This window comes from Phoxinus phoxinus (assembly GCF_949152265.1).
Source record: "Phoxinus phoxinus genome assembly, chromosome: 13".
Lineage (NCBI taxonomy): Eukaryota > Metazoa > Chordata > Actinopteri > Cypriniformes > Leuciscidae > Phoxinus > Phoxinus phoxinus.
Window position 1 is genome coordinate 2,183,555 of NC_136888.1, and position 123,946 is coordinate 2,307,500.

General features: G+C 38.8%; 3 protein-coding genes across 7 annotated transcripts; 2 read left to right on the forward strand and 1 right to left on the reverse strand.

The window, feature by feature from the left end:
- The first annotated feature begins 16,946 nt into the window (after positions 1 to 16,946).
- Positions 16,947 to 50,076, forward strand: rps6kl1 (ribosomal protein S6 kinase-like 1). Of its 3 annotated transcripts, none has more exons than XM_079633450.1 (12): positions 16,947 to 17,022; positions 17,819 to 17,892; positions 23,513 to 23,819; positions 27,010 to 27,134; positions 29,336 to 29,428; positions 29,556 to 29,603; positions 34,087 to 34,219; positions 38,666 to 39,898; positions 41,351 to 41,440; positions 41,551 to 41,633; positions 43,498 to 43,593; positions 45,047 to 50,076. In XM_079633450.1, exons 3-12 carry the CDS (start codon positions 23,684 to 23,686, stop codon positions 45,155 to 45,157), a joined length of 2,148 nt encoding a protein of 715 aa, XP_079489576.1. In that variant the 5' UTR covers positions 16,947 to 17,022; positions 17,819 to 17,892; positions 23,513 to 23,683; the 3' UTR covers positions 45,158 to 50,076. The 3 variants fall into 3 exon arrangements, with proteins under 3 accessions (XP_079489576.1, XP_079489577.1, XP_079489578.1); XM_079633451.1 differs by having other exon boundaries at positions 16,970 to 17,022; positions 44,995 to 45,121; XM_079633452.1 differs by lacking the exons at positions 16,947 to 17,022; positions 17,819 to 17,892; positions 23,513 to 23,819 and having other exon boundaries at positions 27,069 to 27,138.
- A 4,128-nt stretch (positions 50,077 to 54,204) lies between these two features.
- dlst (dihydrolipoamide S-succinyltransferase) lies at positions 54,205 to 82,942 on the reverse strand. Of its 2 annotated transcripts, XM_079633082.1 has the most exons (16): positions 82,783 to 82,942; positions 80,332 to 80,365; positions 79,519 to 79,561; positions 79,361 to 79,422; positions 73,770 to 73,844; positions 73,624 to 73,679; positions 71,371 to 71,479; positions 70,712 to 70,867; positions 66,795 to 66,868; positions 64,982 to 65,079; positions 60,005 to 60,135; positions 58,979 to 59,052; positions 58,142 to 58,225; positions 55,985 to 56,152; positions 55,120 to 55,298; positions 54,783 to 54,828 (listed from the first exon to the last, which is right to left on the reverse strand). In XM_079633082.1, exons 1-15 carry the CDS (start codon positions 82,930 to 82,932, stop codon positions 55,164 to 55,166), a joined length of 1,449 nt encoding a protein of 482 aa, XP_079489208.1. In that variant the 5' UTR covers positions 82,933 to 82,942; the 3' UTR covers positions 54,783 to 54,828; positions 55,120 to 55,163. The 2 variants fall into 2 exon arrangements, with proteins under 2 accessions (XP_079489207.1, XP_079489208.1); XM_079633081.1 differs by having other exon boundaries at positions 54,205 to 55,298.
- Positions 82,897 to 109,067, forward strand: prox2 (prospero homeobox 2). 2 transcript variants are annotated; one of them, XM_079633079.1, is made up of 6 exons: positions 82,897 to 82,953; positions 83,731 to 83,791; positions 85,762 to 86,926; positions 90,472 to 90,579; positions 99,326 to 99,520; positions 108,224 to 109,067. In XM_079633079.1, the coding sequence occupies exons 3-6, from the start codon at positions 85,793 to 85,795 to the stop codon at positions 108,389 to 108,391; spliced, it is 1,605 nt and encodes a 534-aa protein (XP_079489205.1). In that variant the 5' UTR covers positions 82,897 to 82,953; positions 83,731 to 83,791; positions 85,762 to 85,792; the 3' UTR covers positions 108,392 to 109,067. The 2 variants fall into 2 exon arrangements, with proteins under 2 accessions (XP_079489205.1, XP_079489206.1); XM_079633080.1 differs by lacking the exon at positions 82,897 to 82,953 and having other exon boundaries at positions 83,717 to 83,791.
- The last annotated feature ends 14,879 nt before the right edge of the window (positions 109,068 to 123,946 follow it).

Here is a 123,946-nt window from a genome sequence, read left to right on the forward strand (position 1 = left end):
GGTATTCAGTTGGAGCGGTCGTGATTCAGTGTGTTTTCGGTGGTTATTGTATTTCAATTAATCATCGTCGTGGTCAGAGGTGTAGTGGTAAAAAAAGAGGAGGGGTAAACTATAAATTCTGGTGAACCACGACGTGGTCACCCGGTAAGGTGGGCCACTGCCTACCGCTGTATGTGTATCCTGATCGGCTATCATTTGATGGTAGCCTACTACCAAGGGTATCACTGGTTCTTCCCTCATTATAGGTCACACAATCACTATTCAATTCATACATTAATCTAAATTCTTGTTAAAAAGACTCAAGAAGGAATAATATGGTTAAAATCTATAAAGTTTACTAAATGACAAAACAGAGAGAACAAAACTATTTTTAACCCGTAATTACAAAACAAAAACGGTTGTTGTATTTTTAAAAGGCAAAATTTTAATTTGAACTGTAGGCTACACCAAATGCTGCGCAAAAAAATTAATATTGACGAATTTTTGTTTATTAGGCTACTTGTTGCCCCTTAATTAAACATTTAAAATATTCACAAATTAATATGGATTTTGTTGTTGTTGATTTATTTTTCTGAGACAAAATTAGAACCTGGAAATGATATTATTCCCGCAGTGCTGAATGAGAAGAGCCATGTCTCTGGAACCACAGCCTACAGAAAGGTGATTTATAGGCTAATTATAATAAATGTGTCTGAAAAAATAACGAGGCATTTTAATTGTTCATTAATAAATTATTGTTTTCTAAATCAGTGTCGGTTAAAAACATATCTCCATCTCCGCTGTTAAGCAGATGCGCTTTTAGAGAGAAATGCACCTTTCATACGCATTACATAATCAGAAGGTATTAGCTTTCGATTCGAATGTGTTCATTTTAAAGTGGACATTTCGAGCTTTAGCCTACATATATATTTAGTTTCAGTTCTCGCGCTCCAGTTCACGGAGATCATGAAAGCGCGCCTGATTGTTTTATTTTATTTGACAAAAGCACAACGCTTTCTTGTTATTGCGAGTTTACACAAATAAAAGTAGTTGCGAATAATGTATTATTATTTTCTGTATGACCAGAAATGATAGAGTATTTTAAATTGTTTCACTGTTGATTAGTGTTCGCGCCCGCGCGTCCGTGCCATGCAGTGCGCGCTCACACTCCGCTCCACTCTCGGATACGCGTCAAAATCTTGTTTATTTAATCTCGGCGACATGGAGTTATATGATGACGGCGATATGTGCACACTGTCCCGGCTCCTTCATCGGGTCGCCCGGTCCGCCGTCAGATTGTGTTTCGGCCGCGGGGATCATTTATTGTCAGATTGTGTTTCGGCCGGGGGAGATCATTTATTGTACTTCTGTTTTACAAAATGCATACATGTAGGCTACCTGTCTTAATGTGCCTTGTCTTAATTTAATTAACATATCCCACATAAACTTGTAATGTGGATTTATGTGTTTGTTATTAGTCTGCAGCCGACACTTATTATTGCCTAAATATAATATATTAAGTTCATTTCCAATCTGTACTCCGAATTCTAATGTTTGTGTTGGCTGTTTCTACATATAAAGTTTTTATACAGTAAGACAGTTGTGATTGTGATTATTTTTGTACTCATTGTCACCAAATGGGGCCATTCAAAGCCTTTATAAAGTCCCTCTTCCTCTTGAAACTGTCTCCTAATGGCTGACATACACAACACATGCAGGTAAGGGTCTAAATAATAGCTTTACTTTTGCCTGATACATGATAATAATCTGTACAATATTGTGATCTGAGCATAGTGTTATACATATCGTCGGCTAACGTGAATACATCTATAAGCTAACACTGTTCTCTCATCGAGACCCGACTCCTGCCCTGTTCTCCTCACACCACAGCTCAATGTGTCTCCTCTGACCGTTGTTCTGTCTAATCCTGGCCTGTCTACTCTCTTGGCTTCATATGAGGCTCATAATTATATGGCTGAGGTCCGTCATACGAGTAAACATTTAGGCTACAATTTCCTCAGCGTCCGAACTGTCATTGCGATCCATTGCTTTCCTATTGTTTACTTTGACCGCTCTGCCTCATGTTACGTCACTTCCGGTTTGGCGGTTTTCAAACGCGGAAGTAAAATTTTCTCACAAAAACGACTCCAGAAGCCTAAATAGCGTTTTATAAGTATATGTTCATATTTAAATATAGTTCCTACATTATTTTTCTATACATTGGCTCACTGGGTACTCTAACCTGCAACATAGCCTTTAAAGGGAATGTGAGAGGACGCTCTGATTGGTTTATTTCACGTTACGCCCAAACCACACCTATGAGTAATGAAGCTACTTCAGACCAACCCCTTTTAGATTTGCGTCGGGCGCAAGAGTCGTTTATCCCGCCGGGAAAATAGCAACAGCGCCGGGATCCGCCCACAAAGTTACTTGCGCTTTGCCACTTGCGTTTCAGATCGTTAAAATAGGGCCCAAAGTGTGGCAATGATAATCTCAGGCGCTGTTTATATGCTTTATTTAATGTTAAAAGCGTGTAATGCGACTTTGAATATCATTTAGTGCTCCAGCATTGAGCTGTAAAAGCAACAATGGATAATTCACTTCAGATCTGGAAATGAAACAAATGGAAACAAGAACGTTCAAACTGTGAAGAAACAAGTGTATTATTTGACAAAGATTGTTTTAGCAACTCAGTATGTATTTGAATAATGTTTAAATGGTGTAATATTTGTGAATTTGATTATGTAGCTACTTATCCATAACAAACTAAATTCCCTGATTTTCCATGACTTGGACAAAAACTATATAAAATTCCCTGACTTTCAATGTCTGGAATAGACCTTTAAAAATTCCATGACATTCCAGAAATTCCATGACCCGTGGGAACCCTGCTTCAAGTCCTCCAGAGTCGCGGCCAAAGCCGATTCGAAAGACCGCTGTTCTCCATCCGCAGCCGCCATTCTTTGTTTTCAAGTGGCAGCCGTCGCAACTCTGTCGTCATATGTTAAGCCCGCCCCCGCCTACTCTATACACGACGTGATTGGCCTGACCCAATTTAGGTTTTTGCAGCTAGAAGGTCTATGGAGAGTTGCTAGACTGCCCTGGCTGCAAAATACATTTTGCTGCCGCTAGGGTGCGTCTAGATTTCTAGGCTACCGTTCGCTGATTGGAACGGTGAAATTTTGATTTCAGAAAACCAAAGAATACACCACAAACCCAGACCTAGTACTGAAGGAAAATGAAAATTGAGCGGAAGTACGTAGGAGGGCGGAGCCAGGCTACATTTTCTTGCAAATGTCGTTAAGATTACTCTCTGGTGCTGTGCACTTGCTGCGAGAGCCCGGCCACACGCTGTTCTGATTGGCTGTGGGTTTTGATTGATTTGTACGCACCTCGCAGTCGTGCGTGGACAGAAATGATTTGTCGCTGGATTTTATCGCATCGCGTCTGGTTAGGACACTGTGTTACAGTCATATAAGACTTGATTTAACTCATTTAAGACTGTGCTTACGAGAATAATGTTGTATTATTGTCTCTGTTCAAGCGCGAAAGAACTCAATGTGGCCGGTGTCTTGACAACCACACTGATACTAGTATTGCACTGAGTTTGTGTCCTGTCACGCTTGATGGTTTAAAAGCATTTGCATTATTAAGAGCGCGATTATATAATGTAACACTAGCTAAAAGATGACGGGGAAAAATAATGCAGCATTAACTGTATTAAATATTTTTTACTATTTTTACTATCTAAATAGTTCACCAAAAATGTTTAATTGTGTCATTTACTCACCCTCAAGTCTTTCCAAACCTGTATGAGTTTCTTTCTTATGCCAAACAGAAAAGAAGATATTTTGACGAATGTCTGTAACCAAGCAGTTGATGGGCTACATTGACCTCCATAATATTTACTATGGAAATCAATGGAGCCGATCAAATGTTTGGTTACCAATGTTCTTCAAAATATATTTTGTGTTCAAGAGAAGAAGGAAATTCCTACAGGCTTGTAACAACTTGAGATTGAGTAAATTATTGAATTAAATTTGTTGGTAATCTCACATTTACCAGTTACTCAATACAAGCCCTAGAAACAATAGCAATATCAAGCGCTGTACAATCATCTCACCCATTGGTTGATGTCCTCTGTGATGCCATGCCAGTAGTACGATGCTGAAACTTTGTAATACGTCTTGTTCTGCCCTTGATGTTGACCCGTCTCTGCATTGTCATGAGAATCACGAAGGATGGCTTCCTTTTGCATTGTATTCATCACAACCAGACGATTTGAACCATTTTTGCCCTTGTAGAAAAGCAATCCATCTAAATTACAAATCAGTTATCAGCTTGTTTACAGTACACGACTGCCGACGCTAGCTAGCTAACGTCACTTACTTGTCAGCCGGGTTGGGTTGCCCCCGACAGGCGCCACAGACCATTTCTCCGTCTTCATAAATAACCCAGTCCAATTCATTTCCATTTGGTTACAAATTTTCATTCCCGTTTTAATTCGTATGGTGCTGTTGGTGTAACTGTAAAGCGACTTGTTTTTGGAGCTTTTCCTGGTGCTTTGAGGCAGGTTAAAATGTTTAAACTTGGACCGACTCCTGATTGGCCAATCAAAGCATTCTGAGTTGGACGCTGGTTCGACGGATTGAGTGGGGAAAAAATGTGTTTGTTTCAAATCTGTAAAATTAAATCCGTAAAATAGACGTTATGAGTGGCACATAACGTGAAGTAACATGGCATTTTATTTTGTTTGAAATTTAACTTGGCCAGTGGGACAACTAATTTTCACTTCCACTTGTCCTACAAAAAAAAATCCACTTTTCCCAGACAAGCGGAAAAGCCTTAATGTCGAGCCCTGAATTGTCTTTTTTTTTTTTTTTTTTAAGTGCTATGTCATGTTATTTAATCCAAAATAAACAATAAATAGATCAACATGTGTTTCTTTGAGCGCTTTACGATTGCTTAGCGTCTCATTGGTTCTGGACCTATGGTATCTGACCGGACTGCAGAGCGCGGTGCACGTGAAGTGGCAGAGAACTATGTGGAGAGATGATCGGGCCCCAGCAAACTTCCATGGCCCATTTCACTGCGGACTGTTTCAGTAACAGAAAGGGTGATGACCAACTCGAAAAAAGCAGAAAAAAGAAAAGCAAGTCAAGGTTCAATCATAAATATATTAGGTATGGATTCACGGCAACAGGTGATTTCGTGGCGCCAAATTCATTGTGTTTGTGGTGAAATACTCTGCAATGAAGCCGTCAAAACTTCAGAGGCACTTAACCACCAAACACCCAACTCTCAAGGACAAAACGGAGGAGTTTTTAGAAAGAAAGAAACATGAATTGGACGCTCAGTGGCAAGTTTTGATATCTTCAACATCAGTAAACGTAGCTGCAACAAAAGCATCATATCTTGTTGTTTGCCAAATAGCTAAAGCTAAAAAAAAAAACTTTACAATCGGAGATGAGCTAATTTTTCTGGCTGCAAATTATATCTGTCGGGAACTTTTGGGGGGAAAAGCAGTTAGCAAACTGGGACATGTTCCACTATCCGACAATACTGTTGCCAGGAGAATTGATTACATGGCTGAGGATATTGAGGGGCAGATGTTGGGCAGATTAAAAGCATCTCCGTGGTACGCAATTCAAGTGGACGAATCGACTGACGTGGAAAATAAGGCGATCATGTTAGATCATGTTTGCGGTACGAACACATCAAGATGAGGTGCAGGAAGATTTACTCTGTTGTCTTTCACTTCCAAGCACAACCACCGGCTCCAAAATATTCCAAGTATTGAACGAATACGTTGCAGGCAGACTGGAATTGAAGTTTAGTGTGGGTGTCTGCACTGACGGGGCTGCCACGATGACCGGCCGGTTGTTGGGGTTCACTGCCAGGGTGAAGGAAGTTGTGCCAGAATGTGAGGCAACTCACTGCATGATTCACCAAGAGATGCTGGCAAGCAAAATGTCATCTCCAGAGCTCCACACAGTCCTTAATGATGCTATACGTGTCATTAACCACATCAAAACTCATGCCCTGAATACGCGTTTGTTTGAATTATTGTGCAGGGAACTACACTGCGACCAAAATGGTCGCATATGCGACCTTTTGAAATGCCATTGCGACCCTAATTTTTAATGGGTCGCAAATGTATCACTGATTATTTTTGTACCTACCTTATGTTTTAGGCAATATGCTATGATTTACTATGAGCATTTATTAAAACAGAAATTTTAAGTATACGTTTTATAACGTGCTCTGAGCATTCAACACAAAGTTGGCTTCAGCCCCGCGACTTATAAAGTAATCGGGTTGATGTGCACGTTTATATGTCACACGTTTCCCGCTGTTCGCGCATAACTAGTCTCCTCTATTGGTTCTTTGTTTTAAACAGCAGACGTAATATTAATCCGTCTCTGGTCATGATTTGGAGACAATGAGCATTGAACCGTTTTGCCGTGCTGCTTATATTTATCACGCAGTAAAAATGCCCCTCCCCGCGGCCAAAACCAGTCGTCTGTGGATGAGAATCCAAAACAATTAGTGGGACGTTGTCCTGCTTCACTTCACAGACGCTGAGTGAAATGAGAATTTTAGAATGACGGGACACTCATTTATATGACACTTTATTCAACAGGAAGAACAGCTCGTTCCGCGCGTCATACGCCATTGTACATGCGCAGTCCTTTCAGTTTCGGTTTTCAATCCGATCAAGTGTTTACATGTTCTCTCGATCGCATTACAAAAGGAATAAACAAACCCTTTCAATCCGATCGAAATTGCATTCGGATCGAGCTCAATCCGATCGATTAAGGTGTTTACATGAAGATTTTTTAGTCCAATTGAGCCGTCAATCCGATTATAAGTGTCCATGTAAACGCAGCTTCATGTAAATTGAAGCTTCACAATGACAGTATGAAGCACGCGAAATGTATAGAGAGGAACATATCCCGTGACGCAGCAGCACTCCCAACTGCATTTCGGCATCAAGCAAACCGAGCAAGTGAGGAATCTGAATTGATAATTAAGTTCAATGTAGCTTATAATATAGCCTTATTTGTTGCTTATTATATTTCACTTAATTGTGAAGTGGATATGCATTGTTTTTTTTGTATCTTTAATACAGAATAGTCAATAGCTGCTGAAAATCTATTATATTGTTTTATGGATTATATTTATTTTATTTTAAGAGTTCAGGAGTCTACCCATCTGTGCCAACCATAGCATGTTGAAATCCAAAAGAAATTCATTTTGCACATTGTGTACTGTATTTTCTATTGCAGTAAATCTATCCCAACCAATGTTAAAGAAAACAAGGCGGCATGTGGTTTAAAAGATGGCAAGTAAAATAAAAAGCACATCTGTATGCAATACAGTTTCATTATTGTTCATTATTATCCAGAGCGGCTTACTATAATTAATTTGTGCGACCAAATCATGTTTTGCGCCAGTAACTGAAAAAGTTAGTAGCGCAAGTGCCACCAGTGGAAAAGGTTAGTGTAGTTCCCTGTTGTGTGAGGACATGGATGCTGATCACAAGCGCTTGCTTCTACATACAGAAGTTAGGTGGTTGTCCAAAGGGAAAGCCCTAACACGAGTGTTTGAGCTAAGAGAGGAATTACAGAAATACCTCTCCGACAAGCAGTCACCCTTAGCAGCGCACTTCAGTGACAAGAGCTGGCTCGCAAAACTGGCCAACTTGAGTGACATTTTTAATGGTCTTGAACGACTTGAACCTGACAAGGCAGGGGATGATGGCTGACACATTCAGGTTGGCAGATAAAATCACTGGATTTAAAGCCAAGCTGGAAACCTGGGCACGGCGCATCAACCGGGGTGTTTTTGATATGTTCAGCAACTTTTTCCCCAAAGTTTTTCTGAAGATGCTGAAGGACTTAGCAAGTTGATACATAGCTGACATCACTGTCTGATGAGTTTGAATGTCATTTCCTATCGGAAAAAGACCCAACGAATGGCAAAGTATGGATGCGCAATCCATTCCAATGTAAATATATGCATATTACATATTCATATAATGCCCCTCCCCAAAATATATTTTCTATTTCATTTTCAATTTGGCGAAATAATAATTTCAGTAAATGCAGCCTTTTCAAACATCAATACTTCTTATGCTTTGGGCATATACAGTGAAGAGGCTGAGAAGCTTGGCCTCCAGATGAGCTGGACGAAAACCAAGTTCATGTATGTCGGTGACAGACCGCATGCATCCACATTCCCTGCGGCTTGGCAATGACATTGTAGAGCCTGTCAAGAACTTTGTGTATCTGGGATCCATAGTGACAGACAACGGGGACCTAAAACCAGAGATTACTCGCAGAAGAGCCCAGGCTGTGTCAGCCCTGCAGTCTCTCTGGAAACCACTCTGGCGGCACCAGACCATCTCACGTAAGACGAAGCTCCGGATTTAAACCTCAGCAGTGCTCCCCATCCTGCTCTATGGCTCGGAGACTTGGCCCTTAAATAAGACACTTGCTGCTAGATTAGATGGCTTTGATAGCAGGGCTCTCAGAACCATCGAGAACATCAGATGGCCCCAGCGGGTTTCCAATCAAGTGCTTAGAGTCCGCACGTGCCAGCTCAGGGCATCCTGCCTAGCTGCGCAACGTCGCACCCGCTGGTTCGGCCATGTCCTTCGCCTCCCTCCTGACCATCCGACGAGAGCTATTCTCCAGTTTGATCCGAAGGCCGCGGGCTGGAGACGACCACGAGGTAAACCCCGCACCCGATGGCTTGACGTCTTTGCGGGCGACCTCCAACAACATGGAGTTGCTGTGGAGGATGCAGAGCAGCTGGCACAAGACCGTCAGCACTGGAAACAACTGGTTCATCTGGTCGGCTCAACGCACAGGGATGGGACGCACCCCTACCCATCGCAGGAGCCAAAATAGATAGAATAGAATAGAATACTTCTTATATGTAATTTTGTTACGCACCAAAACAAATTCCTTGTATGTGAAAACTTTCATGGCAATAAAAGTCTGATTCTCATTCTAATTCTGAAGATGATGACGGTCAGAACCAGCTCTCCTCAAGACAAGACCACCAGCTGCTGGAGCTCAGAAATGAGGGAGGCCTGAAAACTGTCTTTAATTCAACACCATTGACATCCTTATGGATCAAAGCGTCAAGAGAATACATTGAGCACCCTTGCACTTAAGACCCTGCTTCCATTCCCGACTTCATATCTGTGCGAGGCAGGGTTCTCAGCCATGACTGCCACTAAGACCAGACTTAGAAACAGACTGGATGTGAGGAATACCCTGCGTGTCTCATTGTCAACCATCAAGCCCCGGTATGATGTTCTTGTGGCTGCCAAGCAATCCCAGGGGTCTCACTGATATGGATATCAGACTGTAAGCTGGTTTTCATAAATATTTGTGAAGCAGACCTTTTTAAATTTCGTTTTATCATATCCTGGGATTTGTGTGCATTGTTTTGGATGCATGTGTTTTTTTTATGGAAGCCCAGGAAGAACAGCTTGTCTTGTGTACAGCTAAAAATACAGTAATATCAATAAGCAGTTAATGCTCACATTACAATAGTTTTGTTCACGTTGGTCTGGTATTTTTTGTTAAAGGTTAAAGCTTGATCTCTAATTTTATACTTTTAGAAATGACTGGCTGAAATCACGGTGTGTTGCTATTGTATTCTGAAACTGACTGTTGAAACTGGCTCTTATTTTCATACAATTAGCCTTAGTGTTTTCACTAACGCTAACAGGTGACAACAGAGTAGCTGTTGAAGTGATTGTGTTTAGTGGTTCTGGAGAGATTTGACAGGTGAAATGGGCTGGTATTTTCATACAATTTGCCATTACTGCCACCTGCTGGTAAGTGAGTGCGTGCTGTGTGAGTTGCTTTTGAAGTAGGCCTAATTACAGTGCCCTCCACAATTACTGGCACCCCTGTTTAAGATGTGGTTGAGGACTTCTAAAAATTCTCCTTTTTATTTAAACAACATGGAACCTAAATGCAAAAAAAGAGAAAAATCCAACCTTTTATTTAAGTACATTACTTTGGTGGTAAAAAAACTTGAAATCATGTATTCCACAATTATTGGCACCCCTAACAATTCCGCTGAAAATTTATTTATTTATTTTTTCAAATATATTTTTCTGTAGTTGCTAAAGTTGGTCAGGGTATCTAGGAACTTTTAATTAGTAATTCATGACTTCCTGTTTCCCTGGGGTATAAATATGACATGAAACAGAGGCCTAATTCTCTTACCCATTTGTCAACATGGCAAAGGCAAGAGAACACACCATTAAAGTAAGGCAGATGTGTGTCGACCTTCATAAGTCAGGCAATGGGTACAAGAAAATAGCCTTAACTTGCCCGTATCTACAGTCAGAGGAATCATTCAGAAATTTAAAACAACTGGAAAAGTGACAAACAAGGCTGGAAGAGGTCCCAAGTTTATCTTGCCACAACGCACAGTGAGGAGGATGGTAAGAGAAGTAAAAAAAAGTCCTAAGCTCACTGTCACAGAATTGCATCAAAGAGTGGCATCTTGGGGTCACGAAGTCTCCAAAACAACCATCAGACATGACAACAAGCTGTTTGGGAGGCATGCAAGGAAAAAGCCTTTTCTCACTAACACTCACAATCGTAAACGTCTGGAGTTTGCTAAGCGGCACTGGGACTTCAACTGGGATCGTGTGCTAGCTTTTTGGCAACAAACACTAAGTGGGGGTCTGGCTTAAAACAAAAGATGAGTATGCCGAAAAGCACCTCATGCCCACCATGAAGTATGGTGGAGGATCTGTGATGCTGTGGGCCTGTTTCTCAACACAAAATCTACACAAAAATGGTTCAGAAGTCACAAACTCAAGGTCCTCCCATGGCCATCTCAGTCCCCAGACCTCAACCCAATCGAAAAACCTGTGGGGCGAGCTAAAGAAGAGAGTGCATAAGAGAGGACCCAGGACACTGGATGTTCTAGAAAGATTGTGCAAAGAAGAATGGTCAAAGATCCCTCTCTCTGTGTTCTCCAATGTTGTGAAATGTTATAGGAGGAGAAATGCACAAGGAGTGCTGTCTTGTTGGCAAAAGGGGGTTGTACAAAGTATTAACATCAGGGGTGGCAATAATTGTGGGACACATGATTTAATTTTTTTTTTTTTTTTTTTTTACCACCAAGTAATGTACTTAAATAAAAGGTTAGATTTTTCAAAAAATGAGAATTTTTAGAAGTCCTCGACCACATCTAAACAGGGGTGCCAATAATTGTGGAGGGCACCGTATATGGGAGAAAAGGGAAGCATTTTGTGAACTGGTCTGAAAGTTTAAAAAGATTGCTATATTCATACAATTTGCCTTTGTTGCCACCTAGATCATTATATGCAAATACACGATAGGATGTTACTCTTTTACACAGTGCTATGTTTTAAAAAGATGCTTTATTAATGGGATTCAATGCTGGAACTATTCAGTGTATGGAAATCTATGGGAGTGTTGTAACTCTGTAGTTTTTCTACGGCTCTGGAGTTGTGTAACACACGAGAAAGAACCTCGTTGGTCAAGCAAGCATATCTGTTGTGTACGTTGATGAATGTTTATATTTGAATAAAAGCCTAAATTCAATCTGTTCATCATATAAACAGCAAAATTTTGGACTAAACCGCTCAATTCATAAAAATTTGTTTTACGATCTCTTCATGAACTTTTTAAAAAGTCAAAGTGGTAGTTGCGCAGACTGTTAATGGAGGGACAGAAATCTTTCAGATTTCATTAAAATTACTTTGTGTTTTGAATACAAACGGAAGTCTTACAGGTTTGGAACGACATGAGGATGAATAAATGATGACAATTTTTATTTTCAGGTGAACTATCCCTTTAACTTGTTTATTAAACTGTTGTATAAAATGCAACCATGCACATATTTGAGAAAAATGGCACTCTTACTTGTGTGATATTGCTTAACTATATGATATACAGTAAATAAAAATAAAAACCCACAGTCATTTTTGCCCTCATATCTTTAACTTTCATGGCATTTAACTGCAGTGCATTCTAAAAGGCTTCATCACGCAGTCAGTCATTCGTAACTCTTTTTTTTTTTTAAAGTCGAGTTGAGTTGTTATATTTCTGACATTTCTGCTCGTTTTAAATCAGATACAGATAAAGTAGCATAAAATGCATTAGTGAGAGAGCCATTGCATGTGTGAATTAATCCTACCTGTCTGTGCAGCGTCTCTAATAATAGTGAAGCTGTGGGTTTTACTTCTATATGCTAGAACTTTTTAGTTTCTAAGCTATTTTATTGATAAATCACAGAACAGTGTTGACAACACATTTCTGTGCTATGAATGTTTCTGTGTGCGTAATCTGCACATGATGTGCGCGCTACTGTCTGTACGTGCGAGTATGTGTGTGTGTGTGTGTGTTACAGCAGCGCATTAAGTTAGAACGGCGATTAACTGACCTGTACAATAAACGGTGTAAAACGTGCATTCACCTCATCAATATTGAGTATCCAGATGGTACAAACAAACATAACTTGTGGAGCGCTCTCAGAGTATGCATTTACTTGTCATTTTAACTGACGGAAACGGAGCTTCAAAGATTTCTTATCCTGCGGCCCCCTCTATAGATCAGCATTAGTATTACAGCCAATGTAAATCTGTGGGATTTTGGGGAGTTTTTAAGGTAACGTAATTTACACGAAAACCTTAAGTCTGATCAGCTAGTCAGAACAGCCTGAAGGACTTCTGCCTGTTGTCTTATGCAAGGCAGCCATGTCTTTTAGCCATTTCAAAATCACATGACCAGCGACTAGTCGACATCAAGTTTAACGTGTCATTTCCTACCTTCCATAATGAAGTGTTTTGACGCTCGTCTGACAGTTCTCTTCCTGTTTTCGCCTCTTCTGATTGTGTCCACATGGTAAAAGCCTCCACTCTCAATGTAGTACTGCACCTCAACGTGCATCGCAAACTCTGCCATACCTGTAAACACACACAGATGAGCCATTCCTTTAAATACACTTTGAAACTAATTAATTCATTTTAGTTTAGTTGAACAAGCTAATCAAGTTCTTCGGGATTACTAACAACCCAGGTCTGTAACATACAATTAGAAAAGATTTCACTTGGCTTGTGTCTGACAAATTTGTCATTTGTTTTTTAATTTGTTGTGCTCCAACATTAACTAATTGCAACCAAATTGTGAAATAATTTTGCGTTTGCTGGGTTGTTCACCCAAAACCAGTATGACTTTCTTCAGTAAATGTAACACAAGACTTGTTTTGCTTAATATAATTCTTAAAAAGAACTACTTCTGGGCAAAAGGCACATTTGACTATTTTCAAATGTTCACAAATATTCACTTTAGCAGTTTTCTTAACCACTTTTGACTATGCTCACAGAGATTTGGCGGATCCTTGACGCGATCGCAGACATTAGAGCTGCTTGATTCTGGTTACATTGAAAATCACGTTTATTATTATTTTTGTTTCAAAAAGATATTACGATTCTGAACAGACAACTAAACAAAACATAATTTACTAGAATTTCTGACAAAATGTTGATTACTGTACGTCTATTTAAAATAATTTATTAATTGGAATTAATTATTTTTTTTAAACGGTTTGAATTAATGATAATAAACTAAAATAATTTAACTAGCTTCTGATAGACGGCCGTATGCATTGATTTATGGCGAAAAAATGACCTCTGACCCGACGCATGGCGTACTGATGAAGCGCAGAGGATAGAGCAAATCAAAACACCAGTCACGAATTATAAGTCTAAAACCAAAATTATTTTGATATAAGAGAAGAGGATCTTGAGTTTGTTGCCCAGCCTTATTAGTTTGAACCACGAGAAACATACGCGTCACGAGTTTTCTTTCTATCTGCCGGAAGCTAAATCGCTTTTTTTTTTTATATGGATTTTTGGACAAAAACCCACCGCTTTGCTTCAGAAGGCCATTGGAGTTGTATGGATTATTTTTATTATGGATGGATGCACTTTTTTGGACTTCAAAATCAGGAGGCCATTTATTTCCATTATAAAGCTTGTTAGAGCAATTATATGTTTCAATATAACTCCAATTGTGTTTGTCTGAAAGAAGATGATACTCATATACACCTAGGATGTAATAGCCTAATTTTCATGAGGATGAACTACTTTACGCGGAGGGATATCTTGCTGTGAAGCGGGAGCGATCAGGTACATACATGGGCCGCAGAGGATTCTGCTCTCTCTTAAAGCATTCCTCGAAGGACTATCTTCGCCAATCAAACAATAATTTGTCCAAAAATGACGATTCTCAATGTAGAGTTTGATATGGTCTCTCGGGTGGCATTATAAGGATCGGTTGTAACGTTATAAGGCCCCGAGTTCTTCGCGCCACTCAGGCCTCCTCACCCTAGACCCCAAAACACCGCCGATTTAAATCACATTTATCATCAGATCAAGTCTTTACAGCTTCTGATGACAGAAAAAAGACTATCTTTACGTTTACGTATACGAAATAGTACTCTTTATTTACTAATTGTAAATAGTACTCTTCGATCCACACCAATGTAAGTTAGTAAAAGTCACACAAAAGCTATAACTTTACTTCCCGCAGTGACTAGCGTTTTCAGCTTACAGTCTGGTAACTGATTTCGCATATTCTGCTGTATGCTTTTCTCATTACAGTAATGTATAGGCATATTGAACGAACCCACCTCATTCGTTGTTTGTCCCGCTAAATCTGAACTCGCGGAGCCGCGGGCGCGTTCACCGTTCCCCTCAAGGACCCCAGAACGACGGAGTCTGAGTCAGTGCCTGATTGGAAATTGGTGTATTTTTATGGTTGTTTATGATGTTACACGAGCTTATTCATGTGGAATAAAATACATACATCAATTCATATATTTTAAATTAGGATCTATCACGTGATACAACCAAAAACAACAGGTGGTTTTGAACTAGATTTCATAAATGTAGCCTAATACAAGATGTAGTTGTGGGAGCATGAGGAATACTTGGCTACAGATCTGTTTAAAAAAGGGAAGCATTTGATTTACCTTTTAAAATTTATTTTGTTTCATCACTTTCTGTCTCCTTTACATTAGGCTGTAACCACTGTAATTCATAAGTGAATGTTATGAGACAAGAAACGTGAATTTGTGCATATTTTAAAATAAAATAGGCTACATTTTAATTAAAAAGACATCAAGACATGGCCCTGCTTTACACACGCACACACACATATACACACACACACATACACACACACACACACACACACACACACACACACACACACACACACACACACACACTATACAGACTCAGTATACTGCAAAATTATTGGCACCCTTTACGAAAATGAACAGTTTTCAAAAACAACACATGCAATAAATAATTTTTTGTGCTTAAGTTAAAGGATACACGGCATATCTTTATTTTTACACAGCTTTTTGGAACAAAATAATGTTTTCTGTGGTAACTCAATTAAAAGAACTTCACACAAGATTTCACACAAATTGCCACCCCCATTATTTATATTTGCTAAATCCTCCTTTGACAAGAATAACAGCATTGAGATTATTTCTAACAAGGTTGAGTCCCAGTCTATGGTCCCAAGACAGCAGCAGCAACACAGCCCCAAAGCATCATTTGGGGTGGTGGTGGCGCAATGGATAAGAAGACACATGCCTTTGGTGTGAGAGACCTGGGTTCGAATCCACTGTGAGACACCAATGTGTCCCTGAGCAAGACACTTAACCCCTAGTTGCTCCAGAGGCGTGCGACCTCTGACATATATAGCAATTGTAAGTCGCTTTGGATAAAAGCGTCAGCTAAATGAATAAATGTAAATGTAAATGTAAATCAATGACGCACCACCGTATTCCACAGCGGGAATCAGGTGCTTTCTCTGTACGCACTGCCTTTTACCACCAAACATGACCAATATGTGCATGAACAATATGTTTAATTTTTGTCTCATCTGGCCACATCACACAATACAGGTCAAAGTTACAATATTCTGTGGCTTGCTCTTAGGAAGGGCTTTGTGGTGGATTTTGAAATGTGAAAACCCCAAAATTCAACTAAAAGATGTCTTCCCAAATCTTCTTTGCCTCTCTTATCATCCTCCTCCTCACTGAATGGGAATACTATGTGCATCCGTCCTCTTTCCTGGCAAAATTTCAACTGTTTCATGCTTTTTATATTTTATAATTGCCCTAATTGTGTAAATTGCTAATTTTAATTGACTACTGATTGTTTTATGACTATTCCCTAATCTGTGCAGCGCTACAATCAAATGGACTTGCCCATGTTGATGAATGAGAAAATGATTTAAAAAATATGCAACCTAACATTTATACCATTGGACAGCATGCAGGATATATGCTCATAAACAAAAATGGTGCCAATAATTTTGTTCCATAAATGTTATTAAAAGAATACACTATTACTTATTTTGAAGGAATATTTTTTACTAAATGAATGTGCAATTTCTCCAAAACCTTGTGAGGAAGATTTGAAATATTATTATATAATATTAATATATCAACTATTTTTGTGTAATTTTTTTTTAGGGCTGGCAATAATTTTGGAGTTGACTGTATAAATATTTGTTCCCTTTTCAAAATGCATCAGAGACAGAGTCATTCCAGTTCTCCCAAAATAACTGATCTGTTGTGAGCACAAGACATTTACAAGAGTCACTATAAGATTAAAGGCAGATTTGAATAGAAAACTTAAATTGCCTTTTCAGGACAAGAGTATTCTTCATAAAGGCCAGATTGGGGCATGTTGTCACAATTTCAAATTGTAAATGCTGTTATCTTAGTCAGGTGATTAATTAGCTTTAATATTTACAGCATTTGCTCGCTGATAATTCTAACAGACTTGTTTGTGAGTTACAGCATCCAGGGCGGGCAAGCGGCGCGCTGACGTCACGTGTGTGTGTGTGAGTGTGTGTGTGTGACGATCCACCAATAGGAAGCGTTTGTTGTTTCTGCTTCCTGATGTTGATGATGCAGAGCGGATGCTGAGGATGAGGATCTCGCGCAAAGGTTCGTTTTCTGTTCCTCTTGTAATATATCACTAATGACAGCGCATAATTACCTGTTAATAACATAAGAGTCTACTTCATATACAGGCGCAAGTTAATATTGTAATGTTATATAATAGTATTTGCTGGGAAAGATCATCGTCATCACCGTCATGTACGGGGTCGCGCTTGACGTCACGCGCGTTTGAGACTGTGTGATGGTGATTGTTGTTCATTGTGTTCCTGTGTGTCTAACTGAACCTGTACACAATATTACCATAGAATACCACAATTATTTAAATGAGTAGCCTATGGGATCGCCCTGTGTAAGACGAGTCTGTCAGTTGTTTGTTGGTATGTGTGTCTCAAGCCTAATTACAGTATGTATTGCAGTAATTATAGTATTTTTGCGAAAACTATTATGATTGCCATGGCAAATTGTGTTGAGGGAACTTAAAGTTATTTTCCTGTGCCATTCTGACTTTCACTGTTATTGGGCAAAAATTCATGAACAGGTTTTTAAGAGAGTGATACACCTCGTCATATTTTGGTGCCTGTTCATATACAGTGTTTTTTTAGTATCATTGATGTATACTATTAGGTTTAGTCCCTAATTAGTTCCTAATGAGCATGACAGCAGTATTTTAAGCTGCTTTGTGTATCGTAAAAGCTGTAAATAAAATTGACTTGATGTAAAGTGCTTCGTCAGAACAAACATTACAGGACCGCAGTCATTCTTCATCAGAAAACACTGAGTATCTCTCAGTCTCTGTTAGAGTATAGAGTGAATATGAACTTCTGCGTTTGGTTTTATTCAGGAGAAAGCCTCTTCCGCACCATGATCAGATGGAAACACTGCTTTATGTGACAGAAGTCAGGGGTCATCGCAAAGGTGAGTCGTGCATTGTGTTTAATTTCACAAGCTATCAGTATTATAATATTACTATGACTAATAAACAGATATAGTTCAGACTCTAGATTCTGATTGGATGTGAAATAACAGACACAGTCTAATTTATGAATAATGTGTCACTCATCAGCTGTAAACAAATAATTCTAGTTCTTCCTCGTATTGATCAAATCCTTCTCTGTACTTTCACATCACTCTATAGTTGGGGAGTAACGGTACACTGAAGTCATGGTTCGGTACGTACCTCGGTTTTGGGATCACGGTTCGATACGAGTTCGGTACAACAGGAAAAAGCAACAGATCCCCAATGCTAGGTTTCTTTTCATTTATTTTGAACAGACAGTAGTGCAAATTACAGTTTGTTCTACCTAGTGGCATTTAGTCCCCTAGTTGGTCCAGTACAGCCTCTTTAGTGGATTAAGTACTAAGCACTAAACAGAATGCATAGTTCATATTTTTTTGTAGGGCTGATAAAAAACAACTAAAGGTATTTGGTCATAATCAATCAAAATAATTCAAAATAAATGGAAACTTGTGCAGAAATTAGTTTTCTTTGCGCATGAGAGTTCATTAACATGAGGTGACAATGGCGTTTGCACAGAAATATGAACGAGAAAAATAGCCTACTTCACCTTTCCACGAGGAGACGGCGAGTGAATCGGCACCTGAGGCTTCATATCTCCAGGACACTCGTATTTCATAACTGGACTGGATGAGACTTCCACGACACAAATCGCCACAATGCCAAATTATTTTGTCTCATTATAACAGCGTAAACAACTTAAAATACTCTGTCATTTATGGTCATAAAGATAAGAGTAAGGCATCACTCGAAACTATACAGAGTCTAGTTTTATTTGTGTACACACAAAATAAACAAAACATTGTGCTTTTGTCAAATTAAGAAAACAAACAGGATGCCGCTTTCTGCCGTTTCAGTTTCCTTTCCGGGAAGTTTGTGGAGCGCGTCACAGCGTTTAGGCTACTAGCAAGATATTGCGTGCATCTGAACTCATTTTGGGTTGGTGGGAGCCTCTTATTCTTCTGCTCTTTTTCCTGTTGTGGTGGTTAGCAAATAATGTTGCATTACCACACGCGCCCTTCTGGACTGGAGTGTGGATCGTCTATGACTGACTGTATTCATCGTCTGACTGTATTCATCGTCTGACTGTATTCATCGTCTGACTGTATTCATCGTCTGACTGTATTCATCGTCTGACTGTATTCATCGTCTGACTGTATTCATCGTCTGACTGTATTCATCGTTTGACTGTATTCATCGTCTGACTGTATTCATCGTCTGACTGTATTCATCGTCTGACTGTATTCCTCATCTGACTGTATTCCTCATCTGACTGTATTCATCATCTGACTGTATTCATCATCTGTCTGTATTCCTCATCTGACTGTATTCATCATCTGACTGTATTCATCGTCTGACTGTATTCATCGTCTGACTATTCCTCGTCTGACTGTATTCATCGTCTGACTGTAGTATTCATCATCTGACTGTATTCATCGTCTGACTGTATTCATCATCTGACTGTATTCCTCGTCTGACTGTATTCATCGTCTGATTGTATTCATCATCTGACTGTATTCATCGTCTGACTGTATTCATCATCTGACTGTATTCATCATCTGACTGTATTCATCGTCTGACTGTATTCATCGTCTGACTGTATTCCTCATCTGACTGTATTCATCGTCTGACTGTATTCATCATCTGACTGTATTCATCATCTGTCTGTATTCATCATCTGACTGTATTCATCGTCTGACTGTATTCATCATCTGACTGTATTCATCGTCTGACTGTATTCATCGTCTGACTGTATTCATCATCTGACTGTATTCATCGTCTGACTGTATTCATCGTCTGACTGTATTCATCATCTGACTGTATTCATCGTCTGACTGTATTCATCATCTGACTGTATTCATCGTCTGACTGTATTCATCATCTGACTGTATTCATCGTCTGACTGTATTCATCGTCTGACTGTATTCATCGTCTGACTGTATTCCTCATCTGACTGTATTCATCGTCTGACTGTATTCATCGTCTGACTATTCCTCGTCTGACTGTATTCATCGTCTGACTGTATTCATCGTCTGACTGTATTCATCATCTGACTGTATTCATCGTCTGACTGTATTCATCATCTGACTGTATTCATCGTCTGACTGTATTCATCATCTGACTGTATTCATCGTCTGATTGTATTCATCATCTGACTGTATTCATCATCTGACTGTATTCATCATCTGACTGTATTCATCGTCTGACTGTATTCATCATCTGACTGTATTCATCGTCTGATTGTATTCATCGTCTGACTGTATTCATCGTCTGACTGTATTCATCATCTGACTGTATTCATCATCTGACTGTATTCATCGTCTGACTGTATTCATCGTCTGACTGTATTCCTCATCTGACTGTATTCATCGTCTGACTGTATTCATCATCTGACTATATTCATCGTCTGACTGTATTCATCATCTGACTATATTCATCATCTGACTGTTTTCATCGTCTGACTGTATTCATCGTCTGACTGTATTCATCGTCTGACTGTATTCCTCGTCTGACTGTATTCATCGTCTGACTGTATTCATCGTCTGACTGTATTCATCGTCTGACTATATTCATCATCTGACTGTATTCATCATCTGACTGTATTCATCGTCTGACTGTATTCATCGTCTGACTGTATTCATCATCTGACTGTATTCCTCGTCTGACTGTATTCATCATCTGACTGTATTCATCATCTGACTATATTCATCGTCTGACTGTATTCATCATCTGACTGTATTCCTCGTCTGACTGTATTCATCGTCTGACTGTATTCATCGTCTGACTGTATTCATCATCTGACTGTATTCATCGTCTGACTGTATTCATCGTCTGACTATATTCATCATCTGACTATATTCATCGTCTGACTGTATTCATCCTCTGACTGTATTCATCGTCTGACTGTATTCATCGTCTGACTGTATTCATCATCTGACTGTATTCCTCGTCTGACTGTATTCATCGTCTGACTGTATTCATCGTCTGACTGTATTCATCATCTGACTGTATTCATCGTCTGACTGTATTCATCATCTGACTGTATTCCTCGTCTGACTGTATTCATCGTCTGACTGTATTCCTCGTCTGACTGTATTCATCATCTGACTGTATTCATCATCTGACTGTATTTATCGTCTGACTGTATTCATCATCTGACTATAGTCATCGTCTGACTGTATTCATCGTCTGACTGTATTCATCATCTGACTGTATTCCTCGTCTGACTGTATTCATCGTCTGACTGTATTCATCGTCTGACTGTATTCATCGTCTGACTGTATTCATCGTCTGACTGTATTCATCATCTGACTGTATTCCTCGTCTGACTGTATTCATCGTCTGACTGTATTCATCATCTGACTGTATTTATCGTCTGACTGTATTCATCATCTGACTATAGTCATCGTCTGACTGTATTCATCGTCTGACTGTATTCATCATCTGACTGTATTCCTCGTCTGACTGTATTCATCGTCTGACTGTATTCATCGTCTGACTGTATTCATCGTCTGACTGTATTCATCGTCTGACTGTATTCATCATCTGACTGTATTCATCGTCTGACTGTATTCATCGTCTGACTGTATTCATCATCTGACTGTATTCCTCGTCTGACTGTATTCATCATCTGACTGTATTCATCATCTGACTATATTCATCATCTGACTGTATTCATCATCTGACTGTATTCATCGTCTGACTGTATTCATCATCTGACTGTATTCATCATCTGACTATATTCATCATCTGACTGTATTCATCATCTGACTATATTCATCATCTGACTGTATTCATCATCTGACTGTATTCATCGTCTGACTGTATTCATCGTCTGACTGTATTCATCGTCTGACTGTATTCATCGTCTGACTGTATTCCTCGTCTGACTGTATTCATCATCTGACTATATTCATCATCTGACTGTATTCATCATCTGACTGTATTCATCGTCTGACTGTATTCATCGTCTGACTGTATTCATCATCTGACTGTATTCATCATCTGACTGTATTCATCATCTGACTGTATTCATCATCTGACTATATTCATCATCTGACTGTATTCATCATCTGACTGTATTCATCGTCTGACTGTATTCATCGTCTGACTGTATTCATCATCTGACTGTATTCATCATCTGACTGTATTCATCATCTGACTGTATTCATCATCTGACTGTATTCATCGTCTGACTGTATTCATCATCTGACTGTATTCATCATCTGACTGTATTCATCATCTGACTGTATTCATCATCTGACTGTATTCATCGTCTGACTGTATTCATCATCTGACTATATTCATCATCTGACTGTATTCATCGTCTGACTGTATTCATCGTCTGACTGTATTCATCATCTGACTGTATTCCTCGTCTGACTGTATTCATCATCTGACTGTATTCATCATCTGACTGTATTCATCATCTGACTGTATTCATCGTCTGACTGTATTCATCGTCTGACTGTATTCATCGTCTGACTGTATTCATCGTCTGACTGTATTCATCGTCTGACTGTATTCATCGTCTGACTGTATTCATCGTCTGACTATATTCATCGTCTGACTGTATTCATCGTCTGACTGTATTCATCATCTGACTGTATTCATCATCTGACTGTATTCATCGTCTGACTGTATTCATCGTCTGACTGTATTCATCATCTGACTGTATTCATCGTCTGACTGTATTCATCGTCTGACTGTATTCATCGTCTGACTGTATTCATCGTCTGACTGTATTCCTCGTCTGACTGTATTCATCATCTGACTGTATTCATCGTCTGACTGTATTCATCGTCTGACTGTATTCATCATCTGGCTGTATTCATCATCTGACTATATTCATCATCTGACTGTATTCCTCGTCTGACTTTATTCCTCGTCTGACTGTATTCCTCGTCTGACTGTATTCATCATCTGACTATATTCATCATCTGACTGTATTCATCATCTGACTGTATTCATCATCTGACTGTATTCATCATCTGACTATATTCCTCGTCTAACTGTATTCCTCGTCTGACTGTATTCCTCGTCTGACTGTATGTGCCGAACTGTGATGGTTCAGGATAAATGCATGTACCATTACACCCTAGAAAACCTGACCTAACATAGTACAGTCATGCCAGAGATATACCATGTTATAAACAATATTGAAGAATCATTACCAGTTTGCACATACTGTAAAGTTAATTTGTTAACATTAGTTAACTACCATAGTTAACACTAAGAACGAACAATACTTTTACAGCATTTAATAATCTTAGTTAATATTAATTTCAACATTTACTAATACATGATTCAAATAATAGGTTGTATTTGTTAACATTAATGCACTGCGAACTAACATGAACAAACAATGAACAGCTGTATTTTTATTAACTAACATTAACAAAGATGAATAAATACTGTAACAAATGTTTTGTTCATTTTTATTTAATACATTAACTAATGTTAACTACTAACAAACCGTATTGTAAAGTGTTACCTATATATTTTCTCTGTGTTGCGCAGGTGGACACTGGCCTCGCTCCACATGTGTGTGAACACAAGAGAGACCGGAGGCCTGCTGGAGGGTTATTAATGACCAGAAATGTGCCACTTCAGAAGTGTTTTCAAAACTACAGATCCATCGGCTGGTTCTGGTTCCTGTGGACAATTGCCCTTTCTAGCTGATAGACAAATATGGCAATGAAAGACTATCTGCTCGATGCAGCCCAGCAGATTCGAATGGCGCTGGACCGAGAAGTCAATGAAGATTATGAGGCAGCGTTCAGCTACTATAAGAATGGAGTCGATCTGCTGCTCAATGGAGTTCAAGGTACTTTACTGTTGAGTTTTCTAGCTTTATAAGAGCTCATCAAATTATATAGTGACTGAAAATGATTACTGACAGTGTGAAAAACACATTTTGTCAAACTTTCAGTTATCGTTACCAATCCTAGTAAAAATGTCATCTATCATTTTCAGTACCATAGAAAACCTTAAATGTAACTATTTGGAAATAGAAAAAATGGTAACACTTTACAATAAAGTTTGTTAGTTAACATTAGTTAATGTATTAACTAACATGAACTAACCATAAGCACATTTGTTACAGTATTTATTCATCTTTGTTAATGTTAGTTAATAAAAATACAGCTGTTCATTGTTTGTTCATGTTAACAAATACAACCTATGGTTTTAATAATGTATTAGTAAATGTTGAAATTAATATGAACTAAGATTAATAAATGTTGAAGAAGTATTGTTCATTCTTAGTTCATGTTAACTAAGGTAGTTAACTAATGTTAAATAATGAACCTTATTGTAAAGTGTTATAAAAAAAATGTTTATGAAATGTTTATGCTGATAATACAATTCTAAGTAATATATTTGTCAGGTTGGGGTGGAAGGAATAATTGAAGCGATATCTAATTTTAAATAAGAAATAAATAATCCAAAAGAAGACGACGAACACAGATATGAAACCCAAGCATAACGACGAGCAAAGACATGCGTAGAGAAGAGAGAACTGAAACATAGGGCTGCAAATAAACAGAGTAAATGGGGAACTAGAGAAGTCACAGGTGTGGAGAATCAGTAGCTGAGGGTGAAGAACAACCTTAGAGATCAAGGCAACCATGAAAACAGAAGCTAAACCACAGGAAACGCAAAGACAGGTACAACGGCACGAAATAAACTTCAAAATAAGAGTGTACAGACAGGGCTGTCGAAGATACATTAAAACAGCATGTTGCCTTCAAATATTGTTCAGCTAAATAAACATTGCTTTGAAAGTGGAAATCCAGTAATAAGAAACACATCGCAGGGAACAGAACAAGTGCACTGCAAGATGTTTTCATCCATTCATTGCTATTGTTATTATCACAATGTCAGTCATTGCAAAGTTTTGGGGGGATGTCACTGGTTTCTGTAAACATCAGTATAAACAAAATTTGTTGTGGGCCACGACGCAAAAACGGTCAGCCACTGTGTTTAAAACTAGTTTTAAAAATTGTGGTTTTGCAATACCAAATACATAGAGGTAATCACTCAAAAAAAAAAGATAAAACTGTACAAATGAAACTTAACTTGAACTTAACTTGAGGTAGTAGTTGTGTATTTCCAAAATAAAGTCCACACATTTTTATTTTTATTTTTTTTATTTTTTTGTGATTCAACATTCAGATCAAATGTAAGTGTACCCGAGTTTTCATCGGCAGTCCCCTTGCCAGATGTTAATAGGCATCCTAAAATAGTAAATTGTTATAATACAATAAAATTATTTATACAATAGACAAATAAAAATCGCTTGTTAATACCACTAACAAGGCTCAAAATAGCCCCACACTAACACGGTAGCATAATGAGGGTCGCTACATGCAAACCGAAGCATTGAGAACTTTGTCAGTGTCCAGACAGTTTAATAAGAAGATATTTTATACATATAGTCAACTTCGCGTATACAGGCAGAAGCCATCTTTGAAAAACAGTCTCTACCAGTCGATCTACGAACGCATATAGAATCTCATATGGTCTCGTTCACATCTCACCAGTTGGATCGGCGTTCGTAGATCGATTGATAGAGTCTGTTTTTCAAAGATGGCTTCTGCCTGTATACGCGAAGTTGACTATATGTATAAAATATCTTCTTATTAAACTGTCTGGACACTGACAAAGTTCTCAATGCTTCGGTTTGCATGTAGGGACCCTCATTATGCTACCGTGTTAGTGTGGGGCTATTTTGAGCCTTGTTAGTGGTATTAACAAGCGATTTTTATTTGTCATTACTCCATGCCCCATATACTAGCGTTATACTAGCGTTATAGGCTAAACTGTTTTTAGAGATAAAACTATTTACATTCGATAATCATGAAAACAAATCTCAGATAACGGTTGACTAGGTAACAATGTGTAATTAGACCAACGGTTCATTTTGCGCTGGAGTTCTCCTTTAACATTAATCTTAAATGAGTAATAGGATGGGGACTCTCTAATTAATGTTGGTACTGAGTTCCATTGATGTGATGCTGTAAATGAAAAGATGTGATGCTGACGAAAGGTGCAGTCCCTCCTAGCTGCACGTCTTGTAACTCTGTTCGCATTCGATTTAAAGTTGATAAGGCCAAACAAAGGCGGAGGAGCTAAACTGTGCATGATCTTATAAAACTAAACAAACATTTCTGTATTTGATGAGGTTTTCCCAACTAAGCAATTTATACTTCATTAGAATATGGTGGTAACGAATTGGCTTTTTGTCTAAAATTTGAAGTGCTTGTTTGTATAACGATTTCAGTGGTTTTAAGGCTGTAGAGTAGAGTGTGCGTTAGACCAACTTATTATCAAACAGTAAGTGGCGTGTCTAAATTATTAAACAGTGATGTGGGAGAGAATCAACGAGTGGAAATATACCTTAGCTGCCTCAGTTGATAGGAGGTTTCTGATATCCCTGAAATTAGCCAAACTGAACTTTACTTTATTACAGACCCTCTTTATGTGGGTTTTGAAGGCAAGATTTGAGTCTAAGTGTAGTCCCAAATACTTGTATTCTGAGACAACAAATAAATGTAGAGAATTTAAACAAATTCACAAACAAATGAATTACATCTCTGAATATCAGAATTGGAGATGTAATTTTAATTTGTGAGCATTTGTTTGAGAAGAAAGACAAAATATAACTTATATTTGCATATATGGTTGGATTCCACCTGTCGCCATCCAGAGTTTTGAAAAACGTTCCACGATAATATCCAATGAAAAGAAGAAGAGAAGACGCAAGCGTAGGTTCATTTATTATGAGGGCGATACATCATTTAAATCACAGCATGAACTATTTAGATTTGGAAAAGGAAAACCAAAAACACTTGCATCCTCTGATCTGTCTGGGAACTATATTGTTTGATCATTTTGATAATTACATGATTTAGATAGGAAAAGTCTTCTAAAATGGCAGATGGTTGGATAGATAACATTAAGACTGTGGGTCCATCATAGATCTCCAGGCTAATGCAGTCTGCCGTGTCTTACAGTGGATCCAAATAAAGAGAGACGTGAAGCCGTGAAGCGGAAGACCACTCAATATCTGAAGCGAGCCGAGGAGATCTTCATCTCTTACTTACAGGACAACATCTCTAAAGGATCCTCTCATTTAGGAGTAGGTGACAAATGTGCATAAGGAGATCTTGCTGAACATGATTTTTCTCTTTTGATTTGATTTTTTTTTTAACTTTTATGGCCAATTCACAATTCACTCCTTCAACCCGAATAATCAAATTACTAAGCAACCACTGAATTGAATAAGACAAAATATTATTTTAAAGCTTAGAAACTCTATTAACGAGTGCTGAGTAGTCCCTCTTAACAAGAGTGTACCGTCCGTGTATAATAATAATCATAAAATAAAATAACAATCATCATTTTCAAAACTACTGCCGTGAACAACACAAAATCTGTCATTTGAAAAAATCTGAACTTTTCAATTTGATAAACTTCTAAGTTGTGCTTAGTTATTTGCTGATAAATAAATAAAAGTTTTCTTAATTTATGATTACTATAGTTTTGGAGTTAAGTCCTTACTTTTGTTTATGTTACTCTAAAAATGCCTTCAGGGCTTAAGGGGTTAAATGTGGATAAGTAACTTTATTCACTTATCTAAAGTTTAACGTGAATAAATTGTAACAGAAATATATTACTAGTATAGAGTAGAATGTACTTTGTAATACTCAAAGTAATAGTAATAAAAATGCATTTTAATTGTAAACACACAATTTCTAAAAAGATAAAATATAAAACGTATTTAAGTTTTATGAATTCAATTGATTAGACATGCGTTTTTTTATGACTAAGATGCCTTAAATATGTAATTAAACACACACACACACACAAAAAGTATATATAACAAATGGAATTCAGGAAAACATTAAATTAATTTTATGGGGCTCTAAAAATATAATTTATTTACATTTTTAATTAATTGTTCAATAAGTTTCATTATTTCAATCAATTAGACATGCTTTTTGAGTACAACATTTTTATTTTACAATTGAAATGGAATCCAGAAAAATGTAAATGGGGGAGAAAACCCCCCAGAAACCCCACCCCACTTCAACTGCCGATATCGCTCTGACTTTAAATGCTCGAACTCTTTAAAGCAGGATGGATTCTGATTGGCTGTCGATGTTTTTATAGTTCATAAGCTGGACAAAATCACTCTAAAAGTAATTCTAACGATGTCGTTCCTCTGTGGTGTTATAGTTGTAGTTGTGGACTTCGCTTTTCTCTTAGAGTTAGAGCGATTATTAAACCTTTATAATTCGCCTTTGGCTAAGCCACACCCTAGAATGCAGATGGACCAATCACAGCGCAGCCACGAACGAGCTCCCACAGCGGTCCGACACTTTTTCACAGCGCTCCATTGACTTTAACTCGGGCGTCTCATGTGTTTGGTCTCGGCAGGCTATTACCGTCGTCGTTTTATCAAAAATATGGTTGAACGTTGTGCCTGGGGCGTTTGTAACACAGATACGCGTTTCCCAGAGAGGTTGGAGGGGTGTCTGTTTTTTTCCCTTCCCAAAACCGGTCAAATCCTGACAAGTGTCGTCTTTGGATTAAACTGTGTGGACGTCCTCAGTCAGCGAAACCCCTCAAGATCAACAACACACTTTTGTCTCTAAGATACATTTAGCTTTTAACCTTACTGTGAAGTTATACTAGTTAGACAGTTTTATGCTGGTTTAGGTCATGATTTCAGTTCTCTACCCTAATTGTTGATACGCTAGCACACGCTGCTAATAAATACAACTTTATACTGGCGTAGTCCGTTTGCTTTGTAATAACGATTATAGAAGTGAACAGAGACCTACAGTACCCAGCTTTGCATGAACAGTGTTGCTCCTGATATAGTGAGTCACAGTCTCCGTCTCCATTAGGATATGCAGTGGGTCATGTTTTGACTGTGACCGTTATGCTTTTGCCTCTATTTGGATCTTGTTGTTGTTGCGTTTCGCCGGTATGTCTTGAATAAAGCCTTCGAACGCACACTGAGCCCCTTTTGCCTACTTCTATCGGACACTTTATTTGCTGCTTTATAAAAGTTTGATAAAAGTTCAGCAGGAAGAGCGTCACAGCATAAGCCATGTTGATACCAAACCAGAGCCCAGATGAAGTTGACGGACGTAGCGACAGTAACTAAGGGGGGCGGGGCTTAGCTAAAGGTGAATTATTGTCCTTGGAGTGAACAGGTCTTAAGTGGGCCGCGGTTCTTGCCAGAATAAGCTGCAATGTGATCTTGGTGCTATTAGTTAATATCCTGACTATGTTTTTGTCTCTGACACATGTTATTTTCCTGGTCATCAGGGTTATAGTAGCTTACGCTTTCGGTCGATCAGACATCTAAGTTCGCCGGTGGAGAACCTGGCGATGTGCAGGGTGGTTGGAATCATTGATAAGGTACAGTATGTGGAAACATCTGCTCCTCTCATGCTTCTCATGGCTTACAACGAGTCAGCAATTCTCTATATGCCAGGACATTGGAAGTGCAATAGTTATAACAGTTATAAATGTGTGTTTTCCACAGGTGCTGACGGTCGAAAGTCTGATAAGCAAGGAGACTTTTATTGTTAAGGTAGGCATTTGACACAGAAGTATTCTAGTGTGTGGGTTCCTCTCAGAAGTGAGCGGGAATCAGGCCATCGGGGCCGACACTATGTTGCTGTCTGACTCTGGGCTGCTATTACACTGAAAAAAACTACTTGTAAGATTTACTTAATAAAATCCTCGTAACAATTTGCACAAGTATATTTTAAGTAAATTTTACTGCTCTAATATCAAGTACAACTCGCATGTCATTATCAAGTAAAATCTACTTAGTATTGAACGTAACACTCATGAAGAAATTAAGTAAAAATTACCTATTTACATTTAATTTAGAAGCTATATTTATTTAAAGTAATTAAGTAAAGTTTATTTATTGTTTTATAATTAGGAAGCTTGCTTTTATGAAATAAATAAGTAGATTTTATTTAAGTTTTTTTGTTGAGATTTTCATTTACTTAGTTTTATTAAATTATAATAATGTAAACATTGGTAATTAACTTTTTATAAATAATCATGAACATAAATAACTGAACATTTTCTCTATTTTTCACAAACCACACAACTAAAGTACAATTAAACAGTTTATTTTTCAGTCATCCAAAAATGGACATTCACAGTCATCTCTTGACACAGGTGCATTCAGTTAAACTTCAGAATTCTACTGTAACTCTTGTTTTAAACTTAAAAATGTATTTTTAAAAAATTCATGCAAAACATTCAACATTCTCCATCAGCACCATGGACGACCCGTATTTGAATGATGTGCTGAGTGGTGTCACTGCAGCTGTCCTCCTGCATACAGAAGAAAAATTATAATTCTTTTGAGAAACAATAATAGAATTTCTGGAATTATTTGAAGTGACTTCATTATCACAACAGAATGAACACATACACATACTAAAAAAGACCATATGGTTTCGATTATGTTAACCCTTTGATGCGTACGATTAAACCGGTGTGATTATAGTGCATTTCAGGCATTTAAATACACCCAAGTATAATTACCACACACATTGTGTAGGTAACTATAAAGTTTACTCTTTTTTTTCTCCCACTGCACCGGCCTCTTACTTTCTCGTATTTTGGGAGAAGTGGATGTATTTACGCGTTGTAAATCCAACAGATCCTATTCTCTAAATTCCAGTGCATTCTAACATGGCGTACTAACATGGCGATGCCAAGTAACGTGATCATTATAAACGACAAAACACATACACGTTTTTGAGAATAGGATTATCTGATATTATCAGATATCAGAAATTTAAAACAAGTGATACATGTGACAAACTGCAGCCACAATCACAATTTTTACTGTTTAATACAGTAAAGCTACTTTAAAGCAATTTATATTGTACAAAAAGCTATGTGTGCGTGCATGTATGAGAAATACATTAAAGGGATAGTTCACTTTGAAATAAAATGTTGGTATGTTTTAGCTTACCTCAAGGGCATCCAAGATGTAGGTGTCTTTTTTTCCGCAGTAGTTTCAATTTTGATATTTTTAGGTCAAATCGTTCTTATCTGACAGTCATATCATGCAGGTCTATGGTCACTGTCTCAAAGAGCATGCACAGAGCCCAAATTAAAACAATTCCCCATCGTCCAAATTAAACAATTCTCCATCGTCCAAATTAAACAATTCCCCATCGTAAGTACACATTGATGGCCTAAGACACGAAACGAGCGGTTTGTGTGAGAAAACGAACGGTATTTATATAGTTTTTACCTCTTGTAACACAGCCACGACCAAGTGATCTGTGGGCGCGAGCGCATCCTGGTGTGTGACGTGTGCGCAGACTGGTGCATAGATGTATACACTAGATGTCGCCTTGGCTACGGCAGTTCATTGGAACGAATGTCTTTAATGCGAGATCTAGTGTATATATATCTATGCACCAGTCTGTGTACACGTCACACAGAAGGAAGCGCCCGCGCCCTCAGATCACTTGGTCGTGACTTACGATGAGGAATTGTTTAATTCGGACGATGGGGAATTGTTTTAATTTGGACTCTGTGCATGCTCTTTGAGACAATGACCATAGACCTGCATGATATGACTGTCAGACAAGAACGGTTTGACCTAAAAATATAAAAATTGAAACTACTGCGGAAACAAAGACACCTACATCTTGGATGCCCTTGAGGTAAGCTAAAACATACCAACATTTAATTTCAAAGTGAACTATCCCTTTAAGTACATATTATTTCCAAAAATGTGAACAAGCACAATTTTGATCAAACACACCTGACTCAGTTTGTCCAGAAATGGCCTCAGTTTGGTCCCCACAACACCTCCCTTGGCCTTCATCAGGGCAATACGTTTTGGTGTGCATTGGTCAAGTCTGAACGTGAATCTCTGCTCCAGGGAAATTGTAGTGATTCTCATGAATTCCTCCTTGATCTAATGTGACAACATGATTCAAGAGTACAACAGCAGAAATTTGGTTAAATATTCTGATGCAGGGAGCGAGGTGTAAACGTTTTGAAGTTCTAAATCTGCATTTATTGCATGGCCAACTAATAACATTGAAAGCCTACTTTTTCCTTGATGACACCAGTGGTGAAAAACAAATCCGTCCACTGTCTTGGCTCGTCCTAGCGTTAGGTAAGGTCACCCTGTAAATGAATGGACACAATTTGTGATATTAAAACATTAATCAATGATATAAAAGTTACTACATCTCACTTTCTACAGTATGAATGAAACATACATTACAAGAGTTTTATTTTTTTCATTAAATAGTTTGAAGCTCCATCCCACAGACGCAAACTATGTTGCACCAGTGCTACTGTGGTAAATTCATTCATCACACAGACCTTTTCTATGGATCTAATGCCTAAGTAGATCATAGAACCATTGCCACCAGGGGCATAGTCATCTTTTTTTTTATAAGGCTAAGAAATCAGATGCACTCCTTAACAACAAACTCTCATTTGTATTCTATATTTTTTTCCTTATGAAAATTAGTTGATTGTTTTATGTACTGCAAACATTTGTACATTGAGTCATCGTTGATTTTATACAATGTGAAAATAAATAAAAAACCAAAGGCAGAAAATATATTTTAGAGTTTCTATACTGTAATAAAGGCTATGTCAATTAGCAATGCATTACTCATGTCACTTAAAAAAAATGTAAACACGAGATTGCTTGAAAAATACACAAACCAAATTATTATTGTCTTCACGTTTCATCAGACAAAAAATGTCTGCTTTTTATTCCAGGTTTTCAGCGTCTCTGCAAAAGTTAGGGGAACGAATTTACATTTTATAAAAAAGTAGCAGCTAACGTTATATTTCATTACCTCCCGCGTAGACCCATGATTGACACCAATGATCTCTACGAACACGATGCTTTTAGAAACGCAACCCTGCTTATTTGAGACCTCATTTATGCACGATTTAGTGCGATTGATTTTTTTTAGCTTTAAGTTATGTGTAGACATTTCCTGAGTAATATTCAGTAAGAAAATTCGAACTTTTCCATAGTCAACAGTAACTTACGTTAACCCACGCGTGTTAACGTTACACTAATATGAGGTCATGTTATAAGATGAGCATTAATGTTTATTGAGTCAAGTAAACAAGAATCATCAATCAAAATCCACACAGACCCATGTTTTTATTAAATGTAAAACAGAAAGACTTACCTTAAACACGACAAAAGAAGCCTCGCAGCAGCAGCTCGCCATTCCGATTAGACTCTGATCCAAAGTAGGCCGTTAGACTGTCTTGTCCAAACACGCATGCGCGGATTCAAACGCGCTATTCTTTTCGATTAAAATTTACTTACTATTACTATGTTTATGTAAAGTGACTACAAAACGTTTAAATATTACAAGCAAATATATAATAAGATTTACTCTTTCCAACCAGTTAATTTATTACATGAATTAAATGTGTAGATATTTAAAATTTTACTTAGAAAATTCTAGTTCTCATTGAATCTTAATTTTATAAAGTAAAAATTATGATGGTTAATTTAATATATATTACTATACCAAAAAGTTCGTTTTTACAGTGTACTGCGAGTCTGCTCGGATTGATCCTGGTAAAAGCTGCTGTGTCTAAATCTGAGTACAAACTCGTCTCGGGTTACTGAAACCAGACACTTGAGATATTAGAATTGACCAGCTATAGAGACAGGTGGACAAAACAAAAAAGTCATTTGAAACCAGCAAACACTATAGGAAATACAATAAATACTACCATGCTGTTTAAATAATGTGCAATTTCAATAATATACCATTATTTTTCTGCATTCAAAATCAGTGCATCAGTTTTTTGTTTTTTTTATCAAAGCACAAGTGACCCTGTTCTTGTAGTTATGGTGCTGTATTTATGAATCAAGCTATCTTACAAGTCAGCATACTAAAAAGCCAGTACAGTCATGCCAATGCTGCCTTCCTTCTGGAACAGACTTTGTGTCAGGAGCTCATTTGTGTTGCCCTAAAAGGCTGTCTAAAGAGGCAGCTCTCTAGAAAGGGCCTAATTCTGGTGTTTCTGGACAGAGTTTACCGAAGTCGAGCTGGGAGAGCCGTGAGAGGTCGACCATCATTCCTCAGGGAGTGCCCTTCATGGTGAAGCTGCTGAAATACTATGTCAGTGAAGACACTGTGTTCCTCCATCTAGAACGTGTTCAAGGTGAGTAGCACTTTCCACATTATATAGTGTTCCAAAGCAGTTTGACATATATCCCCTGTGAACAAGACACATGTGACAGAGGCAAGGAAAAACTTGAGGAAGAAACAGGAACCAAGACTGCTGGGGAACCCAACCATCATATATTCAATGAATATGAGAATCGTCTTTGTTGAACAGATGGTTTTCAGTCCACACTTAAGCTGTGTCTGTGTCTCAAACATCACCCAGAAGGCCATTCCAGAGCTTAGGATCCATATATGATAAGACCCTACATGCTCTCGATTTTGTTAGTTCTACCAAAAGGTCATATCTGATAGAAGATCTTTCCTGAAATTCCTGTAAATACAGTACTTAAAATACTTAAGCATTTTATAAATGACATGCAATCCACAGACGTGATAAAATACGAGAGAGAGATTTTCTAAACCTGAACTGCATCTAAAAAACAGCGTTTGTTTATGGAGCCAATAGTGCATTACAGCATTCTAATTTTAAATCATAAACATAAAGCTTTTTCTGTAACTTAGCAATATTTATCAGAATGCTGTTCTAGAAACATTGGTAATGTGACTTTCAAATTACAAATATTCCCAGTCCCTGGTCCTTAGCTGTTGTGCAAAGTGTGACAGTAAAAACATTTAGACACAGACTGTATCCAATCAAGATCAGTGTCTTAAAGTGTGTATGTCAGGTAAAAATTTTTTTTTAGATATATTAAATAAGGGTTAGATGTCTGAGTGAAAATGTAATTAGCATTAAAATTATTACTGTAACTGCCCTGCAATAAGATTTATAGCCATTTCTGTCAAGATCATATTTTTAAAACAAGGGCTGAGCTGTGACGTCATACAAGGGAGTCGCGCCAACAAAGTTCTATTGAAGTATGGAGAGTTTTGAGTCTGAGGAGATCCAAAATCCCCCTCAAACCTATACGATGGCCCACAGCCATACAATTTTGAGCCTCCCAGGCGGGAGACAGATGAGGAGCCAAACAGAAATGTAAATAATTCATATCGAAGAAACATAAATATCTGGTATGAAGAAGAACCAGTGGAGAGTTGGTCAGGTGTCTGGTAGTATAGGCATAACTTAGAGGTGGAACGGTACATGTATTCGTATTGAACCGAAACGGTACGGGCGTCATGGTTCGGTGCTTGAATATACACGGAGAATACACGGTATGAAAATAAATAAAACTCGCGTGCAAATTAATTCATGCGGAACTAACGTTGGCTTACTGTTATACGCGGGTTATTTAGGGACACCTAATCTGTAGCTCCGCCTTAGCTCTGAAGCTCCGGCTATAATGAACAGCCTGCGGTGTCAAGATTGCAATGCTGGAATATGTTGGTGTGTGTGTGTGTGTGTGTGTGAGAGAGAGAGAGAGAGAGAGAGGGGTGTGAGAGAGAGAGAGAGAGAGGGGGGGGGCGCGGGCGCGATCGACTGCTTCAGTAGCACCGTAGGCACCGCATCAGCTACCAGTCTCACTCGGGTTTTAAATCCCATTTTATAACTCCTGAGATCTCCAACCGCGTAGTCCTTCTCAGTGAAATGGCCGCTGCAAATGACCGAAGTCTTGGATACCGAAGCAGAACTGAAGTCAGCGCGTTTGGTCCGAACAAAGTTGACCCAGGCACGGACACAGTGGACTCTGTGACCGGTTTTAACGGTGTTTTTGCACCCAGCACAAACGCAGTAATTCACCATCGTGAAAATACGCCTGCGTATACTAACTACCTAACTTAAATAACTAACTAAATAAATGTCCTAATCCCTAATTCTCTCGCTCTATCACTCGTACAATTATCAACACAGCTCAGCGACGTGGGGAGACGTCTCCCTGTTATGACGTCAAACGATTCGTTTGGGGGGATGGGCAGTTTTAAGTGAGGACTGAAAATAACGAACTTTTTCATCTTATATTCTGCCTTTAGGTATCGAAAAACATACAAAACAATACATCAAATTGTCAAACGTGTATTTCCCCTAACTATTTTGTGTCAATCATAATTAAAAATTTAACCTGACATACACACTTTAAGGATCACTAGAAAGTCACAGGCAGGTCAAGTCAAGTCACCTTTATGTATATAGTGCTTTTTACAATACCGATCAGGGGTTTTAAAAGTCTAAAACAGTGGGCCTCGCTTTTGACACATACCCAATGGCCTCCCTGTTCCACGATTGGCCGGATTCACCGCATGACAACGATCACGTGTGTTTCGTGTTTATTCTCGCACCGTTAGTTCCACTAAAGCTCACAAATAATTTTTTTATAACAGTAAACACTCTTTTCATCTAGTTGCGATGTTATATTGTGTCATGTTTATCAAAATAAAACTGATAAAAAAAACTTAGACCCACTTCATTGATAGTAGCTATTAGAGTGCAGATCGGGCCGAATTTTTCTGTCCGAGCCCGACCCGCGTCCGACAGAGCAGTAACCGAACCCGACCCGAGCCCGACAGGCATTAAGATATTTATGTCCGAGCCCGAGAGTTAAAATCAAAAATGTTTCTCATACTAATGATGTAGGTTTGTTTGTGTGGAAAGCCCGCTTTTATTAAGCAACTGTAGGAAGGCATTCGGAAAATGTACAACAGATGAGCGCATCAGCGAACACAGAGCAACAAGCGCACGTTAACACAGGCGCGCATGCACGTGTTTTGTTGTCACAGCTACATAAACAAATTTCTGCACGCAGGAAAACATATGTTAGGGTAATATTTTACATGTATTTTTAATCACGTTTGCATCAAGTGAAACAGGCACATTGGCTACCTACATAATAAGCTGTTTTAAATGCAAAATATTCAATGCCTTATCGTGCCGATGTGACCGAGCCCGACCCGAACATCATTTCTAAATATCTGTCCGAAACCGGCGGGTCCCGTCGGGTATCCATCCATCCAGGCTTATGTTGAACTTTATTCTTGTTCAAACGCTGTATGAAGCAGCACATAAAGTATTGAATGAAAATGTCTCTGAAACATCTGTGTATTTGGCAAATATTGCATTTATTTCACTTCAGCTAAAGGTAAAGTACAGCGTGGGCGTCACTACGGGAACCAGAAAGTGTCCGACTTCACATCTCCGTTTTCAGCTCCTCCCGTCTGCAAGCGGCAACTCTCACCGATCGGTTACATCCAGCTGCAGCCAATGTCGAACACACCTATGTTGCTGTTTGGGCAGTGATAACAGGAAAATAATGCAACAAGTTTACTAGAAGAAGTTTTACTAAAAACTAGAAGAAAATAGTGTCATAGTCCAGCTTATGTAATTTCAGTGATGGTTAATTTCTGTTGTAAAAATGTTCCTAATTTAGTTAATTTGTCTATACAGCAGCTCTGGAGAAAACAGTGATGTCAGTCCAGCTCAGTTCAGTACAATGGTGTTAATGCAGAAAGATCAATCATATGGTTGTACATTAAGTGACCTTACTCTGCAGGAAAGTGGACCTCAAGGGCCAGAGTTGAGACTGCTCTATAGGACATTGGCCCATCAGGAGCAGGATTGGAGACTCCTGCTCGACAGGATCCAAATCAGTACTGTGGTCTATTAATGAAAGGGACGGAGCTAGAATTAGGAGATAAAAGTCTGGAAAAATGTTTAGCATTGCTTTTGCAAATTTCATGCATGGGAAAATGTGTTGCACACTGAAAAAAAAAAGATCCATATCGAGGATCTTGAAATCTAGCCTGGAGGTCCGCTGTCCTGCAACTCCAATCCTAATCAAACACCTTAACCAGCTCAAGGTCTTCCGGATTACTTGAAACTCCCGGGTGTGTTGGAACAGTTTGAAGCTATACTCTGCATGATATTAGCCCTAAACTCTACAGCAGGGATTCTAAACTTTGGCCGTCAAGGTCCACTTCTCTGCAGAGTTTGCCTCCAATCCTAATCAAACACGCCTGAACAAGCTAATCGAGGTATGCAGGATCACTACAAACTTCCAGACAAGTGTGTTGGAACAGGTTGGAGCAACAGTCTGCATGACAGTGGCCCTCTAGGATCAGGATTGGATACCACCATCAGTACTGAGGTCTAATCATGAAACCGATGGTACAAGAGTCAGGAGATAAAAGTCAGGAAAAATGCATGCATGGGAATATTTGTTGCACATGCTCTGAAAAAAATATTTATATCAGGAATCTTATACAGGGCATATCTAGCCCTGGAGAGTTTAGCCTTGATCACAGTAAACTGCCTTTTAATTTTCAAGTAATCCTGAAGACCTTGATAAACTTGTCCAGGTGTTGTCAAGGTTGGAGCAAAACTCTGCAGGACTGTGGACCACAAAGTCCTGATTTGAAGAACCCTTTTCTATATTGTTTCAACAGTTGGAAGGCCATAAGCGCCTCATAGTCAGTATAGTTGGAGGGCATTTGAAAGTGTGGTCCATCTGCTCACAATGACATATAGTTTGACAGCTCTGCTTTTCTACAGGTGGAAGACTCTTTTCCAGACTTCACAGAGTCAGAAGTGAAGCAGTCAGGGAGTATCCAGAATGCTTCAGCCCCAACCAGCACAAGATCTACCTGAAGAACAGCTACACCCTCCCTGCTATCCCCCAGGATATTTACCTCAATGAGAATTGTGAGAGAACTACACCTCTTGAGAGGCCAGGGAGCCCAGCTGGTCATTGTCTTGAGAACTGTAGAACCCGTTCCTACTGTGAAGATACGGGGTGCCAACAGGGGGGTTCTCCAGGATTGTATGCAATGAGGACAGATAATGCGCTTCCTTCTGTCTGTCCGCACAATGTTCTTAATTCTTTACCTCAGGATAATGATCCTCTTCCCGTTCATCCCTGTGTGATTGTGGACACTCGGGATCCTCTTGATGTCACTTCCGACCTTCTAGGAAATGATGTCCGCATTGAGCGGATTGACTCTTGCATGGATCTGAACAAAGCTTGGATTGCTTTAGAACCTGCTCAGGGTTGTAAAAGTTTCACTGTTCCAGGATCAAACTCGGATATTCTAGGATTCAGCTGTGCAGCTCAGATCACTCCAGCCTCTTTATTTGGTGAAAACGCACAACCAACCCTTTGCAACACAGTTGACGTACTTCCACAAAGAGTTCGGATAGTTCCCAACACATCACATTTACCTCCACGAAACCAAGCACATGATGGACATCCTCAAGAACAGGGTGTTAACTGTAAACCCAGTGGAAATGGACAGCTTGGACAGTTTGTGGCTGAATTGAGCAAAGTCAGTTCTCATCGCTATCCATTTGAATGTACAACTCAAAATCAAGAAGGTATCTCTTTAGACTTTACAAAGATGACTTCTCGGGTGAACTCTGTTGATATGGTGAGGGAGGTTGGGAAGGAGGACATGGAGAACTGGCATTTTTTCAGCCCTTCATATAAACAACCTCAAGTTGGCATGGTCTCTTTCCCGTCAGCACCCACCACAAACAGCTCCTGTTGGAGTGAAACTAAACTAGAATACCCTCATATGGAACAGCTGATGAAGGTGAACGGCTTGGGCCATCACGCACAAATTAAGGCCAAGAACTCCAGTGCCAAATGGAAATGTGGTAGACAGGGACTCCCCGAGGACGAGGTGGTACTGTGGGGGGCTCAGATTCTGTTGGCATTGGAAAGTCTTCATGAGCAGGGCATCATGTGCCAGGACCTAAACCCAAGAAATGTTCTACTTCGCAGCAGTGGTATGTCTTCTGTTGCCAAGTCTTTAGCCTTCAACTCTGATCCTGCAGGGCCACTGTCCAGTAGTGATGTTTAATTCTTGAACAAATCCTTGTTGTAAGCCAGTAACTGGTCGAGTCGGTTCACAGAATCAAACTTTATTTGCAGGTTGATGACGCAAGATGCACATCCGAAGTAGCACACATGCTCCTTTCGCAGCACCAAATAAACAAATAAGCATGTCCAGAAATAAAGAATCAAAACTACAGGCAGAGTTGAAAGTCAGCTTTTTGATCATATCTGACTGGAAAAATAACCGAGTTCTCAGAGGATAACCAGTGGGTCGAGTCAGTACATTTTGATAAAAAACATTTTTTGATTCAGTAACCCATCTGGTCATGGTCACTGGCTCATTCTGTGCTGCAAAAGAGCATTTGGAAGCTACTTTGGAAGTTTGCCTTACATCCTCAGCGTGATTTTTTCCTCCCAAACCAGTTCAGTGGAAATCCCGCCCTGCAGCCGATTGTAAAGTTTTCATTGGTCATGTCAATAACTGTACGTATTGACTACACCAAACACTGATCCCTAAACCTACCTGTCACTGTAACCTAAACTAATGAAATCGGCTGCAGGGCGGGATTTCCGCTGAACTGGTTTGGGGTAAAAAAAATCACGCATATCATCAACCTGGAAATAAAGTTAGATTCAGTTTGATTCTGTGAACCGGCTCGACTGGTTACCGGCTTAAGAGAACACTGTCCAGCAGAGTTTAGTTCTAACCCTAATCAAACACAACTGAACAAGCAAATTAAGGTCTTCTTCAGGATTACTAGAAAGTTACAGTCAGGTGAGTTTGATTGGGTTTGGAGCAAAACTCTGCAAGAGCCCTGTCCTATGCATCTTAACATTAGAAACTATACATATATAATACTGATCCTGGATGACTACCATCCTGCAGAGTTCAGCTCAAACCTGCTTCAACACACCTGAAGCTGCAAATCACAGAATTACATGGAAAAAACAGGCAGGTGTGTTGGACCAGGTTGAAACTGAAATCTGCAGGAAGGTAAACCTCTAAGAGCAGGATTGGCTAACCTTGAACTACACATTTATCAAGAAACAAGAACATATAATGAAATAATTGCTGATTTTTACTGTCAAGATCCGAAGGAAAAATGTCAGATTTAGATGCGTCACACTAGGTTTGATATCATTGTTACCAAACATCATTGGTTCATGATCATTGGATTGTGATGGCTTTGTATCATATGACTTCAGAAGATTTGGAATATGGGGCTTATTTTCGTTTATGGAACTATTTTGTCATTTCATTGTCAATTTCAATAGATGGATAAGAGCAGCTCTGACATTATGTATACTCCAGCATCTCTTTTTGTGTTTCACGGAGGAAAGACAACAGGTCTGGAACGTCATTTTAGTATTTTAAAACAGTTGTTCAAATGTATTGCACACAGGTGAGGCGTGTCTTACGTACTTCGGACTATGGACGGAAGTTCAGCCTGAAATTGACCCGAAAGCAATGGAAGAGATGTACTGTGCACCAGGTAAGACATTTCAATTGGTTTTTCACAATCCCATCAAACTGCAACATTTCTAAGTCACATTCTGTTCTCTTGAGATGTAATAACTAGTTTTTTTTACTAATTTGGTGCAGAAATTGGAGGCGTATCGAAAATCACAGAGGCATGTGATTGGTGGAGTCTTGGAGCTTTATTATATGAGCTTCTTACTGGCATGGTAAGCACATTTTTTCTGCTTTAAAAGTAAAGAATTAAAACTAACCCAAGAACACTTGCACTTGCACTGCAAACGTCTCAGATTGTTGGATGACACCTTTACTATTTGTTAGTGAAAGTCAAATTTGTCTGTTTTGTCATGTATAGGCTTTTGAGGTATTTCTGCAGTCGCCTTTGAACAAAATAGTCTACAATTGTATGGCGTATCAAAACTTAACCTTGGTTACTCACATAACTCTGGTTTCCTGAGGGGAGGGAATGAGACATTGTGTCAGTAGCTGAAGCTAGGCTAGCCTAACCCTAACCCTAGTTCATTACATTTTATATAGCGCTTTTCTCTGCACTCAAAGCGCTTTACATATGGAAGGGGGAATCTCCTCAACCACCACCAATGAGCAGCATCCACCTGGATGATGCGACGGCAGCCATATTGCGCCAGAACGCCCACCACACACCAGCTTACTGGTGGAGAAGAGACGGAGTGATGAAGCCAATCAGTATATGGGGATGATCAGGGATTAGGGATAACACCTTTCTTTGAAAATACTGAAGCCTTATTAAATCACGCCGGTGAAAAGCACCGGCCAATAGCGTTCTATAACGTGGCTCTGAATGCTATTTCCTCATAATTGCAACAGGCACGGTGTCACAACACACAGTGTGAAGGTGACAAGCAGACTCATCTATGTCAGGATCGCGGCAGATAATTCCTTCCCTGGTTTACTGGGACGAGAACCCTGGAGCTTCGGGTAGGGGAAACACTTTGCTCCCTGCATCTTGTGGCGCACCGCTGGCTCAGGCTCTCTCTCTCAAGTTGAGCTGGTTGCCACTCGCTGTAATGGCTGCTGATAGGATGAAAAGCGGGACCGTGGGCAACAGTTTAGGCATGAAGTGCCTGTCTCTGCGCCTCGGTGAAACACCCAGTGAACACTTCCACCATGTCGCCAAACAGACCCGTTGGACTCACCGGTGCAACCAGGAGTGCTGCCTTCTCGGAGTCCTTTGAGCTGTGGGTTTTAGCCATAGATGCCAATCCAGGACCACTAACCGTGCGTTCACACCGCCGCTGGCGAGAGCGGCAAATTTCCCTCTCGCCGCCCAGCCAACGACGCCGTAGAAAGATTCGTGGACGCTCTGATGCTCTGACGTAGATCGAATGCTTGGTCTTTTTTTTTTACTTTTTAAAGGGGCCGCAAAGCAAACAAGCATGTTGATCGTTATTGTGAAATGTGAAAGTAAGAAATTGAAAGTATCCAACAGGTGTTATCGTAGTTTTTGTCCAACTCCATTGACGTGTATTGGATGTGCTGTGAGGTACGGTATTACTCCGCCGCCGGAGGGATTTGCAGGAATTCCTCCTCTGAATATTCAGGTTCAAACCTGTAACCCTGTCCATCAAAATCGATCTCAAAACCCTCACCCCCCCCTTACAAATGTCTCGGAATCCATTTCCAAGTTGACACAGATAGCTTTGATCTTTTAAAAATATCTGGATAGCATAGCCTACGATACCGCGACTGCATAAGACTGCAGAAAGAATACAAACGACCCCATTTCCGTTTCCAATACAAGTCAATGGAGTTGGACAAAAACTATGATACAACCTGTTGGAAAGCATCTTTTGCAGTGATTTTTGTGGAAAATGGCGGATGGCTTAGTATGATTGGTCAGATCACCTGTCAATCAAGCTCCCTGCGAAGGTTCAATTGGTGTGATCCTTGTCTTTGAGAGGTTCGCCACAGGAAGAACCACCTTCGTTGTCAGCTACTGATGCAATGTTGAGTGAACCGAACTCAAAAAGGAACAGCAAATTACCTTGGTCTTGAATGTGTTGTTTTCACCTGTTCAACTTTGTTTCTCTCCAGCCGCTGTGGCAGTGCCACCCTACAGGTGTTCACCCGCACACTCCTCTCCATATCCCAGAGTTCATCAGTTCTGCAGCCGCCTCGCTTCTCACTGAGGTAACTACTCTCCCAATACAAACTGATAGGACAGTGCAGTGCTTGAGTCATGTGACAACCACCTATTTACGTAATGTAGAATAGTCACAATAGAGAAGAAATTGTTAGATCAATAGAGAGGACATATATCACCAAAACATAATTAAACCTATAATTTTGAACCAAAAAAAACAGAGCAAAACATAATATAACGATGCACTAAAGTGTAACAAATCAAATGTATTCCAAAACAAACACACACACACACACACACATATATATATATATATATATATATATATATATATTAGTGTGTGTGTAGGTATATAGTTATAGTTATTATACTCTTTTTTTTTTTCTTTTTTCTTAACCTGCTGCATTTATGGCACACGTCTATATATACATAATTTAAAATGAAATAGATTTCACAGTAAACATTCCATCTTGCACACATATTTACTAAACGATTCGAATATAGTTCATACTGTATCTTGTGTAAATGTGGTTGTCGTGAACACTTCCCCCTTCACTCCACTCAAACCGGTTGAAGTTATTAAAACCAGTAGTGAGACTAGACTTCCTTCGAACAACTTAAAATCATCATAAATATACAGTATGTACTTAAATGTCTTAAAACATACATGGATATTACCATATTTTCCAGACTATAAGTCGCACCAGTCAAAAAATGCGCCATGAAAAGGGGAAAAAACATATATATTTTTATATATTTTTTTTTTCATACATAAGTCGCACTGGACTAGAAGTCGCATTTATTTAGAAATTTATTTCACAAAATCCAAGACCAAGAACAGACATTTAATCTGGAAAGGTTATTCAGCTCCACAACAGCACACAGAACAACAGCTGAATAGTGTCCGGTGTGTTAGCGTAACACATTAGCAGTTATTCAGCTGCACAATAACACACAGAACATATACTGGGAGGCTGAATAGGCTAAACTAACATTAGCCAGCGAGTCCAACAAGTTACCGGTCAGCAAGTTCACCAAGCTCCCGATCTCACTCCTCAACACTGAATCCATCGAGTTCTTCCTCGGTGTCGCTTCTGAACAACTCCGCTAACTAGAGCGCCCTCTCGCGGCTGTAGACGGTAATGTTTTCTCTTGGTTCATCTCAGTCAGTGTGAATTAATGTTGATATATAAGTCGCACCTGACTATAAGTCGCAGAACCAGCCAAACTAGGAAAAAAAGTGCGACTTAATAGTCCGAAAAATACGGTACATGGACTACTAGTAAGAACATGAATGCAGTGTCTGAACTGTACTTATCAATGATCCGCATGTGTAATCTGTACTCATAAATGTGTTTGTGGTGTATCACCGTCTTGTTCCAATGCTTTTTATATTAGTATATAAAACCTTTTCTCTTCTGTCTTTGCATTTTCTCCATAACCGTGAGCCACCGCTGACGGTTCCCTGAATGCAAGCGTTTCTGCTCATGTTTCCCGCAGTTGCTCCAGTGTGACGCGTGCTATCGTCTGGGATCGGGAGGCGGCGGCGTGAGCGACATCAAGTGCCATCCGTTCTTCAGCGCCGTCCCGTGGCTCACACTCACGCCGTAGTGCCGTGTGAAAGTATTCACCCCCTCCATCTGTTTCTGCTGATACCCCTCCACACATTAAAGACCCGTGTGCTGAGCACAGTGATAACCGAGGCTGAGTTTCCTCTCTCTCATATATACAGCCAAACCAAAATTATTCAGACACCAGATATCATTTTTGATATTTTTTCATTAGTGTGTGCAGGACACTATAGTTCATTTCTGTAAGTGAGGAGAGCAAAAATAAAGTAAACTGTGTAAACTCAGTAAACCCAACAACTCTTCATACAGTGACTACCAGTAAAATCTATACAAATTTGGGACCAAAATTGATTCAGACAGTTTGAGCTGATCATGTTTTCTGAAGTGTTTTGTCTTTAATTGCTAATGCTCGTTTTACACACACACTGAACACATTGGGTCTCATTCATGAAACACGAGCAGAACGAATGTTTGTGTAAATCGTGTGTAAAGTGGTTCTGGCGTAAATTTTCGGATTCATTAAAATGTTCGTATTTTCCAAATGTTTGTTACGAAAGAAATCTACACCTGCTCCCAGCCACGCGTAAATAATGCGTTTAACATCCGAACGTTTTGCTCATTAATAAGGCTGCATTTTAATTCGCCTTAATCGGGGACATATTTACACAGCATTTTGAAAAAATATGATATAGTAATTACATTCGGTTTTTCTTTTTACTTTCATTATGAGAGCCAGTGATAGCATCTGCGAACGGTACACTTTAATCACATAATTAATTGCTCAATAGGGCTGGGCTATATTTTTTCGAAGTGAACTAATTCGTTTTTTGCAGTCGAGCTTCATGTCGAACCATTTTCTGCATTACTGGGACTGTTCGATTAACAGATGAAACTCCAGTAACTGCGTCTGTAATATCTGCCAATAAAATGTGGCGTTTTGAATGAACATCTAATAATAAAATATTATCTGATAATGAGAAATTTTTCTTTTTCATTCGCTTTTGAGAAGACATGTTGAAATCCTTCGTTTGGTGTCATAATATGATGCCCATATATGGTTGTCAGTCGGATTTAATGGGCGGGATTTATGGTAATTGAGAATGAGCGTGCACGCGCGTCCCATTTACGACTGATTGGAATTCATTAACACACACACACACATTTCACTATCAGATCTGACGTTTACGAAATATTTGTGAATCAGGAGAAGAGTTTTCAGGAAGGTCTCTTTACGCGCAGATCACTCACATATTTACTCGTATATTTACCAATGTTTCATGAATGAGACCCATTGAAGCATTGCTTGGTCACTGGTTGAGCTAAACTGGTATTATGTAATTGTGTAGGTAAATTTAACAGATATTCAACATAATTCATGTGTGAGACAGTCTAACAGAAGGACGGACAAAACCTGTCAAATATCAACTGAGTTCTGCTCATATTTATTACCATTTTCTAAACTAATGGCGCTTTTCCACTGCATGGCACGGTTCGGTACGGTACGGCACGGCACGCTTTGGTGCTTTTCCACTGCATGGTACGGTACGGCACGGCTCGCTTTAAATGGTGCCACCTCTGTTGAGGTTCCAAGCGTACCGTACCGATACTAAATATGACGTGAAAACACTGCAGATCACTGATTGGTCAGACAGAATCGTCACTTCAGCGTCATTGTATTTGCTACACGAGACACTAAACCCGCTAGATTTAAATAGCCAGACAACAGCAAACGCGGTAGCACCTGTTTTTAGAGTATTTACTTGACAAAAAAAGTAAAAAAAAATCAAACAAGAAATGGCTGAATCGTGGTCAGTGGACGAGGTGCAGACGTTCCTCTCGTTGGTTGCCGAGGAGCGGAAGTAGCACAGCTCTTACTGTGCGTTCACACCGCCGGCGGCGAGAGCGTCAAATTGGCCGGAAGCCATTCATTTTCAATGAGAGCCGGCGGCGAGCTCCGGCGAGGGCGGCGCGGCACGTCTTGGACGGCGAGAAGAGTTGAAATCAAGTTAACTTTATGGTAATAAGCTATGACGCGCTTCGGCGGCAACCAATCGTAATGTAGAAGTCCTCCGCCTGACAGGATACCAGAGAACACAATCCTGTAAACTTAGGTTCCGACCACATTAGTTCCTAAGCAAAATGGAGGAAAAGTTCATTATTTCTGCTGCGGGTTTCCCGTTATTGTACGACGTGTCCCTGTTTACATACAGGGACATTAAAGGGTTAGTTCACCCAAAAATGAAAATAATGTCATTAATGACTCACCCTCATGTCGTTCTAAGCCCGTAAGACCTCCGTTCATCTTCGGGACACAGTTTAAGATATTTTAGATTTAGTCCGAGAGATTTCTGTCCCTCCATTGAAGCTGTATATACAGTATACTGTCCATGTCCATAAAGGTAATATAAACATAATCAAAGTAGTCCATGTGACATCAGTGGGTTAGTTAGAAGTTTTTGAAGCATCGAAAATACTTTTTGGTCCAAAAATAACACAAAATAAGACTTTATTCCGCATTGTATTCTCTCCCGGGTCTGTTGTAATTATGTTGTAATTCCCATTATGGGAACGCTACTTTTGAATGTTCTGAAACTTGCATGATTCTTTTTATTTGTAATAGTTGTGTAAAATTATTTCACTTTTGGCAGGTTAAGAAAATAGTGAGTCTAAATGAGATACTGTGTATGTGGGCGTTCCTGCATTATCACCAGACTTTATGGGCATTATATAAAACTACATACTAATCAAATGGTAAGAGTCGTGAGCTAGTTTGCTATTCCAAACATGAGCTAAAAGTGTCAGGTTATCAATTACTTTTTAAAAGTACAAAATCAAATATTCCCTGTGGGGTTTCAGTTTACACAAGCGCATACAAACCACACGCACGAGCCGAGTTTAGTATTCTCCAGCATAACTCGTGAGAGTGGACACACACACCTCAGCTTTATCTGACCAGACGGCAGAAACAATGAAGTGGGTGAATCTTTACTGAAGTGGATCTCAGCCGCGATCCTGGAGGATTTATGGAGTCATCGTGTGCTTTTACCACCATCTGGTGGAGCCGGGGGACATGTCTCCACATCAGCAGTTTCTACACACACACACACACACACACACACACCTGCAGAGAACCACTGGATCGCAGGGAAGCCCTTTCTGCCATACACCAGAAGAAAAAATCATGCTTTGGTAAATCATAAAAAATAAAAAAATCTTTGACTTAAGCGTAAAAAACTGACATAAAAAGCCAAAATTATGACATACTGTCATATTTAAAAGTCGAAATTAGGACAATCATAATTATGAGATAAAAAGTACATATATGATTTAAAGAGTTATAATTATGTCAATATTATGACTTAAAAATAGAAATTCTGACATAAAAAGTCAAAATTCAGATAAAAAATAAAGTATTATGTTGACAAAGAAAGCCATAACAAATTCATAATTTCGACTATTTCATAATGTTAACTTTCATAATTATGGCTTAGTATGTCAATTTTGACTCATGTCATTATGACTCTTTATATCATAATTATGTCAAAAAGTCCAAATGATGACACTCATATTTAAGAGATGAGAAGTTGAAATTATGACATTAAGTCGACATTGACTTAAGTCATAATTATGACATACATTCAAAATGATTAAAGTTTAAGTCATATTTAAGAGATGACAAGTCAAAAGAATGACTGTCATGAGATGAAAATTAGATATATGACTTAAAGCATCATAATTAGGACAAAAAAAATCTAAATTGACTGTCGAAATTATGACTAAGTAGAAAATCTGACATTAAAAGTCAAAATTGTCATTTAATATAGAGGAAAAATCGAAGTGAGTACAGTCTTAATTATGAGATGAAAAGTAGATATATGATTTGTCATAATTATGAATTGTAAAGTAGAAGTTTCTGACATACAAATTATGACATACTTAAGTCTTATTTAAGAGAAATAAAAAATGTATATGATTGTCATAATTTAGACTTTCTATATCATAATTATGACAGTCAAAACTATTAACTGTCCTAATTTTAAACTTTCATAATTATGACTTAGCATGTCAATTTTGACATGTCATTATGACTTTTTATATCATAATGAAATAAGTCAAAATTATGACATTTAAAAGATAAAAAAGTAAAATTATGACATACCAAGTCTTATGACGAGTCAAAATTCTGACCTAAAAAGCCACATTATAACAGTAAAAAATTATGGCAAAAAGTCAATTATAACTTAAAAATATGAAATGATGGGTTTCACAGGCAAGGCGTAATCTAGTCCCAGACGATAATGCATGTTTGATCATAACTGAAAATATGTCAGTGCATTGATTCATCTCTAGATTCACACCAGTAATGTTTTAAGGCACATTTATTAAAGCTGACTTCATCTAAGCCCCGTCTGTGACCCAGGCCTGCACCTCTTTATGACTTTTATTATGACTTTTAATTAGATTTGCCAAGGCATGGCGTTTTCCTTTATGTGGCATAAATGGTCTGGGAGGTCGATTCGGGGTATTCAAACTTTGCACTTGCTGTTCTGCAGATAAAATGCAATATTACCGAACACACACATCTCCTCATGAGTTTCCTCTCCATTTTCAAACGAATGTCTTTTCTTGATCTTACGTGATTGCATTCAATAAAGCCACTCATTTCTGATAGTTGTTGTGAATTATTCTCAAACACAAATATATTAGCAGTTGCGAATCTGATTAGAAGCATAATGTGATCTTTGAAATGATGTTTAAAAAGCAAAAATGATCGCGCGTGTGTGAAAGTGTAAAGCAGGTGTGTTTGGTTTGTAATCTTTCCAGGCGTGAGAATAAAAAAACCAAGTGACCTCAAAGCATCTTTAGCATGTGAGCGTGTGACCACACACACACCAGACCTGCACTGTACCTTACTTTCATATTCTCCAGAAGCCTTGTGAGCGTGCTCAACACAACCACACACACACACACACACACACAAACACCTCATGCTGCATTAGTAATGTGTGTGTCCCGTCTGGAGTCCGGAGGCAGCACATCGAGTTCCTTAATTAATATACATGTGCAAAAAAAAAAAAAAAAAAATCACAAAAAGGCATTATTTTTGTGTGTGAACACTGTACTATGGAAGCTTGTTTCCCCCAGTGAAAAAAAAACGTTTTAAAAGATAGTTGCGACTTTTTATCTCACAATTGCCACTTATCACGCAATTCTGACTTTATAACATATTTGCGATTTTATAATCACGCAATTCTGACTTTATAACATATTTGCGATTTTATAATCACGCAATTCTGACTTTATAACATATTTGCGATTTTATATCACGCAATTCTGACTTTATAACATATTTGCGATTTTATAATCACGCAATTCTGACTTTATAACATATTTGCGATTTTATAATCACGCAATTCTGACTTTATAACATATTTGCGATTTTATAATCACGCAATTCTATAAAATCGCAAATGTTATATCACACAATTCTGACTTTATAACATATTTGAGATTTTATATCACGCAATTCTGACTTTATAACATATTTGCGATTTTATAATCACGCAATTCTGACTTTATAACAATTGCGATTTTATAATCACGCAATTCTGACTTTAACATATTTGCGATTTTATATCACGCAATTCTGACTTTATATCATATTTGCGATTTTATATCACAAAATTCTGACTTTATAACACGTAATTGCGACTAAATATCACGCAATTCTGACTTTATATCATATTTGCGATTTTATATCACAAAATTCTGACTTTATAACACGTAATTGCGACTAAATATCACGCAATTCTGACTTTATAACACATAATTGCGACTATATATCACGCAATTCTGACTTTTTAACACGTAATTGCGACTATATATCACGCAATTCTGACTTAATACGTAATTGCGACTATATATCACGCAATTCTGACTTTATAACACGTAATTGCGACTTTATATCACGCAATTCTGACTTTATAACACGTAATTGCGACTTTATATCATGCGATTCTGACTTTATAACACGTAATAGCGACTATATAACACGTAATTGTGACTATATATCACGCAATTCTGACTTTATAACACGTAATTGCGACTATATATCACGCAATTCTGACTTTAAAACACGTAATTACAACTATATATCACGCAATTCTGACTTTATAACATGTAATTGCGACTATATATCACGTAATTCTGAATTTATTACACGTAATTGCGACTATATATCACGTAATTCTGACTTTATAACACGTAATTGCGACATTATATCATGCGATTCTGACTTTATAACATGTAATTGCGACTATATATCATGCGATTCTGACTTTATATTAGCCTATGCAATTTCTGAGTTAAAAAAAAAAACGGGCAATTGTGAGAAAAATATTTGTAAGATAAAAATGCACAATTACCTTTATTATTTTTATTCTGTGGCAGAAACAAGCTTCCATATACGTTACAAACGCTTTCCCCCCGTTAAATTTTTTTATTTTTTGTCCGCTATTAGCAAAGTTCCTTATTTTAATAATAATGATAAAAATGTCCTAAGATATAAAATATGCATCTCAATTTATCTGTCATTAGAAGGTTCTGGGATCATCAAAATCCTAAAACTAAAAATTAATAAACTAGACACATTTAGGGAAAAAAACAAAGAGTAAAAGTGACAAAAACAACAAATAAGTGAAACTGTACAATTAAAATGAAATCAGAAAATATTAAATTAAAATCAAAACATTAACAAAAACAATAATAGTATATAAATGATACCAGAATAACCAAGTCATGCATCACACCTGATAAGCTCATACTCCCCCATTAACTCTTTCCCTGCCAGCGTTAGTTCAAAAGTTGCCAGCATTTTGATAATTTTCACAATATTATTTTCTGTATCTGAACATGTAATATATAAGAAAGAACAGATCCTCTGTTCTTAAAGGGCACCTATTATGACATTTAAAATGTTCCTAATGTTGTTTAGGGAGTCCCCAACAACAGTTTTACATGCATGCAATGACAAAAAACACTTTTGTTTTCGTATAATATGCATTTATTTTTACCTGATTTGCTCACCGACTCCCAAATGATTCGTTTAACGACTCGTTTTTCAAACCCCTCCTTTGCACGACGCTAATCTGCGATTGGTCAGATGACCCAGCAGTGTTTACAGAGATAATACTTATTTTTAACACGGAGTACAATGATGCTTTTATCAATTAAATTGTGTTATAATAATGATTATAGTCCACTGCTTTATAGTTTGTAGTAAAAAACGAAAAATAAGATAAATAATTTAATGTTATGTTAGCGAGCATAGCCCAGAGTTCATATTGTAAAAGCACAATCAGTCTTTGTTTGCGTTAGCCCGATGCATAAACATAACGTTTTTACAAAAAAAAAAAATGCAGTTACGTTACAGTTATTACTCTATTCTTTAGACAACTCCGAAAACAACGACAAACACTTCACATATCTCAATACAATTGCCATTGAAGACCTAGAAGCTAAACGGTGCTTACACAACAAACAAAATAATTATTAAGCATGCTACATAAAATATAAAAGCAAAAATTATTAATAACACTTACAGGTTGTGATGCGGAGGAGGAAGCTGATGCAAATACACTTGGAACTGAACCTTCCTTCAATATCATTCGGCTCGCGAATCCAAGTTTGATTGCATTTAAAAAGCAATCGTCTTCAAAATGGCGTGAACAAAGCACAAGGCTCGGACTATACTTCTGTGGTATAGTTGTATATATGAATTGTAGCCATTAGTCTTCAAATGCTCCTCCTTGAGCAGATGAAAAAAGTTTGCTTTTGAGCCGCACTTCAGAACACAGCGTCTCGTCGCCATGAGCCTTGGAGCGCAATAAGTGGGCGTATCGTATTCAAATAACTTGACAAGTTGACGTCATCTAGTCAGAGAAAAAGCTTCGGTCTTCTAACGATTCATAAAAATGACTCAGAGTCGACTCTCACTTTTGAAAGACTATAACTTTATATACGGTGCACTTTCATATTTCAAACTTTGCAGGATGTTTTTGTTCACTTAGATCTATGTTACACAATACATGAAAGGTAAATTTCAAAATTCCATAATAGGTGCCCTTTAAACAAACAAACCGGTCTTATTCTGGCTTCATGCTTTTTTTATCAACACTTGAATGTGAACTAAGTTTAATAAAAATGCAACATGGCCGGACCATTCCAGGGGAGTTAAAAATATTCCAATAATAATATTATCTATATATTGTTATATAGCCTATATGTACATAACAATTTGGGAATATTAAAAATAAACCTGTTCTCTATGTTTGTCAGCCCTATTATACCATAATTATTAAATACACAAATATCATCATAATGATCAAATGACACTGCAGAACTGACAACCGTCAGCTTTACGAAGGAAGAGATTTTGTCCAAACTATTTAAATGTATTTATCTTAAGATGGACCAATGCAGCGTGAAGAGTTCAGTGTTGACCAGCCCTGCTTCATCTCCACACGCCCTGTGATTGGCCCGTTCCAGAACTATATTAGCATACACACCAGCAGGTGTGTCGCCTGTCACTTTAAATGCTCGAGCTCTGAAAGCAGGAAGGATTCTGATTGGCTGTCAACGTGTTTATCGTTCATCCGCTGGAAACAAATCGTTCTGAAAGCGATTGCAGCGACATCGTTCCTGTGTTGGTCTCATCGTTGTAGTTCTGTTGTGGCTCTGCTATTCTGTTACATTTAGAGCTATTTTTAGAACGATATTGTTATTATTATCGTTCTTGGTGTGAACGAATCTTAAAGTCCTCCTGTAGTCAATCATTTTATCCCTTAAAACTCATCTTTGATCACCAAAGTTACATATTTAAACGTTTTTCATGCCTTAAAATATCTTGAATGTAACTCGACACCCTCGCCTCATTTAGTATGTGTGTATCTATGAATATGCAAATGAGCCCCGCCTCCACTCACTCACTGAGAGATCCACTGGTGGACGATCACACGTTGATCTGATTGGTTACAAGGTAGTTTGTGACGTCAGAAACACCTTTGCTGTAGAGAACAGACACACGGCTGGAGCATTTCATCCGTTTTATTGTTTAAAATCTCGCAGGTCTGGTTCTTTACAGGGGCAGAATCTGACGGTCTGGAGTTGTGCGCGACACGTCGTGGTGTGAAGGACAGAACACCCGCGACACACTTCTGGAACATAGTGTTCATTACACAGAAGAGATTAAATATAACATACTGTATATTACTATCATTTTTTCGTCATTTAGAAACATAATTGCACAGGTCATGTTGTGTGTGCTTGTACACCGGTTCCTGCGAGCGCAACACACTCCATTATATTCTGAAACCTTACACATTTACACCGTAAAACAAGTAGAGATGAAGCTAATCAATCGAATCCACTCCAGTCCCCCGCTGCCATCGGTCACTCGCCTGTGTGTGTGTGTGTGTGTGTGTGGCGTATCGGTGTGTGTATGTGGCGTATCGGTGTGTGTGTGTGGCGTATTGGTGTGTGTGTGGCATATCGGTGTGTGTGTGTGTGGCATATCGGTGTGCGTGTGTGGGGCGTATCGGTGTGTGTGTGCGTGGCGTATCGGTGTGTGTGTGTGCACGCACGTGGCGTATCGGGGGGTGTGTGTGGCGTATCGGTTTGTGTGTGGTATCGGGGGGTGTGTGTGGCGTATCGGTGTGTGTGTGTGTGTGTATGTATGTATGTGCGTGTATGTGTGTATGCGCGTGGCGTATCGGTGTGTGGTATCAGGGGGTGTGTGTGGCGTATCGGTGTGTGTGTGTGTGTGTATGTGTATGTATGTATGTGCGTGTATGTGTGTATGCGCGTGGCGTATCGGTGTGTGGTATCAGGGGGTGTGTGTGGCGTATCGGTATATGTGGTATCGGTGTGTGTGTGTGTGGCGTATCGGTGTGTGGCGTATCGGGGGTGTGTGTGTGGCGTATCGGTGTGTGGTATCGGGGGGGTGTGTGTGGCGTATCGGTGTGTGGCGTATCGGTGTGTGTGCGCGATCACATGTCCAGCAGCAGCACCCGAGGGTCCTCCACCACAGATTTGATCTTTCTGAGGAAGGTCACCGCCTCTCTGCCGTCAATCAAACGGTGGTCATACGTCAGAGCCACGTACATCATCGGCCTGATCTCCACCTGAACACACACACACACACACACACACACACACACACACACGAGAGCATTAGTGACTACGGCTGGGTATCGGTCAAAATAGCGATACCAATGGATGCTCATCCTCTAGATTTTTGTAGTTATTTGTAAACTTGTTAAAAACGTGTGGGGTTCCTCAGGGATCTGTCCTGGCTCCATCTTCTTTTCTTCATACGCTCACATTCGGGTCAATTTAGTTGAATAAACAGTTTCGTTTCATTGCTATGCTGAAGACACTCAAATTGATGTGCCTTTTATTTGTATATATAAACACACACACACATGTATGTACATATTCTTCACAGTTAATCAATGCTTGACACTACTATGGATTTGAATCAATGCCACTTGTTTGTTATAACACATTTCACACTTATTTCAATTAATAATTAATTGCCTTTTTAAACAAGTGTATCCTCACACAAATGGTCTACTCTAGTATTGAAGTATTTTGACAGCACAGTGAGACTCGATTACATATTTGCGGTGCTCAGTGAGAGTGGGCGGAGCTAAAGTGCTCTTCTGTAAAGCATCATGGGTAATGTAGTTTTTCAGCCCAAATTTTAAAAAATACATTGAAGTAATGTGAATGGATGGCTTTAACATTCGGTTAACAGCCTCAGAGCTCACCTTAGGTTATTGTTATTGTTAAAAATAAGACATCTAACCTTGCCAGCAATGGCCACGGGCCGGTCAAAGATGCCATGCATGCCCAGGATGGCAGACTGTGGCGGGTTGATGATGGGTGTCCCGAACATGGAGCCGAACACTCCTCCATTGCTGATGGTGAACGTGCCGCCGTCCATGTCCTCCACAGCTAGCTCATTCTTGCGAGCCTATGGGGAACAATAATCTATATTTAATTCATAATTTATGCAGTGAAGACCGTAAAGACCCGTAGACCAGTAAACAGCAAACTTATTATGGGCTTATGTGAAGATTGTTTTAAGTTCACTCATGTTAAAATATATAGCTTTCAATTATAATTTAGACCAGTAGCAGGTTTGGTCTCAGTGATCATTCATAAAACAGGGTTCCCACTCTAAACCAAATGTCAAATTCCCTCATTTTCACAGACTAAAAAGATGAATTTCCATGACCTAAAATGAACGGCAAAACAGGCTGCTGTTTTGCGGAGCACCGAGCTGTTTTGTTTTGTAGAAAGCCTTTCTTTAAAGTAAATTTGTTTTGTATAAATTGTATCTTAATTTTAATCATTTTTGGCCTGTATTTAATAAATGAGAAGCAAATATATAGCCGACAACATAATCATGGAGGCGCGCCGCGGTCACTTGCATTGCATGTGAATTGGAGCACATCTCATCATAAATTAACCGAAACTCTGTGTATGCCTCACATACATGAGAAATACATCTGAAGATAGCTTGGAATGGCTTTAAACGAAACAATTCAAAACTAAAAGAAATAGGCTACTCTCGGATTATGTAATCAATGATGTGGGACCTGATATTCATTTATGTGATACTCATGATTTTTTTCTTACAGTAAAGCACAGTCCACAAACAACCTCCCTATAATAAGACAAATCTCTGGAGGCATGCTCCAAGCACACTCACCTCATCCCTTTTCCCACATTTGTAGTAATGACACTATAACCAAACCGGAAATTGTAACGCGTGTGCAAGCGAAAAGTCAGTTTTTTTTTTTAGCAAAGGTCCCCTCGGGGGCTCCGTAGAAAGATGTGAAACAGCGCGATAAAAAAATTTAGTATAGAAAAACTACATTTTGATAAATGGAAACTCAAATTTAAAGCAACAAACTAAATTCCCTTTTTTTCATGACTTGGACAAAAACTATATCAAATTCCCTGATTTTCAATGTCTGGAATAGACCTTTAAAAATTCCATGACATTCCAGAAACTCAATGACCCGTGGGAACCCTGATAAAAAGATGCCATTAAACAATTATTTTAAATATACTGTGTTTATACATTCATTTGGAGATTAACTGTGAAATTACTACATTAAAAGCAAGCTATCTTGTGACCAAGTTATCCCTATATAAAAAACACAAAATCACTGAGTGAGCAAACATTTAGCAGAGATTTGCAATGTTAATTGAGCAATGTTTATATTTGAATAAAAGCCTTAATTAAATATATCATCATACAAAGTGATCTCTTCGGAAGAAATTCCAAGGCTTTCAATGGATGGACAAAAAAAGAAAAAATGAAAAATATCGATATGACAGTAGGCGGTTCTTCCCTGTGGTCTTGCAAATCAATACATTTCTAGGTATCGTATCATGACAACACTAGTGTAGGTGCCACACATGTGAAGAAGGTCTAAGGGTGCCGTGGCTGAAAGAAGGCTGGGAAACACCAGTCTACCAGGAGGACGGACAAAACCAGTGGAATATCAACCAGTTTATAACTCTGAGTTCTGCTCATATTTATTATCATTGTCTAAACTATAGCGAATAACTGTGATGATGTGAGAAATGTTGAAGTGTCTGAATAAGTGTTGGTTTGACTGTGGGGCTTAAGCACATTTGAGATAATAAAAACACGACTTGAAGTTGGTAAATACAGCGTGGCACATTATTTCACTTTGAAAACCCCTGTCCTAAAAACATAAATATAGAAGTAGCTCTGATTGCACCCGAGTCATCAGAGGAATAAACCGCAGCGTTTTTCAGAAATTACACGGTTTGAGTTTTCCCTTCACTTGACATCAGCTCCACCACCGCTGTTTTTTTAGGTCGCGTAACATATTTACCTAAATAAAGATTTCTGGTTAGTTGCTCCAGTTGCAGAAGCATACGCATGTCTTCAGATCACTCACTCAGTTCCCATCGGCCTCACCTTTTCTCCCAGCTCGTTGATGGTCTTCTCGATGTCTGCAAAGTTCATTCCCTCCACTCCTCTGATCACTGGAACCACGAGACCCTGGGAAGCCGTGAGAACAGACACGTCACGTCAGGAATATAGTTCAGATATAATAATACTCGACGGCCAGAATAACTCCAGACACAGAGGCAGCAGAACATCTGTCTGGAGAATTATGCAACATTTGGACTCTTTAATGCTAAGATTTCTTATGTTCTTGAAAGAAGTCTCACTAAAGCTGCATTTATTTGATCAAAAATACAGTGAAATATTATTATAATGTAAATCAGCTGTTCTCTATGTGGATATATATGTATTCCTGTGATCAAAGATGAATGTTCTTCAGTCTTCAGTGTCACATGATCCTTCAGAAATCAGTATAATATGATGATCTGATGCTCAAGATACATTTATTATTCAATGTTGAACATTTTTCAGGATTCTTAGATGAATATGTAAACTTCAAAAGAACAATTTATTTGAAAAAATAATCTTTTGTAATATTATAAATGTCTCTTTTGATCAATTTAATGCGTCCTTGAATAATATACATATTTTTTTCAATCTCACTGAGCTTTACCCTTTGAACAGCGCTGACCATCACTGAACTCACTCGAGCTGTACAGCAGAAACTGACTCCGCATTATTTTCCTGTTATCTCTGTAAAGCTGCTTTGAAACACTCTCTATTGTAAAAAGCGGATTATAAATAAAGGTAATAACATTATAAATAAAGGTGACGTGAAGTGACTTGTGTACATGGACATGTTCTCGTGAGATTTATCTTCATAAGAGGAATAACTGTAGGACTCACCTTTGGTGTCGAGACGGCCACACTTATGTCCACATAATCCCGATACACAATCTCTTTGGTTGTGTCATCAATGACTGCAGATAAAAACAACCGTTAACAGCTTTCTATATATATATATATATATAGTCAATTAATTAGTTGAAAAACACTGTGGACTTCCTTTGAAGAAAGGTCAGTAGTTTGTCATTTATAACATTTCACACATGAATAATTGCCTTTTTAAATCCCTAATCACATTAGTGTAGTGTGTGTTAATGGGAATGTTTCACTGGACTACCGAAGTGTTACTATCACTGAGATACTACTATAGTTTTATTAGCATTTTTAATTCGTTTTTATTTTCATATTTTCGTTTTTTTTGGTAATTTTGTTGTGGGTTTTTGTAATTTTTAAACATGTTTTTATTTCATGAAAAAATTTAGTAAAACAAGTTCAACTAAAATGTTATTTTATATTATTAATATTTTGAAATACGTTTATGTTCTGTTTTCATTGTAATTCTAAGTAATTTTGTCCTTTAAAGTTAATTATTTTTTTAATATATTTTATTTACATTTTTTACTTCTGTTTTAGTTATTCTAGTACATCAAGTTAAATTTAAAGCCACATTTTAACATTTTATTCCAGTAAAAGTTTCGTTTATTTCTGGGGAACAGAAGTTTCTGGTTTTAGTGAACAGTAATAACCCGGATCGTGTCAGCCTCACCAGCAGGAACATGCAAGTATCCGATGAAGAACATGCAATGGTGTGAGTCTGGGCAAATATAGACACACACACTGGCCTAACGAAACCGTGTTAAACGTGGCTGTCTATGTAGGCCAAGCCAATGAGGTTTGGAGGAAAGAGAGGAGGGGGCGACTGAAAGGTAATCTGTAAAACATGTTCTTTAGACTCGAACAGAAAACCACATAACCACACAGCGGCTTAATCTGAAGTGGTCAGATGCTGAACGCTGTACTAGCAAGGTGTGTGTGTGTGTGTGTGTGTGTGTGTGTGTGTGTGTGTGTGTGTGTGGAGACACATACCAGCGTTAACAGCAGGCTGGTCTGTCAAAGCGTAGGCCGCAGCTTTCACAAACGCAGACATGAAGCCCAGTTTGATACTGTGTTTCTTCAGGAAAGCATCTTTATATTGTTTCCTCATCTCTGTGATGTTGCTGTCATGGAGGAACAAGAAACAAACATGCAAGACATTAAACAGGGAACAGTTCCTCAACCTCCAAACCGGCGCTTCAACCATGTGATCCTGAAGCAGACGTTCAGCAGAATGTTCACGCTGCTCTTTACCATCCAATTACATATTATTCATTCGCTTTTCTGGTTATGCTGGCATTTTGGACGGTGATTGATTGGTTAGTGTTAAGATTAGCACTTTGAGGAAAATAAACAAGAGCACATGCTAATTACAGTGTCATTTTGTGTAGATAGATACAAGTTGTAATATTACACCGTATTTTAACTAAACGTGACATGATCAAAAGCATCTTTTCCATGTTAATCAGAGTTTTTGTACCAAGCAGCCGCGGTATAGGACGATTTTATTTAAGAAATGGTTTCTCTTTCGCAGCTGGAAGAAAAACATAAAAAGTATGACAATCTCAGCTACTGATTATGTGCTTTATTTAATGTTTTAAGAAATTAATGCGAGTTTGAATAATTATTTTGCAGAAGCTATTTTTACTTTATAGCCGTACTGGAAGACACAATGCTCAAATTCACCTCAGACAGGAACGTTCAAACTGTGAACAAACAAGTGTATTCTACGACAAATTGGCTCTTCTGATTGGCTGTGATTTTTTGATTGATTTATTTGCAAATGCAGTGCACTTGCAGAGACTCCGCCCACTCGCTCTTCTGATTGGCTGTGATTTTTTGATTTATTTATTTGCAAATGCAGTGCACTTGCAGAGACTCCGCCCACTAGCTCTTCTGATTGGCTGTGATTTTTGATTGATAAATCTCATCTCGTGTTCATTCAGCTTCAGCTCATGCATACCACACGGCAATCATTTATTCAAAGCATAATTGGAATGTTTACAAAAACACTGATTATATATTTTAATAATCTACTCCATGTGTTATTTTCCTCATCATTTTCCTCAACAGCTAAAAAGGCAATGCCGACATTACGGAATATGATTGGAATATAAAAAATAAAAAAAAATGATGCTATATATTTAATAATGTAATTTAACCCTTAAAGACCTGTACAGCCGCCGGCGGCTAAAAATAACTATTGTTCTTAAAAGTGTAATAACTTTTGAACCGCGAATCCAATCTGTATGCTTTAAATAGTCCAGTAAAGAGGAGATTCATGGTTTTCATGTGGTATTAATCGCGTTTGGACATTCAGAGGCTCCGTAGTGAATGTGATTGCGTCATCAGGTTTTGATCAGCATTGATTCGTCATATAAACCCATGAGTTTGTTTCTCTGAGCCGAACAGGAATTATTGTTGATGCTTAGTCCCATCCTCATGCCCAGATTGGTTTATATATATATATGTCACTTTTGCTTCAGTGATCTATTACAATGTTTTCTATTTATTTTACTTCCTGAACTGTTTTGGACACATCTACATTGTCAGTAAAATGAAAAACACACCAGTTTTTCACTGAAAATCGCCTATTATAATGTTGTAATAAATGCTATAACTTGCTTAGGGATTGTTACATGTAGTCGAAATTTCATCTGGATATCTAGAATATCCAAGTAAAACTTTCTACAGAAAAAATACAAACTTCAGGAGGATTTGTTTGAATTGAGTAAAAAAGAAATCACTAAAAATGTGCTACCGTTTTTCTTAAATCTGGTAAAATCATCCATTCTAAGACAAAATGAATGTAAAATTGGGAATTTAAATGAGCTAGATGGAAACGTCAAGTTCTCCTGTTTAACATGATATAAGGCACTTGATGCTGACCACTATAATGGGCTAGAGAAACAGAGACAAGAACAGGCGAGTCAGGTGCTCCAAAAATGTTCCAGGTCTTTAAGGGTTAAGTCCAAACAGTCGTCACGACACGCATACACCACAGATTAGCATCCCTAATTTTGAAGCACAACCCAATCCAGCACAAATAGCCCCACTCATAACTCTTCAGCAATGACCCACAACAATCCAAAAGCTCTGTTAGCGAGGCCGATGCCACGTCAGGTTAGCTTCCCTCGCTAAACCCCCAATCTAGGATGTTGTGGACGACAGTCTGCCCAGGTTTTGAGTGAAAAGCGCCGAGACGGTAATTCTCCATTTTCCTGTCTCTAACGCCGTTTAGCCTCTCCGGTTTCTCCGCTAACGGAATTAGGACCGTCCCAAGACACGCGCTCTCAGAGAAAGGAGAGAAGACGCGATAAAAATCTTCACTTTCCAAAGCCTTCAAATCTTATTGGCTTGTCATAATAGCCCATAACAGTCCGGGCTGCCTCGCACGCTCCCTCCGAAGGCCCGTCTCAGGGGACGTCCCGCGCAGATGCTAGCAGGCCGCAGACTAGCGCGCTCCTTCGACTCCAGACCGGCACAGTCTTCCTCCATCGCATCAATGCCAACGAGATTAGCGCGCGAACACGAACCCCGAGCAGCTGAAAGGCAATACGGCCATTTGCGCTGGGGAGAAATCCTCAAAGTGTCATCTTCAGGGGCGAGCGAGGGAGGCTGTGGACATTAACGTTTCCTTGTAAATTAATAAAGCCCATTTTACCCTTCTTATCTTTGTTTTGACCAACATTAGGACCAAATATTTACATTCCACGCTTTAAGTGGCGATTGGGTTTCAGACATCTCTTCCTGTAGGCCAGATTCCAATCTATAACCATTTGGACGGGCATTGCGGAGCTTCTAATCAGGTTTGGGCAATAAGCTGGATTTTCACAGGCCATCGACAGATATCCTATGTGTCGGTGTCTGGACACACTTGCCTGAATGCTTGACATCAGTTCTGTACACAAATATAAAACTATAATGCAAGTGACATATTTCAGAACAATAAACATCCAGATTTTAGTTTTTCAAAGAAAGTCTTTAGTACAAGTGGGGATATATATATATATATAGAAGCACGTACTAGCATAAAGAACAAATATAGACAGAGAGATCAATTTAAGGCCCTATCCACACGACTGCGTTTCGTTTAGAAACGGAGACCTTTTGCTACGTTTGCTCCCGTCCAGACTACACCGGCAAAAACGAAGACCTAAAACAGAGAAGTTTAGAAACGCTGCCGACCCCGTTTTGCGTTTTGAATCTCCGGAGGGCGTTTAGTGAAGACGGTCAAAGCGGAGGACTTTAGAAACACTGACGCTGACGTTCACGCTCGGCTCTATGATCGGGTGTCATCAGTCATGCCGTATCCTTCCCTGATTCGTCAGACACCCATCACATGACCCGTCCCCGGGAAGAAAACATACAAAACCAGCCTGGACTACGTAACGTTAGCGACTGCAACATGGATAACGAATCACAAGCGTTACTGACGTTGATGTCTTTGCTAGCAGCGGTTGTGCAAGTCAATTCTGCATTTTACAATCTTATAACCGCCTACATGCGGCTGTTTACACCGGCACACGCACGCCCAGTGTTGGTGAGTGGTCACGTGATCCGCGCTTTCAGTCGTTTTAATGTGGACGGAGATCAATTCTAATACGCATCTAAAACGCTGGTGTGGACGGAGATCGTATTCGTTTTAATTCTCCGTTTCTAAACTAAACCGCAGTAGTGTGGATGAGGCCTGAGACTCTCTTCGGTACAAAAACATTAGAGATGCACCGATATGAACATTTTGGCCGATACCGATAATTCTTTATATTTGAAAGCCGATAACCGATATATCGGCCGATAAATCTAAACACAAATTTTTTATATAATTTTTGAGAGCCTGATTACAAACACAAAAGTCTCACCATTTAAATCCATGTCCCAAACACACAATTATAATCTTCTCATTATAATTGTATGTAGCCTATTTGACACGTGAGCAGCACATGTTGCACTTTCCTTTTTTGAAGTGATTTCAATCATATTTCAAGCAATTCAAATCATGTTGAACAGTGCGCATCTGAAGAGTCTCAGCTGAAGGAAATAATCCATTATTTATCGGCTTTAATATATCGGACAAAGTGTCTTATCAGGCCGATAACAATAAAAAATGATCATATATCGGCCGATACACATATGGTGGCCGATATATATATACATATATATATATATATATATTATACCGGTAGCCTAATAATCATGAATGCACTCCGCAATCTTTTAACACATCTCCGGTGAACGTCTACTTCACGCAAAAGAAAAACTCATGAAGCGCAGTGAAATTCATGTGGCGACCAATGTGGCGTTGATGGATCGAGGTTGTTCGTTAACTTCATTTTATACGTGCAGTTCACACGAGCTCTAAGCGCATGCGAGACTGCTGCGAGTAGTCAAACTTTATTAATGAAACCGAGGGAATAATTTCTGTAATGTATTTATTTATTTTTTAACCGGTTGGCCGGTCACACGGCTTTCATAGTTTTCAGTTACGTGACTGGTGCGGAGACCTGAAGTGTTATTTCAATTTTTTATTTAGTTTTATTCATAGATATTTTTATTTTATTTGTATAAAATTATACTAGTAACTAGTAACTTGCTAAAACGCGTTAAGAACATTTTATTGACCCGAGTAAAATCTTCAAACTTCAAGCTTTTCAAAGTTATTTCAAACATTCAGACAAGTTTGTCATCAAACTTTACTTGCCTAGTTTATTACTCTTTATTTGTTTTAAATGCATTGAGCTGGAGCAGACATCTAGTCAAAGAAGCAGCTCAAATATGAGTGCTTTCATCACTACGTTATCCCCTGACGACCGTTCACGTGATTTCAGAGTTAACCACTTTTTCTGAAATCCCATTAACAAAAACGAAGTAGGTGTGCGCACACTTTTGACTGGTAGGGCATTAAAAACACATGACCAGAACCAGTGACCCTTTAATCTCGAGCTGTAGGCTGATGTTACAGGAACAAACCTCATGTCGACTTCATTGAAGGTTGTCAACATGGCACAGGTGCTCTGCGCTTCCTTCAGCCGCTGAGCGATCCGCAGTCTCATGCGGTTCATCTTCACCTGCAACAAAACCACAGCAGAGCTAAGCACTTCAAGCAGAAGCTATGCTAATTCCAGTGTGATTTGTGAATATAACTATGATTTTAATCCACCTTCTATTTGGCTATAGGATTTTTTTAAGAGCAAATACAGTTATTATAACAGAAACGGATTTAAACCACATTGGAAAAAAGGATGATCGAGTTGAATTGGGAATTATTTCTTGCAAACTGTCTGTTTCAATTCATTGTTTTATTGTTTCAACAATTTAGCATGACTCAAAATGTTAACGGAAATGTAAATAGTGCATTTTATTTGGTGAAAAAGACGCATTGATCAAATTTCATTATCTTGCATTAGACATTATCAATCAAATGGCAACAACTCAACATGATCTACTAATTTGGGAGATGATAAAAAGTGTCATATTCAATAAAAAATAAATTAAAAAAATAAACCTTTAAACTAGCGATGCACGATATATCGGTCACCATATCAGTATCGCCGATATATGTTCATTTTTAATGTTATCATAATCTGCCCTATAAGAAAATGTGTCCGATATATTAAAGACGATAAATACTGTATTATTTCCTTCAGCTGAGACTCTTCAGATGCAACATGATGCTTTTGAATTGCTTGAAATATGATTGGAATCACTTCAAAAAAGGAAAATACAGTAAAGTACAACACAAGTCTGTCATAGCAGCTACATAAAATTATAATGAGAACATTATTACAATTGTGTGTCTGGGACATGGCTTTTAATGGTTGGACTTTTGTAAATAAAAAAATAAAAAATTGGATTTAGATTCATCGGCCAATATATCGGTTATCGGCTTTCAATTATTTCAATTATAACAAATTATCGGTATCGGCCAAAATGTTCATATCGGTCCATCCCTACTTTTAAGTGATGATCAAATAGAAACTTTCTGAATATCATCACAGAGATGAAGAGTGTCAAGATATGATTTGAGTCACAAGAGAAACTGAAGGCGTTGACATTTTGTGGTCTAACATGATCATGCTAATATACAACGACTGCACACAAGTGACTGAAGTCATCAAATGCTGTGGCACAGTCTAATTAGCCCTGAATTAGTCAGTCTTCTTTGATGTAATTGGTACAATATCACGAGGGATGCATGGATATGAACATTTTGTCCGATACGATAATCCGTTATATTTGATAACCGATATATTGGCCGATAAATCTAAATCCAAATTTTTATATCATTTTTGAGAGCCTGATTACAAAAAAAAAGTCTCACCATTAAAATCCATGAACCAGACACACAATTATGATGTTCTCATTATAATGTTGTGTAGCCGATATGACAGACATGTTGCACTTAATCATATTTTCCTTTTTTGAAGTGATTTCAATCATATTTCAAGCAATTCAAAAGCATCATGTTGAACATCATGCTTCTGAAGCGTCTCGGCTGAAGGAAATAATACATTATTTATCGGCGTTAATATATCGGACACAATTTCTAATCGGGCCGATAACATCAGAAATGATCATATATCGGCCGATACCGATATGGTGGCCGATATATCGTGCATCCCTAAATATTGCCCGATAAAGATCCTAATAGGAGGAGCACATTAGGGTCGTACGCCGTCAAACTGGGCTATGAAAAACACATTGTATAGCCGTATGCAACACTTGAGCGGTGCACGAGCTGCACTGTGTGTTCCTGCAGACGGCGGGGCATCGAGTGTCTTACCCTGTGCTCGGATCGGGGGGCTTTGGCCCCAGTGTCAGCAGGAGCAGCAGCGGCGGTGGGTTTAATGGCAGAAACTGTCAACAGACACAACAGAAGAGAGTTTAGGACCGTCCAGTCCTGCAGCGTTTAGTTACAAAAGCAGGATATCAAATTTAAGGCTTTTTAAATGAATACAATATTGGGTGAGGGTCCTTAAAATGTAAGACCTCTTAAAATAATTAAGACTTTTCTCATAGCTTTTAAGACTAAATTTTGTACAACTTAATTTAAGACTTTTTAAGGACCCACAGGGTATTAGTGCTAGATTTACCAACCGGAGTTAACATCACAATAACAGGGCCCTATGATTTCTGCAATGCGGGAAACGCGGACGGAATTGCGGAATCCAGTCATAAATACGGATAATGCAGAATTTCACGGAATTTGTCAAATTTCTTATGAATAAATAAAAAGCAGGTCAGTACACTTAAATCAGATTGCGATGTAGACTAGTGTCTGTGAATATTAAACCGCAGAAAGACGATTTCAAAATGAATCCTGCATGTTCTGCGTGTCACACACACACGATGCTCGCAGTGTTTTCAGCCTCTATATGAGGACATGAACTTGATCTCCAGACAGAGCCACTCTGAGAGTAACTATCAATATTTTCAAAGTAATAATAATACTAACATTAATAATAATGATAAATTAAAACTATTTTTTAAAGGAAATCAAATTTTTTCTTCCATGTTTTAATTTTAACAGTAAAGTCTGTTGTGCAGCACTTTGTTTAAAACTTCATATGATTAAAAGATAAATTAAATAGTTTCATTCCTTCATTTGATTGCATTAATTATTTAAATAGACATGGAATTTCTGAAAAAAAAGAAGACATTTCATAAAAATGTATAAAATAAATAAACTGTTGTTTGTATGAATTCAATTAATTAGCAAACTTTTTGAATATTACAAATTAATTAAACTATTGAAATTGAATCTAGAAAACCAAAAACAGAAAAACTGAATTTGGGAAAAAATAAAATGGAATTTGGGTAAAACAGATTTCAAAGGAAAATTTAATTAAACCATTAAAATGTAATCCAGACAACTTAAAACAGAAAAAAATAACAAATAATAAATCAAATTGCGATGTAGACTAGTGTCTGTGAATATTAAACCGCAAAAAGACTATTTCAAAATGAATCCTGCATGTTCTGCGTCACACACACACACACACACACTGCTCGCAGTGTTTTCAGCCTCTATATGAGGACATGAACTTCATCTCCAGAGCCGCTCTGAGAGTAACTTTATCAATATTTTACTGCTTCGTTTGAGAAAAACTATTATTATATTATACACACAGAAACTCAAAAGGTCTTCACTGCAAAATAAGTTCAGCTTAATTTGAAGAAATTGTGACAGAAATGTATTATTGCTGTTGTACAGTAGCATTTAGCTACGACTCAATGTAATAATAATACTAACATTAATAAAAATGATAAATTTAAAAAAAAAATAAGGAATAATCACATTTTTTCTTCCATGTTTTAATTGTAACAGTAAAGCTCTGTTGTGCAGCACGTTGTTTGACAAAAAAAAGTTAAACTTCATATGATTAAAAGATAAATTCAATTGTTTCATTCCTTCATTTGATTGCCGGAAAATTTTAAATAGACAACATGGAATTTCTGGAGAAAAAAAAGAAGAAGACATTTCATAAAAATGTATAAAATAAATAAACTCTTGTTTGTATGAATTAAATTCATTAGCAAGCTTTTTTAATATTACAAATTAATTCAACTATTGAAATTGAATCTAGAAAACCAAAAACAGAAAAAAATGAATTTGGGAAAAATCAAATGGATTTTGGGGGGGAAAATCAAATGGATTTTGGGGGGGGGAAATCAAATGGATTTTGGGGGGGGAAATCAAATGGATTTTGGGGGGGGAAAATCAAATGGATTTTGGGGGGGGAAATCAAATGGATTTTGGGGGGGAAAATCAAATGGATTTTGGGGGGGGAAATCAAATGGATTTTGGGGGGGGGAAATCAAATGGATTTTGGGGGGGAAAATCAAATGGATTTTGGGGGGGAAAATCAAATGGATTTTGGGGGGGGAAATCAAATGGATTTTGGGGGGGGAAATCAAATGGATTTTGGGGGGGAAAATCAAATGGATTTTGGGGGGGAAAATCAAATGGATTTTGGGGGGGGAAAATCAAATGGATTTTGGGGGGGAAAATCAAATGGATTTTGGGGGGGAAAATTAAATGGATTTTGGGGGGAAAAATCAAATGGATTTTGGGGGGGGAAATCAAATGGATTTTGGGGGGGGAAATCAAATGGATTTTGGGGGGGGAAATCAAATGGATTTTGGGGGGGGAAATCAAATGGATTTTGGGGGGGGAAATCAAATGGATTTTGGGGGGGGAAATCAAATGGATTTTGGGGGGGGAAATCAAATGGATTTTGGGGGGGGAAAATCAAATGGATTTTGGGGGGGGAAATCAAATGGATTTTGGGGGGGAAAATCAAATGGATTTTGGGGGGGAAAATCAAATGGATTTTGGGGGGGGAAATCAAATGGATTTTGGGGGGGAAAATCAAATGGATTTTGGGGTGAAAAATCAAATGGATTTTGGGAAAAACTAAATTAAACCATTAAAATGTAATCCAGACAACTTAAAACCTAAAAAAACTGAATTTGGTAAAAATAAAATGTAGGGTCCTATGAAATCCGTTTTATTTTTTCCCAAATTCATTTTTTTCCGTTAATTTTTTTGCCAATTCCATTCTTTCCGTTTTAATTTTTGGGAATTAATTTTTTTTACCCTTTACTGTTATTTTAGTCGTAAAAAGAGTGTGCTTTTAATGTTAATGATTAAAATGTACAAAAATAAAATAGGAATGACCTTAAATTTATTTAGGTAACGATACCAAAATTACAGTAGTCGGTACCGATACCTTTTACGGTTCTCGGTACCAATTTCGGTACCACAGCAAAATCTGTTGGAACTATTTTTTCTATTTAAAAAATAAAATAAAAATAAAATTCAATGACTTTATTATTTTTGACGTATCATAAATTATAATCATAAGTAAATAATAGATATAAGCATTGAAGGCTACATGCTGTTTAAACGTATATTGCTTATAAAAAGATCAAGTGAAAAATAAGCAACCTTCTATGCACACATTACTGTACAACATGCAGTAGCCTAATATAATTATTTCTGTCAAACTTTTATTTTGACGGGTTGCCGAGAATACCTTTTGAGTTTCTGTGTCTGTGTGTCTATGATATGACAATAGTTTTTCTCAAATTAAACCATAAAGTTTTCATGGAGTGACTCTCAGAGCGGCTCTGGAGATTAATTTCATCATGTCCTCATAATTATATCGTGAGGCAGCAGAGACTGAAAACAGAGACAAGCAGAACATGCAGGATTAATTTTTAAATAGTCTTTTTGCAGTTTAATATAAACAGACACTATATATATATATATATATATATATATATATATATATATTAGTGGTATCGGCTACAGTGCTCCTAGTAAAAAAGTTAGTCTAAAGCCCTGGGCTTAAACACGGAAGCGACTGACAGCAGCGGAGCCCATTAGTGCGTACAGTGGGTACCGGTACTACAGAATTTCATTCAAAATATGTAAATTCTGCGAAATTCCGCGTTAACACTAGATTCCGCATTAATTGGCCAATTCCGCGATTCCGTCCGCGTTTCCGCGATCGCGGAAATCATAGGGCCCTAAAAATGGGATTTGGGAAAAAATAAAATGGAATATGGGTGACACAAAAAACAAACAGATTTCATAGGGCTCTATAAGCACCATAGATCAAAAGAAATGCCGTTTGAGATCACGATGAGGTTTGATTATGTGAGCAGGGTAAAACTGGTCCCGGCGGCACTGACCTGGTGTGGCCCGCATGGGCTGGGCGGGCACAGGGGGCACGGGGGGCATGCTGGCGGGGATGGGGCCCGCCGGAGCCGGAGCCGGGGCGGGAGGAGGCGCAGGAGTCTCTGCTGGAGGAGGAGGAGCCGCCGCCGCCGTCGTCTTAGCAGCTACAGCTGAAACACGGCAGGCACAGCTCACACCACGCACTTACAAGCACAACCACTTCCTAACTCAATGACCTGATACTTTATTTATGGTTGTGGTTAATGAAGATGGAAATGTTTTATGTGGGTATACATATATACTTTGGCCTAATAAAGATTTCAAAAGTTAGTTCACTTGTTTAGAAGCAAAGCAATATTATCTCAAAACAGCATCACAGAAAATGCATGTTTCAATGTTACAATCAGAGTCAAAGTTATGTCAATACGGCAGTAATATACATAAAGTTATTGTTATCGTTGCCTGACATGATCATTGTGTTATTATGTTAACGATCCACATAACTTTCTGTATTTTACTGCCATATTGACATAACTCGGACTCATTGAAACATGCATTTTCTGTGATGCTGTTTTGAGATAATATATAATAACATACGATGTATTTAGTTCAGAACATTCCTTGAATATATTAATATTATATTTAGCTATTATTAAGCAGAGACGTGGCTGACCTCCTTTCTTGAGTCTGAAGAGAGGCGTTCCTCCTTCCACTTTCCCTCCGTCAGGAACCAGCAGCTCCTCGATGACTCCGGCGGCGGGAGAGGGGACCTGCACCGACGTCTGCAACCCAACACACACTTCAGTCACACACACACACACACACACTCAACAACACTACGGTCTTCTGTAGAGCTGAACCCAACTCGTTTCATAATTGATGAACTTCACACCGTTATTGAACTGAATCAACACTGATGTTTTTTACAAGCTGCTTTAGAGCAGAATTTAATTCTGTCCAGTTTTAACTTTCACACAATTATTTTTTAGTTTTAGTCAGTTCATATCTGTCATTTTTTAGTCGACTGAATATCATAAGATTGTAACCGAATAAATCCACAGTAGGTTTAGTTGGCTAAACTCTAACGGGTTTAGTTCAATTGTAATTGTAATGCATCAACTCCATAAAATTTTATTCTCGTTTCACGTTTTTTTGTACAGCGCTTTTCACAATACCCATAATTTCAAAGCAGCTTTACAGAAAGTGTCCACATTACAGTTTAGTGATGTGTTATCAGAGGGAACTGTCCAAGTTATGCATTTCAGAAATGTACATAAACAAAATTTATACTTTATATAAACTTATTATATACTCCTGGAGAAAACATCTATTAACCTGTTAATATGAATGATATTAAGGTTTGAACATATAATACAGACACAGATTTGGATCCTGTGATGTTTATAATCTTAAAATTAAATAAAACATTTGTTTTAAATTTTTAAAACACTACAGGTGAATAGGGTAATTTTTTTAACCAGCAGATATCACCATGAAACTTTCCCAGTTGATTACCTACATTAAGATGAGAAAAAAATGTTTTACAAGTTTTCTGTAATTTAATGTTTAAATATGCAAATTAGACAATATTGAATTAAATATGTGCTAATTTGCATATGTTTTAAAAATACGAAATCTGAGTATTGGATAAAGCCAGGTTAAAACGAAAGTTTTCATTGTGTTCAAATATTAGATGGGAAAAAATTACAGAGGGATTTATGGAGATCGACTTATGTTATCCTGTAAATCAGAATATACTGTCAATAGCCTTAAAAAATGATTTTCGCCATGTTTTTTGGAATAAAATGTTATATAAATCAGGCTAGGAATAATATATTTACAAATCCCTCTGTAAATGTCTTCATAATATAACTAGATACAAGACTGGAGGGTTTGGTGTGTATCGGTGCGACTGAAGTGGAGATTTCGGACTTGGAGAATGAGAGAAAGTCATTCTGAGAAAACGGGCTTTAAAGATTTATCATCAGCCAATGAGATTGCGCATTCAGCCCTTTTACTTTCACGATTGGTTGCTGATAAAAAGGAAATGACCATATTTGGATCCGACAGCATTGTACAGGAGAGAGCGCTTGTGTGTGATGACAGGGAGCAGACAGAGATCGCGGATCATGATGATTTATAACAGCAACTTTTGTTGAATTTATGAGGAATCTACAGACTCAAACAGACAAAGTGTAGAAAAATAAAGACCTAAATGTGTATTTCTGACTTTTTTTCACCTCAAGTCTGAAAGAAGACATGTTATTGAAGACAAATATCCAAAAATCTCAAAATTGACCAGTGAAAAAAAAAAAACCAATGTTTTTGCCTGCCGTGTCTCGCCTTAATAATATTAATCCTTATTAAATCTATTCAGTCAAAAACTGAGTAATTTTCTCTTTTGTTCTTTGATTAACATTATTGATGGACAGCAACATATTTATTAGGCTGCTGTCACTTTAAGGACGAATGCACGGATCCAACACACATCAGATATTCTCCTGTTCACATCACTTAAAGGATTAGTTCACTTAAAAAAAAACTTTCAACGTAACTGCGTATTACGTGACGTCACGAACGCGAATCACAGAACAGAGCAAGGCGAGCGTTTGTGCTTATAAAACTTAAACTTTTTTATTTATTTTTGAAATGACCGATCGTTTCGCTAGATAATTCTTATTCATTATTCATCGTCTGGTGTCGTTTAAAGCCCGTTGAAGCGGCGCTGACACTGTCATCTGGACCTTGAGCCGTTTGGGGCCCATTGACGTCCATTATATGGAGAAATGTGTTCATCAAAAACCTTCATTTCTTTTCGACTGAAGAAAGAAAGACATGGACATCTTGGATGACATCGGGGTGAGTAAATTATCAGCTAAAGTTTTTTTTAAAGTGAACTAATCCTTTAATGCCGCCTGCTTCTTACCTTATCAGTCTCAATTTCACAGACCACCTCATCCTCAGAGACCGAGTCTCCAACAGCTAAAGGAGACACAAACAGGGTGAACGAGGTCCAGTCAGGGTAACCGTGCGTAACACACACACACACACCTGATCTTACACACATCTTACCTTTCTCCCACCTGACGTCTCCCTCTGTGACAGACTCCGCAAACGCTGGGGTGTTTACCGTAACAACTTCATTCCCTGCAAGCACACGAGACACTCAATGTGTTGTGCAACAGTAGACGCGTGTTAACCCCTTATCAAGCGCCCCCCTTTTTTTTATAGACATGAAAATGCACATGAAAATAAGGACTTAAATGGTTATAATTCAAGAATGCTTTGGAATATAGATGTAAGATCTTGTTTTAAAGAAGACACTTGGCAGATTTTTGTAGAAGTTAAATAAATTAAGAAAGTTAAACAGAAAAAAAGTTATAGAAGTTTGAGTTTATGAAAATGTACAACGTTAAAAAATATATTATTCATATTTTATATCAAATATATATTTTCAAAACCTGGTGGACTCTAAAACTGCAAAAAAATCAAAGGCAAAAATATGAACAAGTTGCATTTAAAATGTTAGGTTGATATCTCTTGAAATGAGCGTTCAGTGAGATTTAGTTTGGGCGCAGTACCACACTTCTCCACTAGTGGACATTACTGCCCATATAAGGGCGCCTCCATCTCCATATGTGGTTTGAGTCTGAACCATTATTTTTTACAATTTTCATACAATTTATGAAGTACACATCCTATTCAGAAGTAGTGTTGGAAGTTTGGCAGATTTTGAAATGAAGTCAACCTCTAAGAAACACAGAAGATCCCGTATGTGCATTATAGCTCGCTGACACATCACTAATGCTGAATCTATTATTATTTTCTTTATATTTAAAACATTTTCAGAGCTTTTTTTCTAAAATAATTGAACGGATGCTATCTTTTGAACTCTTGGCATGAAAACAAACTGAGGTTTCTACCATTCTTTCATGATTTTTCATGTTCATCACTATTTCAAAATAAAGGTGTGAACACGCCTCAGGAGGATGAACATATTCTTGTTGCAAATTGATAAATTACGGCTCCTCTGTAATTTATTTTGAAAATCAGTCACCAAATATGTAAACTAGACATTGTAAGCTTTCAAATGATATACAGATTGTCAAGATACTGTTTTAAATATATAAATGGCCGTGGGCCCGGTACCAAACAAGAAAGAAACGCTTGCCTAAAATTTTGTGTAATTTAAAAAACTAAATCAATTTAATTCACCAGTTAATTGGATTATAAAAGTGCAGTGGACACAAGCACTTCAGCAACAGGAGGATCAGAAACGCTGGAAGTGCGTCTGCATTAGCACTGAGCACAGTTTATTACATGTAAGGTGAATCATTAATAGCGCTAATAACTCGATAAGCATCACCAGATGACTTAAAGTGTGCAGGTTTAGCCAGGAATCGTGATTTGTATTCCAGCGTCACGCATGCAACATGATTCCTCACATTTGAAATATTTATCCGCATCCATGGCAACGCTGTGTCTGTGTTTTATCCGGCTTATTACTTCACACAAAATATTGATTCGAGTTAATTAACCTTAAATCTTTTATTAGCACAAAGTTTTTGCGAGAAAACAAGCAAGCAGCTTTCAGTCAAGACAAGCTAGAAAATAATAAATGCCAGGTCCCTGAATGATCAGATTAACCAATCAGAATCCAGTATTCCAGAGATGTGCAATAATGATGAATATTTCTAATAGGGATGCTCATATTGACCAGCTAACCGCTAACCGAAACTAAACATTTTGGTTTGGACCATTTCAACAGAGGAGCAAGCTAGAATGTCACGTGACTTACATCGTGCCACACGTAGCGTTTGTTATGTAGGAGTTGCCTTGAGTTTAGGGGTGGAACGGTACATGTATTCGTATTGAACCGAATCGGAACGGGCGTCACGGTTCGGTGCATGAATTTACACGGAGAATACACGGTATAAAAATAAATAAAACTCGCAAGCAAATTAATGAATGTAATGCGGAACTACTGTTAGAAACGCGGGTTGTGTAGCCCTGCCTTGAGCTAGGTTTGGCTGTCTATGGGTTTGCGAGCCTCCGCTGAGTGTGACCGAGTCATAGACTGTAAAAAAATAGGCCTGACTGCGCACGAGCCTCCGCTGACTGCGCACGCGTCTCCCTAAATAGACGAGGCATTTATACTTCGCGCTCGCCGGTGTAGTAGGCTACACCAAAACCACACTACAGAATAGGCCTGTCAATCTTCCTCTATAATACTATTCGAATTCCATTCCTTATTTTATTTAATATTCGAATAATATTCGAATATTAAATGCTCAACTTCATCCTATTATTAATATTTACGACATTTCACAGGTTTATGGATCGTCAATGCCACTATAGCATTTGGTTGTTGTTACACGGTCTGTCCACTAGAGGGACAGCTAACATTACAATAAACATTTAGAAACGGGTGATCGCGTTTTTTTTATTAACAATAAAACAGCGGAACAAAATGAATGACTTTAATTTGGCAACTTTAATGGACATTTTTTCACTGATCAGTTGTCTGTTGTGTGTCAGAGTTTCACAACTCTGTCAGTGATTGTTGCGCGGCTAGGAACCGTGTACCATTGGCTCAAGCTCGTGAATAAAATCTTTAAATCCAGACCCCTGCGTGATGTTGATCGGTCTCATATCTTTACCGATAAACCGTGTCAGTTTGTCTGTAATCGCCTTTTGGCAGACAGCTGGTAAGCCCCGTGATGAAGAGAGAGGCAGAAAAGAAGTCATTCTTGCCTGTTTTAGCAGCAGTTCCTTGGACAGATCGCCCAGCTTGTCAGGGTGTAGCGTTGTCAGATGTGCCCTAATGGTGCGTTCACACCGGGCGCGAATAACGCGTCAGGCGCGAGTGATTTCAATGTTAAGTCAATGCAAAGACGCGCGAATGGACACAAAGTGCTCAAGCGTATAACTAGACGCGGCAGGCGCGAATTTGACGCGCTATTCGCGTCCGGTGTGAACGCACACAGTAAGGTTGCAAGTTGAGGAGTGATATTTCATTCAGATTTAGCATATTCTGCAAATTGCCTCTTCTTTATTTGTGATTTTCCCATTATGGTTTGAAATCCAAACACCTTCCACACATCGCTTCTCAAATTGTCAGGAGTGGTGATCTCCGTACTCCGTTACCGTGGAGACAATGCTCGCCGTCATTATTGACAGTATTGTTATGACGATGCAGCGTGGATAACGCGCACAATTGTGTTACGATTCAAAAACTGTATTGTTTATCAGACGAAACAAAAGCATTTCATTTTCACATGCGTGTGTAAGCCAAGTTGGCGAGAAAGGCAAGATTGCATATAATTAAAAAGATAATACAAAAAAAAAAGCAATATTCGAATAGTAACTTCAGCATTCGAATAGTATTGATTTTTTTAATATTCAAATTATATTCGAATTTCGGAATTCGTTCCAACAGCCCTACTACAGAAGAATCGTGCAAAGCAGTAAACCAGATTATTCCTTGTGACATTAGAAAAAAAATTGGATATGAGAACGTAACCTACAACTAAATGAACGTTATCTTACATCATTTCTAAACATTTTTATTTAGTTTTGTGAACCTTTTTATAAAACATGGCCATTTATTTTTATTTAAAGGGCTTATGTCTGCTATTGTAGGCTCATTTAGTTAATGTAAGCAACTCATTTAGACGCAAGAACTGGTGCCGGTGCGGTGAGATGCACATGCTCGGCCAGATTCGGCTTGAAGTCGTGCGTCTTCGGATGCGGAGCCGCTCGCGCGGTTACAAAAAGCTGCGCACTGCACACCGAAATGGGGCCTTGCGCAACCAACGCGCACGACCGCCCAAACGCAATGACGACATTTTTGCCACGCACCTTTGCGCTCGTGCGTGCGCACATGCTGTATTTTCAGCTTTATAGCTGATTGTCTTATTTTGTTTACCTCTTACTTTACACACTTCAGGCTGTGCAGCGGCTCATGGGACTGTATGACACTAGGTGGTACAGACTGAGACATGCACAATATAAATAATTGCCTTCTGCATTTTTGTTTTGCTTTTCCCTCCATTGTACCGAACTCTTACCGAACTGTGATGTCTGAACCGAACCGTGACTTCAGTGTACCGTTCCACCCCTACTTGAGTTGTAATGTTTGTTTGTTAATTAGCGGAGGTAAGGAGGTATCTTTCGCACGCCAAAGATGTTTCTTTTTGGTTTTTCTTTGTCTAAGCTAGGTTAGATTTCATGGTTATAGTTAGCGGTGTTTTGTTTTATTTAGTTCTTTGATTTGGGCAACACTCGTGCTCTTAATTTTATTTGATGAATTTCATTGTATTTTTCTTTATCTTTGTTTGACTACTTATATTTGGAATCATTTAAAGTTTATTTTCCCATTGTGTTTATGGGCTGGGAATATGAATAAATTAATGTTCGTACTCTGAATTGACCTGCTTTATTATCATTACCACTGTTCGCATTGTACTTTCTCTAGATATTAAGTGACAAAATAAACGCTGGGGTGTTTACCGTAACAACTTCATTCCCTGCAAGCACACGAGACACTCAATGTGTTGTGCAACAGTAAACGCGTGTTAACCCCTTATCAAGCGCCCCCCTTTTTTTTATAGACATGAAAATGCACATTTCGAACTTAAATGGTTGTAATTCAAGAATGCTTTGGAATATAGATGTAAGATCTTGTTTTAAAGAAGACACTTGGCAGATTTGTGTAGAAGTGAAATAAATTAAGAAAGTTAAACAGGAAAAAAGTTATAGAAGTTTGAGTTTATGAAAATGTACAATGTTAACAATTTAATTATTCATATTTTAAAAAAATATATGACTCTAAAAATGCAAAAAGAAAAAAAGAAAAATCAAAGCCAAAAATCTGAACAAGTTGTGTTTCAAATTTTAGGTTGATATCTCAAAAAATGAGCGTTCAGTGAGATTTAGTTTGGGTGCAGTACCACACTTCTCCACTAGTGGACATTACTGCCCATATAAGGGCGCCTCCATTTCCATGTGTTGTTTGAGTGATCTGAACCATAATTTTTAAAATGTTTACAATTTAAAACGTCATTTAAATAAATGAATATTCGATTTTTATGAGCCGAATATTTGATTGCAATCTTTTTGAAAATGCCCATCCCTAATTTCAATAACGACGACACACCAGTAACACCAGTAAGATGGTTACATAAATATGTCAAAAATATATTTTCCAATATTCAAATATTTGTGAAACAAATTTCCATGACTGTTAATCAAAAACCTTTTGCATGTATGCATTTTTCCCAAACTTTTGGAGCGAACTAAACCAAATCATTGTGATCACACACTTTGACTCCGGCGTTTCAGAAACACCAAACCAACATGTGAGACGCTGCGATGCCATTGGTCCACTGGTTACTCCAGTTATCCAATCACAGCCTCCGGACAAAGTCACATGACTATTTATTGTGCATCGAGGAATTTATTAAGTAAATGTGTTTCCATCATAGTTTATGTGAATGTCTTATTATCGGATGCATTATCCGCCCCGGTTGAGTGCATGTTTTTTTTTCTGCATATATAATTTCTGGTTATCTTGGCGTGTCCATTCAGCGTTCCCAAAAATGGGCAAACAACACTTTTGAGCAGCTTTACCCTTAGCTTACAGAAGCAGAGCTGATACGTACTGTGAGCGGCTGTGGTGTTGAAGTATCTGATCTGATAGACGCTTGAGCGGGTCTCACTCCTCCTAGAAATCAACAGCACAATCCAGTGAGATCTTTAATTGGGTCTCTGTGGGTCACACCACAGAAATGCTCTGGGGTCAGTGAAGTGTGGGACTTACGGGCTGTTCTGGAAGGTGACGCACTGACTAGCTGATGATATACCTGGAGGAAAAAGGAGACACAGGAACATCTAATCATGTTGGTTTGCAACAGTCAGAAAAAGAAAGATGCAAGACTGTTAAAGGGTGTTCACATAAACTCTGTCAGTAATGACTCTTCCTCATGTTGTTCCCCGTCAGACTTTCCTTCATCTTCTGAACACAACTGAAGATATTAGTGATTCAATCTGAGAGCGGTCTCACTCCTCCATAGGCTTCTGTTGTAATTGAAACTTGCCGGCACAGAAAGTTAGTAAAGACAATGTTTAAAATAGTCCGAGTGACTACAGCGGCTCGACTTTAAGCTTATCAAGCGACGAGAATACTTTTTGTTGTGAAAATAAATAAATAAATAAAATAAGGACTTGTGTGTGAGTTCCTCTGAGTGAGTTCACAGTGTAACAGCGCAGCGCTTCTGGGTTATACGTCAGAACGGAGGCTCACTATTGGCCGACGCTGGTCATGCGTGTGATGCTGGCCAAAAGTGAGCCTCCGTTCTGTTTTAACGATGTCTTTACTAACTTTCTGGGCCGGCAAGTTTCAATTACAACAGAAGCCTATGGAGGAGTGAGACAGCGCTCAGATTTAATCACTAATATCTTCAGTTGTGTCCCGAAGATGAAGGAAAGTCTGACGGGGAACAACATGAGGGAGAGTCATTACTGACAGAGTTTACATTTCAGGCTGAACTAACCCTTTAATACCGTAAGAAAAACACCACACGTCATGCAAGAGGAGATATCACAACAGTCATAAGCTGGAGTCAGAGCTCACCTGAAGCAGCCCGTCTGGCCAGGACACCGTTTCCCTAGAAGAACAAGACCACACCAATGCATCAATGACCACTAACAGCACTGACAGACCATAATACTCACTGTACCAATCAAACAGCAATGTTCAACAAACACAAGATTATCTCACGTGGCCAGACTTTGACAAACAACTTAAAGTCCTCCTGTAGTCAATCATTTTACCCAGGGTTCCCACACCTGTTAACTTCAAATTCAAGCACTTTCCAGGTCCAATTCCCTCAAACTCGAGGACTGAACGGGGACGCGTGTGTGGTGTCCAACTACAAAGGTTGAGGTTCCATCGTAGTAGTTTTTTGCGCGCGTGAACGTCATGTCAACGTACAACACAAAGTACCTCACGCGGGAAACACTTAACGTAACGCATAAATGCACGTAACTAACGTAAATCAAGCAAGCTAGTGTGCACAGGCCACAACATCGATGCATCATAATAATCTAGCAGTGTTCATGTCATATTTTTATTTGCCAGCATTAATTTTTCGTAAAAGTCTTAAAATATTGATGTCATGACGGACCAAAGCTCTGCGTCTTATGATCTATCCGGACAGTGATTATTTTTTTATTTCATGAAAAAAAATGAATAATTTAATATTACAAATGGTAGGGCTGTAAACGATTAATCGAGATTAATCGAATCCAAAATAAAAGTTTGTATTCACATAATATATGTGTGTGTATTGTGTATAATTATTTTGTATATATAAATACACATTACACACACATGCATGTATACATTTAAGAAAAATGTGTTATTTATATATAAAATAGTTATATTTATATATAATATAAATCATATAAACATATATATGCAGTATATAAATGCAAATATTTCTCAAATATATACATGCATGTGTGTGTATTTATATATATATATACAAAATAATTATACACAATACACACACATATTATGTAAATACAAACTTTTATTTTGGATTTGATTAATCGCAAGTAATCGTTTACAGCCCTAACAAATGGTGTCTTTGCATTTAGGTTGTATTTATTGTCAGTACCGAACCGTATGTTCAAATGGAGTCGGGAACTGTGGAGTGTGTGTGTGTGTGTGTGTGTGTGTGTGACCGTGTTTGTCCGTCACCGAAGACTATTTTTGACCAAACTATGGTAATTTAAAGCTGCACGTGACTTATGAACACCAAAGTATTTCATTCACATCGTTATCTAATAAATCAATGTAAAAACAGGAGCTCTGCTACATGACAGCCGTTGAACATCAATGCTGTGTGACAGTCAGGCACACGTGTGTGTGTGTGTGTGAGAGTCATGTGACCTATCTGTGCCACAGGGTCAATCTGCATTTATAACACTAATGCGCAATAGATACTTGTGTGACCCATACTACTACACAATGATAAAGATAATCAATCAATATGCACTTAAAGTTTTGGTAAATTACACTTATTTTGGGGACTTTCCTCCACTACTTCTCAATTAATCTTAAGGCCTGTCCCTGTTAAAGTCACCTTCAAAATAAATATTCATATTAATTTTTTTACAGAATATTGCAGTATTTATTCTTAATGATTTATCGGTGCACATCATCATTATTGTGTTAATAATCTCGACTCAGAATAAGTTCCTCTTGCAGCATCTCTTCTCTTCTCTGATGATGAGGGCGGGGCTATAACCTGTCACTCACAGGAGATCAGCCAATAGCAAACCACAACCAGCCAATCAATTCCTCACAGACACACTCAAGCCCCGCCCACATGTGTTCTTGATCCTGAAGACCATCTCAACTTGTTTTACAACTTTTCCTCATATTACTACAATAAATAATTATAAATGTATGTGTGTTACATTTTGAAACAGACCCACAGTAGATTGACTTCTGTTAATTTGGGAACTTAAGCAGTGCTAGTCAGAAATCCTTATGCCCGAATTATGGCAGATATCACTAAAAATTAGTAATAACGAAAATAATGTTTTATTTAGTATTCACATATAACGATAAAAACATAAAGTGATGCCCTGAAACAGCAGAGACACACACGCGTATGACAGCAACACACACACACACACACACACACACACACAACGACTAATGCATTAGCATAACACATGACAACAAACATGAATATTAACATGTTTTGCGCGTGGCGTTATTATAGAGGTGACAGCTCGATCACATGAGGTCTTTGACAGCAGTCGTTTCTCAGATGATCTTATTGATCTACAGTATTTATTTAAAGTTTGATGCACGCATCATATAAAGCAGGAAAAGCCCGTGTAAGTGTCACGAATATAAAGTAAAGATGTGAGTTTGTGCGCGAGTGTCCTGCTGCCCTTGGGCCTGCGCGCGGCCTACCGCTGTCGTCACCACCTAACGGTCGCTACGCTCACGGTGCATCGCCGTTCGGTCTCTCCGCGGGACACACACGGGGAAAGACACACGTACCTGCCGAAGGGCGGTGATCGAGCGCCCGAGGCTCCGGGAGAGACAGCGGGAATGGGACAACATGTCGTCGGGGTGAACCGCGCGCACTGCAACTCTCACAGCACAGCACCGGAAACAGCGCTGCCGCAAACCGGAAGCACTATGGATCATACCATCACGAATAAGAGAGGGGTGAGCGCGAATGGAATGTACCATTAATTTGTTAATCTTATTTCTCTTATTTTTCCTCAATGTGTACAGATAATTGTAGTTATTTACAATTCAATCTGCATTAATAACACTAAATGAGCAATATATACTTTTGTGATCCACACACATGTTGTTTTATACAATTTATTATTAATTTGTTACAATTAGCATACAAAATAGTAATACTAACACGTTGTAATGCATTATAATTTATGCTTGTTATAGGTTATTGTGTGTCACCATGTTTATATAATGTATAGTTTTATGAATTTTCTTTCTTTTCTTTGCAACATGTGTATAACACATTTTCATACTGCCCAGCTGGTTCATGTCCATGACTGTGTGTAATGTATTATTTTATTATGTTAAGTAATCTCAAGTAAAGTTAACTCCATACCTTATTATACTCATACATGGGAAATTACTATATTTATTTGGCCCATTCTTTATAATTTTTTATTTTGTAGAGATTTGTTATTATTTGTTTTTCCTGAGAAGCAAGACCATTACAAATCAACTTTATCCATATGTATATTTATACATTTCAGCAATTCCCGAAATAAAAATGTAAAAAAAAAAGTATGTTCTTCCGATAATAGAATGAATGAATGAATGAATGAATGAATTTTTCACATAAAAGTTAAAATAAAATACTCGAAACGACTTTAGTGACCGAGTTGTTTACGCTCGATTGTGTGTCTGGTCTCTGATTGGCTGGCATGTTGATGACGGTGGGATCTGGCCACGCCCACACCACAGGACCGAGATCAGAGCGCGCGCCCGAGCGCTCACTGTCACTCAAGCGTCTCCAGAGCAACAGGTAAGCGCGCGCTCTCCTCTCTCTCATCATGTGCTGAAGTTTCTCTCATAAAACTGCAGATTTTATTGGCTTAACTTTGTTTTTACCTCTTTTTCTGTGATAAAAAACATACTTTTGCGATATGAACGTTTTAATTCTTCATTATAGTCCTGATATGAAACGAAACGCATATGCAGTCACAGGCATAAGACACGTAACGTTAGTCGTTTAGTCTATGTTTCATATTATTTATTACACGTGTTTTTACATTGAATATTAACGTTCAAAGAGTGCTAAAGTGTCTATAGATATTTATTCAGATCGACATATATAGAGAGAGAATTAGAAAAAAAATCTGTGGATGAATCCAAACTGATATGAAAAGCAGTTTAAATATATGAAAATACATTTTTTTTTCTCACTTGTAACTATCTTATTTAATGTAATATAATATTGTGTTATTTATCTTTTCTGTTTGAATAACATAGGAATCAGCTCAAAAAAGTTGAACATAATTATTTTCATAATAAAACAGGCATAAGACACGTCGAATATGTTAGGCTATGCTATGTGTATATGTTTCATATTTATAACACGTGTTTACATTGAATATTAACGTTCAAAGTATGTATAGAGTATGTATTTAGATTGACAGAGAGAATTAGAAGAAAATCTGTGGATGAATCCAAATTGATATGAAACGCACTTTAAATAAGAAAAAAATCGCTCTTGTAACTGTTTAAATAATGTTATTTTATGTTATTTTAATGTAATATAATATTATGTTATTTCTCTGTTCTGTTTGAATAACAGGAATCAGCTCAAAAAGTTGAACAGAATTATTATATAGGCATAAGACACGTAGTAGTCAAATATATAGGCTATGTTTATGTTTCATATTTATAACATGTGTTTACATTGAATATTAACGTTCAAAGTATGTATCTATTCAGATTTACATATATGGAGAGAATTAGTGACATTCTTTTTTTGCTCTTGTAACTATCTTATGAAATAATGTTATGTTATAATATTATGTTGTTTTCTCTGTTCTGTTTCAATAACACAAATCACCTCAAAAAAGTAAAAACTGTATACTAAACAATACTCACAATTCAATGTGTAATACAAAATAGTTGTGTGTGCATTTAAGAATAAGATGCGTATATGGCACAGAATGCAGAGTTATTGCAATGCCTCATGTATTTCTGATTTTGTTTACTACTATTACTGATTTTTAAGGGTCAAACGGACTGTGACAAGCATGAATCAGCATTAATATATATAAGCATTGCATATTAGCAGCATCTTATCCTTAAATGCTCACAAAACTAACCATTTTTTTATTAAACATATTGGTTACACTTTATTTGAAGGTGTCATTGTTACAGTGTAATTATATATTTATAATGCAGCAGAATGTAGAGTTATTGCAATGCCTAATGCATTTCTGATTTTATTTACTACTATTAAACATATTTAAGGCTCAAACGGAATCTTATCCTTAAATGCACGCAAAACAATTTTTTTTATTAAACATATTGGTTACACTTAATTTTAAGGTGTCGTTATATATTTATAATGCAGTAAACAAAAAAAGAAAACCAGCGAGTTATTGCAATGCCTAATGTATTTCTGATTTTATTTACTACCAAAAAAAAGATGAACCAAATTATTTTCATATATATAATTTCAATGAATATGTTTAATAAAGCACATTTTTGTGTGCATTAAAGGATAAGACAGCCGTGTGTAGTCAGAATGCTAAGCTATTGCAATGCCTAATGTATTTCTGATTTTATTTACTACTAAAAAAAAAGATGAACCGAATTATTTTCATATATATAATAAACAATACTCACAATTCAATGAATATGTCTAATAAAGCACATTTTTGTGTGCGTTAAAGGATAAGACAGCCGTGTTTGGTACAGAATGCTAAGTTTTTGCAATGCCTAATGTATGTCTGATTTTCTTTACTACTAATACAGATTTTTAAGGCTCAAACGGACCGTGACAAGCATGAATCTGAGTCCAGCAGAGCAGAGCGACGGGTGTGAAGGCAACCGGTCCGAGCAGATGCTCCCTTGTTTCCGCAGAAGCGCGTACGACGAGCCTCTCGCTCCCTACAACGGCTCCGTCATATCCCACCTCCTGCGGAAGACCATCCACAGCAAGCTGAGCTCCCTGGACATGCTCTACTGCGCCAACGAGTCCGCTGTGACGGACGAGGAGCAGAGCGGGGGCGAGGATCTGTCGGTGGACGTCGAGCAGCATCTACAAGCCAAGCGCGCGCGCGTGGAAAACATAATCCGAGGAATGGCGGGATCACACGGGGATCCGGAACGAGACTGCGAATCCGCTCGTTCCCGGCGAGACAAGCGCAAGCAGAAGCTCCCGCTGCACCAGGAGCCCGACGCCAAACCCAAGTCGAGCAAAGACGAGGAGTGCCACAAGCTCAAGGAGCAGCTTCAGAGCATGCAGAGGCTCCTGCACCAGCTCCAGGAGAAGATCTCGCACGTGTACGACTCCGAGGGCGAGCCCAAGCCGGGATTCAGCGGCGGATCCAGCGTCAAAAACCTCCAGGAGACTCTAAAGTGCGAGCTGACCCGGACCGTGAGCGAAAGCATCGATTCGGTCTTCAAGAAGCTCGCGATGAAGCCGAGCGCGAGTCCGGAGCACAAGCCGAGCCAAGACGACTCCCGCTCCGAGGTATCCGACTCGGAGGAGGTCAGCAGGGAGCACTTTGAAAGCGACAGCCAAACCGAAGCGTTATCCTTAGTAGTCCGGAAGCCTTCCCAATCCCAGATGATCCCGGGCGTTAAGCGACCCTTCCCGCTCCATCAAACCCCTTTCCAGTTCGGCTACAGCACTCCCTTACACGACAGCCAGATCCTCGAGCACCTTCTGAAATACGGCCCGCACTCGGCCTTCTCCGGGCTTCCCTGTGTTCCCGCTTCCCTGGAGAGGTCGTCGCCGGACTCCATGGAGCACTCCTGGGAAAGCGTGGCCATGAGGTCCAAGGCTCATCATCTGGGTCAGCACCACCATCATCCCGCAGGACTGGTCCCGGTGGACTCGCTCTGTCTCCCGCATGTGAAGATGGAGTGTGCGGATCTGCAGAGCATGGAGAGGAGCTCCTTCATGGCCCTCAATATATCCTTTCCATAATAAATAACACTTTATTATTCCTCAGTGTTTTTTGTATCAGTCCGACCTAAAGGGTTTGGGTCCCGACAATCCTCAAAACATCAGCTTAGAAGAAAGAAAGTCTTTTTTAGGGGATGCGCGATATATCGGTATCGGCCGATATATGATTATTTGGTAACACTTTACAATAAGGTTCATTAGTCCGACCTAAATGGGTTTGGGTCCCGACAATCTTCAAAACATCAGCTTAGAAGAAAGAAAGTCTTTTTTAGGGGATGTACGATATATCGGTATCGGCCGATATATATGATCATTTTTATCGTTATCGGCCTGATAAGAAAATTTGGACGATATTTTAAAGCCGATAAATAATGTATTATTTCCTTCAGCCGAGACACTTCAGATGGGCACTGTGTTCATGATGGATATCAGTCCGACCGAAAGGGTCTTCAATCTATAAAACATCAACTTAGAAGAAAGAAAGTCTTTTTTAGGGATGTGCGATATATCGGTATCGGCCGATATATGATTATTTGGTAACACTTTACAATAAGGTTTGGGTCCCGACAATCTTCAAAACATCAGCTTAGAAGAAAGAAAGTATTTTTTAGGTGATGCGCGATATATCGGTATCGGCCGATATATGATCATTTTTAATGTTATCGTTATCGGCCTGATAAGAAAATGTGTCCGATATATTAAAGCCGATAAATAGTGGATTATTTCCTTCAGCCAGGACACTTCAGATGTGCACTGTTCAACATGATGCTTTTGAATTTCTTGAATTATTATTGAAATCACTTCAAAAACGGAAAATACAGTTCAAGTGCAACATGTGCAGCGCAAGTCTGTCATATCGGCTACTTAACATTCTGATGAGAACATCATAATTGTGTGATTGGGACATTATGAGAATTTTGCTTTTGTAATCAGGCTCTCAAAAATTATATAAAATTTGGATTTATCGGCCAATATATCGGTTATCGGCTTTCAAATATAAAGAATTATCGGTTATCGGTATCGGCCATGTTGGATATTAGTCCGACCGAAAGGGTCTTCAATCTATAAAATATCAACTTAGAAGAAAGAAAGTATTTTTTTAGGGATGCGCGATATATCGGTATCGGCCGATATATGATAATTTTTTATGTTATCGTTATCGGCTTGAAAATAAAATTTGTCCGATATATTAAAGCCGATAAATAATGGATTATTTCCTTCAGCTGAGACACTTCAGATGCGCACTGTGTTCATGATGCTTTCGAATTGCTTGAAATATGATTGAAATCAATTCAAAAAAGGAAAATACAAAATATGTGCAGCGCAAGATCATTATTATAATTGTGTGATTGGGATTGTTTTTATAATCAGGCTCTCAAAAATTATATAAAAATTTGGATTTATCGGCCAATATATCGGTTATCGGTTTTCAAATATAAAGAATTATCGGTTATCGGTATCGGCCAAAATGTTCATATCGGTGCATCCCCTAGTTTTTTCCTTTAATGTCCAAACAGAACAATAAATGATATCAAAACTGATTGAGTAAAATTAAATCTCTCTCATCTAAGCTGATCTCTTAGGGTTCTAAATGGAACTCTAGAGTTCTAAATAACCGTATAAGGTTCCGTATAAGAAGCGCCTTTTACAGTTCTGAAAAAGAGTGTGCAAATATTGCCCAGAAGAAGAGTGATGTTTTTTTGAAGTATGTTTTTTTCTCTTTATAAGAGATTTATAAAGGCTGTAGACTTGTTTAGTTAACAAATGAAACCTTAAAGTGAAGTGTTTCCATAAGAATAGACACAAATGAGTCAAAAGTGGATGAGAAATGCTTTTATATATTGAGGTCACAGTCTTTAGCGACTTTGCAAATCTGCAAATCTCATTGATTATTAGATTAGGAGACAGAGAAAAGTCTGAGATATAGTGAAGAAATCTCACTGCTGATTTTTCTTTTCATGAAGTTGTTTGCCAGAGAGAAACACACTTCATGTTTCAGGAGTGGTTTTTATCCACGGATGATGTTCTTTGTTTAGCTTGAGCTGCTTTTGAAAGAGCCCCGTCTTTGTTTAGTTGACTGTTTTTATTTAATATATAGTAGTTAACATTGAGATAGCGCTGAACAAACGACCAGCTCTCGAGCGCGGCGAACAATCGCAGGATTGAGTGCAGCGGTGAGCCGTTCCACCGACGCAGACTTCAAGGAGAATTTCTGCTTTGATCTCGGTAACCCCAAAGAAAATTGTAGCATCTTCTTTAATCTGGGCTCAGTAATGACTTTAAGTCCAGGAAAAGACAAATAAAAAGGAATACAAGGCTTTGATAAGAATTGTTAGGAACAAAAGCCAATTTTCAAAGGCAGAAAAAGCAACAGTTTCTCTTCTGGAAATTCTCTGATTTTTCCCCCCCTCGGACTTGAAAAGGTGCGGAATATGTTCCTGCACTCTCAATGTGATCGGAGTGGAGGAGAGAGGTCACTTTGTGAAAAGCAAGCTCTCAGCCATCATTATACACCACCATCAATGGCCAGAGGCGTATATATATATATATATACAGTCAAACCAAAAATTATGCAGACACCAGAAATTATTTTTTTGTCTTACTAGTGTGTGCAGGAGACTATAGTTCAGTTATGTACGTGAGGAGAGCAAAATAAAGTAAACTTTGAGATATTAAACCCAATATTCTTCATACAGTGACAAATTTGGGAGCAAAAATGATTGGGACACTTTAAGCTGATCATGTGTTCTTCAGTGTTTTGTCTGTAATTGCTAATGCTCTTTTCACACACACACTGAACACAATGAAGCATTGCTTGGTCACTGGTTGAGCTAAACTGGTATTATCTAATTGTGAAGTTAAATTTACCAGCTGACAGATATTCATCATAACTCATGTGTGAGACAGTCTAACAGAAGGATGGACAAAACCAGTCAAATATCAGCTGAGTTCTGCTCATATTTTATTACCGTTTTATAAACTATAGCGAATAATGTGAGAAATGTTGAAGTGTCTGATAAGTGTTGGTTTGACTGTATATATACACACATTGTGACAATATTGCTTCGCTTTTAAACATTAGATTTATATATAATGCACTTTGGAAATTATTTCAATATTGTGGCTCGTATTTCAAAGTGATTCATTGTTTAATAATAGCAGCTGTTTGTGCTTTACGTTGTTGTTGTTTTAGCTAAACAATGTATTTTAAAAAGAAACTGGATTATGTAAAAGGACGTAAGCTGATCCTCTTCATCCTCACTGAGGAACATCATCTGTGTGTTTTATAATAAGCAATTATTGCAGGCAGATATGGAGCAAGCGGCTCGTGTTGGACGCCCTTAATCGAATTATTTTGGCTTTTTTTCTGCTGTCGTGTCTCAGTCGACTCTCTGGTCAACACCGAGCTGTTAATTCATTTGGCCCGATGAATTGGACAAACTGATGCGTGTGTGTTTGGGAGTGTGTGTGCTGAATCCAGGTCGACCTCTGTGTCATATTCGCCAGATCTTTATTTATCGTGAGGTTTTTGAGGCCTTGACGCTCTTCACATTCAGGAAGGTCTGACCCCAAACCATTTGAAGAAAGCCAAACTGATGTTCTTCTACACACGCTACCCGAGCTCAAACTTACTCAAGAACTTCTTCCCTGACGTCAAGGTATGCCACTGTGTTTCACACTGCACACACTGCACATTCATTTACATTTACATCAAATTATGGGTCAGGATTGCTTCTCCTAATGTTAATTAGTATATTGTGATTCTATATAGAACTCTATAGAATCTCGACTCAAATTTAAAGAACCCTTTCAGCCAAAAAGCTTCTATATAAGGAGTGTCTTGAACGAATGTGTATATAACATGTCTCTTGAATGCATAATACTTTCATGTTCAACGGGTTATTTACATTTCTTACTGGTGATAAAGTATGGTGATTTGAGCTGCTTAATTTAAAAAAAATATTAAAATTGAAAATTAGGGGCCATATGAAATCCGTTTAATTTTTTTCCAAATTTCGTTTTTTTATTTGTTATTTTAATTAACTTTGTTTTAATTATTTAATTAAATGTCAGTAATCGAAAAGCATGTCTAATTAATTTAAATCATGAAACATTTACAATTTAACTACAATTTATTTAAAAGCCGAACAAAAATTACATGTTAAGGGTCCTTTGAAATACGTTTTATTTCATTAAATTGTTTTACTAAATTCAGTTTTTCTGTTTTAAGTTTTCTGGATTACATTTTAGTCGTTTAATTAAATTTGAATAATCAAAAAGCATGTCTAATCAATTACATTCACTTTTTTTTTTATGTTCCTTTATTTTAATTTGTATATATATATTTGTTTTTTAGAAATTATGTTCTCTATTTAAAATTTTCTGGCAATCAAAAGAAAGTATAAGACATTGATTTAATTTATAATTTAATCATATGAAATTAAACAAACTTTTTTGACAAACAAAATGCTGGACAACAGCTTAATTAAAAAAGGAAGAAAAATGTTGATTGTTTCCTAAAAAAAGAAAGTTTTAATAATAATGTATCATTATTATTATTATTAGTGTTCGTATTATTATTACATTGAGACGTAGCTGTACAACAGTAATATATTTCCGTCACAATTTCTACAAGTTAAACCGAACTTTTATTTTGACGTGTTGAAATGAAACCATTCAGAGAACATGCAGGATTCATATTGAAATAGTATTTTTGAGGTTTATTATTCACAGACACTAGTCTATATAGTGATTTGATTTAAGTGTACTGACCTGCTTTTTATTTATTCATCAAAAATCTGACAAATTCCGTTAAATTATACAGTAAATTCCACGATTTTGTTCATGTTTTCTGCATCGTCATCATAGGACCCAATAATAATTCAAGCTAAATCCATAAAATGATCCCATGGTGAAAGTTTCTTTATATGAAGAGCATTATGGTTCCTTTTCTTATAAGAGTGTCCAATTATTTATATTTATATTATATTATTACTCTTTTATCTTAATCTATATTTATCCTAATAATCAGTTAAGCATAAAAAACCCACATTGAGTCATGATTGATTGTGAATTCAGAAAAGAGCGCTCCATTGAAATACAGAAAAATAACACAAAATTAGACGTGAAATATCCGTGTGTGTTGCGGTGGCGATTCCTGAACCGCTGGTTTAACTCTGACAAAGTTAAAAGAAGAGTTTCTCAAGTCAGCAAAAGGAGACAAAAGAGTCTGCGGAGAGGAGCACAACCTCCTCTATTCAGCGTTAACCCTTCAGCCCGCCAGCTTTCAGCAGACTACAATAGCAGAGCGCTGAGCGCGTGTGTGTGTGTGTGTGTCTAGCGGACACACATATCCTGTGAGTGTGTAACGTGTCCTGAGGCACAAGTGTTGTGATGAGTCAACACAACAGGGAAAAGCTTGTGTGTTATTCCATGACTCTCTCGTTGGTTCTCAATCAGACGGCACATCAATGAACTCTACAGTTTAAGACACTTCATGTCCAGTCCGGCGCACTGCAGGAAACCCTGACATGTGACCCTGGACCACAGAACCAGTCTGGAGCCGCACGGGTATATCTGTGGCAATAGCAACTATACACTGTACGGGTCAAAATTATCCATTTTTCTTTTATGCCAAAAATCATGAGGATATTAAGATCATGTTCCATGAAGATATTTAGTAAATTTCCTACCGTAAATATATAAAACATGTATTTGTGTGAGTGAATGCAGCACAATCGTGAACATAAATGCACAACTTTAAAGGAGATTTTCTCAATGTTTACATTTTTTTGCTCCTCAGATTCCAGATTTTCAATAGTTGTGTCTCGACCAAATATTGTCCAATCCTAACAATGAGTCTCAAACTGATTGCGGTGCATAGATCCAAAAGGAAATCAAAAAATAGGAAAAAAGAGATCCGCGCACGAATATAGACCAAAAAACCCACAGGATTATATTGTCCAGAGGCCACAAATAAAGTTCTAAACATTTCGGGTTCAACCCTTCATCTGTGTGATGCTTGAATATTTCAGAAAAAAAAAAAAGTTCTAATAATTTTGTAAAAAAAAATATCTATAGAGGGACACATCCTTCGAGAAATGTGTTTTTAAATGTACGATTCTTAACGTGTTAACTGCCAACGTCCCGCTAGCTTTTCCCCATCACATATTCCAGTCATCATAAATCATCCTGTAAAAAAAAAACATTTTGAAATTGGTACTTAATACCTTTTATTAAGCTCCTCCCCCTTGTGGGCGGTGTCACGTTTCATATTACAACATTTATTTCACTATTTTATTATCGAACCTTTTTATAATCTTGACAAAACATGTATGGTCGGAAAAGGTCTCAAGGTTGCATATTGGTTGCTGTTTTGATAGAAGTGATATTGTGACAGAAATGTATTGATTTGTGAAACAAGAACGCATAAAAAACACTCGCCTTGTTGGCAGAGGCTGTTTACACTAACTCCACCCAATGACCCACTAACTCCGCCCACTGACCACTAACTCCGCCCACTGACCACTAACTCCACCCACTGATCAATAACTCCACCCACTGACCCACTAACTCCGCCCACTGACCACTAACCCCACCCACTGACCCACTAACTCCACCCACTGACCAATAACTCCACCCACTGACCCATTACTCCGCCCACTGACCACTAACTCCACCCACTGACCACTAACTCCACCCACTGGCCACATAAAAAAACACTCGCCTTGTTGGCAGAGGCTGTTTACACTAACTCCGCCCACTGACCCACTAACTCCGCCCACTGACCAATAACTCCACCCACTGACCACTAACTGCGCCCACTGACCACATAAAAAAACACTCTTCTTGTTGGCAGAGGCTGTTTACACTAACTCCGCCCACTGACCCACTTACTCCGCCCACTGAACAGTAACTCCACCCACTAACTCCGCCCACTGACCAATAACTCAAAACATATCAGATCAGAGAGGCATTTATTTTCGATAAAAATTAAGAAAATATTAAAAAAGTGTAAATAAAGTGTCTAACGAGTTTAATAATAAAGGCTAAGAGTAGGTTTAGGAAGGGCTTTATTGTCCCAATAAAGCAGAATCTATTTAATGATTTTAATGAATATAATAATTTACTCTCTATGTTATTATTGCATATGGTTTAATGTACAACAACACTGAGTTGCAAATAGTATCTGCCACTATTTATAAGTATAAATCCCATCTAATATATTCTAAATATTGCTATTTTTACAGTGTAAATAGAATCTATCGATTTTCACTTGCCTAAAAAAAAATGAATAAACTGTGGCCGTCACCCAGTGGCTATTTTTGGTACAGCGCCTAAACAAAACCTTCAAATTTGACAGTTGACGGGTTAAACTATTATCCACAGTCCTAAATATGTGCGTACAGCCTTTCTAAGTACCATTAATTATTTACAGTTACTATCCATAAGCCAAACCCTGAAGCGAAACATTATTACATAGAACTATATTATATATGTAAATAAGATTCAGTTTTGTTTTGTTCTTTGTAATAAATTGCACATTATCGAAGAAAAATCTCTTTGTAAAATCCTGTTTCATTGTTGAAATTATTACTAAACCTCGTCACACCAATGTTTTGGTGTCAGGAAAACATTGTGTGGTTGTGATTGAGTTACTGAGGGCGATGAACATGAAATACTGCCGAGAGATAAGAGAAACTGCTTCGGTTTGAATCATGTGGTCATGATGATGTTAAAGATATAATGTCCGGTAGATAGAGATAGCGGGTGTATATTTGTCTACACGTTATTTTAAAGAGACATAAGTACTAAGTAATATTAATTAACCAAATAGAGTTACATTAGGGTGTGGTTTAGGGTTAGTTACTTGTAATTATGTATAATTTAACGTGTAACTACACTGTAAACTTTTTTTTTTTTTTTAAGTACAATCCAATTGGTTGTTTAAGTCAATTCAACTTAAATTACAGACTAAAAAATTGTTAAATCTTTTTAACTTATTAAAAAAGTTGAAAATTGCTTAGCTTAATTTGATGAGTTAAAGCAATGTAAAAACATGTTGTCATAAGTTTTTGATCATGTAAAAAATTATATGATCAATAAGTTATGACAACAGAACTTAAAAGAAATTATCTAAAAAAATCTGTTTTAAATGACAAATTCTCCACACACTAACATTAGAAAAGCGCAAAAGCTTTTTCTGATAATATTGGTTTTGATAGTAGTGTTTCATGGAGGTTAGGTTATATCAGTGATCAGTCATGAGGACGTTTCCTCACCCAACAATAGCAACAAATATGACCACAGCAGTGTGTGACAAATCCATGACGGAAACTGAAGTCTTTTCTCCTCTATTGTGCCGTATATCGAGTGAACCGCTTCTGGAACAAGAACACATGTGGGCGGGGCTTGAGTGTGTCTGTGGGGAATTGATTGGATGGTTGTGGTTTGCTATTGGCTGATCTCATGTGAGTGACAGGTTATAGCCCCGCCCTCGTCATCAGAGAAGAGAAGAGAAGCTGCAAGAGGAACTTATTCTGAGTCAAGATTATTAACACAATAATGATGATGTGCACCGATAAATCATTTAGAATAAATACTAAAATATCCCATAAAAAAAAAAAAAAAAGAGGGAGAGGAAGTTATTCTGATTCAAGATTACAATTTTGATTTCATGGGGACTTTAAGGAAGCAAATGATACACACAGAAAGCAGAAAAATGGCCCAGAAAACTAAGTTGAGGAGGTTTCTGTATCTCGTGTGTCCGTCCGGACCATCACAGGCTTTCCGGACCACTGACCGTCAGCAAGTCAAGTCCCCTTCATCTATACAGCGCTTTAACAATATAGATGTTGCAGCTTTACAGTGATAATAGGAGATTACAGTAACAGAGATTGTTTAGGCTTCACAGCAGATCTAGAATAAAGTTATTGTCCAGATAAAGTTAGTTTTGATTGATTCACTTCCGTCGCAACGGTCATTAGTTATTAACTCAGGAGCCGCTAACACGACACAGTTTTAACAGAAAACCCTTGATGTGATCCGGCCGCTCATTCACACAACATCAGTGTTCGGCGCTCGAGAACGCAAACCTAGAAACAGCACCTAGTTCAAAGGTGCAAGCGTTGAAAAATGTTGAAAAACGCTATCATCTCCGTGTAAACTTCAAAAACGCAAATCTGTGAAAGTGCTGACGACGTGCACATGTGTATTACGTGTTTAGTCTATATATGCGCGTTTTAAAGGGGTGGTTGATTATGATTTCACTTTTCTAACTGTAGTTAGTGTGTAATGTTGTGTTGTCTAACTGTAGTTAGTGTGTAATGTTGCTGTTTGATCATAAACAACATCTGCAAAGTTACAACGCTCAAAGTTCAAAGCAAAGGGAGATATTTGCTTTTAAAGAAATCGCTTTTTAAGAATTCAACAAACGGCTGGTAGGAACCGTTCCTTCGTTTTAACCCTAAAATTTACGTAAACCCCGCCCCCAGAACACGATTTATAGATTATCGAGACAGAATATGCTAATCAATGACTAGAAGATAACTACACTTAGAGCTGGTAAGTCCCGCCCATCCGTAAAACTCCAAGTGGACCTCTAGGTTGAAAAAGCGTCAATGCAAGTGAATGAGAGAAAATAATTATTTTCTGATCCCGTTTGAATTGTGCCATGAATGTGAACATATGTTGTCTGTGAATTTTTTATATAATTTCTCATGTAACGAGTTTGACAGTATATTGTATGATTCTTTGGCTAGCAGTTGTGGAATAGACATAACGAGAAAGACTACATGTCGCATATGTGACGTCACCGCATAACACATTTCCCCTTCACAAATGAAGTGGTTTTCAACACGCTCAACTACTTTGTCCTCTCCCTGAAAGAAGGCGGTGAAGTGCACCAAAGACACAGGCATGTTTAGCGGGATCCGTGTGCTAGTGGTGGTGACGTATATCAAACACGTCGAAAGCAGCGAAGAGTTGTAGTCCACAAAGTGCTCTCACACAAAGTCTAACCGTATGAAAATTATACCCGCTAAATTGTAGCATTCTTTACACGAGAAGTTATATAAAAAATGTACAGACAACATATGTTCACATTCATTGCAAAATTCAAACGGGACCAGAAAATAATTATTTTCTCTCATTCACTTGCATTGACGATTTTTCAACCTAGACGTCCAGCGGGGTTAGCGGAAGGGGCGGGACTTACCAGCTCTATAAGCTTCATCAATTCATCAACCAACTAACCATTCAGAAATGTCCTGTTCTTCTACATGTTGTCACTCCGGTTTGAACATAAAAGGCTACAAGTTTTTTAAATTTTCAGTGTGTGTGTGTGTGTGTGTTTGTGTGTGTGTGTGTGTGTGTGTGTGTGTGTTTGTGTGTGTGTGTGAGGTAAAAGGACACAAGCTCTTGTAGCTCCGCCCCCTGTGGCGGGAGCAGCAGCTCATTTGCATTTAAAGGGACAGACACAAAACGGTGTGTTTTTGCTCACCCTCAAAAAGTGACGACTTTAACATGCTATATAAAAATATCTGTGGGGTATTTTGAGCTAAAACTTCACACACACACTCTGGGGACATCAGAGATTTATTTAACATCTTGTGAAAAGGGCATTTTACCCCCCCTTTAATATATATGTGCGCCGGCGTGTACACTCTAAAAAATGCTGGGTTGTTTCAACCCAATTTTGGGTAAAATATGGACAAACCCAAACGTTGGGTTAAAAATGTAATGTAAAAATGTAACCCAATGGCTGGGTTTGTCCATATTTTACCAAAAATTGGGTTGAAACAACCCAGCATTTTTTAGAGTGTAGTCTTTCTCTACAAATTGACCTCACCAAATTACTTGTCTGGCCTAAAAAAGGAATAATACAGTTTTTTTCTTCCGCGTATCAATGTGAACTGGAATCAAGGAGCAAGGAGAGTCCCGGCGAGCTCCTCGCTGTCCTGTGGGAAGTCACAGCACACAAAGCCTGGCCTAATCCCAGTGCCCGATCCCATTCCCGTCAGCCGGAGCCACTTCCCTCCTGACCCCTTTCTCACACTCCGCCAGAAGAAGCGTCTTTCAGCTCAGCTTTGAGCTCGGAGATCGGATCAGTGTTATGATAACAGCGCTGATGTGAATAGCAGGTTCATCTGCTGTTTGGATAGATGTTATTCTGTGTGCAAGACATCGGCTGGGAGAGACGAGGTGTGACGACAGCCGCTCAAACAGGAGTGTGTTGCTGAAAACAGTGTGGAAAGCCAGCGCTAGAATAACAACAAACACAACAAACAAACTCACTAACACTTTATAATAACTAGGACTAATGAGTAGTAACACTTCAACTATTAACTACCATAGAAACAAGCTTAACTAATCAGTAAGTAATATCAAATTTAGGACTAAGATATTTCCTTATTAGGTAATCAATGAGATTGGCATCATTAAGAACTAATAGGTAATTATGACAAAGTATAAAGAATTATTAATTAATTACTAATCACAACATTAACGTGTCTGAGACGTTAGCAATTGTCTTTTGTTTACTTTCAACGTGGTCATAAAATGCAGCACTAATTACTCAACTCTTCCAGAACTACTAGTGATCTCTGGACCATTATTTTAAAGTGAAAAAATATGTTTTTCACTTTAAAATAAAGTAAAATAGGCAACACTTGAGTAATTAGTGATGCATTTTATGACTATAATCAGAGTAAAAACGATGACTGATTACGTCTCAGACACACGATAATGTTCTTAATAATGTGTCATTTAGGGACCACAAAACCAGTCACATGGTTACATTTTTGGACATTGAGATGCATACTATATAATCTGAGAGCTGAATAAATAATCTCTCCATTGATGTGTGGTTTGTTAGGATTGGACAATATTTGGTCGAGACACAACTATTGAAAATCTGGAATCTGAGGAGCAAAAAAATCTAAACATTGAGAAAATCTGCTTTAAAGTTGTGCATTTATGTTCACGATTGTGCTGCATTCACTCACAAAAATACATGTTTTATATATTTACGGTAGGACATTTACTAAATATCTTCATGGAACATGATCTTAATATCCTCATGATTTTTGGCATAAAAGAAAAATGGATAATTTTGACCCATACGATAGTTGGCTATTGCCACAGATATACCCGTGCGGCTCCAGACTGGTGCTGTGATCCAGGGTCACATGTTCTATCAAATGCGCTCTTTTAAATAGCCGTATGTGTTGTTGACATGTTTGAGTTTAAGAGTAATTAAACTTCTTTATGATTGGTCATGTCAATCATTCTGACATTCAGACCGATGATAAACATGTATTGCATTGATGCAGACAGCGTATAAGAGTCACACAATGTCATTTATTTAATATTTTTTGATATATATATATTTTTGAATGTTTTCAGTTCAATCGCTGCATCACGTCCCAGCTGATCAAGTGGTTCAGTAACTTCAGAGAGTTCTACTACATCCAGATGGAGAAGTTTGCTCGCCAGGCCATCATAGACGGCGTGACCGACGTGAAAGACATCTCCATCACCAGAGAGTCCGAGCTCTTCCGCGCGCTCAACATGCACTACAACAAAGCCAACGACTTCCAGGTACTCACGCCTCTACATCTGCACACTAAAAAGACCAGTTCGAGCAGATACTGCACTGGTTTTAGGTGGAATGCATGTAAATATGGTCAAATGTGTTAAAGTTCCCCTTTAATCAATCATTGTATCCCTTAAATCTCATCTTTGATCAGCAAAATTACATATTTGTTCCTTGATAAAAATGTCATGTCTTAAAATATATTGAATGTGACTATACATCCTTGCCTCATTTAGTATATGCTGTTCTATGAATATGCAAATGAGCCCCGCCTCCACTCACTCAGAGATCCACTGGTTGACGATCACACGTTGATCTGATTGGACAAGGTAGTGTGTGACGTCAGAAACACCAGCGATTTCACACCGTGTTTTTGAGACTGTCTTTGGTTCACTGCAGTTTTAAACAGAAAATACTCAGCAATGCTGTCGACTTATGAACTTACACATGGTGTGTGTTAAAGCAGATTAAAAACACCACATACACACATAAACACATGACTTGGTAATAATCAAAGATGAGTTTTAAGGAATACAGTTATTGACTACGGGGGACTTTAATACAGATTGGCATGGTTGTAAGTGCTTCACTGTAACCACGTTTGTGCTTTTTTTAAAGAAAATGATCAAACCAAAATACATTGTTTAGCAGTAATCAACATCATACCATATAATAAATGCTGTCGATTGAGCTCAACTCGAGCTTTCTTGATTTACTAACAGCTTCCAGCGCAAACTCTCTTTTGGCGCTAAAAATGACTGTCAGGATTTACTAAAGACAAAATGAGTGGACTGGGTCATTTTTGCGGCAGACTTTATTGCATTTGTAGCAGTTTCCCTCTCAGGCGCAGTGTTTATGGGAGGAGAGTATTTAAATCAATCATGCAGGGTGATTTACTAAGCTTTGTGCTCGTGTTTTACTGGTATTTACACAATTATTTAAAAGGAAGACGGTAATTTTCGCTGCTCTTGGTAGATTGTGTTGGTCATAATGTAAATGATTTGTTCTTTAATTTGCGTGTCGTCAGTAGATAAGGGCTTTTATGCTCTAATTTGTTAATAAATGACATAAGTGCAATGATTTGCTAGATAAAGTTAATTTACTGTTTAAGTGCACGTTAGGATTGAGTGAGGGTTGTGTGTTACTGCTCTCCAGCGTATAGCATGTTTTTGTTTTTTTAACCCCTTAAGCGGCACCTCCCTTTTTTTAATAGACATGAAAATGCACATTTCGAACTTAAATGGTTGTAATTCAAGAATGCTTTGGAATATAGATGTAGATTTTTGTAGAAGTGAAATAAATTAAGAAAGTTAAACAGAAAAAAAGTTATAGAAGTTTGAGTTTATGAAAATGTACAATGTTAAAAATTGTATTATTCATATTTTATATAAAATATATATTTTCAAAATCTGGTGGACTCTAAAAATGCAAAAAAATCACAGGCAAAAATCTGAACAAGTTGTGTTTCAAATTTTAGGTTGATATCTCAAAAAATCTGTTTCAGTGAGATGTAGTTTGGGCGCAGTACCACACTTCTCCACTAGTGGACATTACTGCCCATATAAGGGCGCCTCCATTTCCATATGTTGAGTGATCTGAACCATTATTTTTACAATTTTCATACAATTTATGAAGTAGACATCCTATTCAGAAGTAGCGTTGTAAGTTTGGCAGATTTTTAAAATGAATTCAATCTCTAAGAAACACAGAAGATCACGTAGCTCGCTGACACATCACTAATGCTGAATCTATTATTGTTTTCTTTATATTTAAAATATTTTCAGACCTTTTTTTCTAAAAGAATTGAATGGATGCTATCTTTTGAACTCTTGGCATGAAAACAAACTGAGGTTTCTACCATTCTCTCATGATTTATGTTCATCACTATTTCAAAATAAAGGTCTGAACACGCCTCAGGAGGATGAACATATTCTTGTTGCAAATTGATAAATTACAGCTTCTCTGTCATTTATTTTGAAAATCAGTCACCAAATCTGTAAACTAGAGAAATGATACAGTATATCATCCTTGCGGAAATGTAATATAAAATGTATATGCAAATTTATATATGTTAAAAACCTATATCAACATATATGTAGAGATATGTATATATGTGATAGCAATATATTGTCTTATATTTAGCATATATGACGGCGTCACTAGCGATATAGGGACATTTATTACATTTCCGTATGGGTGAAAACTGAGGTATTTAAAAACGATGACGTAAGTTTAGTCATGTGACGCATATTGTACCAATAGATATTGATGTTTATAGCGGTATTGTGCCTGTTATGTGCTGTTCACTTTCACACAGTTGCTGAAATATGTACACAGAAAATTCACTCGCATTTGGTGAACTTGAGCAGTTTTAGCGCTTTACACCAGACATATAATGGCGAGTGAGAGCGGCCTGGGGTGCGTTTCCCCAAAGCATCGTTAGCCAACTACGGTCGCAAGTTCCGTCGTTATCAGCAGTTCAACGATTTGGTGTTTCCCGAAACCATCGTTCCAACGTACGTTCGCAAACAGCATCGCAGACTTGTGTGGATGGAGCGACCGCTCTCGAGCCGTGGTCAGAAGCAGAGTTTCTAGTTTACATGAGATGTAGACTGAATAAATCCTTATCTTTAGCAAAAAAAGCAAGCTGACATTCAGCACAACCCGTGTTATTTATTCAGAATACATACAAATGTAATTTACGTCTTTTAGTTTGTCAAGAGCACTGATTTAAAGACTGCGCATGTGCGAACGCGCTCTACTATGTAAGAACGAGCCAAATATTGAGTCTGGTAATAAAGCAAAATAACTGAGAACAATTAGAAATGGTCTTCAGATGCCATGTCTGTAACTTATATGACAAAATCTAGCGTTAATTCGATCTCAAACAGATTAATTAAAATAAGTTATTAGTCCACCACGTGCGAGACGCCATAAACCAACGTGGTTGAACGATACTTTGCGACATACGGTTTCGGGAAACAGTCGTGACTCGCTAGTTGATTTCTCCAACGATGCATCATACTGTGGTAGTTAAAGGGATAGTTCACTTTGAAATAAAATGTTGGTATGTTTTAGCTTACCTCAAGTGCATCAAGATGTCGGTGTCTTTTTTTCCGCAGTAGTTTCAATTTTGATATTTTTAGGTCAAACTGTTCTTGTCTGACAGTCATATCATGCAGGTCTACGGTCACTGTCTCAAAGAGCATCACAGAGAAGTCCAAATTAAACAATTCCCCATCGTAAGTACACATTGATGGCCTAAGACACGAAACGAGCGGTTTGTGTGAGAAAGCGAACGGTATTTATATCGTTTTTACCTCGTGTAACACAGCCACGACCAAGTGATCTGAGGGCGCGCGCTTCCTTCTGTGTGATGTGTGCGCAGACTGGTGCATAGATATATACACTAGATGTCGCATTGGCTACAGCAGTTCATTGGAACGAATGTCTTTAATGCGAAATCTAGTGTATATATATCTATGCACCAGTCTGCGCACACATCACACAGAAGGAAGCGCCCGCGCCCTCAGATCACTTGGACGTGGCTGTGTTACAAGAGGTAAAAACGATATAAATACCGTTCGTTTTCTCACACAAACCGCTCGTTTCGTGTCTTAGGCCATCAATGTGTACTTACGATGGCGAATTGTTTTAATTTGGACTCTGTGTGTGCTCTTTGAGACAGTGACCATAGACCTGCATGATATGACTGTCAGACAAAAATGGTTTGACCTAAAAATATCAAAATTGAAACTACTGCGGAAAAAAGACACCTACATCTTGGATGCCCTTGAGGTAAGCTAAAACATACCAAAATTTAATTTCAAAGTGAACTATCCCTTTAAGCAGCGAGCTATATAGTTGTACGGGAAACGCACCCCTGAACGATCAGTGAATGCTGAGAGATTCTGCTGAATAAAAGTATCCTATCAGAAGAATTGCGCGATAACTTATTTATTGTTCCGTCTGTATCATCTCAGTGAGCTTCTGTGAGGGTTTACTCGCGCGCAGTAAAGCGCTTTCCAAAAGCTTCTCATCCACACTGTGGACGGAGAGCGTTTTAAATGAAAACTTGCCGTTTTCAAATGTATCCGAATTAGCGTAGACGAAGCCTCAGAGCGACTCAGGCCGGTCCGAGCCGGTTCCCTCCGCCGGCTGTCCTCGTTCTGACCCGCGTGTCGATCCGCACCTGTGTCTGCGCATGATCCCAGATCCCAGATCCACACTGTGGGAAGAGGAAGCTGCAGCATCTGCTAAAACAACTTGAGATTATGCCCTGGCCACGCCTGACTGCCGTTCGGATTGCTACTGATGCGAAAGAAGCCAGAAATCCCAAGAGTGCCGGGCCGGCCGATGGGAACGAGCCGAGACAGTTGTCTTTACCTCCGCACCAAGACATTCCTTTCCCAGGGCCCGCTTTTGTGTCTGGAGATGCACGAGAAACAAAACTGTCAACAGCGAAGCGGAGCTACTCTTCGGGAAATAATGCCACCGGATAGATCCACCTTCTTCCCACCCTCACACACACACACACACACACCAGCCCGAGTCCTTCAAAGTGATGCGCCGCCTGGATTCCTGCGATGGGAACCCAGTCCTTTCATGCGTTTTCCGAACAGTTAAGTTCGAAGCAACAATCGAAGCGTCCATCCACGCCGCTCAGCTAATGATTCTGACACTGGGTTTGGTTTAAAACCAGAACATTAAAGATGCTGCGTACAGATCAAGGACTTGCGCGCATACCTATAGACCTCATGCGCCAGAGAAACCAGACTGTAGAATATCGTCTTTGAACTTTCGTTTTTTGCGGTCGCTCTGTGTATCTCTATGGCTGTCCAGGAGTCATTAGCTTTTGAAGTGGATTTACTTAAAGTTAACGAAAGTTATCATGAGCATTGTAATATTTAAAGCAGATGTCTTAAAGGGATCCCTGGGTATTAAGTCATGCATGGCTTAAAATAACAAAAATGATGCCTCTTACTGAAATATGTAGTAGAAAACCCATCAAAGATGTATTTTATTTTAAAAAATCACATCGTTTTATACATATTTTGAACTATAAGAGGCGCCATTATTCTGATGACGTATTGGTTGCACTCCGTGAGCTACTAGCGCTATCTGTTGCTATTTTTACCACAATACATCTCGAATTAGAAAACTCTGAGAATAAAATACTGACATGATGACCACAGCTACTGAAGGAGCTTACAGGAGGCGATGGATATAAGTATACACTCTTAGAAGAAAAGGTTCTATATAGAACCTTAAAAGGTTCTATAGGCGCTTCGTATTTGGAACCCCTAAAAGGTTCTATACAGAACCCAAGAAAGGGTTCTTTCTTGTCATTATAGAACCCTTTTAGCATAAAGGTTATTTGGAGTTGAGCAAAGAACCCTATGGTTCTATATAGAACCCCAATGAACCCTTTTTTTCTAAGAGTGTAGAACCTTTTAGGGCGTTCCAAATACGTAGCGCCTATAGAACCTTTTAAGGTTCTATATAGAACCTTTTCTTCTAAGAGTATAGGTTCAAACCAAATGCTGTACCATTAATTTTTTCCCCACAAGGAGTGTAAACGCTCCAGCTATCGAGGGAAATCCGCGCTAAGGAACTTCTCTAGCGGCCGCGAGTCATGATTAGCGTCGGCATGTTGACATCTCAATGGCATCTAACGTTTCTTGCTCCAGCCGTTTGTAAGCTAGTTGAGTAGCTGTGGTCTACTAAAAGCCTCAAAGGCATCAAGGCTAAAGTGGAGAGAAAAAAGAAGCGGGAAAGTTTTTTTCGTCCACAGGTATCTTCATGCTTTTCTCATCCTATTATTGCTAGCAAAGCACTCTTACATTGCTTCTCTTGTTGCCTTTTGACTGAAAATGACAACCAAAAGCCACACAATGTGGTATCGTATCAGTATTTTATTTTCTGAGTTGTGTATTCTGAGTTGTGTTGCAGTAAAAAGCCACAGACTATAGAAATAAGCGCCAGTATCTCACCGAGTGCAACCGTTTGACGTCATCGACGCAGAATGTACTGTGTGTAGTGTACATAACAAACGGCGCCCCACATAGTCCAAAACCGATGACGATTTTTTTAATAACATACATTTTCATGGGTTTTCTACTACATATTTAAATAAGAGACATCGTTTACGTTACATTAAGCTATACATTTCTTCATACCGGGGGATCCCTTTAACAAATGTCAGTAGATTTTTAAACGAGCCGTTAATTCATAAATACGTAAGATCGCTGTGAGAATACAAACCGGAGGACAAAAAACAAAATGTCACCGTTTTCACAGATTCATGTTTTTTAAGTTAACGCTAAGATGCTAACGTTTTTCACAATTGTTCAACGCTTGCACCTTAGACACAGTTTGTGTTCTCGAGCGCCGAACACTGATGTTGTGCAAATGAACGGCCAGAACACATTAAAAGTTTTCTGTTGTCAGGTAAAACTGTGTCCTACATTAATTAATAACTACACTGTAAAAAAAAATGTTGGTTTAACTTAAAAAAGCAAGTTACCTTGTTGCCTTAAAATATTGAGTTCGTTGTAATTAAAAATTACAATGAAGAAGAATGGTTTAATAAACAGAAACTCAAAATAGTATGTTATCTTCACACATTAGGTATCAAAGTTGATTTGACAAAAGATAAAAAGTTGTGATAACAAATCATCAAAATATTTTTTTCCAGTGTAGTGATCTTTGCAACGGAAGTGAATCAATCAAAACTAACTTTAGCTGGACAATAACTTTATTCTAGATCTGCTGTGAAGCCTAAACACTCTCTGTTACTGTAATCTCCTGTTATCACTGTAAAGCTGCTTTGAAACATCTATATTGTTAAAGCACTGTATAGATGAAGGAGACTTGACCTGACTTGACGGTTCAGAGCTTGTAAAACATCAGTCGCATTGATTCTGACACTGACCAGGTTAGACCATCTATGCATTTGCTAAGTTGTTGTGACTGGTGTTTGACACATTGTTGTGTGGTCGCTATGGTGATGTGGGTGGTTGTTAGGTGGTTTATAGGCTAGGATGTTCTGGGTATTTGCTAGGGGCTTGCATTTTGGTTCTGGTGGTTGCTAAGACATTTTAGTTTGTTGCAGGGGTATTTGGGGTGGTTTATAGGCTAGAGAGCTCTAGGTGGTGGCTAAGGCACTTTAAGTTGTTGCTAGGGTATTCTTGCTGGTTGCTACGGTATTGTTAAGGGGTTTCTATGTACAGTATATGTGTTCTGGATGGTTGCTAAGACATTTTAGTTTGTTGCAGGGGTATTTGGGGTGGTTTATAGGCTAGAGAGCTCTAGGTGGTGGCTAAGGCACTTTAAGTTGTTGCTAGGGTATTCTTGCTGGTTGCTACGGTATTGTTAAGGGGTTTCTATGTACAGTATATGTGTTCTGGATGGTTGCTAAGACATTTTAGTTTGTTGCAGGGGTATTTGGGGTGGTTTATAGGCTAGAGAGCTCTAGGTGGTGGCTAAGGCACTTTAAGTTGTTGCTAGGGTATTCTTGCTGGTTGCTACGGTATTGTTAAGGGGTGTCTATGTACAGTATATGTGTTCTGGATGGTTGCTAAGGCATTTTATATTGTTACTAGGGTATTCTGGTGTTCTGGCCGGTTCTGGCGTTGTGGTTCTGGCCGGTTGCCAGAGCATTCTGGGTGGTTTATCAGGCATTGCTAGGTGGTTTCAAGCCTAGTGTGCTCTGGGTGGTTGCTAATGCACTTTAGTTCACTGCTAGGGTATTTTGGGTGGTTTTTAGGTAGTTGCTAGAGCATTCTAGTTGTTGCATGGGTGTTGTGGGTGGTTGTTAAGTGTTTTAAGGCATGTTTAAGGTTGTTAAGGCATTGTTAAGTGGTTTTTAGGCGAGTGGTTTTCTGGGTGGTTGCTAAAGCATCATGTCGTTCTGTTTGGTTGCTGTGGCATTGTTTGTGGTTTCAAGTCTAGTGTGTTCTGGCTGGGCAGTGGTTCCCAAGGCATTTTATGTTGTTGCTAGGGTATTTTGGGCGGTTGCTAAGATGCTCTGAGTGGTTGCTAGGTGGTTGCATGGGTGTTGTGGGTGGTTTCTAGGGCATTCTACGGGGTTGCTAAGGCATGTGTGTTCTGGGTGGTTTCTAAGACATTTTAGGTTGTTGCTGGGGTATATTGGGTGGTTGTTAGGGGGTTGCTAGAATGCTCTGAGTAGTTGCTAGGCGGTTGCATGGTTGTTGTGGGTGGTTGCTAAGGCATTGTAGGTGGTTTTCAGGCATGTGTGTTCTGGGTGGTTGCTATGGCATTTTAGATTGTTGCTGGTGTATTTTGGGTGGTTATTAAGGTGTTGCTAGCATGCTCTAAGAGGTTGCATAGGTGTTCTGGGTGGTTGCTAAGGCATGTTAGGTTGTTGCTGGGGCATTATGGATGCTTGTTATGTAGTTCCTAGGGTGTCCTGGGTGGTTGCTAGGTGCTGGCATTGTGGTTCTGGGTGGTTGCCATGGCGTTCTGGCTGGTTGCTAATGTGTTTCTAATGTGATCTGGTTTGCTGTTCTCATTAACACACATGATTTGCAGAATCACTCCTGATGGCTGTTGCACAAGCACTGCACATACACACTCAGACTGATCACAGTAGCACTAGTGCATTATAGACCGCTTTTCAGTTAGTAAACATGGTGACGTTTTCAACGAGGGTAACCGTGTGTAACCGAGGTCTGTCTGCTCCTCAGGTCCCTGACAGGTTCCTGGAGGTCGCTGAGATCACACTTCAGGAGTTCTTCAGCGCCGTCTCCCTCTCCAAAGACTCCGACCCCTCCTGGAAGAAAGCCATCTACAAGGTCATCTGCAAACTGGACAGCGACGTTCCCGAGGACTTCAAATCCCCTTCCTACCTGTGAACGCAGAGCGCCACCTACAGGACGCTTTATTTATCATGAGTGTCAATCACACATGTTTCTTTTTATAAGTGAATCGTCAGCTTTATAGACAAATCTAAATATATATTCTAAATATTTTGCTGTTGACTGCCAGCGAGTTTGTTTCATTTTGTCTGTGGAATAGACTTGTTTATTAATAATAATAAGAATAGTTTGGATTTTGGTTTTTCAATGTAATATATTTTGCTTTTATAATGCCACTGTAGACAAATGTGTGGTGTGTTTTTTAGTCCTGCTAATGAACTGGAAAAGCAGTTATGATTTGTGTTTTTAATGTGCATTTGTTTCTTCTGTGAAGTATCTCATGAAGCATCTGTAATAATTATTAAAAAAAGGTGTAAATAAGTATAATTTAGCTGTATGATATGAGTAAAGGTGGAATATTGCTGTTTATGTGGGACCTCAGATTAAAATATATTGCATGTAGAAACATTTCCCTCAGAATGTTGGATTTCATAATTTTGTTTATCATTATCTAGCAGTGTGTGGTTTTTCATTTAATAATAAAAGATTCATATTGCTGCAGTTAATATGGGGTTAATTTTTTGAGGGTTCTGATATAAATGCTTTCTTTTAACTTTAAGAAATAACTACCCCACCCCCACCCCAAAAAATAAAAAAATAACTGTGACAATCCAAACCTGTTTGCTGTTATTTTATTGTAGCAAAACATGACCAAATTTTGACCAGTTTGACAGTCTTCCATCTCTTAAATCTGGCCACTGTGTCAGTGTGTTTAACCCTCTGATGCTCTTCGGGCATTTTCGACTGAAAAACGTTTTTTATATATATATATAATTTTTGTTACTTCATCAGAACGGTACAAAACTTAGTAAAGGTTTTTTTCATTTTCTGTGTGAACTAAAAAACAATAATCATGGACGTGATTGGAACAGGTTAAATGGTCATGAAATAACAGTCACACTTGTGCTCCTCGCAGTTAAAAATGAGCGGATTGTAAATGAATGTGAGAGGAGTTTCCTCTAGTGGAAGCGTTCGGTACTGCAGCCGAACAACATCTCACTGAACGCTCATTTACTGAGATATCAAACTCAAATTTGGAAAACCGATTGTTTAGATTTATGGCTTCCGATTTTCTCAGTTTTAGAGTTAAATTTGAATATAAAACGTAAAATAGTATTTATGTGCGTTTTTCATAACAATAAATACAACATTGTATAACTTATTTTATATTTATTTATTTTGTCCTCACATTCTTTCTTGTGTGACACACCTGAATGAAAGGCTCATTATGCGGGGTCATTATGCGGGGTCATTATGCGGGGTCATTATGCGGGGTCATTAAGCGGGCCATTGTCTTCTCAGCTGTGAACCACTTACTATACATGATGGTTTTAGATCAGTCACGCCCCTGCGCATATTGCCTTCCCAAACAAAAAGTGTTTTACAAAATGTAAATCAATGTATTGTTTTATGTGACTGATAAGATTAGGCAAGATGATTTTCAGATCATTTTGAAGGAAAAACTCTAGGCGACAACATCCATTAATTTGTATTGTGAATGCATATTTACTACGTGTTTTGTGGCGTTATTTCAGACACTTTAATTTTTTGTTTTTTTAATAACCATGCATAAACATTATTCTCTCAAAAATATAAACATGTACATGCATGTTGCTCACATATTATGGTAGCCCTGTTTGTGATAAATAGAGTGTAATTACACCTTTGCCATTAATATGTTTATAAGCAACTGAAAAAAGGACAAATGTCAGAACATCTCAAGGACCCCAAAAACACCTTGGTCCCCAGAGGGTTGATTCACTTTTTTAAACTTTTTTCACTTCAGCAATAATCTACCATGTGTCGTCTTTAAAAAAGAGAGACCAAACTTCAGTCTGTGATCCAAAACATCCCAGATTTAACACAGTTTAAATTGGAAATTTCCGTTTCAGGTCTATGCTCAAAAAGGGAATAAATGCATAAAAATGATTTAGTATCATAAAAATACAAAACATTAAATAAAAACATTATCGAATTAAAATATAGTACATTCATCTCATTTATAAATAAATAATTGGTCATATTTGACCGCCATGCAAAGAGAATCAAAAGGTTAAAAATGGTGACTTTATGCATTGGTATCCAAATGAAAACAATGATTTGCAATTTCTACATGCACCCTAATCTGTTAAAGTCCCCCTGTGGTGAAAATCCAGCTTTTAATGTAGTTTATGTGTCTATGTGGTGTTATTAATCTGCTTTAACACACACCATGTGTAAGTTCATAAGTCGACAGCATTGCTGAGTATTTTCTGCTTAAAACTGCAGTGAACCAAAGACAGTCTCAAACACACGGTTTGAAATCGCTGGTGTTTCTGACGTCACACACTACCTTGTAACCAATCAGATCAACGTGTGATCGTCAACCAGTGGATCTCTGAGTGAGTGAGTGAGTGGAGGCGGGGCTCATTTGCATATTCATAGTACCACGCATACTAAATGAGGCAAGGGTGTCGAGTTACATTCAAGATATTTGAAGGCATGAAGTTGGATTTTTTTTTTTTTTTATATATATATATAATTTTTGTTATCAAAGATGAGTTTTACAGGATAAAATGATTGATTACAGGAGAACATTAATAATCGGACTGATGGCTCACAACTCAAACAATCTGAATGAGCTTGATCCGAATTTCAGTCTGATCGAAAGGAGTAGATCTTAAATAGGAAAATATTGAATGAATAATATATAAATCTTTGAATCCAAATGCTTTCTGAATCAAAACCTTGTGCACATGCACATATGCAATATGTGTATATATATGTGTATATTCGCGAAATATTTGCTAAACAAGCTGAAAATGTTGCTGAACATTCCACTTCATCATTCTTCAAACATTATTATGTTACTTTTGAATGTTCTCGGAACGTTCTAAAATAAAATTGTGACATTTAAAAAAGTTCGACTGAAACGTTTCAGAAAAAAAGTTCCAAGATGAACAATGTATAAATAAGGTGTGCTAACTTTTTGAGAACTTATTTTAACTTTGAACGAATGTTTCATTAATGTCCAGGAAGAATGTTTGTGTTGTAGCGTCTGTCCTTTAGCAGCTGGACAGTTGTGGTCACTGTGGCTGAGAGAGAAAGCGCTGCGTGAAGACTCTCCTTCAGCGTTTCATCGAGCAAACGGCCGCATACGTGTTCGGCACAATGACACACTGATACCACCAGGCCTCCTTTCCCCTTTCAAAGCTCCTGACGGCTGTGTTCCTGTTCTGCTAACTGGACATCCCCCATGTAAGTCCCTACAGCTCCATTCAAAACATCTTTCCCCGATCCCAGGCCACTAAGGTGCAACTAATCCACCAAATAAAGGCCGTTCAGGAAAGTATGCTGCTCACATTGTTTCCTGTGGCCAATTCAAGGCACATTTCTAAGGCCGCATTCATTGTGAGGGACACGCGAGCTCTCACTACGGCCGTGTCTTAAAAACAACAACAATGCATTCTCTCCTCATGAGTAATGTGCAACATGAGCTCATAGCAGAGATCTGCAAACGCAGCAGAATCGCATGCGCTCCTCCTCCAAGCACCCGTGCAGTCGACTCATCACTCCTGTCATTCACTGCCTCACAAACACAGCAAACACCCTCGTCTGATTCAGCCGTTCTAGCACAACAAACATTTACACGCCTGTGACCCTGGGCCACTGAACCAGTCATAAGGGTCACCTTTATTAAATTGAGATTTATGCATAATCTGAAAGCTGAATAAATAATCTCTCCATTGATGTGTGGTTTGTTAGGATAGGACAATATTTGGTCGAGACACAACTATTGAAAATCTGGAATCTGAGGAGCAAAAAAAATTAAACATTGAGAAAATCTCCTTTAAAGTTGTGCATTTATGTTCACGATTGTGCTGCATTCACTCACACAAATACATGTTTTATATATTTACGGCAGGACACTAAATATCTTCATGGAACATGATCTTAATATCCTAATGATTTTTGGCATAAAAGAAAAATGTATAATTTTGACCCATAGAATGTATAGTTGCTATTGCCACAGATATACCCGTGCGGCTCCAGACTGGGTCTGTGGTCCAGGGTCACAAATATGAGGGTCACCCATGACCTCGGTGTTGCCCTGAAGGTTATTGCCTCTGATGCTCTTCGGTAATTTTTTGACTGCAAAATGTTTTTTTTTTTTTTACTTAATCGGAATGGTATGAAATTTGGTAAAGGTTTTGACACTTGCTGTGTTAAAAATTAAAATAATCATGGACGTGATTGGAACAGGTTAAATGGTCATGAAATAACAGTCACACTTGTGCTCCTCGCAGTTAAAAATGAGCGGATTGTAAATGAATGTGAGAGGAGTTTCCTCTAGTGGAAGCGTTCGGTACTGCAGCCGAACAACATCTCACTGAACGCTCATTTACTGAGATATCAAACTCAAATTTGGAACTTGTTTAGATTTATGGCTTCTGATTTTCTCAGTTTTAGAGTTAAACGTGTGTTAGGGAATACATATTTAATATAAAATAGTATTTATCTCAATTTTTCATAACAATAAACAACATTTTATAACTTTTTTTTTAAAATGTACTTTTTAAAACTTTTTTCACTTCAGCAAATATCTGTGATCCAAAACATTCAAGATTTACAACAGTTTAAATTGGGAATTTCAGTTTCAGGTGTGTGACGCGCATGTCTGACATTCACTGCCTTACAAACACATCAAACATCCTAATCTGAGTCTTCTAGTACAACAAACATTTACATTTATGCATTTCACTTTTATCCAAAGTGACTTGGATTGCATTCAAGGTCTATACTTTATAGGTTCATGCATTTCCTGGGAATCGAACCCATGACCTCGGTGTTGCTAGTGCAACTTCTATTAAATGCCCTGAAGGTTATGGCCTGCAGACACGATTCTTGCCCCAATTTTTACTCTCCAAGTCTTGTGGAAATCGCTGAGAAATGCCGAAACCAATGACAATTCACTCGCTCGCTCACTCTGGCCTATATCTGGTCAATGCAATGTTCAAACTTAACAAAACTTGATACATATAGACAACAGGTAACATATACATATAGACAACAGGAAACAAAATCTGCCAATGGGAGGCGCTACAACTAAAAACCTGTCATAACTTTCTGCAACAGTTTGTAATAACCTGCTATTAGGCTGCAACAAAAAGGAGACAGACTCGTCAATTCTCATCGCAACATTTATTTTAATGCAAAGAAACAAAACATTTATTTTAATGCAAAGAAACAAACATATTTTAATGCAAAGCAACAAAACATATATTTTAATGCAAAGAAACTAACAGAAATACATCACTCCATGACTGAGACGAACGAATGACGTCTAACAAGGCGACCAGGGCCACCTGAAAACACACCCGTACACCGCACGTTTGGGACTTCGCAAGTTTGATCAAAGAAAATTGTAGTTGATGCGTAAAAGTGCTAACCAAGCCATGAATCAATTGATAAAATGGCCACCAGCAGTCAATTAAATTTCAGCAGCTAAAATCTTACACTGTGAACGACTGCTCGTTATGAAATTTAGCATACATGTAAAGTAATCACATGAGGCTACAAGTTACTACAACTGCCCACAAGGTGACAGTATAATAAGATCATTAATTTTTTTGTTTTTGGTTAATAAATCAGTAATCATGTTACTAGAACAATACTTTTCTTATCCATTTGCAAACGAAATTCTCTTCGCCACTGACTTATTCTTTTTCAAACTAGTCCTTGGCCGTTTGTCCAATTTGCACAAAATTTGGTATGTACAATCTGGATAAACTCTTGACAAAACGTTTTTATTAGTTTTAACTGACATTTAATCAATTGGGAGAAATAGGCCAATATGTTTTTTTTTTGTGCATTTGTGATTCCAAAAATAATTAACATAAAGCAAATGACCATTAAAACACAGTGGAGCGTGGACTGTGGACTGTGAGCGTGGCAGTTCAGGGGGCCAGGGAGGACCCAACAGTTCAGGGCAGATCCGAAAGTTCAGGGCAGACACGACAGTTCAGGGGGCCAGGGAGGACCCAACATTTCAGGGCAGATCCGAAAGTTCAGGGCAGACACGACAGTTCAGGGGGCCAGGGAGGACCCAACAGTTCAGGGCAGATCCGAAAGTTCAGGGCAGACACGACAGTTCAGGGGGCCAGGGAGGACCCAACAGTTCAGGGCAGATCCGAAAGTTCAGGGCAGATCCGAAAGTTCAGGGCAGAACCGACAGTTCAGGGGGCCAGGGCGGAGCCGGTATTGCAATGGGCCAGGGAGGACCCGGGAGTTCAGGGCAGACCCGACAGTTCAGGGCAGATCCGACAGTTCAGGGGGCCAGGGAGAACCGGACAGTTCAGGGCAGACCCGACAGTTCAGGGCAGATCCGACAGTTCAGGGGGCCAGGGAGAACCGGACAGTTCAGGGCAGACCCGACAGTTCAGGGGGCCAGGGAGAACCGGACAGTTCAGGGGGCCAGGGAGAACCGGACAGTTCAGGGCAGATCCGACAGTTCAGGGCAGATCCGACAGTTCAGGGGGCCAGGGAGAACCGGACAGTTCAGGGCAGACCCGACAGTTCAGGGGGCCAGGGAGAACCGGACAGTTCAGGGGGCCAGGGAGAACCGGACAGTTCAGGGGGCCAGGGAGAACCGGACAGTTCAGGGGGCCAGGGAGGACCGGACAGTTCAGGGGGCCAGGGAGGATCCGACAGTTCAGGGTGCCAGGGAGGATCCGACAGTTCAGGGGGCCAGGGAGGATCCGACAGTTCAGGGGGCCAGGGAGGATCCGACAGTTCAGGGGGCCAGGGAGGACCGGACAGTTCAGGGCAGACCCGACAGTTCAGGGGGCCAGGGAGAACCGGACAGTTCAGGGGGCCAGGGAGAACCGGACAGTTCAGGGGGCCAGGGAGAACCGGACAGTTCAGGGGGCCAGGGAGGACCGGACAGTTCAGGGGGCCAGGGAGGATCCGACAGTTCAGGGTGCCAGGGAGGATCCGACAGTTCAGGGGGCCAGGGAGGATCCGACAGTTCAGGGGGCCAGGGAGGATCCGACAGTTCAGGGGGCCAGGGAGGATCCGACAGTTCAGGGGGCCAGGGAGGACCGGACAGTTCAGGGCAGACCCGACAGTTCAGGGGGCCAGGGAGGACCGGACAGTTCAGGGCAGACCCGACAGTTCAGGGGGCCAGGGAGAACCGGACAGTTCAGGGGGCCAGGGAGAACCGGACAGTTCAGGGGGCCAGGGAGGACCGGACAGTTCAGGGCAGACCCGACAGTTCAGGGGGCCAGGGAGGACCGGACAGTTCAGGGGACCAGGGCGGATCCGACAGTTCAGGGGGCCAGGGAGGACCGGACAGTTCAGGGGACCAGGGCGGATCCGACAGTTCAGGGGGCCAGGGAGGACCCGAAGGTTCAGGCAGACACGGCCTCCGTGGCCTTAATCAGGTACCTACTGCCCTCCCCCCAAATTTTCTTGGGACGAGACTCTGGAACGGCGGCGGCCATCTTAACATAGGGCTCATGAACGGCGGCGGCAATTTTGGGACAAGAGTCTGGCGTGGCGGTGGCCATTTTGGCTCGAGGGCTCACGGGCTGGAGCCGATGTGTGTGCTGCCCACACACTCAAAACAGCCGTAGCGACTATGATGAGTGCTGTATCTTCTGACTCAGGCGCGGCGGCCATCTTGTCCGAAGACTCAGGCTTGACAGGCATGACATGAACTGGCGTTGGCTGAGAGGATACTGTGGGCTAAATAACGAGCCGGAGCCGCTCAACAAAAGGGCAAGGTCAATATATTGAATTAGAGTCCAGTGAGGGGTTTTGTCAGGCATGAGGTAATTAAGAAAGTAATTAAGTCCATGGGAAAAAATCTCCTGTAAGACAACATCATTGAAGTCCACCCCATGGCAAAGCTCACAAAACTCTTCAAAGTAATCCTCAAGAGACAAACTACTGGGTGCTTGTTGGGTCAAGTATTTTGTAATGAACGTCCATTGAAGACAAGTTGCAAAGAACCCCCCAAAAAATGTGATCAGACATGGACATGGACATGGACATGGACATATACATATACATATACATATACATATACATATACATATACATATACATATACATATACATATACATATACATATACATATACATGGACATGGACATGGACATGGACATGGACATGGACATGGACATGGACATGGACATGGACATGGACATGGACATGGACATGGACATGGACATGGACATGGCGCTTACCAAAACAGTGGATGCAGGAAACAATACTTGACAAAGACACATGGCAAACATGAGGGCTTAAATACACACAAGACTAATGACTAGACATGGGACACCTGTGAACAATGAACCAATGACAACATAACAACACAGAACACAGAACACATGGCAGGATCACATGACAGACATGACACAAGAACATGAAACAAAACCAAAACGTGACACAAAGACAAACTCAACCCTGAGAAACATTCACTGGACTCATAAGTGTGGCATCTATATGAAATAAGTGTGCAGATTCAGAAGAAGTCAGTTTTTTTATGCTTACGTGTTTTGCATCGATGTTTTATTCATATTGGCAGCGGAACACATTAAACCGGAGGCCCTGCGAGGCACTCAAGCAGCAATTACGTCTGAAATGATAAAATTAAAGAAATGAAAACATTAGTTTAATTGGTTTGCGAGGAAGAGTACAAAATACAAACGTAGTAATTATTTAAGCAGCGTTCTCTTCCAATTAGATCAATCTACTACACATTAATTGATTTGTTTTCAATTAAAATGTACACAGTTGTGTCAAGGTGTGTCTCTCGGATTAATTTGTTGTGACTTTTTTTGTGAACCGCAAGACGTTCCTCTGATGAGTTCATGCAATTCTCAACTTTCTGCAGACGTTCTCAGACTCTCGAAACAGTGTCAGGCTAATAACTGATCACCAGAAATATGCACATGAATCATATCTTTCACATGCACATAAAGAACAACTTGAGGAACAGAAGCAGCAGGTCTGTTTCTGTCCAGTGAAGAAGATTAGATATACAATATGATTTTTACATTACGTTTAGCAAGAAAATACTATTTGAGTCTTTATACTTTAAAGTTTAATACGTTTAATTCAGTGTGTTGCTGCTTCTTTGTAATGATTTGTGAAATTCATAAGTAATTTCTGAGTGAAAATTGCATGAAAACCATGCAACGAGTTTTTAATGCAAAACATTACAGCTTTTATCCAGCATTTCCCTAAAAATGATGGCAGATATTGACATCAATGACTGTACAAGAGGGAAACCAAATCCAGATGTATGTCTCTAGAACAAAAGGGTTCAAAGGTTATAGGATGAAGAACACACGCACACACACACACACACACACACACACACACACACGTACAGAACTGATACTCTGTTGAAATAGCGCCATCATGTGATTCACACACACACACACACACACACACACACACACACACACACACACACACACACACACACACACACACACGTACAGAACTGATACTCTGATGAAATAGCGCCATCATGTGATTCACACACACACATATAACCGACGTGAGTATCAATCAGGACAGAACGACAGATAATAATAATAATAATAATACATTTTATTTGTATTGCACTTTACATTACAGCAATCTCAAAGTGCTACAGAGCAGATTGTTAAAATAAAAACAAGGTTAATAAATAGTTAAAAAGGAAAACTATAAAAATAAATTCAGACAAAGGCTTTTTTAAAAAGATATGTTTTTAGATTTCGTTTAAAAACATCAGTAGGCTGTGGGGCTCTCAGGAGGTCAGGGAGGGCATTCCACATCTTCGGGGCAGCCGATGAGAAGGCCCTATCACCCATGCTGCAAAGCTTGGTTCTGGGAACTTGGAGGGTGTTTGTATTTGCAGACCGGAGTGTGTGTGAGGAGGTTTGGCGAGTGACGAGTTCCTGTAGGTAAAGGGGTGCATGTCCATGGATGCACTGGTGGGTGAGGAGAGATACCTTATATTCAATTCTGAGTGGGACAGGGAGCCAGTGCAGAGATTTCAGAATGGGGGTGATGTGATCATGCTTGCGCACCCTCATCAGGATCCTGGCAGCGCTGTTCTGGATGTACTGTAGTCTCTGGATGTTTTTGCCAGAGATCCCGACGAGGAGTGCATTACAATAGTCCAGCCTGGAGGAGACAAAGGCGTGTACTAGCTTCTCTGCATCTGCCAGGTTGAGTATTGGACGGAGTTTGGCGATGTTCTTGAGGTGATAGAATTGTCACGGGGTGACAAAAACCTGAACGGGACCCACAACTGGTGAATGCACAGTGAATTTGTTGCCATGGCAGCGAGGCCAATTGCCTGAGTGACAGCAGGTGTGGGGCAATCACAGGGAACGCTGTGAGAGAGACACATATTCAGATGGGGCTTTAAAAGCAGAGAGGAAACAAACTGTGGGGTGGTTCTCCTCCTGTGTGGTGCTGTATTTGTCAGCGGGTTGTTCTTTTTATTGAGGTTGGGCTGTGGAGGGCGAAGATCGAAGCAAAGGAAGAGAAAGGAAGGAAGTATTTGTCAGCGAAGACCTAAGGAATATCGTCAGCAGTGGGAAAGACGCAAGTGATGAGTATCGGATCCGTTGTTTATATGCACTAACACTGAAGTGGTGTTGAGAGAGTTTGGAAGTGTGTGGCACGAGTGAATTATTACACCGAGTGAATTGTTGATCTGTCTCCAACTTCAGTCCTCTCTTTGCCGAATGTAACCACCGCTGTACCATCCTTCTGCTTTTCCTGGAGCGAAGTCGAGCCTGGCCGAAGACAAGATTCGATCCGGTGGGAGAAAGACCGGTGGGTGAGTGCTGGCCCTAATGCACGGTGTGTGAGTGGAATTACAGTGCCTGAAGTGACGATTCACCCGGTTTGTGCTGTGAAGTGAAATTGTTGTGTGGAGAAATAATAGAAGTCTGCCGTGCACTCTTCCCATACAGTCTTCCACCCGCTGTCTCAAAAGGAAGGGTCTGATAAGCAAGAGCCCAATTTCCTCTGTGAGCAGGCCCGGCTCTGTTAATGTTGAGTGTTTCACCCATCGCTGAGCTGTTAAAGTCGTGCTGTGTTTGTTCCCGTGTCCCGCCAAGTAGAGCGTTCCGCTAAAGTGTTCTCCCCGCCTGGTGGTCTCCACACACCCCTATTGGAAGCCTTCGCCCTGTTCAGAAGAAGAGAGAGGTATATCAGTTGAAGTTTCATGTGCTGTTGAAACCGTTAAGACCTTCCTGTACTGTTTCAGTGCTCAACGAAGTGGAGTGTTTTCGTCCAAAGTGTCCTCCCCGCCGGTGGTCTCCACACGCCCATATTGGAAGCCTTTGCCCTGTTCAGAAGAAGAGAGAGGTATATCAGTTGAAGTTCATGTACTGTTGAAACCGTTAAGACCTTCCTGTACTGTTTCAGTGTTCAACGAAGTAGAGTGTTTCCGTCCAAAGTGTCCTCCCCGCCTGGTGGTCTCCACACGCCCCTATTGGAAGCCTTTGCCCTGTTCAGAAGAAGAGAAGGTATTTTAGTTGGAAGTTATATATATATTGTTGAACAGCCAAACCTTACTGTACCGTCCCAGTGTCCAACCAAGTGGAGCGTCTTGCTTCAAGTGTCCTCTCCATCTGGTGGTCTCCACACGTCCTCCATAGGAAGCATCGGCCTGAAAACGGAAAGGAAGAAGGTATCCCAGCTGAGTGTTCATATACTGTCGCACCGTTAATCCTTGCCATATTGTTCCAGTGACCCACCCGCCGCCCACACTTTCATACCTACCTGGAGTCCCGTGGAGAAGTACCTACCGAGCGACCTACCTGGACGGTGCGAGGATCTCCCTTGGGCCCCCCCCTTCAACGAGCCCCCGGCCCGCCACGATCGTTCCTCTCCCTCCATCCCAGGAGGTCCAGCGACGCTCGAACTGCCCTGGCCACAAGAAGTTTTAATTAGGACTTATCCAATTGACCACTTTTTATACAATAAAGTACTGTCATTCTTTTTATTTCCTTGTCTGTCTGGTCCTTGACACGTTCCTCGAGGTGGTTCCCGGTTTCCAGGGGTGGGTGCAGTCTGGCTTGGCCCGCCCCGTGACAGAATGATGTCTAACAGAGGGGTTTGATGTGGGTGTCAAAAGTGAGTTGAGAGTCCATTTTCACACCCAAATTGGTGACAGATGTAGAAAGATGAACATTTTGACCAGAATAAAATATAAAAACCTTCTGCCTCAGGTTAGAGTGTCCGACTCATTCAATGATTTCAAAAATATGATTTTCTAAGGGGTTATCAAACATTTGGTCAAACTCAGACTTTATTGATGACAAGAAGATGAACAGGACATTGATAAAGAGCCACTGTGGAGGATTTACAGTTCACTTACACGAGGACGGCAACTTGAAATTCATTTGAACCATCTCTTGAAATGTTAATAACATCAACCATATGATAAAACATGAAAGAAATCAGTGCATTGATACTCACTGACTTCCCTCCAAAATGACCTCATTTCCTGCAGGATGACATCATGAGCAGGCTTTTGTTGTTACCCTAACCCTAACCCTTGATATTGAGGACAGGGAAAACCTGTAAAACAATATTACCAACAACAAATAACAGGTTTTAGATTTGAGAAAATCACCTGGAATATTTTCATTCTATTAATAATCTTTTATTTCCTTTTCACAGAATTTAATATAGTTTTTTTTTTGTAGGCCTAGTTATTAAATTTCAGCAACATAAATGTTCCCTCTTCACCTGAAAACAAATCATTGAAGTGAAATGCAACGCATAGAATCAACATTAAATATTGTTTTGATATATTCACGTTCAGGATAGTTCACCGTATAAAGGGGACATAGAAATATCACCTTATTAATGATCCAGATAAACAAAAACATACGCAGAGGAGCAACTCCGGTGTTGTGCTTCATAACTCTGACCACAAGAGGGAAACACTGGACTGTGGGTGTAAATGTGCCGGCCGGATCATCCGTCAGGAAGAGCTCACAGTTGCTCTGAGTCAGTGAGCAAACACATCAGCTTAGTGGATTCACTGAACGTAAAACTATAATATGGCAACACGAGTATAACTTATGATTACATGCGCTCAACCTGGCCGTATTTAAAGTCACCATGAAATCAAAATGGACCATTCTTATTTGTTCATGGAATATTGCAGGATTTATTCTTAATGATTTATGGGTGCTCATCATTATTGTGTTAATAATCTTGACTCAGAATAAGATCCTCTTGCAGCATCTCTTCTCTTCTCTGATGACGAGGGCGGGGCTATAACCTGTCACTCACATGAGATCAGCCAATAGCAAACCACAACCGACCAATCAATTCCTCACAGACACACTCAAGCCCCGCCCACATGTGTTCTTGATCCAGAAGCGTTTCACTCGATATACAGTTTCACGTGGACTATTGTCCTCCAGTGGTGTTTTCCTGGTTTCTAATTGATCTTGGAGTGGCTCGTCGAGGGCTCAGAGACTCCTGACTTCTGCCTAACCTTCACACGGAAACTCCTCGCCGTGGGTTTGTGTGATCACCGGTAAATCTTTATTAATTTTAATTGGGGCCTCCATTTAAAAGAGCAATTAAAGCGGATTAATCGAGCCCATCCCGTATAATGTCTTCTGTTAATTAGTTTGTCAGCACTGTTTTAATATCGCCTAATGACTTCATATTTCAGGCCTGACATTAAAGAGATGCTGCAAGAAAAGAAATGGGCTTATCTGAATCTGAGCGCGGGTCTTTAATGGGAGATGTCCTCGGGCGGCAGGGAAGGTCAGGGGTCGCGGAGACACCAGGGCACCGGACGCTCTACACACTCACACACCAGTTATATTTCTAATAATTCCCTGGATTGGATTTTCTGATACCAACAGTTCAGTTTTCACTAGTTAACTCTTTCCGGAGATTTCCGCCATTTGTGAGAAAACACGGTATTGACTGAAATTTCAAGCTTTCCGTGTTTACACTCTTATACAGTAGGGGGCGCTATTACACATCTTCTGAAAGAGTACCGAATCTACTGATCAAAACACAGGAGAAGAAGAAGCTGAAACTATAGCGATATCATATCATATGCATGTGGCTCAAAACGGCCTGTTACTGAATAATGTGAAGCTTTGGCGTTGTGTTGATGGACTCGAGGCTTTCACAAAAACATGATTTTCTCAGCTTTTTGCTCAAAATGTTGCTTTTTTAAGAAACTTTCCCACATTGAAGTGTTGATAAAAAAGAATGCATGAAGCCAGACTTGTTAAAAAGCAGAGGGTCTGTTCTTCCTCTTGATATATCGCATGTTCAGATATTCATACAACACAATATTCTGGGGGCCATGAAACTTTTGTGAAAATGATCAAAAACGCTGGAAGGGAAAGAGATAAATTGATCATTCATGATATCAGGATTGGAATTTGTACTCGTGACAATGGTCATTCCTGATATCTGGAAATAAAGGATGTAATCACTTGCAGAAATACAGTTCTTGATAGCAAAAATTACATTTCTACCATTTCTGATATCAGAAAGCATAATTTTAACTATAGTGAAAATGTAATTGTTGATTTAAAAAAAATAATATCTTGGGAATGATAAAAAGCTGAATCGGCTTGCCATGTGGAGTTCACCCAGAAATCAAAGATCTGCATATATATATATATATATATATATATATTTACATATATATATATATATATATATATATTCTAAAATTAAAATAGAAATGGAAAATACAAAAATCGAACGTAATTCAATATATATATATATATATATATGAAGACTTCAGATGCAAAAGCCTCTGAGTGCCATCTGAATATTTCTTCTAGAATTATAATTTTTTATCAAGCTTGTATGTTTATGTTCAGTTATTTCACTTTAATGGCAATGAAAATTACCTGTTAAATGTCATTAAAGTGAAATTACTGAACAGAAATATACAAGCTTGATAAAATGCTCATTTTAGAAGAAAATTTCAGATGGCACTTACACTCTAAAAAATGCTGGGTTGTTTCAACCCAATTTGGGTCAAATATGGACAAACCCAAACGTTGGGTTAAAAATTTAATTTCAAAATTTAACCCAACGGCTGGGGTTGTCCATATTTGACCCAATTTGGGTTGAAACAACCCAGCATTTTTGAAGTCTTCATATATAAAAAACGATAATATAATCTCAGTGCTACTAGTGAACACATCTGTCATGCTCAAAAAGACAAAAACACCAAATCTTTGCACAGTGTCACCGCATACGACACCGCATATATAACTCTCATCTCTTCTGAAGACACACGACACAGCATATATAACTCTCAGCTCTTCTGAAGACACACGACACAGCATATATAACTCTCAGCTCTTCTGAAGACACACGACAGCGTTATGTTGTGATTCCCTGAAACTCGACCCAGTTTGTGTACCATTGCTGGAAGAAAGTTACGACACCAAAGCCTCTTTAGATAAATGCATCTGCCAAATGGACTTTTA

Excerpts from the sequence above, each read along its gene's own strand:
- rps6kl1 (XM_079633450.1), top strand. The coding sequence starts at position 23,684 with ATGGCAATGAAAGACTATCTGCTCGATGCAGCCCAGCAGATTCGAATG. Across the intron at positions 29,604-34,086 it reads AGGAGACTTTTATTGTTAAG|AGTTTACCGAAGTCGAGCTG; the intron begins GTAGGCATTTGA and ends GTTTCTGGACAG. Across the intron at positions 39,899-41,350 it reads TGTTCTACTTCGCAGCAGTG|GTGAGGCGTGTCTTACGTAC; the intron begins GTATGTCTTCTG and ends TATTGCACACAG.
- dlst (XM_079633081.1), bottom strand. The coding sequence starts at position 82,932 with ATGATCCATAGTGCTTCCGGTTTGCGGCAGCGCTGTTTCCGGTGCTGT. Across the intron at positions 80,366-82,782 it reads CGATCACCGCCCTTCGGCAG|GGAAACGGTGTCCTGGCCAG; the intron begins GTACGTGTGTCT and ends TTGTTCTTCTAG. Across the intron at positions 79,562-80,331 it reads GGCCAGACGGGCTGCTTCAG|GTATATCATCAGCTAGTCAG; the intron begins GTGAGCTCTGAC and ends TTTTTCCTCCAG.
- prox2 (XM_079633079.1), top strand. The coding sequence starts at position 85,793 with ATGAATCTGAGTCCAGCAGAGCAGAGCGACGGGTGTGAAGGCAACCGG. Across the intron at positions 86,927-90,471 it reads GCTCCTTCATGGCCCTCAAT|ATTCAGGAAGGTCTGACCCC; the intron begins ATATCCTTTCCA and ends GACGCTCTTCAC. Across the intron at positions 99,521-108,223 it reads ACAAAGCCAACGACTTCCAG|GTCCCTGACAGGTTCCTGGA; the intron begins GTACTCACGCCT and ends TCTGCTCCTCAG.